Source organism: Corvus moneduloides, chromosome 24, assembly GCF_009650955.1.
Source record: "Corvus moneduloides isolate bCorMon1 chromosome 24, bCorMon1.pri, whole genome shotgun sequence".
NCBI classification, from domain to species: Eukaryota; Metazoa; Chordata; class Aves; order Passeriformes; family Corvidae; genus Corvus; species Corvus moneduloides.
The window spans coordinates 5,403,102-5,539,054 of NC_045499.1; the positions used below are offsets into that span (position 1 = coordinate 5,403,102).

The 135,953-nt window shown below is 54.9% G+C and overlaps 7 protein-coding genes and 1 long non-coding RNA gene across 24 annotated transcripts in view; 4 read left to right on the forward strand and 4 right to left on the reverse strand.

Moving 5' to 3' along the window:
• Nucleotides 1-222: 222 nt before the first annotated feature.
• CDK18 (cyclin dependent kinase 18) lies at nt 223-31,801 on the forward strand. Its single transcript, XM_032133207.1, has 16 exons — nt 223-590; nt 16,287-16,441; nt 22,391-22,539; nt 22,653-22,778; nt 23,999-24,055; nt 24,280-24,394; nt 24,498-24,592; nt 24,666-24,728; nt 25,060-25,183; nt 25,261-25,381; nt 26,060-26,157; nt 26,861-26,966; nt 27,155-27,197; nt 27,400-27,490; nt 27,748-27,825; nt 28,119-31,801. The coding sequence occupies exons 2-16, from the start codon at nt 16,318-16,320 to the stop codon at nt 28,151-28,153; spliced, it is 1,425 nt and encodes a 474-aa protein (XP_031989098.1). The 5' UTR covers nt 223-590; nt 16,287-16,317; the 3' UTR covers nt 28,154-31,801.
• Nucleotides 31,802-35,970: 4,169 nt separating this feature from the next.
• MFSD4A (major facilitator superfamily domain containing 4A) lies at nt 35,971-53,757 on the forward strand. Its single transcript, XM_032133260.1, has 10 exons — nt 35,971-36,440; nt 41,946-42,144; nt 42,436-42,675; nt 46,529-46,697; nt 48,364-48,479; nt 48,897-49,070; nt 50,594-50,741; nt 51,338-51,408; nt 51,587-51,707; nt 52,613-53,757. Exons 1-10 carry the CDS (start codon nt 35,986-35,988, stop codon nt 52,675-52,677), a joined length of 1,758 nt encoding a protein of 585 aa, XP_031989151.1. The 5' UTR covers nt 35,971-35,985; the 3' UTR covers nt 52,678-53,757.
• A 6,293-nt stretch (nt 53,758-60,050) lies between these two features.
• Nucleotides 60,051-61,364, forward strand: LOC116455536 (BUD13 homolog). The gene has a single exon (XM_032133495.1). The coding sequence runs from the start codon at nt 60,133-60,135 to the stop codon at nt 61,336-61,338; it is 1,206 nt and encodes a 401-aa protein (XP_031989386.1). The 5' UTR covers nt 60,051-60,132; the 3' UTR covers nt 61,339-61,364.
• A 220-nt stretch (nt 61,365-61,584) lies between these two features.
• Nucleotides 61,585-81,869, reverse strand: ELK4 (ETS transcription factor ELK4). 4 transcript variants are annotated; one of them, XM_032133493.1, is made up of 5 exons: nt 81,697-81,869; nt 69,299-69,514; nt 67,056-67,985; nt 65,846-65,962; nt 61,585-64,683 (listed from the first exon to the last, which is right to left on the reverse strand). In XM_032133493.1, exons 2-5 carry the CDS (start codon nt 69,503-69,505, stop codon nt 64,585-64,587), a joined length of 1,353 nt encoding a protein of 450 aa, XP_031989384.1. In that variant the 5' UTR covers nt 69,506-69,514; nt 81,697-81,869; the 3' UTR covers nt 61,585-64,584. The 4 variants fall into 4 exon arrangements, with proteins under 4 accessions (XP_031989384.1, XP_031989385.1, XP_031989382.1 ...); XM_032133494.1 differs by lacking the exon at nt 81,697-81,869 and adding an exon at nt 77,028-77,136; XM_032133491.1 differs by lacking the exon at nt 81,697-81,869 and adding an exon at nt 71,561-71,715.
• Nucleotides 81,870-86,448: 4,579 nt separating this feature from the next.
• On the reverse strand, nt 86,449-92,055 carry LOC116455322 (Krueppel-like factor 15). 3 transcript variants are annotated; one of them, XM_032133024.1, is made up of 4 exons: nt 91,988-92,037; nt 90,517-90,616; nt 88,698-89,660; nt 86,449-86,827 (listed from the first exon to the last, which is right to left on the reverse strand). In XM_032133024.1, the coding sequence occupies exons 3-4, from the start codon at nt 89,585-89,587 to the stop codon at nt 86,650-86,652; spliced, it is 1,068 nt and encodes a 355-aa protein (XP_031988915.1). In that variant the 5' UTR covers nt 89,588-89,660; nt 90,517-90,616; nt 91,988-92,037; the 3' UTR covers nt 86,449-86,649. The 3 variants fall into 3 exon arrangements, with proteins under 3 accessions (XP_031988915.1, XP_031988916.1, XP_031988914.1); XM_032133025.1 differs by lacking the exon at nt 91,988-92,037 and adding an exon at nt 90,699-91,881; XM_032133023.1 differs by lacking the exon at nt 90,517-90,616 and having other exon boundaries at nt 91,988-92,055.
• A 103-nt stretch (nt 92,056-92,158) lies between these two features.
• Nucleotides 92,159-93,542, forward strand: LOC116455323. The gene is made up of 2 exons (XR_004244364.1): nt 92,159-92,319; nt 92,750-93,542. It is a non-coding gene; the product is annotated as an uncharacterized LOC116455323 (long non-coding RNA).
• SLC45A3 (solute carrier family 45 member 3) lies at nt 93,434-116,192 on the reverse strand. 11 transcript variants are annotated; one of them, XM_032133021.1, is made up of 8 exons: nt 116,102-116,192; nt 115,481-115,581; nt 104,573-104,878; nt 103,236-103,360; nt 100,849-101,245; nt 99,818-100,639; nt 98,098-98,363; nt 93,434-96,585 (listed from the first exon to the last, which is right to left on the reverse strand). In XM_032133021.1, the coding sequence occupies exons 5-8, from the start codon at nt 100,994-100,996 to the stop codon at nt 96,118-96,120; spliced, it is 1,704 nt and encodes a 567-aa protein (XP_031988912.1). In that variant the 5' UTR covers nt 100,997-101,245; nt 103,236-103,360; nt 104,573-104,878; nt 115,481-115,581; nt 116,102-116,192; the 3' UTR covers nt 93,434-96,117. The 11 variants fall into 11 exon arrangements, with proteins under 11 accessions (XP_031988912.1, XP_031988910.1, XP_031988908.1 ...); XM_032133019.1 differs by having other exon boundaries at nt 100,849-102,530; XM_032133017.1 differs by having other exon boundaries at nt 100,849-102,606.
• Nucleotides 116,193-132,682: 16,490 nt separating this feature from the next.
• The window catches only part of NUCKS1 (nuclear casein kinase and cyclin dependent kinase substrate 1), a 13,388-nt gene continuing 10,117 nt past the window's right edge, over nt 132,683-135,953 (reverse strand). Inside the window, exons 7-8 of one of the 2 annotated variants that reach the window (XM_032132933.1) lie at nt 135,418-135,567; nt 132,683-134,795 (exon numbers count right to left, since the gene is read on the reverse strand). In XM_032132933.1, coding sequence (XP_031988824.1) covers nt 134,596-134,795; nt 135,418-135,567 — 350 coding nt within the window. In that variant the 3' untranslated portion in view covers nt 132,683-134,595. The remainder of the gene's footprint in view (nt 134,796-135,417; nt 135,568-135,953) is intronic. The other variant, XM_032132934.1, reaches the window with a different exon arrangement.

A 135,953-nucleotide genomic window follows, 5' to 3' on the forward strand; every position in this document is an offset into this window, starting at 1 on the left:
GCATCTGCCGAGAGCCTCAAGGACGAGCAGGAAGAGCCGCAGGAGGAACCCCCGTGGCTCGTGTGCGCGGCCGGGATCGCTGCGTGTGTGTTTGTTTGCGTGTTTCTGTGTCCGCCGAGCGCGGCTCCCGCCCGGGGCAGCGGGGCCGAGCGGGCTCCTTATCCCGGGGCTGCGGCGGGGAGGAGCCAGCGCCGCACGGAGCCGAGCGCCGGCAGCGCTCCCGCACCGCGCCGGGTCCCGCACCGCGCCCGCACCGCCCCCGGCTCCGCTCCGGCTGCCCCTGCTCCGGTACCGGCACCGGCACCGCTCCGGCTGCCCCTGCTCCGGCACCGGCACCGCTCCGACTCCCCCGGCACCGGCCCCGGCCCCGCTCCACCCCTCTCCTGCTCCGGCACCGGCTCCAGCATCGGCCCCGCTCGGGAGCCGGTACCGCTCCAGCCGCTCTCCGGTCCCGGCCCCGCTCCGCTCGCAGCCCGGCCCCGTTCCCGGAGCGGCCCCGCGGTCCCGCAGCACCGCCCCTGCTCTGCCCCGCAGCCGGCAGGAAGGAGGAAGGGACACGGCAGAAGGGAGAGCGACCTGCTCGGCGGCCGGTGAGTGCCGGGGTGACCCCGCCGAGGGCCGGGGGGCCCTGCCCGCCCCCCAGCCCCTCCGGCCGGCAGCGCTCGGGGGGCCGCGGCCGCTGCCTTTGGGGCTGGCGGGGCAGAAAGTGCGAGGGGAGGGGAGAGCTGAAGTTGGAGGTGCGGGCGGGGAGGGTTCAGCTCGGTACGAATTTCTGCCTCGGTGTTGCCTGGTGCGGGGGATCCCTGCGCCTGTTTGCTCCCAAACCTGCTTTAGGGAGCCCAGCTCAACCCCAGTACTGGACTTTGACAGGCACCCCTGGCGTGGGTCCCGCCACGTGTGAAGGGCCTGGGGGGACCCTTCCAGTGTGGAATTCCCTGGGGGTGACACCCAGGGTCTGTCCGGAGGGAGCCCTGCCCCGGGCTGGCAGCTCGGCATTCCCCTGGCGCTGCAGTTTTTGGTGGCTGTCACAATCAGCTGCATCTCTCCAGCGCTGCCTGTTGCTGTGACAAGTTCCCGGGGCTGTGCCCCAGAATGTGTCCCCCTCCTTGTCCCCAGACAGCCCGCTGGGAGCTGCCCTCCGTGCCCTGCCAGCCTGAAAAGCTTTAATAGCCTCATCTCTCCGTGAAAACAACCTGGACCGAGCGTGTTGGCACAATGGTGGCATCAGCTCTGAAAGGAGGAAAGAATCAGGGTCAGGCCCGGGGCTGCTGGCGCTGGGTTTTGTGCTGTGCATCAAGGAAACGAGCAGTGCAATGTGATGTGTGCAGCGTGTGCCGGGCTTGGCGAAGGCGCCTGAAGGGGGAAAGGCTTTGAACAAGCATCAGGCAGAAAGTTGGAGCCTCTGCATGAGGTTTGTGAAAGGGCAGGAGCCGTCAGACAGGGCCCTGTGAGGAGCCAGGGTTAATTAATTCCCTCCTTGGTGGTGTGGGGCAGATCTGGGGTGTGGTTCTGGGATGTACCAGCGCATGGGGCTGAAATGTGGTGAATGCAAGCAGAGTCCTGTTTTCCAGCCTCACGAGGCTCTGACAGGGCCTGTGGGTCAGGGGAGAGGTCGTGAAAAGCAGTTCCCATGATCCCAAAGAGATTCCCTTCAGGAATTTGGCCATTAGGTAATGGTCAGTTCGTGTCAGCGGGCACACACAGGTGGCACAGAGGTCTCAGAGTGCATTCATGGTGTGGAGCATCCTCTCCTCCCTAGAAAAAGGTGGGAGGTGATGTACAAGAGTCCCAGGAGGAAGGAGCAGGAATGGGAGGGCACCTGGCTCACCCCATCCATGGAACTCCCTCAGCGTGTGAGGCACCCAGCTCAGACTTTGCTGATTTTCAGCCTCTCTGTCACGCCAGATTTCTGAGCAAGTTTTGGTGTCCATGCTCCAGGCAGGACCATTCTGAGGGCAGGGCCTGCAGATTTGTTCCCAAGTTCCCAGGCTTACTCACTCGTGCTGGAAAATATCGGTACCACGTCCAAATGGGAGCAGTTAATAAATGAGTAGTGGAACAACCTCGCCAGCAATCTGGGGAGTTCCTCCTCTCTCATCCTGCTGGAATAGAAAGAGAGAAAAAATTACAACTAATCAGGACTCTGGAGATCTCCCCCTGTCCACGGCCTTGCCACGGGTTCTGCCCGGCCTTGGCCACGTCACTGCCGTGTCCCCACGTCTGAGTTCCCCCATCTGTCAACTCCTGACCTTGCTTTGTTCTCCGGGCTTTGCTCCCTGAGCTCTGCAGAGCTTTGGGATGCTGGCAGGGATGGAAAGCACTGAAATCATCTCCGTGCCGCGAAGGCCCCTTTCACCAAAGCAGCTCCCTGGGGTGCCCTGAACGGACCCTTCGGAGAGGCTGCGCTGGTGACGGAGTGGCCAAGGGGAGCGATGGTGTCACAGCTTCGTGGTTACAGGTGCCTGAAGTGTGGTTGGCTGCTTTTTATTGGCTTCCAAACGAGCTGCTTTAAATCTCGAGTTTCTGCCTCTCCTTGCCAGTGTCACTTGTCCCTCAGGGGTACAGAGGGGTACAGAGGGTGCTGCAGGGGACAGTTTTTGCCGTCCCTCGCTGGCACTGGATCCAGAGCAGGAAGATGAGAGCAGCTGCGTTTTGCACAGGGCAAAATACAGGGACAAGATGGTGCTACAGGGAGTTTTGATCTCCCAAATCCATGAGGATTCCTGTGTCCTCCCTGTCCTTCCACCCGGTCAGGCAGAACCCTGGGTGTCCGCTCTCCATATGCATTAAAATATCCACGTTGCAGCTTGCACTGGGTCCATCCCCTTGGTCCGGCCTTCTGGAGAGAAATGAATGTTTGGTCAGTCCCTGTAAGCCCTGGGACATTCCTCTGGCTTCCACACAGACCTGAGGTTTGGGCCAGGAGGGCTGAGAATCTCCAGAAAAGCTGGGATCTGTGTGTTTGGAGTCATGTCCAAGAAGAGTAAGAGTTTCCAAGAAAGCTTATGCTCAGTAGGAGCCTCCCAAATTCTCCTTCCATCCTCAGGGAAATTGAGGCAGCTTCTCCACGCAGCAGGACAGGCGGGCTTGGTTCAGCTCAGAGGAGATCCCAAGCCTGGAGCGAGCTCTGCTCTGTGTAATCCGTGTGCTGACACCCCCAAAGCTCAGCTCTGCTGGGCTGGGTTTGCATCTGTGCAGGCAGGAGAGCAGTGAGAGGACTCTGTTAGGAAAGGGCCCTTTGCTGTCAGTGAACCCTGTCCGGGCAGAGTTCTGCCCTGCTGGGTTTGCTCTCCTCTAAATCCACTGGCTCCTGCTGTTTGTCCAGGGAAACCCGACGGCAGGAAGCAGCCCGTTGATGGATGTGGCCCGGATCCCAATCTGGTGAACAATTAACTTTGCCGAGTCGCTCTGTAATCAGCCGGAGCATCTTTTGCCCTCTCTTCCTGCTCCCGATCTCCCAACCGAGGGCTCTTTCCGAGGCAGCGTTTTGCCCGCAGCCAGTGCTGCTCATCTGCTGCTTGTTTGCTCAGTCGCTCCCAATCTCTGGCTCCTATCTCTTGTCTGGCTGGAAAAGAAACGGCTGTGGGATTATTTTCGAGCCACGGAGCAGTGCGGGAAGCACCGGGAGAGGGCTGGGGTTCGTCTGTGCTGCTGCCACCGCTGCCACCTCTCATCTGTCTGCTCGTCCTTCGCCTCCCTCCCTCCCCACAGCTCATTCCAACCCCAGCCTGAGACCTGTGTTCCCTTTCCTCCTGGCTTTCCTTGCTGGTTTAGGGATGAGCTCCAAGCCACCCCAGTTACAGCTGGATTTTCGCAGCCACATTCCCTGCCGGGGATTGTCCGCATCTCTTCCTGCCCAGTGGGCTGATCCCTGCTGGAAGTCCGGGCATTCCTTCCCACACCTGAGCAGCAGCTGAGCTCTCGTTGGAGCTCTGAACGCAGAGTGCAGCTCCAAGTGGAGGCAGGACCTGCGGGAATGCAGCTCAGGAAGCGGAAGGATGCTCCAGGCTGTGGGGCACTCGCTCCAGCGAGTTGGATCCTGCTGCCAGCACCAGCAGTTCTGGCTTTGGTTGTGGCTCTTCCTCCCATTTTCTGCCGTCCCTGCCACCCCCAGGGTGCTGGGGGCAGAAATAACTTGGGAAGTGTTCAGAGGGGGATGCCTGAGCTGCTGTTTTCAAGGATTGCTGCTTTTTGGGATCCAGGAGCAGCTCAGGTGGGACATTTCAGGGATCCCAGCTGGCTTTGCTTCCCTTTCCTCTCCCTTTGTGGGTTTAAACCAGAGACAATTCCTCATTTCTCACCGTGACCCCTCCATCCCCGGGGCCTGCAGGCACTGCCACAACAGAAATCATAAATTGAGTGGCAAATTCCTGATCCAGAGCTGGCAGAGCCTGGTCCCTGTCACCTCTGCCAGCGCTGCAGGGGCACCTGGATCAGCTGAGCTGCTGCTGTGATGCAGAGTCGGGGAAGCAGGATGGACTGGGGCTGGATTCACTGCCCTTTCCTGAGTGCCCGGGAAGGGAAAGCTCCTGTGGGCACCTGGAAGGACACTGCTGATGAAGACACTCCAATTAATGCCATTTTCAGTTAATTATTTTATTCGTTTTTAATTTTAAAATTGTTTTCCTTATTAATTTCATTGATGACACCCAAAAATTCCACCCTGGCACCGCCCTTGTCACCTCCATTTATCAGCTGGGAAACCGAGGCACAGAGTTTATTCCTGGCGTTAGGAAAATCCCATCGCTGGCTGCTCTGGATCTCAAACCTGAGGCCTAAAACTCTCTCCAGGACGTGTTGATCTGAACCCAACAGCTCCTGTCTCGCTGTGCTCTGGGTTTCATGAATTTAATTCATCTTTTGGGCACCCTTTCAGTGTTCGCTCATGTTTTTATTATTGAACCCTCTCCACAAACCCCCTCCCTCTCTTTCTTCCCCAATCCCTGAAATCCTCGGCCATTTCCTTTAAAACAACCCAAATTTTCCCAGCTGGAGTGGGGCAGGGCGCTGGGTTTGACCAGTTTTTTGTGGTGATTTCGCCTTGAATTGCTCCATTTAAAAGGAGAGGCTGCTGAAGCCGCCCATAGACACCGAAACCTCCGAAGAAATCAAAGTGTGCCTTTTTTGGGAAGCAGGGAAACATTCCCAACGTTCCATTGATTTCTGCTCTTTCTCCATTTCCATTTTAATGGTTTATTTTCTATTTAATTATTCGGGCAGCGTTAATGTGCTGGTCACTCAGGGGCTGGAATTCCTGATCCCAGGGGGATTTATCCTCAAAGGACCCCCCAGTTTTTCCCTCTCTCCAGTTGCTCCCAGCACTTCCTACTCTCAGAGCCGTGGCTTTTTTTAGTTGCTAAATCTGACAAGGTTTGGGAACAGGAGCCTCGGTTCTGCACTCGGGAACACGCACAGGAATATAAATTCAGCTCTTCGGGGTTTGTTTTCCTGCGTTCCAACACGGAACATCACCTGGAGCCTGGATTTATGCTGTCCAGGACTGGAATTACTGGGTGGAAAACCTTTTAGGATGGCAGTTTATGGGCCAAGCCTGTGCTGGAGCAAATGTTGATCCACAGGGATCTTCAGGACATCTCAGAAACTGAGGATGCAGTCCTGATGCAGCAGATCCATAAACAACAGAGCCAAGGAAATGGTGCTGCAGCAGTGGTTTGGAGGGAGAATCCAGGGTTTGAGGGGTGGGATCCGGAGTCTGAGGGATAGGAACAAGGGTTTGGAGGGAGAATCCAGGGTTTGAGGGGTGGGATCCGGAGTCTGAGGGATAGGAACAAGGGTTTGGAGGGAGAATCCAGGGTTTGAGGGGTGGGATCCGGAGTCTGAGGGAAAGGAACGAGGGTTTGGGGGGAAAATCCAGAGTTTGAGGGGTTGGATCCAGGGTTTGGGTGTAGGTTTTGGGATCTGGCGGTAGGCTCCAGATTTTGGAAGTAGGATCCAGGATTTGAGGGGTAGGATCCAGACTTTGGAGGCAGATTCCAGGATTTGGATTTGGTATCGGGATTTGGAGGCAGGATCCAGGGCCGGATCTTTTCCTGGCTGTGCCATTGGCTGCTGCTTTGAGCCTGGGTGAGCCCCATCCCATCTCCAGAGCTCTGATTTTCCTGTCCCTGTGGGAGGAAGGATAACGGCCCAATTCACAGTGAGGCTGGGGTGGGATGGGATGGGATGGGATGGATTTGGTCCCCATGGCTCTCTGGGATGGGATGGATTTGGTCCCCATGGCTCTCTGGGATGGGATGGATTTGGTTTCCATGGCCCTCTGGGATGGGATGGATTTGGTCCCCATGGCCCTCTGGGATGGGATGGATTTGGTTTCCATGGCCCTCTGGGATGGGATGGATTTGGTTTCCATGGCCTTCTGGGATGGGATGGATTTGGTTTCCATGGCCCTCTGGGATGGGATGGATTTGGTTTCCATGGCCCTCTGGGATGGGATGGATTTGGTTTCCATGGCCCTCTGGGATGGGATGGGATGGATTTGGTCCCCATGGCCTTCTGGGATGGGATGGATTTGGTTTCCATGGCCTTCTGGGATGGGATGGATTTGGTTTCCATGGCCCTCTGGGATGGGATGGATTTGGTCCCCATGGCCCTCTGGGATGGGATGGATTTGGTTTCCATGGCCCTCTGGGATGGGATGGATTTGGTTTCCATGGCCCTCTGGGATGGGATGGATTTGGTTTCCATGGCCCTCTGGGATGGGATGGGATGGATTTGGTCCCCATGGCCTTCTGGGATGGGATGGATTTGGTTTCCATGGCCTTCTGGGATGGGATGGATTTGGTTTCCATGGCCCTCTGGGATGGGATGGATTTGGTCCCCATGGCCTTCTGGGATGGGATGGATTTGGTCCCCATGGCTCTCTGGGATGGGATGGATTTGGTCCCCGTGGCCTTCTGGGATGGGATGGATTTGGTCCCCATGGCCTTCTGGGATGGGATGGATTTGGTTTCCATGGCCCTCTGGGATGGGATGGATTTGGTTTCCATGGCCCTCTGGGATGGGATGGATTTGGTTTCCATGGCCCTCTGGGATGGGATGGATTTGGTCCCCATGACACTCTGGGATGGGACACGATGGAGTCCATCCCCCACATCCCCCTGGGCTGGGTGTGCTGAGAGTCTGAGCAGGGTCTGAGCAGAGTCTTTGTGTGCCTGGGGAGGCTGAGGAGGAGGAGGAGGAGGAGGAGGCAGAACTGGAGCTTTCACTGCTTTGTTCGGTTATAGACAGAGATCGGTTTGGGCTCATCCAAATTAAAATGCAAGGAGAGTCTCTGTGTGCCCAAACTGCTCCCTGAATTTAACAAATCACCCCAACACCACCCTCACACCCCGCCTTGCACATCCTCCTGCTTGAGCAGTGACTCCCAAAGGCCCTGGGGAGAGCAGGAGCAGCAGGAGCTCTCCCATCACTCTCCCATCCCTCTCCCATCACTCTCCCATCGCTCCCGTGGGTGCTCTGGCCCTGCAGAGCCCTGGCTGGGATGTGCAGGATCTCCCCAAATTCCAGCTGCCGCCACACAGGGATGGGCAGAGCTGTTTCCTCACAGAGCTGCGTGGAAAAGGCCCAACTGGGGGATTTTAATTCCAGGAAAACACGGCACAGCATCCAGAGAGAAGGAGTGATTTCATAAACGACCATTAGCAGCACGTGTGCTGTTTAAGGACTTAATCCCTCCCGATCCCTCCCGATTAATGATTAATTGTGCCACTAATTGCGCTATCACAGCGTGGCAGGCCCAGCCACACCAGTGCTGAACCAGACCACACCTGGGAGCACTGGGGACGGGGCAGCTCTGCTGTGAGAGCCTGGCCCAAATCCCTCATCTCTTCGGGCCTCAGGATTATAATCCTGCCTTATCTCCAGCATTTCCTTATCAGCCGTGAGGCAGGAGAGGATTGGATGCACTTGGAACAGCCCTGCTCCGGTGTCATCCCTTTTTTTGCGTGGATTTTCCATGACTCCTGTGAAAACCACATGGAAATTGCTCCGTGTTTCGATCGGGAGGAGAGGAAAAGCACAATATTTGAATTTATTCCCGTTATTTTATGCTTTGGATGCCTCTTTCATGCACAGCAGGCTGCAGGCCAGCACCTCTCTCTTCCTTACAGTGTCCAGGGCCTTGAGGGCCCAGCCATGAGTTTTCCTGGGGGAGATCCCTCTCCTTCGTGCTCCTTCCTTCTGTTTATCTCACTCTGAGCTCTGTTATCTCCCCAAGGCTTGTGCAGGAACCAGTCTGGCTTGTCAAGGACGCCAGGGCTGGGGGGGCCTCCCCCAGCGAGGCTTTTCAAGCACAGGGAGGAGGTGGGTTTGGAGTGAAGTGAACAAAATCTTAAAAAAAAAAACAATTAAAAAGGGATTAATTGATGGTTTTCAACCCCACCAATGTATTTGCTTTGTCTGCCAGTGCCACGAGTGACACTGCAGCTTTGAGGACACGGGGCTGGGGCTTGGCTGGGTGGCACAGATGGCATTTACAGTTTAACGAGGAACAAGGTTTATCCAAACACTCTGTGCTCGCCCAGTTCCCAGACAGGCCTGGAACGTTTCCTTCCCAGGGAAGGGAGCAGAGCTTGGCAGGCACCGAGGCAGGAATAATCTGTTTATTGCACCTGGGAGCTCCTATTCCCTATCCAGGAGTGTCCGTGTTGGGATTAACAGGAAAATGTTGGAGCTGGGGATGGGTTTTAGGGTGGATTTTAGGGAGGGAGATGCAAGGGTGGCTGAGGGATGGAGGATTCCTGGAAGGCAGCATCTCATCAGGGTCTGGGATCCTGGAGGGTTTGTGTCATCACATCCCTGGGCACTCCTTGGACATCCCTGTGCTTGAGGAAAAAGGTTCAAGGAAAAGGGAGAACGGAACCATCCCTGGAGCGTGAGGCAAGGATGTCCCAAAGCCTGGAACTTTGGCAGTAACAGGGATCTCATGCCAAGTTTGCTGCCCCAAACCCCTGCTTTTATCGCCCTGGCATCCCTGGCAGCCACCTCTTGGCTCAGGAAGGTTTTTTAAAGCTCCTGCCTTCCTCCAGCAGCTCGGTGGGACAGAAATCCCTGATCCCAGCTGGAGCAAGGACTGGGGCAATCCCTTCCCTCGTCTGGGAAGCAGAGCCAGGCCGGGAGGATCTCAGAAATCCCACATCTCACCTGGCTGGGGCTCTGAGATCATCAGCACGAGGAAGGGTCGGGATAAAAGGTGTTGCAGGATTTCCCTTTGTAGGAGAGAGGGATCCAAAAGTAATCACTGATCACAGCTCCTGCTGTGCTTGGAAACCCTCTGGTTCCTCAAGCGTTGGCTCCTCCTCGCCTCCCTCCCTGTGGCCGCTTTTCCCTCCCATCTGAGGGGGAAATACCCCACACGTGCACAGGGCCCTGCAAGGCTGGGTGCAGGACTGGTTTTAGATTAAATCCCAGCTTAGTGCAATCCTTGGCAGGGCAGGAGCCTGGCAGGGTTTGCTCCCTCCCTCCCAGCCATGTGACCCTGGCAGGGCTTTAAATAAAGCAGATTTGAAACCCTTCAGGCCAGGGGTTTCTGTGCCTTTAACGCCAAACTGTGGCACTGCTGCTCCACAGCTTTGTCCTGGGGAAAGCCCAGGCCACGGCTGGGACTGGGAGTGACCGGAGTAGGGACAGGGGGTGGGAGCAGTGACCTGAGCCCCCAGGTGACTTTAATTCAGCCACAGCAACTCAGAGAGCTGCTGCCGAGTCGGGAAGGGCGCTCTGTGTCCAAGGGGAAAAGTCCTGCTGGGAGTTTTCCTGAGATTTCCCACTGCTGGCCCTTCCGGAGCAAACCAGCTGTGCAGGGAATCTGCTGATCCAGAGGCTGTGAATCCCTGGATCCGAGCTGCTCACGCCCTGGGGATGCTGAACGTACCAGGGAAGCGCTGACACCACCCCCAGCAGGGCAGGGACAATGCGAGCCCTGAGCTCCCCCGGCTCTGGGGTGGCCAAACTGGCCAGCAGTGGCCCCATTGTTGTCGCAGCTGAACACTGGACACTTCTCCCAGGTTAGGGAATAAGTGCCCAGTGTTCCAGGCCCGCTGGAATAATGACTGGCATTGGGATGCTGTGCCCAGAGCTGCCCTGAGCTCACCAGGAGCCGAGGGAGAGCTGAGGGCACAGAGAAAGGCGAAATATCCCGGGGCAGAACAAAGGGCCTTTGTGTGCTCCCGTTACTGGGCTCCTTGTCAGCTCCAAGCGGGAGTGGGAATGTGCATCCAGGGAGTGGGAATGAGCATCCAGGGAGTGGGAATGTGCATCCAGGGAGTGGGAATGAGCATCCAGGGAGTGGGAGTGTGCATCCAGGGAGTGGGAATGTGCATCCGGGGAGTGGGAATGAGCGTCCAGGGAGTGGGAATGAGCATCCAGGGAGTGGGAATGAGCATCCAGGGAGTGGGAGTGTGCATCCAGGGAGTGGGAATGTGCATCCGGGGAGTGGGAATGAGCGTCCAGGGAGTGGGAATGAGCATCCAGGGAGTGGGAATGTGCATCCAGGGAGTGGGAATGAGCATCCAGGGAGTGGGAATGAGCATCCAGAGAGTGGGAATGTGCATCCAGGGAGTGGGAATGAGCATCCAGGGAGTGGGAATGTACATCCAGGGAGTGGGAATGAGCGTCCAGGGAGTGGGAATGAGCATCCAGAGAGTGGGAATGTACATCCAGAGAGTGGGAATGTGCATCCAGAGAGTGGGAATGAGCATCCAGGGAGTGGGAATGAGCATCCAGGGAGTGGGAATGTGCATCCAGAGAGTGGGAATGAGCATCCAGGGAGTGGGAATGTACATCCAGGGAGTGGGAGTGTGCATCCAGGGAGTGGGAGTGTGCATCCAGGAAGTGGGAATGAGCATCCAGGAAGTGGGAATGAGCATCCAGGGAGTGGGAATGTACATCCAGGGAGTGGGAGTGTGCATCCAGGAAGTGGGAGTGTGCATCCAGGAAGTGGGAATGAGCATCCAGGAAGTGGGAATGAGCATCCAGCCAAGGGCTTCCCTTCCCCTCCCATCCCTGCACCGAGCACAGGTTGGAATCCCATCCCTGGAAGTGTCCAAGGCCAGCTGGGAGCAACGTGGGATGGTGGAAGGTGTCCCTGCCCATGGAAGTGGGATGAACTTTAAGTTCCCATTCCAACCCAACCCGTTCTGTGATTCCATGATTCTGTAAATGAACTGGCAGGAAGTTTTCCATGGATCCACATTTCCCAGGCTATCACCATGTTTTCCTGACTCTCAGAACGTGGCTTTGCCCATGTCATTGTCTCTTAACAACAAATTCCCAACTGGAATTCTGCAGAGGAGGGATGGGAACGCTGCTGTGCCGGGTGCTGGACACCCCCAGCCCAGGATCTCACATCCCAAGGGAATTCAAACCAGCTGAGAGGGAGGGAGGGAGGGAGGATGCGTTGCCGTCATTCCCGATTTATCCCTGTGACATTCCAAGAGAGCCCAAGCCAGAGCGGGAGCCAGCCTCAGGCATTTCCTGGGAGATCCTTTGTCCTCCCAGCCCCGAGGGGAGGACAGAGGTGTCCTGGCTGCCACAGCCGCGTTCCTGCATTTGCTGTGATCATGCAAGGCAGCAGCACAGGAGGGCAGAAACTGCAGCCTGAGGATGGCCTGACTCCCTGGGGCTCCCAGGCTCCCTTCCCAATCTTTCCCAGGATGATGGTGCTGCCGTTTGCTGCGGGGGTGCTGGAGATTTATCGGGATTGATGGCGCTCCCTTCCCTGCGGGATCCTGGCAGGCAAGGGGGGAATGTCAGACCCTGACTGGCAGCACTGAGGGCGGGAGGAGGGAGAGGTGGCCTTGCTCTGTCCCCTCATCCCTCAGCTTTTGGGGAGGGTAATTCCTTGGCTGGGAATTCTTCCTGAGCAGGATCCGGCCCCAGCTCTGCAGGTCCTCGCTATGGGATTGTTCCACTGGGGCTATGCTCCACAGCATCCTCCTGGGCAGGGAGGTTGTTACCCCAGGGAGGATTTATCCCAGCCAGGGGCTGTCCCTCCGACCTTCCGTGGGAGAATTCCCAGCTGCCACAGGAGATTTAGCCTCACCCCCAGTGTGACTTTGAGTCATTTCCCTCCAAGCCCCCGGAGCAGCCCGGAATCACTGGAATCACTCCCCATCCCCTTCTCCACATTTCTGAGGACCTCAGTGTGGCCCTGCAAAGGAAATCCGGCGTGGGGGAGGAATTTGGGGGGTGCTGAGCTCCTGTTCGCACAGGAATGCGCAGCACAGAGGGGCTGGGATCTCTCCCATCTCAGGCAGCTTTTCCCTGCTCCTCCTCCGTGCTGGAGCTCGGGAGAACCTCAGCCGGCCCAGAGGGACCTGCCTGGCTCTGGGGCTGTGCTGGGGAGCTTCTGCTTCCCCTGGCTCTGTGTCCAGGCCGTGCCATGTGAGGAGGGGCACGTATTGCCCGGGCAGCTGGTTTGTTCAGCCCCGTAGCCACACGCAGCGTCGCAGGACTGCCGTGTTTGCTGAGCAAATAAAGGCTCCACGAGGAGCAGAATTCCCCATTTCTCCGGGCCTTGCAGGAGTGAATCGATGCCACCTAATAGGCAGGAGCACGAAGTGCTGAATAGGGCTGTTCACTTTGCCTTGTAAACACAACCGGTAATCTCTCCGGGGATTAAAATTAAAAAAAAAAAAAAAAAACAGATTAGAAGAAGCGAACTTTTCCCTCCAAGCCTTCCTCTCTTTCGGCTGGGAAATGGGGGCAGGAGCCTGGTAAAATGGTTAAAAAAAGGAAAAAACTGAGAATTTATCATTTTTTGAGAGGCAGTAATTAGTGCTGGAAAGCTTTGCTTCCAAACCCTGCTGAAGGAGGGAGGGCACGGTCCCATACTCTGGTGAGGCCTAAAATACCTGGCTCAGGAATTCCAGAGCAGGGAAGCCGTAGAAACGTGGGAGAGATTCACTCCCAGCCGGAACTCCTGCAGGAGCACTTCACCCAGGAATGGTGAGGCTGATTTCTGGGCACAGCCTTAAAGGCAGCGTTTACAGGATCGTTAGCTCCGTGTCTGGATCCGGTCAGGAGCTTTCCTGCTGGGATTCAGCTCTGGGGCTCTTTGAAGCGTTTTAGGCGGGTGTTTTACTCTCCAGCCCTGTTCCAGTCAATGCAGATCGCTGGCTTTAATCCTGGCCCTTGGCCGGGTTCCAGGCCGGGTGATTTCATTTTTGCCCGTTGATGCCGAAATTCCTCATTGCCGTGTGAAACTGCTCCTTTCCTTCGTGTCCTGCCGTGCAACGTCGTGTTCCTGCCTGCTGTTAATTATCCAGCTCCCTCTCCATCCCGGCAGCATCCAGGGATCGCTGCTATTCCTGCCAGGCTGCAAAACCCAAGTGATGTCATCGCTTTATTTAACAAGTCTCACTTTCACTCGGAAAGTCAATAAAAGCCAACATTTCCTTTAGGACACTGGGGAAAAAAAAAAAAAACCAACCCAAAACCAAAACAAGAGGCGGTCGCCAGGAATTCTTCCTTTGAAATCCGTGCCGGGGGAGAGCAGCTGTAAAAGGGGATTTCTTTCTCCCACAGGGAATGCGGCTGGAGGGTGGGTGACGCTCCTCGGCCCCCAGGGTGCTCTGGGGCACGCCACAGTACCCGGCCCGACTCTACATTTCCCCTGGAATGCGGGTTGGGGATGCTTTGCTTCCAGGAACGCAGGAGCGAATCCCGGCTTCGGGACACCTGGATCCATATGGGACAGGGCGAATTCCTCTCGGGGAAGGAGAATTCCTGTCGGGGAGGAGCCGAGGGCTGAGGACAAGAACAATCCCATAAATCCCATCTGAGCAACGTTTTAATGTGAACTCCCCCCAGCAGATCCCGAGCAGGTTCAGGTCCAGCTGGAAAAATGAGCCCAGGGATGTGAGGACCATGAGCAGGGGGCAGCTCGGGCGTGGCAGGAGAGGCTGCAGCGATCCCGGGGCTATTTTTACCCCACTCCCAGTTCCTCTCCGAGGAGGTTTATATTTAGCAGCCTGGAGCTGCCGGCATTCCTACAGGAAGCAAGAGAGGGGGAAAGGATTTGGATTTGTGGAGCAGCTTTTTGCCAGTGAGAAGCTGGTTCCCTGCTAAGCCATCCTTGGCTTTTTGGGGAGGGGGAGGGAGATGGAGAGACCACTTCCCCTCATTTTCCTCATTCACCTGGGGTATCTTCCCTGTTCCCTGCATCTGTCCTGATCCAGATTTGATCTCCTGATCAAAGGAGGTTATGGTTCGGCTCGGTAGGGGATTGTCAGAGCAGGAATCACTCAGCAGAGCACCTTCCCGTGATCCCAATGTTCTCCTTGCTGTCCTGATTATCCCATTCCAGTCCCTGCCACGCTCTTTGGAACCCAGAGCGTCCCTGGTGCCGCCTCTTTATGGTGCCCAAGCACGTTCCCGTAGCACTGGGAAAACATTCCCATGTCTGCAGGCTGGAGTGGAGGTGTCTGAAACCCTCCCGCCTCCCTTCCCACCCCCGCAACCCCCCCCCCCCCCCCAGCCCCGATTCCAGGCAGGGCCGAGCCTCCAGCCTCGGGAATTTGCAGCGTTAAAGGTGGGAGCTGAGCGGGGGTGGCTGCTGCGTGGGAGTTCCCGGGATCCAGGTGAATGCCCGGGATTTGCAGGGGATTCACCCACTGCAGGGTGCCGTGCCTCACCGCAGAGCCTGGCAGGCGCCCAAACCGAGTGTTTATATTGCTGACGGATAATCTTTTAAGCTTTCAGATGCGGGCACGCCGGCCCGAGTGTTCCCGTTGTCCTGGCGACGGGATGCGCCGGCTCCCGGATGCGGTGTCTGATCGCATCAGTCTGGAATGCTGCGATCGCCCTTCGGGTGGGCTGATAAGCCTGGGAGGGGGCTGGGGGGCTCTGGGGACAGCCAGGGAAGAGCTGGAGCAGGGACATCCAGGAGAAAGGGCCGAGCTGCGCCAGGGGTGCGGGAGAGGGTGCGGGATGTGCAGGGAAGAGCCGCTCCCTGCGGGAAGGAACATCCCTGAGTGGTTTTTAGGGCCTGTTTGGTACCAAGGGGCGATTCCCTTCTTCGGATGGGGTTGGGAGCAGCTTTAAAGTCCAGGGCTGTTCATGGAAAACCCCCTGGCGGGCAGGCTGGAGTGTCCAGAGGATAAGGGATGCAGGAGGAGCATTCCTACTCTCCTGGGAGTGGGAAGAGGAGAGGGATGGACCCAGACCTCCTCAGGCCTGAGCGCGGAAGGGGCAGAGCTGTGGCTGGTTGGGGGTGGGACGCTGATGTCCCATCCCTGGAAGTGTCCAAGGTTGGACGGGGCCTGGAGCAAGCTGGGATAGGGGAAGGTGTCCTTGCCCATGGCAGGCGGTGGGATGAGATGATTCCTGAGGTCCCTCCAACCCAAACCAGTCTGGGATTTGGGAATTCCATGTCAGTACGCCCAGGGAGCACTGGCTGGGTGCTGGGTCCGTGCTGGGCAGCAGGAATTGCAGCGGAGCAACACTTCCAGCCTGATCCCATCCACGCTGAGCCTGGGAAGAGCTCAGGAAAGGCAAAGCCGTGTCCTCCAGGGCGAGCTCCCCGCCCGCCCCCGTGGCTGCTCCGCCCCGTGCCCCTGAGGGGTTTTCCTCCTTTAAGGGTTTTGTTGCTTTAATCAGATCTGCGGCTAAGGCGATTCTGATGCCCCGCAGGAGGAGTCACCGGGAGCTTGGGGGTGAGCTGGGAGCTCGGAGTATCTCCCGGGGCTGGGATTTGGGGGATCCCCCCTCTGCCCGTGCTGCCTGCACGCAGCATCTTGCTGCTGGCTCAGGAAGCTTTTGTTGCAGGGGCTAAGCAGAAACCAAACTGCCGGCGGAGAGGTGCTTCCTTTTCCAGTGATAAGTGTGGGATTGAGTCTTTTCCATCACTGTTTAGCCTGTTTCCTGCTTTCCTTCTGTTTTTACCCCTTTCCAGGCATTCCTGCAGTTTCCAGGGATGCCGTAAGGCACAGCCTGTGTTGGTTCTTGTGTTTGATTGCGCACAGCCCTGCCCTGGGCTCAAAAAAAAATCACCCTCCCTGCACCTCTTGACCAAAGCCAGCTCTTAAAACCACGAGGAGCCCGATTTCTCTGGCAAAGACGTGGCTCCTCTTCTGCTGTGTCCCAGAGAAGGGATGTCCCCAGGGTCCCCTGGAGGGGAAGCTCACTTTGGGACATTGCCAACCCCAAAGAGCAGCAGCTGTGGGGTGGAAATTCAGGATGCTGCCAGCCCCAAAAAGCAGCAGCTGTGGGGCTCAGGGCTCATCCCAGTGTTGTCCGGCTCTCTGAGCCTGCTGTCCCCTTCCCCGCAGGGCTCAGCCGTCCCTGGCAGCACGAGGGAAGATGAACAAGATGAAAAACTTCAAGAGGAGGTTCTCGCTCTCGGTGCCGCGCACGGAGACCATCGAGGAGTCGCTGACGGAGTTCACGGAGCAGTTCAACCAGCTCAACAACCAGAGGAACGAAGGTGAGGAGCCCCTGGGTCCCTGCCGTGGGGCTGGGGCTGCTCAGGACCGGCTGGGGTGGGTAAGAGCCTCTCCAGCCCCCCAGCCATTCTCTGGCGTGTGTGCAGAGTTCCTGCCCCTTGCTCGGCGTCGCTTTCCCCATTATCTGCCCGTGGGGATGAATAACACCTCGTCATTAAACCTGAAGAGAGATTTATCCTTGCGTGAGGAAAGCCTGATGGGAGGGAAAGGAATTTGCACAGAATGGGGAGCAGTGACACAGCTGCGGTTAAGGTGGAGAGTGGGAAAGTGTGGGATCTGCTCCTGCCTCCCCAAAAGAGGGGGTGACCCCTCTGGGGGCTCCAGGCTGGTGTTCCCCCAAGCCAAAGGGGCCGTTCGCTGTCCTGGGCAGCACCAGGGGCTCGCTGGCCTTTGCTCCTTCCTGCGAGTTGGTTTTCAGCATCCCAGGCAGATTTAGGGTTAAACCCCTGCCTGAGCTGCGCGGGGCGGGCACATCCCCTGTGCGAACAGCAGCCCCCAGAGCAGGCTGGGGCAGGCTCCGGGCAGAGCCGGGGATGCTGGAGGCGCTGGGAGCAGCCCCGCCGAGGCGGCCGTGCTCGGGCAAGCCGGGCAGAGCTCGGGGAGCCGGGCAGAGCCGGGCTCGGCTCATCCCGGGGTGAATCCCGGCCATGCCGCGGTGCCTGCTGCCAGCAGTGCCACAGCCCGGCCCCTTCCCGTGCCCTCAGCTCCCGTTCGAGCTCTGTTTGCCCTCGCCCCGCAATCGCTGAAGCTTTGGCTGCGGGCGGGGGCTGAGCCCTGATGTCACCGCCCGGCACCGGCGCTGCCCGGCGGGGAGGGCCCGGCCGTGCCAGCCGAGCTGCTCCGAGGGTGCTGTAACCTCGTTTAGAGCCGCCTTTCCTCCCTCCCGAGGCTCCTCTTTATCTCTGCAGACACCCGAGCAGCATCCCCGGCGGCTCCTGCCCCACTCCCACACGCCCCGGAGGGCAGCGAGGGCTGTAATTAGAGCTGAGCCCTTAATTAGCCGTGCAGGAGCTGTGGGTATAAAATGGGGCAAGGCTGGGGAAGTCCTGAGCGCTGACAGCTGCTCCTGCTGTTGGCCTTGATCCGCTCCGGGATGTGGGATCCCCTCCCGTTATCTCCTCCCTGCGACCCCCAGAGGTGATTTCCCTGCTACTCTGCTTTAATGAGACATCGGTCGCGAGTCTTCCTTTGCCCTTGGGTGGCAAAAAGGGCAAGCAGCGTCTGCCAGCCCCTCCTGGGCTTTTGGGCTTGATCCCGAGGTAGCCAGGAGAGAACAGGAGTAAAGTCTGAGCCTGTGGCCGGGACCGAGGGTGGGTCCATGATTTGGGGTGTGCGCCAGCCGGTCTCTTGCAGGGTTTGTGGTCAGCTTTGGAGCTGAGTTTGGATCTTTCTGAGGGCTTGCTCCCCTTTTTCCAGGTGGAGGATCAAAGTGCAGAGGGGAAAAGTGACTTTGCTCCAGCTGTGGGGAGCAGAGCTGAGCCTGCAGCCACGGCAGCCGCTCCTGAGCTGCTCCTCCTCCCCACAAAACAGCTCTGCGGCAGGTTTTACCTTCCTTGTCAGGATCTCTGGGGCTGTCCCTGGGCTCTCTGTGTCCCCATGGCTCCAGAGCCCATCCTGTCTCTCCTGGTGACAGCTGATGAGAGCTCAGGAGCTGTGATCCTTTCTGCAGAGCCAAGAGCTAATCACAGCAGGGATGGACACCTCTCACAGCAGGGATCAACACCTCGCTTCTCCTTCCCCCACCTCGCTTCTCCTTCTCCCACCTCGTGTCACTCCCCAGGGAATTGTCTGGAGTTCGTGTTTTCCCTCCAGCCTCAGAAATCCTGGGTTGGAAGCATTCCCAGGCTGCAAACCCCACACTCTGCTGGCTGTGGGTGCCCGTACCCATCCTTGGGGAGCAGGAGGAGGCCAGGCCTGCTCAAGAATCACAGAATCAGGGAATGGTTTGGCCTGGAAGGGACCCCAGATCTCCTCCCATTCCACCCATGCTGTGGGCAGGGACACTTCCACTATCCCGGGGTGCTCAAGAGCTGCTCTGGGTCCTGTAAGGGGATAAGCAGGGTTCAAATCTGCCCCATCTGTTGTGTTTGTGGTGAGAAATCCCTGGCTCCGTCCTTCCCACTCCGTCATTCTCATGACCTCACCCCCACAGATGCTGATAAAAGGAGGAAAAACAGCCTTTTAATTTATTTTTTTTTCCCAGGCTGGAAAATCAAACAGCTTTCCAGCCTGGACACATCCTGTCACTGGCAATGTCACCTTGGTGGACCCATTTTTTCAGAGGGATCAGGGCTTTGATAAGAGCTGGGAATATCCAGCAGTAGCTCCAAAGCACCTGCAGCCCGCTCTGCCCTCCCAGGCCAGATAAAATTCAGTGTCTGGGCTGAAAAGGGATAAAACAGAGCCAGCTCTGACCTTGGGAGCACCAGGCCCCAAAGAAACGGTGGTGAGGGGGAGGAAGGAGGATGAAAAACCCGAGCCCTGAGCGGCACAGAGCCTGGAGAGGAGAGCTCACACTCAGCAAAGTAATTAAAAGTTCTAAGGCAGGCAGGCATCGCAGGGTTCTGGCCCCTTTCCTTGGGAGATCAAAGCTTGTTTTGGCACAGGCAGCATTTAAATATATTTATAAAAAGGGCTGCCGGTGTCTGCGGCCTCCCTTTCGTTCTCTTTGATATCCCAGAGGCCTCGTTCCTGGTGGAGTGTCAGCGCTCCCCGAATCCACGTGAAATGAATTCCCTCACGGTCTGCACGCCCACAGCTTCACACTGAGCACCCAGCAAGGTCCTCCAAGCCCCGAGGGCAACTCCAGCCCTTTGGGATTGGGAATCTCCTGGTGACAGCACAGGCTGGGCTGGGCTACCATGTCCCCCACCCCAGGGCAGCCCAAACCCCTCTCCCCTCACTTCTGTGAAGTTTTACTTGCTGTTCCCATCCCTTTTGGACCAATTGGAGTGTCCAGGTTGTCAATTCACCTCTGATTGTGACAAAGAGGCTGGCTCGGATCTGCTGGTGCAGAGAGCCAACGCTGCTGGTTTGCAGCTCTCAGGACAGGCTGCACCTTTTACCCAGCTTTGGGTTTGTTTCACCTGTGGGAACCAGCACAAATTCATCCAAAATATCATTTCCAGTGGATTAGTCGGGCTCCAGTGAGTCAGATCTTGAATGGCCTTTAGTTTCCTTGAGTATAATTTGCTTGGGAAACGAGGAAGTTAAAAAGATTTGGTCCAGTTGAGTTAATCCACGTTATTTTCATACCTGTGGTTAATTCAGGGGACGTTTCCTGATGGCTGCTCTAAAAACAGATGGAGGGGAAGGGACAGGGAGCAGAGGAGGGGTTTGCCTGTGTGCCCAAAACCCCTGGCACCGTTTCAGCCCCTCTCAAGGCATGGGCTGAACGCACCCCTCAGGTGCAGGCTGGGCACCCAGAACCCCTCGGCTCTCAGCTCCCTGCTTGCCCGGTGCCCGTGGCACAAACTCACAGCCTTTGCCAGGTCACTTGCCTGCCACCTCTCATCCGTCAGCCGAGCGAACCGCAGCCAGGTCCCAGCCCTGCTCAGCACCCCGTGAAAATCCAGCCCTCCCTTCCCGTCCTCAGCCATGAGATCATCCCTGGCTGCATCTCCGGGTCCGAGTGGGGATTGTCGCTGTGCAGCGCCGGGGACAGAGCTGGGCTCAGCCCGGGGCACCCCCTGGGGAGTTTCCCTCCTGCACTGCTCCCCCTTAGTCTGGGGAAGGTCTGCAGGGAGGGCACCGGGGATTTTGGGGGATTTTGGAGCGTGGCTGCAAAGCTGGGAGAAGGGACAGAGCGGTGTGGTCACCGTGGAGGGGACAGGGTGGTCCGTCCTGCTTGAGCCCACACCGTTTGTCCAGCCCGGCATGTCCAGTGCATCATCCTCGCTCCCAGCACGCCCAGTTTGGTGCTGCCTCCTTCTGAACAGCCCCCGGAATCAGCACCCATGGATTCCCCGGGGGAATCCTCCTCGCTGGGGGCCAGGTGGCCCGCGCTGAACGCTCTGTGCTGGCTGTGCCACCACGGGGCTGGGAGTGCCGGAATGTCCCTGGAGTGCCAGAATGTCCCTGCTGGTAATCACAGAGTGAGGAGCTTTAAGTGCAAACCTCAAATCGGGGACCAGAAGGAGCTCAATGGTTCATTTTGTCCTGATTTCGTGCTCCTTTCACGGCTTCTTGAGCCCAGTGAGGCTCCACACCTGGGGTCTCAAGGGAGGAGTTGTTTTTCTGAGCTGCTTTGGTGTTCAAGGAGCTCTTGTGCTTCTCTCTGTGCCTGGCTGAGGGCAGCAGGATGGGACAGGAGAGCCTGGAGTGGTTTGTTTTGCAATGAGTGACTTTAATCCCAAACTCCCTCCGAGAAACGCTGCCTTGGTTTGAAAGACAGGTGTCTGCTAAGGAAGGCAGGAGCCTCCCTTGGAATGGAAAAGGTAACCCCCTTCCCTCTGAATTATTATCATTTTGAAATTAAGGGGCTTTCAGGCAAAGATATGAGAAATAGGAATAACAGTTCTTTACTAATATATGTATATGTATATGTATAACAAGGAAAACTGCAGCAAAACTCGGAGCAGGGGCAAAGGAACGGCAGGGGCAGGGCGGCCGTGGTCCGGCTCCGAGTGGGGCAGGGAAAGGTGGGCTCTGGATCCCGGGGGTTACCCCTGAAGCACCCGAGCAGACGGTGAAAAGTCCCTCTTTTAGTGAAGTAGGGCGTTAAATAGGGTCCCAATGGAACGGGCCCTCCAGCGAGCAGGGCTCCAGTCACGGCAGAAGAAAGGCAGCAGGAGGGGAACCTCCCCACAGCCACCGCAGCCTCTCCGCCCCGAACACCGAGAGCACAGGAGCTGGGGGCTGCAGCCAAACCCTTTTCCCAGTCCGAATCCCACGGCACCTCCGCCGCCGCGAGAAACCCGCAGGTGAAGCCGGAGCAGCCGCACCCCACCCTGAGCTGGAGCCTGGGCTTTTGTCTCGCTGAAGTTTCCAGGCGTTATTGCCTCCTAGCAACACGCAGGGGGAGAATTCCTCAAGAGGAAAAGCAACCAAACAAACCAAAACCAAAAGGAGAACTCCTAACCAAGCGAACGCTCCCATCCCGGCAGGAAAACATCCGGGTTCCGGGGGGTTTGGCGGTTCCCGGGGCACGTGAGGCCTGTGTGTGTAAACTCCTCGAGGAAGGGCTCCTTCCTCTTTCTGTTTTGCTTTCCTGGCCCGGCACCGAGGGATCCAGAGCCAGGAATGGGCACCTCGGTGTTCCTGAAGGGTTGTTTTGCCTCAAACACTTGGGAACATAAAGCTGGGAAGGCGAATCCTCATCCCCGAGAAACCCCGCGGTGCCGCCGCAGGGCGCTGCAGGGAAAGGGGGAAACCGGACGGGGCTTTTCCTGGAGTACGGAATGGATAAGGGGGAAAGTCTATTCTGTACTGCGGGAAAAATCCAGTCCGGGTTTTCCTCTGAGCCCATTCTGTACTCCGGGAGAAATCCCGTCCGGGTTTTCCTCTGAGTCCATTCTGTACTCCGGGAGAAATCTAGTCCAGGTTTTCCCCTGAACCCATTCCGTACTCCGGAAAAAAGCCAGTCCGGGTTTTCCCCCATTCCGTACTCCAGGGAGAATCCAGTCCGGGCTTTCCCCATGCCGTACCGCGGGAGAAATCCGGGCTGAATTTTTCCCGGAGCACTGGGATGGGATTTGGGATCGCTGGGTGGGGAGCAGCTCCCCCCGGCAGAGACCCTCGTGGCAGGGCGTGCTTTGGGAGTGCTGTGGGTGGGGAGGCACCAGGAATCTGGAGCAAAAAGCAGAATTCCCTGGGGATACAGAGAAGGCCGTAGAGATTCCCGTGTCCCCGGAGCAGCCCTGCCCCGCCCCCGCTCCTCGCGGCTTGTGCCGCCGCTGCAGCCGCTCACTGTGCTTCCCTTCTGTCCCCAGACCTGGCTCAGGGGCACCTGCAGCTGGCGCAGCTGGGCAGGGACCTGGCAGCTGACGGCAGCCCCGTGTCCCCGCCGGAGGGGCAGGGCCGGTCCCCGGTGGCGGCCGTGCGCTACCGCAACCACGGCCAGCGCCGCTTCTCCATGGAGGCAAGTGCTGGGGGCAGGGGGGACCCGGGCACCTCTGGCTGTCGCCTCCCCGCTGGCTGGAAGGGCCGGGCTGCGGCTCGGGATGTCACTTGTCCTCTGTCCCCTCCCTGCAGGACGTCAGCAAGCGCCTCTCGCTGCCCATGGACATCCGCCTGCCCCCCGAGTTCCTGCAGAAGCTGCAGATGGAGAGCCCGGAGCTCCCCAAGCCCCTGAGCAGGATGTCCCGGCGGGCCTCCCTCGTAAGTGGCCCCGAGCCGCAGGGGCAGCGCCCGGCCCGGCCCCTCCCGAACGGACACCCGGGCCCGGCCGTGCTGGGCCGTGCTGGGCCGGCTGCCCCGGGCTCACTGAGGTCCCCTCACGTCCCTGCCCAGCCCCAGCCCTTCCTGCACACCCCCAGCAGCACCGGCAGGAGCTGAGGGAGCTGGGAAAGGGGCTCAGCCCGGAGAAAAGGGGGATCAGGGGGAATTTCTGGCTCTGCACAGGTCCCTGACGGGAGGGGGCAGCCGGGGGGGATTTGGGATCTTCTCCCGGGGAACAGGGACAGGAGGAGAGGGAACGGCCTCAGGCTGGGCCAGGGGAGGCTCAGGGTGGAAGTTCCCTGAGGAATTTCCTAAGGGAAAGGGTGGTCAGGTCTTGGCAGGGGCTGCCCAGGGAGGTTTGGAGTGCCCATCCCTGGAGGTGTCACCTGGACGTGGCACTCGGTGCTCAGGGTGGGGATCGGGCACAGCTTGGACTCGATGATCCCGGAGGGATTTTCCAGCCCCAGTGATCCTGGGATTCTGAGATCTGCACCTGCTGTGCCATTCCCACCTTCCTTCACTCCCCTGAGCACACCTGGCTGCCCTCTCGGCCTGGCTCCTTCCCAGAGGGAGGAGAAGGAAAACCCTCCTGCGATTCAGCCGGAGCCTCTTGCCACTGGAAATGCAAATGTGGATAAATAATGAATCAGCCTTTGCTTCAGCGGTGCCATTTCGGTTTCTTTGCTGCAGAGCAGCAGCAGAAATTGGAGCAAAAACTCTGAGTACAACAGAGCAGGAGCAAAAACCTCTGTGTGCACCTCCAGGTGTGCTCAGAGCTGCCCAGGTACCACAGCCAGGCCACAGGAGGCATCTCGGGATCCGAGGTGCCCGTTCAGGAGGAGGGAAGGAGAGCTGGAATTCACCTGCCTGTGCCGCCTGAGGATAAAACAGACCCCGCCAGGGTGATGTGTCGTTAATATTCTCGTCCTCTCGAGAATAAGGAATGGGGCTCTGGGGGTTGTGCAGCACCTCGGGCTCCAGCACCTTCATTCCTCTGCTCAGGACACGGCTTTTCCCGGGATACGCAGAGGGTTTGGGCAGAAAATGGAGTAAAAATCCCAAATGTCAGTGCCCAGTGTCCCTGGAAACCCCTCTGGAGGTGAAGCCATCCCAGGATGAGGCCCCCCCTCCCCAGTGATGTTTTCCTGTCTCTCCCACAGTCAGATATCGGCTTTGGGAAGCTGGAAACCTACGTCAAACTGGACAAACTGGGAGAGGTGAGTAGTGTGTGACACCCCTGTAAGGAATTAAGTGAAATTCAAAGGGCAGCTCCAAGTGCAAAGGGCAAAAATCTTCAATATCCAGAAATTTTCAGACCAAGACTTTCTCGTGGGGTTCAGACCTGGTGCGGTCACTTCAAGTGGTCCTTCCCCCAGATGTTTTGGGGACACCAGTGCTGTGCCACCCTGGGAAATGGCCTGTGTCCCCTGTCCCCTGCCAGGGCACCTACGCCACGGTGTTCAAGGGCCGCAGCAAACTGACGGAAAACCTGGTGGCGCTGAAGGAAATCCGCCTGGAGCACGAGGAGGGGGCTCCTTGCACGGCCATCCGGGAAGGTGAGGCCGGGAGGGGCCTTCCCCAGGGTCCCAGCAGGATTTGGGATGGCTGTGCCCGTGCTCAGCCCCTGTTCCTGCTGCCCCAACCCCGCTGTCCCCGCAGTGTCGCTGCTGAAGAACCTCAAGCACGCCAACATCGTCACCCTGCACGACATCATCCACACTGAGCGCTCCCTCACCCTCGTCTTCGAGTACCTGGTGGGTCTGGGGGCTTCTCTGGGGGCTGGGGGGGACAAGGGAAGGACAGACTGACGTGTCCTTCCCGCTGCAGGACAACGACCTCAAGCAGTACCTGGAGAACTGCGGGAACCTGATGAGTGTGCACAATGTGAAGGTGAGGGGGGTGCCCGGGACCCCCTGCCCCATCCCTCATCCTGGGTGGGGGTGTTTTGGGGCTGGGGGAGCCTGGAAATCCCTTCCCCCTTCAGTTGTTGCTCCCTTTGCCCTTTTCCAGCCTGTTCTGAGGCTCCCCCAGCGTTTCTCCCTAAGTAAAATCACTGCACATGCAGAATGCTCATCCCCTTTTGTGACACCTCCCCACAGCGTTTCCCACCCCAGCACAGCTCCGAGGGGTCTTTCCTGCCCTTGACATCTGGATTCCTCCAGGCAGGTTTATTTTTAGTGCCCACATCCCCGTCCTAAATGCAGCCCCCTCCTCCCCGCAGATCTTCATGTTCCAGCTGCTCCGTGGCCTGGCCTATTGCCACGGCAGGAAAATCCTGCACCGAGACCTCAAACCGCAGAACCTGCTCATCAACGAGCGAGGGGAGCTCAAGCTGGCTGATTTTGGTAGGTGAAGCCCTCCAGGGACGGTGCAGGATTGGAAGAAGGGGCAGCTCCTTGACGTGCGTCCCTTCCGCCCTCAGGATTAGCCAGGGCCAAGTCGGTCCCGACAAAAACCTATTCCAACGAGGTGGTGACGCTCTGGTACCGGCCCCCCGACGTCCTGCTGGGATCCACCGAGTATTCCACGCCCATCGACATGTGGTGAGGCACGGAGCTTCCCGGCAGCTTCCTGGCAGCTTCCCGGGCTCTCCAGGACGGGGTGGGGCATTTCCACCCTCATCCCCACGCTGTTGGGTCCAACAGAGGCTGGGGGGCTCTCCCAGAGCTGTTTTCCCTTTCCCCTGGGGCTTTTTACACCAGAGGTTTGAGGGCTCTCCCAGAGCTGTTTTCCCCGTCCCTTGGGGCTCCCCAAAGCAGTTTTCCATGGGGCTCTAGTTGACATCAGAGGTCTGGGGGCTTTTTTCCCTTTTCTCTCTGTCCCCAGGACTCTCCCAATGCAGTTTTCCATGGGGCTCTAGTTGACATCAGAGGTCTGGGGGCTTTTTTCCCTGTTCTCCCTGTCCCTAGGACTCTCCCAATGCAGTTTTCCATGTCCCCTAGGTCTGTTAGCACCGGAGGATTTGGGGCTCTCCCAGAGCTGTTTTCCCTGTCCCGTGGGGCTCTCCCAGAGCTGTTTTCCCTGTCCCGTGGGGCTCTCCCAGACCCGTTTTCCCCGTCCCCTGGGGCTCAGGGGGTCGGGACCGTGCCATCCCCGTCGGGGTGGATGCTGACCAGGAGGGATCCATCTCCCGGAGCTGATTCCCCTCTCCAGCAGCGGCGAGGGCCCCGCGGGGTTTGTGTCCCTCCCCACCTAATCCCGGGGTGTCCCCTGCGCTGTAGGGGGGTCGGATGCATCCACTACGAGATGGTGACGGGCCGGCCGATGTTCCCCGGCTCCACGGTGAAGGAGGAGCTGCATCTCATCTTCCGCCTGCTGGGTGAGCGCTGCGCTGTGCCCGCGTCCCCGCGCGAGGGCAGTGGCTGCCCGCGGGACAGCCGGGCGGGGCTGCGCTGGGAAGCCGGGATGGGGCTGGGATGGGCTGGGATGGAGCGATCGGGGCCGGGATGGGGTGGGATGGGGATGGACAGGGGCGGGATGGGGTGGGATGAGGTTGGTAGGGATGAGGGGGCTGGGATGGACTGGGGTGAGATAGAGTGAACAGGGGTGGGATGAGGTGGGCAGGAATGAACAGGGGTGGAATGGGGTGGGCAGGGATGGGGCTGTGGGCTGGGATGGACAGGGGTGGGGTGAGAAATGAGCAGGGATGGGCTGGTATGGGCAGAGATGGACTGAGGTGGGCTGGCATGGGCAGGGTTTGGCAGGGGTGGAACTGAAGTGGGCAGGGGTCATCTAGCATGGACAGGGGTGAACTGAGGTGGGCAGGGGTCAGCTGGCGTGGGCAGGGGTGAACTGGGGTGGGCAGGGGTCAGCTGGCACGGACAGAAACTGCCCGCAGCCCCCTCCAGGCTGGCACAGGTGTCGGGATGAGAGGCTCCTTGCTGGCTGCCCCCTGGGACGTGCAGGCAGTGCCAGCCCACGGGGACATCTGTGCCCTCTCTCGGGGACAGGGGACCCGCACTCCTGAAGTTTTTCCTTCTGCACCGAGTGCCCACCGAGGTTCCCTCTCTGTGCCCTTGCAGGAACCCCCACAGAGGACACCTGGCCTGGGATAACGTCCAACGAGGAGTTCAAGGCTTACAACTTCACCCACTACCGAGCACAGCCGCTGATAAATCACGCCCCAAGGTACCCCTGGAGCAGGGACAGCTCAGGAACGGGGGTTTGATGGGTGTGGAGGGGAGCCTGGGCAGCCCAGTTTCATTTTCCCCTCGTGGTGCTTGAGGCCGCAGTGCCACTCATCCCTCACTCGGACCATTGCCGTCTCCTCGGTGCAATAATGGTGCAGTTTTGGTTTTATTTCCCTTTTCTCCCAGGCTGGACTCGGAAGGCATCGACCTGCTGACAAATCTGCTCCTGGTGAGTGGGGGAGCAGCCCAGGGGGATGGAAAAGGGGGTTTGCTGCAGGGAAGGTGCAGCTGGAGCAGGGCAGTGCCACACACCTGGCTCGTGGCACTGCTGGGATGTGCAGAGGTGCCCAGGTGTGTGATGTAAACGTGCAGAGGTGCCCAGGTGTGTGATTTAAATGTGTATTTATGGCTTTTCCTGGGGTTTTGTGCAGTACAGAGCCAAGGGCCGGATCTCAGCCGAGGCAGCCCTGCAGCACCCCTACTTCAAGAGCCTGGGAGAGCGGGTGCACCTCCTGCCTGACAGTAAGTGCCGCCTGTCCCCGCCCAAAAAGGGGCAAAACAAGGGCTCCTGGTGCCTTCAGGTGCCTCTTTGCTCCCTCAGAGGTGCTCCTGCAGCAGGGTGGGGTGGGAGCTTGAGGGCTGTGGGAGCGAGGAATAATAATAATGATAATTAATAAGATTTTGGGTGGGATGAGGTGGGGCAGGAGAGTGAGAGCAGAGCTCCGTGGAGGTGCCACCCTCGGGCAGGACTGACCCCTCTCTCTGCCCCCTCTGCCCAGACGCTTCCATCTTCTCCCTGAAGGAGATCCAGCTCCAGAAGGACCCCGGCCACCGAGGCTCAGCCTTCCAGCAGTCAGGTAGGGCTGGGGAAAAGCCGGGATCTCTCCCAGCCAGTGCCAGGATGGTGCCGGCATTGGGCTGCTCCCAGGAAAAAGCCAAACCTGCTCCCTGTCCCCTCTTCAATCCACAAATCACCCCTGGGCATCCTCGTTGTCACCTGCCAGTCACATTTGGGTATCCCGAGGCACAGCTCCTCCTCCAGGAATGCCACAGGCTCGGAATCTCCTCCCCCGGGCACCCTCCGGGCTGAGCCGCTCTGCAGAGCCACCGTCCGACCCCGCTGACCCCTCTCTGTGTCTCCCTTCCCCAGCCCGAGGCAAGAACAGGAGGCAGAGTATATTTTAAACTCGGATCTCGCGTTCCCCTCGTCGCCATGGAGATGGAAGCGCTGAGGAAGGAGACGGCTCCCACCCGACCCTCCGCAGAGCTCCCGGCTCCAGCAGGACGAGGCCGACGCTGTCCCCAAACCCCTCCATGGACCTGTGGCCTTGTCCCCCCGCTTGTTTTCATGTTGTCCCCCCTGCGAGGTGCTCCAGGCCCCTGCGCTGCCCCGGGAGGGTTTGGGGGCACAGGGAGGGGACTCCAGGGCTGGGCTGGGGATTTGTGGGGTTTGGCCCAGGCAGGAGTTGCTGAAAATGCACCTTGGCTCAGACAAGCTGCCCTGCACACCCTGGTTTTTGGGGATACCACGTTAAGACTGCTCGGCATGGCCCAGCCTGGCACTGGGAGCACCTGGGGCACAGCTGGGGCACAGCTGGGGCACAGCTGGGGCACAGCTGGAGCACAGGAACCAGGGCAGCCCCCCCGCATTTCCCTCACCTCTGCCTGCAGAGCCCCATTTCCCCTCCCTACTTTGGTACCTGAATCCAGCTGAGGATGGAGCACCCGGGCTTCCCATTGCTCCCCCCGGCATCTCCCGGTCCCTGTTCCCAAATCCAGCCAGCTGGGATGTCCTGAGCCGAGAGCAAGGCCTGGCCTAACCCCGCTGGGCTGCAGGAACCCGCAGGTGGGGCTGTGCTGGAGCGGGGCCGGGCGAGGATCGGTTCCGTGCTGCCCCCCGAGCCATCGGGAATCCGGAGCACCCTCGGGAATCCCATCCAGGGTATCCCTGACCTGTCTTTGTGCGGTTTTCCTGCTCAGTGTTCCCATCCCCGTGCTCTTGAGAGCGGGAACAAGGCACGGATGGAGCAGCCCCTTCCTCATCTCCATCCCACCACCCCAAGGAGCAGAACGGGGGTCCCAGAGGGGTCTCAGGGCACATCGCGCCCCTCTCCCATCGCTCTGAGCCCCGCCCCGCGCGGCAGAGCCCCAATCCCGGCGCCAGAGCGCTGCTCACGCCCACCTCGGTGTGTTTGTGCCCAGAGGGAAGGGGGAGAGGTGCCAAACCTCCCACAGCTCAGCTGTGGGCACCCGAAATAGCTCTGGGGAGCAGCACAGCGCCCCTCAATCCCCTCCCCGGCCCCTCCCGGACCGGCCCTGCTCGGATCGGTGCTCAGAGCTTTGTGCTCTGCTGGCCCGGGGCTGCTCCAGGGGGGTTTTCCCCTCTCCAAACGCTTCGGGAACAAATCCATCCCTGCTGCAGCTCTCCCCCACAGCCTGGGAGCGTGTGAGCAGCGCGAGGAGCCTCTGTGCTGTGCGGTATTCACATCCTGGCCTTGGCTTTCCCGGGTGATCGGCTCCCTCTGGATGTGGCCGGGACTCTCTGGAGCTGGGACCGGGGCTGGAGCATTGCTCCGGGATCCAGCTCTCCGTGGGGCTGCTCCCCCCTGGAGCAGGGCGTCATTCCTTCAGAAATCCTTGGAAAACGCGCAGTGGGAGGAAAAATGTGGAGACCCTGGAGCTGCCCGGGACTCCCGGGGTGGGTCCTCCCGGTGCCAGCGCTCGGAGCTCGCCGGGAGCTCCCCCGTGCCACCAGAGCTCTGTCCCAGACGAGCCTCCAGACGTCTGCATTGTTTGAGGTTTGCCCATCCCTGCTCCGTTCCCTTCCCGGTATTTCCAGCACACGCCAGGCTGGATTGTTCCCTAATTGATTCCAGTGGATAGGGAAGAGCAGGAACAGCCCCCAGCGCCCAGTGACGCGTTCGGGGCCGTGTTTTCCTGAGTGGTCCCCATTCTCTGAACTCTCCCACTGCCATAAAGGAATTTCCTTGGGATCAGAGCTGCACTTCCCAGGGCTCCTGGCAGGAACTGGCAGCTCAGCAGGCAGCACAGCTCCTGGACACGGCTCCTTCAGGTGCCTGGGGTGAGGAATTCTGGTGCACCCAGGGGAGCAGAGCCTGGATCAGGCCAGGAACCCTTCCAGGACATCCCTGACCTGTCTTTGTGCAGTTTTCCTGCTCGGTGTTCCCAACCCCGTGCACTGGGAGTGGGAATAAACTTCCAGGGGCACTGGATGCCCAGCTGAGCTATCCCACATTACTGCTGGGAGGACCGGACACGCTGGGACCACCAGATCCGATATTCCTGCTACCAGATCCGATATTCCTGCTGAAGGCCAAGGCAAACTGCTGGGGAACAGCCCATGGAGCCAGGGCAGCATTCCCAGCATCAGGGAAAGGCCCTGGTGGCTCCTGTTTATCCTTCCATACCCTTTCCCTTTCCCCTACAAATCCCCCCGAAAGGAGACACCATTATTTCATTATTTATTACCCCTGAGAGCTCCCAACAGCCCCAGTTCCAGATAACCCCTTTTATCCCAGGGATTTCGTGGATATTTGATTCCCATGGTGAGTGTAAATATTTGGTGCCCCGCTGAGCAGGGTTCGGGGTTGGCAGCCGAGCCCTGAGCTCTGATCCCCACAGCCGGGAAGAAGAGGAGCTGCAGGTGGGCAGGGATTAAAGCCTGGAATTAAATCCCTCTTTTCCTCCTCCGGGATAACACTCCAGCCCTTTTAGGCTGCGTTTAGGAGGAGAGAAACCTCCTGGATGCCCCATCCATGAAAAACCCCGAGCAGAGCAGTCCCCCACTCCCGTGTCTGCTCCAGCAGCTCATCCCTGGGCCAGGATTCCCCGGGTTTTGGAGCGCCAATTGGAATTTTCATGAAAATGCTGAGAATTTGTGTGGCTTCCCAGCGTTTTCCCCTCATTTTATGGATTCTCCCATCCACCACGTCGAGGAGCAGCCACCACTCCTGGCAGACGGGGAGCTGTGGCAAAAGGAAGTTGTCGCTTTGTCTTCCACACATTTTTCTTGGAATTTTTTCCCTTTTTTTTTTTTTTAGCAGAAAACAGGAGTTTTGGCTGTGCCCTCAGGAAAGGCTTCATTCCTGGTATTCTTTTGTCTGCCCAGCCGATGGTTGGGTAAAGGAATAGAAATGAATCCATGTGCAGAGCACTCGGAGGCAGAGCTGTTCCGTTCCATCCCATCCCTCCATTCCCACATGGATACGCCTTTCCTGGCCCAACCTCTGGCCAGATCCACGTGGAGATTTTAAACAACAAAATTATTTGGATTTTGGAGATTCAGGACCAAATAAATATGCTGCTTTTTTTTTTCTCCCCCTCTCCTTACACACAAGGGGAAAAAAAAAAGAATTAAAGGGGATTTTCCCAAGGTTTTCCAATGTTTTGTTTGGGTTTTTCCACCTGATCTCCACCTGCTCCAGCTGTGCTGCACATCTGTCCACTCAAGCCATGTAAAATTGGATTTTGGATGTCCCTGTGAGTGATGTCTGGGCACAAACACTAAAAATCCCCATTTCCTCATTGCCTTCCTCCATCCTCAGCATCCTCCAGCAGGAAAAACCGATGGAAGTGGCCAGGATGGATCCCCAAACTGGGAATGTTCTCTGGGGTGACTCATTGGCAGAAAACCAAGAATAAATGTATTTAACTAGTGCTGTACAAACGGGAGATGCATTTTAAAATAAATGATTTTAAAGACTTATTCCGAAAGAAGTAATGGATTTTTTTTTTATATATATAGAGAGAAAGTTTTTCTGGAATCAAAGGAAAGGTACAAAAGAATAAAAATAATAAAGGATTTTATCCATCTGTCTGTCTCTTGTCTGGATGTTTTATAAGAATATTTCAATTTTTCTCTTTCAGATGTGACCTGGATGGTTTTGTGCTCCTTTTATTGCCAAGGCTGATTTTCCAGTTGGATTGTGAATTCTCCGAAGACTGGACAATAAAATTTATGGAATATGGGGTGGGTCTGTACAGGACATAATTTTCCCTTGGTTTTTTATTGTTTTTTGGTTTTTTTTTTTTTGTAGGAGGAGGATCTGGGGGTTTTTTTGGAGTCCAAGGAAGGTGGGAAGTGCCAGGAGTGCGGCTCCTGGGAAGGCCGAGTTGTTCCAGGGAACGCAGCTGGGTCATTCCGTGCCCTTCCACCTTCACCCTGCATTCCCACAGTTTCTTTCCCTGCAGCTCCAGGACTCTTTCCCTGCTGGAATTCTGGGCTGTGCTGAACTTCCCAAGGAGCACAGAAGGAGCTTTCCCAGCCCCTGACTCTGCCGGGGGTTGAAACCCCAGACCCAGGAGCGCCTCGTGCGTAATGGGGAAACGTCCCTGGTGTCCCTTGCAGGGATCCCAAGGCCCTAAATAAATATTGGCACAACCCTATCGGGCAAATAAAGGCCGAGGCTGCCAGGCCCAGCCCAGGCTGGCAAAGCAGCCCGAGGACAGAGCTGGGCAAGGGACAGGGGACAGCTGGGCAAGGCTTTTTCCATGGATCCAGCGGCGAGAATCCCCCCGGGATCAGGGATATTCAGCTCAGGAGCTCCCCTGGAATATTCCTGTTGTCCAGCCCGTCAGTGCTGGAGAGAATCCGCAGCCCCCAGCGTTCCAGGGAGCTGGGGGAGCCAGGTTGGGGTGGGGAGGATCTGTGGGGTCTTTGGGACCGGAGCCAGCGGGTGATGCCAGGTCAGGGAAGGGGACAATTCCCTCCATCCCCTCCCAGGCTGCACCTCCGGCACCGCCCGGCCTGAGTCACAAACCAGTTCCTCCATCTGCCACTCTCATTCCTCCAGCCCAGCAGGTGCCGGATCCGGGGAATGCTGCCCGGCATCCCCTGCTGCCTCCCAGATGTTCCCAGCTGCCCAAATATCCCAAGGAGTCCCTTCGGGATGCTCCAGGGTCTCTCAGTGTGACTGACACCTGCTGCCCTCAGTGGTTTGGGTGTCCTGGTGCATTTTTGGGAGGCTCAGCCTGGCTGTCCCATCCCAGCTGCGCTCTCTGGCATGGATTCAGTGCCGGGAAGGAGGAAGCACCCGGATGGCAGCTCCAGGGGAGTGGGTGTGGGAGTTATTTCAGCTGGGCGGGAGGGAACCGTGCAGGGAGCACTTCCTCCTCCCAGACAAGAGTTATGAGCTCAGCCACAACTGGGCCAGCATGTGGGGCTCGTGTTTGACCTGGAAGTGGAGCCAAGCTCCCCAAAGCACCCAGCCTGTTTGGGAACTCCTGACCCCGAAGCACACGGGGTGAACACCTCTCTCTCTCTCTCTCTGCGTTGCTGAGCATCTTTCCTGCAGCCAAGAATAATTTGGCCCCTCGGATGCAGAGTTTACTCGGTGTTGCAAGAGGCACCAGGATTTGCTCAGGTTCAGCGGTTCAGAGTTATTTTCTTATCAGCTCAAGCTTTGGGTGGTGCTGGGATTTTTGGGCGATCCCATCTCCAAATGCACATGGAGTTCCTGGACCCATCCCATGTGGCTGCTGGGGTAACTCTTGGGGTTTTAGGGATGTCAGCCCCAATTTGCCCTAAAGGGGGACAGGGAAAACTTCACCAATATCGGAGCTCCGAGTCCTTGGCCAAGCTGCCAACCCAAACATTGGGGAAAGCCTTGGAGGAGCTCCAGGACTCTGCTGTCCTGTGGGGCCTCAGGTGGTTCCACCCCAAGGAAAGCCTTAGAAAACTTATTTTTAGAGCTGGATTTCCCCTCTGTGCTGAGCCTGAGGTGATTCCAGCAGCTCAGCAAATCGGGGTTGCAGCTCTGCAGTCACTGCAAGCAGGACCCAGCTCGATAAAAAATTGCTCCTCTGGTCGAAAAGATTAATTTATGTACATAAAAAAATCCTTGCTGCCCCGGGAATGTGCGAGGGCACGGAAAAACTAAAGGAAGGTGTTTCCCAAAGGCCGCTTGGACCCTTTGGAGCTGCCCTGGCGCTCAGCTCTGCCCTCCCTCCATTCATGGTTTCACTCCGCAGCCTGCAGCAAGCGCAGAACTTGGGGGTGTTTTAATTCAGTGCAAGCACAACATTGATTCGAGTTTGGAAAACAGCCTGGAAGTGCCTCCTCGTGGAGCTAATTCGGGGCTCGCATCTCCTCGGAGCCCTGTGGCTCGCATTTTGATGAGCTCCCTCCAGGGAGAGGAGCTGGATTTCTGTGGAACCAGGAGGGATCTGTGTGTTCTTGTGCTGACTAAACCCACCCACGCCTCGGGGCTTATTTGCAAGCAGATCCTGCAAGGTTTGTGTTAGCCCTGATGGAACAGCCCGATATTCCTGGGAGCTGGCATTCGGGTCACTCGGTGGCATTTGGGTCACTCGGTGGCATTCGGGTCACTTGGTGTAGCTGTGGGGTAGGGGTTGGGTTGATATTTGTCATCTCTGGTGGTGTCTGGGCGCTGCCTTTGTGTCCGGGGGTGGTGCAGAGAAGCTGCAGAGGTGGGGAGGGCATTGCTGAGCCGTTTTAGGGCTGGGAATTCAAGGCCTGGAGAGCTGATGCTCTCCCGAGGGGGATGGAGCAGTGGAATTCAGGTCTCCCAGCTCCCTGGATCCCCCTTATCTCCAGATAAAGATCCGGAATGTGGCCCGGGGGAGGCACAGGGAAAGCTTTGTCAGTCGTTGTTTTGGGGCAGAGCCCCTGGAGCGTGGGAGATGAGAATCAGCTCTTCCATCAGCTCCGTGCACAGGGAGATGGATGGGAAAGGAAGGCCGGGAGATCGCAGAAGCATGGAATTGTTTGGGTTGGAAAAGACCTCTGGAGATCACCCAGCCAGGGTTACCTGGAGCAGGTGGCACGGGAACACGCCCAGGTGGGTGCAGCAGTGCCCCTGCCTGCCTTTCCCAGCAGGTTTTGATGGAAAGGCCTTTGTCATCCCAATCCTTTCTCCCTCATCCTCCGCGTGTGGATGGGGAAGGGAGGCAGAGGCTGCTGCAGCAGCGCGGCCTCAAATCGAGTTTCTGCCTGGCAGGGAGAGCCCGAGGCTGTGGCTCAGCGTCCCCATCCCGGCTGTTTTGGGAGGCGTTTGTTCTCCTAATGATAAAACCCAATTTCCGCCCTTGCCGTTGACTCATTCCCTGTCCGTGAGCAAATCCTGCGCTCCCGCCTGGCCCTCGCCATTCCCAGCGGTCACGCAGGATAAGGACGCTGCTCCCGGCCCTCCAGGCGCTTCAGCTGCTCTTTGATTGCCTAATGGCTTCAGGCGCCCGGCAGCCGCAGGAGCGCCGAGTTTGGGGCAGTTTGGGGGGGTGGGGGTGCCATTATCACCTCTCCCTCGCTCTCAGAGTCCCTTTGTCCCCTGCGGCGGTGGAAGGGGCCGTGATCCTACGCTGTGGCGAGGATGGCACGGAAGAACAAGGGCTTGGATGCAATTTGGGGTTGGCTAAACATTAAGCTATGGCCAGGTGGGAATGAGCACCTGCAGCCCCGGAGCGGCATTCCAGAGGCACGGGTCACGGGATGGGCGAGTTCCTGTGGCCGGCCGGGCACCTGCAGCCAGCACTCCGTCATGGCCGAGCTCCACCGGCTCTGCTCTGCCTGGAAAGAGTGTTCTAAAAATTGCCAGCCTTCCCCAGCTAAAGTAGGTGAAATATTTATAAACCCATCCTCTAGAGAAGACCTTTTGCGTAAGCATCAACCGCTCCGGCTTTAAAACACGCGCCCTCCCCCCGCCCCAAGGCAGCCTGTGCTGCTTATCCAGGGAAGGGGCAACTTTAATTGCGTTTGTCTGGCACGGTGGCACCTTTTTAGGGCCACGGGGGACCGCGGGGAGGGCTGGCAGCAGGGAAGAAAAGGGGGATTTCTGGATTTCCTGGCTCGGCTGTGCTCTGTTCCAGCGGGTGTAGCTGCTGTGGCAGTGGTTTAATGCCGGGGGTGGGGGGGCGCGGAGCACGCAGAGGGGTCGCCCCAATTTTGGGGGGATGATGCGACCCCCGCGGGGGGGAATTGAGAGGGAAGAGGGGGAAGAAGATGAGGGGGGACACAGGGCTCTGCTTTCAGCCCCTGAGGGATGCGCCGAGGTCCGGCGGGGCGGCTCCGGGGGCGGCGGGGATGGAGAGGGGCCCCGCTCCGCCCGGCCCCGGAGGCGGAGCCAGCGCCCGGCGCGGCGGGATCGGGAGCCACATCCCGCAAAGGAGGAGCGGGGCCGGGCACGGCAGCGGGGCGGCGGCGGGGCCGGAGCCCAGCGCCGGAGCTCCAGCAGCGGGGCCGCCCCGCGCCGCCGCCACCGCGCAGGATGTGGTGGGACGAGCGGGTGTCGGCGCGGTTCCGGAGGAACCTGCAGCCCACCCTCACCTACTGGAGCGTCTTCTTCAGCTTCGGCCTCTGCATCGCCTTCCTGGGGCCCACGCTGCTGGACCTGCGCTGCCAGACCCAGAGCTCCCTCTCGCAGATCACCTGGGTCTTCTTCTCGCAGCAGTTCTGCCTCCTGCTCGGCAGCTGCCTCGGAGGGGTCTTCAAGAGGACGTAAGAGCCTGGCAAACTCAGCGCTCCTCCTTCGGGGGGTTCAGCGCCCCGCAGACCCCCCTCGCTTACCCCGGCTCGCGGGTGGGCAGCGCTTTCCCGGGATTCGCCTCCCTCCCGCCGGGATTGCGGGGCTGAGCCGGGATGCTGCGTGGGAAAACCATTCCCGTGTGGAAGCGAGCGCGGGGGGCGTCGCGGAGGGTCCGCAGCGCTCTCGGCCTGGGAGGGGAGGGGGCTTCCCGGGGCCAGCGGGGCCGGAGCCGCTCCGCAGCCGCCGCTCCGCTCCCGGTGCGGTTCCATCCCCTTGGAGAGGAGCCGCCGCTCCCTGGAGCCCCGCGCAGCCACAGCCTCAGCGTGAAGTTCCAGCCAGAACTTCCCGCCAGGGTGGTTTGTTTTTTTGGTTTTTTTTTTTTCCTTAACCTTGGCTGTTTATCGGCAAAAATATTTTTGGAAGTGTGTTTTAATAACCTCGGCGTCGGAAATGGTGGTGGCAGTGCCGCGTTTTCCAGGAGTTTGGGCAAACACGTGGAGGGATGAGAGTGGTCCTCGTGGTCTGGCTGAGGCGGGGGGACACCGGGCAGGGGCTCGGGGGGTCAGCAGGGACCTTGAGGGGCCGCTGAGTGACCCAGACAGGGATTCGCACCGAGCCTCGTGTCCAGGATGTGTTGAAGATAAATAATCCACGCTGGCTCAAGCCTGAGGATTGTCAGGGAGGCGTTTGATTTGAGGCTTGGTGACAGCTCCGAGGATCAGCTGATTATTTTCATTGTCACCGCTCCTCAGGGCGGTGATGTAACGCGTCAGCTCCGTGTGCGTGTGAGATCCACGCACCACGAGTGTGCTTGAGGTGGAGATGGGAGAATTTCCCAGGAATCCTTTAAAAACCTCGTTGAAAACCACTCGGTGTTAAATATTTGCGGGTTGAGGGGAGCCCTGGCTGATGGAGAAGGTGTTGGAGCACCTGGGAATCACCACTGTGGGACATTGAGCTGTCCTGGTCCTCCGAGGCTCCCTGGAGCCGCTCTGTGGGGCTGTGCCGGGGGAGGAGGGGGCAGGTGGGGCGCAGGGGAATGGGGACAGCACGGGGGGACCTCGCTGCAGCTCCGGCACAGCTCCGGCAGCGCTGGGTCAGCAGCAGAGCCGCTGCCAGCCCCCGGCTGCCTCGCATATGTTTGGAGGAGCAGGGAAGGAAAATGCAGAATTGGTTCCTGCTGTCAGCTCCTTCCCAAAGCTCCGGCCCGGTGGGAACACAAAGCCCATTTGGGGTTTCGTGCTCGGAGACTCCCAAACTTTTGACTCTGCAGCTGCGCTTTGGGGGGGGAAAAGAGTGTGTTTGGTGCTGGTTGTGAAGCAGGATGTGTTTGGGATCTTGGAGAAAAAGGGGTTTGTGAAGTGCCTGCAAACCCCACTGGGGACTGACAGCCCTGCCAGGCAGGCAGGAGGGAATATTTGGGATATTTGGAGCTGGTGAGTGTTGCGAGGGGGTTACTCAGAGCCTTGCAGCCTCCAAACGTGTGGGAATAATAATGTTCAGGCTCCAGGAGCTCCGGTACAATCCCTCCTTCAGGGATGGATGGGTTGAGCTGTCTTGCCAAGGGTTCATAAATCAAATTACGCCGGCCTCGGGGCCTTGGTGCCAGGCAGGGAGGAGCACTGGCCAGGTCATCTTTTCCAGTTAGGAGATGGAAAGCTGCTGTGGAGCATCCCGGGAGTCTGGCTGCGAGCTGGGTGTGACTCCTGGTGCCTGAGGGACGCAGACTCTGCTCCTTTGGATCCAATTGGTCCGGGCGATGGACTCATGAGCGACAGCAGTGCCGGGGTCTGGGGCAGGAATGGGTGGTGAGACCTACACCCAGCTCCCTGTCCCCAGAGAAGCTGCTGGGTGCTGCTCCCTGCTCCTGGAGCCCTGGGAGGAGGGAGCACAGCGCCGGCACCTGTCCCTCCAGCATGAGCCGGCTCCAGAATTCCCTCTCGTGTGAGATTTCAGGGAAGTACAAAGTTTGCTCCTGCCAGGCTCCCCGAGGGATGGAGCAACGACGCTGCTGCTCTGTCCTGGAGTCCTGGGATTGCTGCTGCTCCCTTCCCTGAGCCTCTGGGCAGGGCAGAGCCGGGGCTGGGGGAGCAGCCCCCCAGGAAACGCAGGGGTTGTGGTTTGCAGGTTCACTCCAGGCTGCTGCCCCCCGGTGCCGCCTCCCTGGGGATTGCTGGGACGTGTGACAGGCTCTGCCCCAGACATGCAGCTGTTCCCAGGGGTTTTGCATCCCTGGGGTCGGGGTTTGAGCGCTCCTCGATCCCAGGGGCTGCAGGAGCACAGAGAGCCCCGGCAGGAGCTGAGCCCCCGGAAGGAGCCCTGAGCTCCTCTGTGGGAGCATCCTGAGGATTCCCCTTCCCTGGAATGACCTGGACAGGATTCCCAGGAGCCCCCTGCAGGAGCAGCCCCAGCGATGGGGTGGGAGTGCTGGGAGGACCAGCCTGGGCTCAGACACACGAGGGGGTGGTGAAATTTTGGGGAAATTCCCATCCCTGGCACTGCCAGCTCCAGTGGGAGCTCTGTGCACCTGCATTTCACTTTCCTTCCCTATTTTGTTGCATTTCAGGCTTGAATTGTGAAGTTAAAATCCTGCACACACTGGTGATGGGAGCACCAGAGTGCCCCAGATTGGCGTTTGGGTTTTTTTTTAATCCAGGACCTGCATTTTTGTGTCTTGTTGAAAATTTGCTTTTGCTCCCAGGGTTTGGGCCAGCCCTGGGCTGATCCCGCTGGTGTGGGCAGAGACGAGGAGGGCACTGGGGGCTCTGGAGCTATGCTGGACCCTGGGCAGGCTTCTCTTAGTGTGATCCACCCCATTCCTGCGGGCCCCAGGAGATGGGACCCTTTTATTCTCCTTTCACAGCGCCTGTGCACATCCCCAGCTCACAGGAATGACCCCAATCTCTCCCTGCCCTCCAGATTCCCATCTCCTGGAGGTTTCTGGAACTCCCAGGACACTTCACTTGTCACTGCCACCTTTTGTTGCTCAGAGAGCAGCGCAGGATGAGCTCCTTGGGGACACAGAGCTCCCCGAGCCTGGCCCTGCTTCCTGCAGGAGACGGGGGGGCTCTGGAGGCTGCTGTAGGATCCTCCTCCCCTCCTCCGCATCCTCACCTTGTCCCCTCGGGGCTTTGGGTTTTTAATGATCAGTTTTGCAAGTCTGAGCTGGCCTGATTATCATTTTTCTTCTTGATGTGAGGGACTTGGAAAACGCTCCCTGGGGTGGGGGAAAAAACTGTGCTTGGAGCTGAAGAGATCCTGCTGCAACAGGAACACCGGGGTGGGGGTTCCTAAATCCACGTGGGAGGGAGAGGGGAAGCTCTGCTGCTTGGAACTGCAGGATTGACTATGGAATTGCCCATCCTGATCCTATGGAGATCAGCCCAAACCTCTCACAGGCAGCTGCAGGCTTGTGAGGGAGCCAGGATCTGCTCTGGGTGCTCCTGAAACAAAATCTGGGACATTTCAAGGCTCGTTTCACACCCTGCTGGAGTGGAGCCTGTCCTGGGCCGGGCCAGAGCTGTGCTGGGGACACAGAGACCAGGCTGTGACATCAGGGCTGCTTTTCCAGCCCTTTGGAGGGGTTTGGCATCATCAGGACACGCTGGAATCACGGTGTGCCTCATTTCAGCTGCTTCCCGAGGGGTTTGTGTCTCAGGAAATCCTTCAGTGCCCCCCTAGGTGCTAAGCTGTGCCCCCAGCTCCAACCCTTGGGGTTCCTTGGTCCCCGCTCCTGCCAAGGGCAGCAGGGCTGGGTGCCACCCTGTGCTGGCATTCCCAGGGGATCCAGCTGTGTTTTTAACCCACAGCTGCAGGCAGGAATTTTTCCCCATTGGGGCAAACCGGGGTGAGATTTTTAACGCTTATTAAGGACATTACATCACCCCCCAGTTAATGTTTCACACTGGTGATGAACCTGCTCCCCAGCCAGGCCGGGAGGGTTCTGCAGGGGAGGCGTTTTGGGAATGGTTTGTGAGGTTTTCCCTTCGCTCCCGGCCTCGGATGCACCAGCTGCTGGTGCCGCTGCCTCTCTCCCCTCCCTGGAGGGAGCTGCCTCGGCTCTCCGGGCTGGGAGCTGCTCCTCTCTCATTTGCCAGGCGCTTTTCCTGCCGTGACTGTGCACATCTCGCCCGGCTCCCTCCCTCCCTCTTTCCCTCCCCCAGAAATCCCACGGCTCTGCTGTCAGAGGACCATCAGTAGTCACAGCTTTGAAAAATACTGTTTGCTCCTGCCTAGCCTGGCTGGGCCGGGCACAGGGAGGCTCTGGCACGGCCGGGTTGGTGCCACAGGGCAGCAGAAGAAAAGAGAGGTGCACGAGAGGTGCCCTTGGCCCGTTTGCTCCAGCGAGAGCGGTGAGCAGGACATGGAGGGCCAGGTCACCGTGGGGCTGCAGAGGAATGAGGGCAGTGACCGGGCCGGGGCAGTGACAAGGACATGGCCAGGCTGTCCTGGCAGGGCAGGAGGGTTGGCAGCTGGGCCTCCTCCACCCTCCTCCTCCTCCTCAGCGCCTTCTCCAGCCTGGCTGCGGGCTGTGGAGCAGGGAGGGGGGGGTGCGGTTTCCTTGCTGGGGATGTTCCTGAGCGCTGATCAGCCCCACATCCCCCAATTACTGCTAATTACCAGCTGCCATCACACCGGGCTCCTCCGGGGCTGGGACAGGGACCTGTGTGTGCCCCTCGCTGTCTGCGGTGCCTTCCCAGTCCCATCCCTCGGCTCGTTCCAGCGCTTCGCTGTCGGGTCCCTCCTTCCCTCCTTCCTTCCTTCCTTCCTGCCTTCCCTCTTGGCAGCCCCGGGGCCGCGCGGTGCCAGCCCGGGTGCTGTTCCCTGGCTCGGCTGCTGCTGGAGCCGGGAGGGGACACATCCCAGCCCCCGGGAGGGGACACATCCCAGCTCCCGGGCCGCTCCCGGGGACAGCGAGGGCTGGAGAGCGGCTGGGAACGGCAGCGGTGCCGCGTCCCAGCGTGTCCCGCTGGGAGCAGGGATGGCGCTGCCAGAACGGGGCACAGGGCACGGAGAGGGAGCTGCAGCCGCTTCCCTGGGAGCAGGGCAGCACCTCCAGGCAGCTCTGGGATCGCCACCAGCCCTGGAGCTGCTCCACAGTCAGGATGGGGCCTCACCTGCACAGCCCCACATCCCTCCGTCTCCATGCCCGGCCTGAAAGGACAGGTTGTTATCCTGCCCTGAATGCGGGTTTGGAGGGATGGTTGCTCTTCTCCTCAAAAGCTGGGTGCAAAATCTGCCCCTTGGAGGCATCACCCTCCAGGCAGGAGGTGGCAGCGCCCCAGAGCTGCTGCAGGGGTGACACTGGGCTGTGGGGTGTGGAGCATCTCCCTCCTCTCACCAGAAAACCTGGAGCTGCTGGCGTTGGAGCTGCAGCTCCCGGGGGGAGGTTGGGAGCAGGAGGTGGGGGTGGTGTGGCTGCAGCTCTGGTGGTGGCACTGGTGGCACTGATCCTGTCCCACCTTTCCCCGCCCCAGGCTGGCCCAGTCCCTGCTCGCCCTCTTCGCCTCGTCCCTGGCCATCTCGCTGGTGTTCGCCATCATCCCGTTGTGCCACAACGTGGTGGTGCTGGCCGTGGTCATGGCCGTGGCCGGGCTGGCCATGGGCTGCATCGACACCATCTCCAACATGCAGCTGGTCAAGATCTACCAGAAGGACTCTGCCATCTTCCTGCAGGTGAGAGCGGGGCCCTCACCCTCCCTGGGCAGGTTTAGGGTGGACATTAGGGGGAATTTCTTCCCAGAAAGGGTGGTTGGGCATTGAAATGGTGGAGGAACAACCCCTGGAGGTGTTTGAGGAAGGCCTGGCTGTGGCACCGAGCCCCATGGTCTGGTGATAGGGTGGGGTCAAGTCACAGGTTGGACTCGTTGACCTCAAAGGTCCTTCCCAGCTTAATTGATTCTGTGATTCTGAGGAGGTGTTGGAGGGCTCTGCCTCCCTCCTGCTCCACTGCCTCACCTCTTGCAGGCCCTGCACTTCTTCGTGGGCTTCGGGGCGCTGCTGAGCCCCCTGATCGCTGACCCCTTCCTGTCGGACACCAACTGCATCCTGGCCAACGGCACGGCCAACGCCTCCAGCAACCTCCCGCACATCCGCAAGTCCCTTGTGCCGCACCACCCGGGGAACCTGTCCCACTATGACCTGCCCATGAAGGGCATGGTGGTGACACGAGTGTCCTACGCCTTCTGGATCATGGCCCTCATCAATGTGAGTGCTGCAGCCAGGAATATCCAGCTGAGAACATCCCTGCTCCGGGGATTTGCAGGGGTTTGTGGTGTTGGGGGGTCCTGGCAGTGGGAGGAGGCACAGGGATGGCTGTGCTGCTCCACAGGAAAGGTGCATTTGTTGCCAAATCCGGTTTCCACCAGGACACTTCACCGCTGGATGGATTCAGGGATTTGTCTGAGCTCTCTGGGACAAAGGCAGGAGCTGGACCAGCAAACTCTGCTCAGATCCAGAGTTTTTCCTTCATGCTCAGCTGGGGAGGAGCTGGTGGTGCGGGGAGGGCCTGGCAGCAGGGGATTTGCAGGGATGTTATCCGTCAGTGATGGCTGACAGGGCAGAAGGGATCAGGGTGTTTCTCAGTTTATTATTTTTCCTGGAGATCCCAGCAGGTGTAAAATTCTTCCTTTGGGAGGGAGATGAGGGGCCTGCTGTCCCCAGGGGGCTCCTGCAGTAAAATGGGTGATCCTACCAGAAGGACCTGCCTGGCAGCTCCTTCCCTCTGGAATTGAGCTGTCAGAGGCTGAGGCTGTGCAGGCTCCCCTTCTCCCGTCCCTGGCCACTGAGCAGCCCTTGGTTTGGCACCTCTCCATCAGCACCAGGCAAAGGGAGCTGTAGCTGCTTCCCTTGGGCTTTCCCCATTTATTAAATTCCTAGAACATCCCCATTTCCCCCTATCCAAGGGTTTTGAGGCCCTCCCAGCTACCTGTGGGAGGAGCTCAGGCAGGTGAAGCAGCTGGGCACGTGCTGGGATGAGTTTCTGAGCAGAGTTACCCAAAAACTGCCCAGCCTGGGAGGAGAGGCCGCTTTAATTACCTCCAGCTCTGCCTGTGCCATGGGAAATGAGCTTTTAGTTACTCCAGAGCCAGAGGACTCCGAGCAAACCAATTTAGTTTGGAAGCAGAGTTTAACACCTGCTCTGAGCCCGATGATGTGTCACATTCTGGGAGCACTGATGGGGATTTCCAGCCCCCTCTCTGTCCCCAGCAGTGTCCTGTGGGTATTTTTGGGGTGGGATGGCACCACATGGATTGTGGGTTTGAGCTGGGTTTGTGCATCGGGACACGCTCAAGTGTTGCATGCACGGGCGGGTGGGTGGAATACAGAATTCCCAGGATTCCCACAGGCTGTGGAGGAACACCAGGAATACGGCAGGGAGGCTGGGAGACCCATGGGTTTGGGGATAAGGGTTAAACAACAGATGCAGAGCGGGGAGTTGGACGTCTGTGATTGCTTTTCCCAAATCCTCACGGAGGGAGCTACTTTTATTCCCTGTTTGTTCCATCCCAACCCACTGGAGATGCTGGGAGCAGCTCAGCTCCAAACTGCTGACCCTTTTCAAGGTGGAAGCAGCAGAGGAAGATGATGGGAATGGTTTTTTAAACCTCCAGGGACATGGATGAAAAGAGTTAACGACAGAAATGGAAACCAGGAGCAGCAGCTTGGTTTTAAAATGGCCAAATCCCACATTTCCATCCCGGTTTTTGTGTGGATTCTGACAAGGCACGAGCTGAAATGATTCATTTCGAGCTCTTGCTTTTGTTTAGAGTGGAAATGTCTCAATCTGACTCTGGCACAAGTGCTCCGTGCGGAGCTGACAGTGGAGTTGTGCCGATGTTATTGAAGCAAAATGGGTTTGCTTTGGGAAAATGAGGCAGCTCAGCATAATCAAAACAAAGCGCTTGGATCGCTCCCAGCCGAAATCTTTCATTTGACGAGAAAGATTTTTTGCCTTTTCATCCCGATTTTGGAACAAAACCCCCATGTTTTAAAATTCAGTTCTCCCACAGAACGGAAATTTCATCATCCAGCCCGTTCCAAGGGGCTGGAAATCAGGAAAATGTTCCTCGGAGAGGGATGTGTTTGTCCGGAAGGTGCTTTCCCAGGGGAAGTGTGGGACACTCCATTGTGCTCAGGCTGCTCCAAAGGAGCCTGGGATACAATGGCAGGGAACAATCCTGGATTCCTGGGGGGACAGACCGAAATAGCAGTGAGAAGGAGCTGGAATATCCCCACGCTGAGCTGGGGGATGCAGCAACTTAGTGAGTTTATGAGGATGGATAAAAGCTGCCAGGGCAGGGATGGAGCGGCCCTGGGAATTTGGGAAGTGGAGCTGGAGCGTTGGGTGCAGGGAATTGGGGTCTCTGCTCGGCCCTTGGCTCCTGCTGGGGGATGCTCAGGTGCCTTTTCCCCTTGGGAAAAGAAAATCTTCCTGCCAAAAAAAAAAAAACCCAACCAACCCAGAAAAGCAGCAAAAAATATCCTGGGAAGGAATTTGGTAGTGGTATCCAAACCTGGCTGCCCAGGAGGAATGGGATGGGATGGGATGGGATGGGATGGGATGGGATGGGATGGGATGGGATGGGATGGGATGGGATGGGGGGTCCAGCTCAGTGACCACAGCCAGGGCTGGGACCTCCTAAAAATGTCCCAGCCTGGTTAAAGCAAAAAGGACCAGCTGGATTTGAAGGTGAGGGTGTGGAGGGCAGGGATACACCCACGGTGGGACTGGGAATTGGGGAATCCCAAACTGGGGCCTTGTCCTGTGCAGGCTCCTCGAGGCTGGGAGTGCCCAGGGCCGTTATCTGCACGGCCAGGCCCCTGGTTGGGGGTGGGAGAATATTTTTGCTAAATCTGCAATTCAGAAGAATAAAATCTGGTCCTGACCTCCGGAAGGATCAGAACTATCAAGCAAATGCACTTTTCTTCCATGGGACCGAACTCACTGTTCCTATTCCCATTGTTCCCAGAACAATGCAGGCCTCATAAATGAATTCAGGCGTGAGGGGCGGGGTGTGAGGGAGGGGGGGAGTTCTCCATACATTTAAATCATGCCACGAGCCAACAAAAGGCAGGAAATTTGGAGCTGGAGCTCCCACTTGCTCCCAGACATGTAGAAAACAAGGGAATGAGCTGTCACTTAGGATTTCCTGGCTTTCTCCCCCAGTTGGTTGCAGTGTAAACACCGCTGGGTTGTGCTGGGAGGAGACGGGAGGGCTTCGTTTGCTTCCCTCTGTTTCCTCAGCAGGAGAAAAAGAGCGATTCCCTGTGGATTTGGAGGCACCACGGAGTCGTGGGTGTGTGCTGGGAGCGGGCTCATCCCATGGGATCACCGTGCCGGGGGGTCCTGCTGCCCCATGGATCCAGTGGGGATGTGGGGTGGGACTGTGGGACTTGTGGTGGGATCGTGGGGTGCTGGAGCATCCCTGGGTGCACAGAGGACCCCAGAGCCGCGGCTGGACCCTCTCTGCTCCACTCAGGCTGTGCCCAGGGGCTGCTGGAGGTCACTGGGCTGCAGCAGAGCCGTCCCTGTTGGCCTGGGAACCACGGGCTCCTCTCTCAGGAGGTGCTGAGCAACCCCTTGCTAATGGCCGGGGACGGGGCTGGGAGCAGCTCCCCCTTCCCTCCCGGGGAATTCCAGCTGCAGCTCCAGCTGCTCCGCTCCCCACAGGCAGCAGCGGCTTCGTGGTTTCGTTCTCCGGGCAGGAGCGGCCGAGAGTTGGACACCGGAACGTTCGGGGTTGGAGGGCTGGGGTGGCACTTTGGGAGGTTTGTCCCAGGGTCCCCGTGCCCAGCTCCAGGTGACTGCTGGAACCTGGCACTGGCTGGGGATGTCCCAGCAGATCAGGAGACTTTTCTCCCAATTTTCTTCCTTTTTTCCCCCCACCCAGCCTCCATCCCTCCCTCAGCCTCTCCTTATCCCATCCCCACCTCTCCTTGCTCTCGGCACCTCCCCTGCGGAAGCCAAGCTCAGCACCCCAAAACGCTGCTGCTGGGGGAGCTGCGCTGTGGTTTTGGGAGGTTCAGGTGCTCAGCCACCCCTCTGTCCCCTCCCCAGCTGCCCGTGCCCATCGCTGTGTTCTTCCTGCTCTACAAGGAGCGGATGGTCCCCTGCTTCAACGGCAGCAGCCACCCGCTGCTGTCAGCTGACGAGCTGGCCCTGGAGACACGGCCTGGCGACAAGGACGAGCTCTCCACGGCTGGCCAGAGACCCCACACGGCTGCAGGTGAGCTGGGCATGCCTCTCTTATGGATTTTGGGGAGAAAAAGCCGTGTTTGAGCGTGTCTGGATGTAATGAAAGATCCAGTGCTGCTGTCTGAGGAGGGAACTTTCCAAAGCGTGCACAGGGATCCAATCCAGGAGTATTCAAACAATCCATTTGGTGCTTAATTGCCCTCAAATTAGATGGAATCTTGAACAGAGATTGGTATCCCAATCCTAATGAGCTCTCCAGGCTGTGTTTCTCCATTCCATGCCATCCTCAAGCCAACCCCAGCGCCCCCCAACCCTTTAGGGACATGTGGCAGTTGTGCCCCTTCATTCCCTCCTGGTTTTGGGACATCTTTCTCGCTGGATGTTCAGTTTAAAAGTGGTCACTGTGCTGCAGATGCTGATTTTTATAGGATTTTTTTTTTTTTATTCCCCCCTTCTTTGAGGGAAAGAGTGAAATAGTTTACTCTTGAACTCAAGGCTGCACCCTGTCTTGGGGACAATGGTGACATTGTTCCTTGCTGCCCAGGAGAGACGTGCCAGAGTCAATTCTTTGGGTAAACAGTGAATCTCGGAAGTAAATATGGTTTAGGGCTATGGGGAGTGTTCCCTGTTATTCCTGGAGAGATGGCTTTGCCCCTGGGCAGTAAAAGGGAGTTTTAGGGAATTCTGGAAGGTGAGGGGGAGTTGGGATGTGGTGAGGTGCTGGCGGGAAGGCTCGGGGTGATGCCAAGCTCTGTGTGTGTATCCCCGTTGTTGGGTTCAATATCCATTATCCAAGGAATGGGAGCTCTCCTGGGCAGGGCTCTCCTGTGATCCCTCCAGGGATGAGGGGATTTGGGCCATGAGTGCTTTAGTCAAGGTTTTATTGCCTGTAAGAGCAGGGTCAGAAGTGTGGAGCCCCAAACTGGGAAGAGGAGCACGAGCAGCTGCAGTAAGAGAAGTGGCAGGAGAGCCCAGGATCCCGGGATGTGGGAGAGCCCAGGATCCCGGGGTGTGGAGAGCCCAGGATCCCGGGGTGTGGAAAGCCCAGGATCCCGGGGTGTGGAGAGCCAGGATCCCGGGGTGTGGAATGCCAAGATCCCGGGGTATGGAGGGCCCAGGATCCCGGGGTGTGGAGAGCCCAGGATCCCGGGGTATGGAGGGCCCAGGATCCCGGGGTATGGAATGCCAAGATCCCGGGGTGTGGAGAGCCCAGGATCCCGGGGTATGGAGGGCCCAAGATCCCGGGGTGTGGAGAGCCCAGGATCCCGGGGTGTGGAGAGCCCAGGATCCCGGGGTGTGGAGAGCCCAGGATCCCGGGGTATGGAATGCCAAGATCCTGGGGTGTGGAGAGCCCAGGATCTCGGGATGTGGGAGAGCCCAGGATCCCGGGGTGTGGAGAGCCCAGGATCCCAGGGTGTGGGCAGCAGGTATCCCAAAGAACCAGGATTCCAGGCTGTGGCGATCTGGGATCCCAGGCTGTGGGCAGATCCCGTACCCATTCCCATTTCCTTCTGGAAGCTTAGAGGAAGGTAAAAGCGAAGTGGAGCTCCCCGAGCTCAGCACTGCCGCACATTCAGGTCCTGGCTGGGTCTGTCCTGCAGCAGCTGTCCCACAAACCAAACCCCTCTGAGGGCTGGCAGCCACCCAGCCCCGGGGGGACGTTCTGGCCAAGGTTGCTTTGCATTGTTCTCCACCAGGTCACGAGGATTTGTTCAGCTGCTGCCAAAGCAAAAACTTCCGAGGGGCTTCCTACACCTATTTCGCCGTGCACATCACCGGGGCTCTGGTTCTCTTCATGACCGATGGGATCGTGGTGAGTTCAGCTGGCCAAATCTCTGGATTTTTTCCTGCCAAACCCCTGTGACACCCCCAGCCCGGCTGCTGGGCCACAGGGGTTAATGATGAGCAGGGCTACACGGCTATGGGAATATCCCAGGCCCTCCATCTCCAAGGATAACCAACCCTGCGCTCTCAATGGGATGTTTGGAGGGTGTGGAACCCCGAAAGGGCAGGGCAGCCCCTCGGGGACAGAGCTTTTCCCGGGAATTGCTGTGGAGCTTTGCCCTTTCAGGACAGATTAAACCCCACGTTCTGCTGCTGGTGGAGCTGCGAACCCTTTGGGAAGGGGTCCCAGCATGGGTGAGCTCTCCAGAGCTGCCACCATGAATAACTGAGGGACAGAGGAGCCTGAGGTCCCCACGAGGGTGTGACAGGGTGGTTTTTCCTGCAGGGAGAGTACTCGGGCTTTGTGTACAGCTACGCCGTGGAGGAGCCGCTGTCCGTGGTGCACAAGGTGGCCGGGTACCTGCCCAGCCTCTTCTGGGGCTTCATCACCCTGGGCAGGCTCATCTCCATCCCCGTGTCCTACAGGATGAAGCCAGCCACCATGGTCTTCATCAACGTGGTAAGGATGGGGTTAATTCCCTTAATCTCTCTTTCCTCACCCCAAAAACTGCGGGTGCTGGATGGGGCCTGGATCCTGCAGGACAACCTGGAATGGGTAAAACTGGGGGGGGGGGAACTGGGAGTTTGGGGATTTTGGATTCATTTGAGGTGAATTTGGGGGGATTTTGGTTTAATTTGGGGACAATGTCAGTGATTTTTTGGGGGATTTTTGGGTGATTTTAGGGGATTTTGAGGGGATTGCTTTGGAGCTGCAGCTCCTCTCACGCCTGGGGGGTTTGCACAGGTACGGTGGACAAGGTGCCCTCCAGGTAGCCACAATTTAAAACTCGGTTGCCCAACTTTCCTGAGCCTCAGTGGGTCTGGTGTGAGAGTTGGGAAAACCCCGGCAGAGTCAGCACTAAAAAAGTGCCAGTTTTATTTATTAATTAATTCCTGTGGCAGCCGTGGGAAAGGGACGGCAGATCACTCCATAAATGCTCTGCTTAGGCTGCAGCAGCTGTCAGAGGTTGCTGAAGTCAATAAAACACCTGGGGAAAGGGGCAGGAATCCTTTTGGGATGCGTAAGGAAGATCCATGTAAGGACATGGCAGAAGCCAGGGAGGGAGCAGATCCCATTCCCACTTCTTAGAAAGAAGAGGGAAAGCACGAGCAGGCAGTTAACTCCCCGTTTATTTGAACCAGAGGTGATTTTGGTGGCTACGTTTTGGTAATATAACACATTACACACATCTAACAGGGTGGGGAAAAGATTTTGGGATGTTCTGAGTAAAAAATCCACCTGGCTGAAGCCGAGCCTGGGCAGTTCTTGGAGCTGCTGTAGGATCCGGCAACTCCTGGAGTCGTTGCAGCATTGCCGTAACAAATTCCAGCTCCAATTCGGCTTCTTTAGGACCCAAATTGCTCCTGAGCGCTCGCACAGGGCCGCAATCAGGGCCCGAGCAATTGAAACAAAACCAGCCGGAATCTCAGAGCTCCCTCTGCTGCCCCTGCCCTGCGTCACTCGGGCATTTCCTGGGGATTTCGGTTCTTTCCCCTACAAGCCAGAGGTGAGGGAAAGTTGATTTAAATGCAGTTGGCTCTTCGGCTTTAATGCTGTGGCTGCTTTCTGAGCAGGTATTGAGAGTTAATTCTGTAATTATCGAGAGTGACTTCAGCCTTATTCAGCAGAATGAAGAATTATTAGTGATTGAGACATGTCAATATTGTGGAAGTTGTTGTACTCTTGTATTTAAAGGTGTTTTTTCGGATACAATTTTACGTTTCTACATAATGAAATTGAGATTTGATTTCCAAATTACATTATAAAAATTAGCCAATTCCTTAAAGCCAGATGGATTTTCTTTGGCCATTCAGTTTCTCAAACACTGATTTTCTTTTCCCAGCATATTTTCTCTTCCAGACTATTTCCTATTAAAAATAAACGTATTTTCTCTTCCAGACTATTTCCTATTAAACTCTAGAGCCTGTTGCACTCAGCATTTTTCTGACTGATTTTTTTGTGTGTATGTTTCTTTCTTGCAGGTCGGGGTCCTCATCACCTTCCTCCTGCTGCTGATTTTCTCCTCCAGCGTGGTTTTCTTGTTTGTGGGGACAGCATCCCTGGGGCTGTTCCTCAGCAGCACCTTCCCCAGCATGCTGGCCTACACCGAGGACATCCTGCAGTACAAAGGTGAGCTGGGATTTGGGCAGCTCTAGGACCAGGTGGATTTTTGGATCCCATCCCCTTTTTGCAGCTCCTTCCCTCCCCCCTCAGCAGGTTTTTGCCTTTTGAAGGCAGATTTACTGTAACTCGTAGTCAGAAAAGTGTAAAATTCTCTGCTTCGCTGGTGAATAATGGCCCCAGGCAGGGATCAGGCCTTGGTTCTTGGTTTGGGGATCTCAGGGAGTGGCAGGAACGCTGCTTTAGAGGGAGATGGTTCCGAAAACATCCCCAGATTAGCAGTGAGCTGGAAACCCCAGAGCCTGGCCAGGAGCTCTCTGCCAGCCTCTGTCTCGGGGGCAGTGAGACAGAAAAATAAAAACCTTTCCAGCAAGAGGCAACATCAGCTCTGCCAGCAGAGCCAGGCGGCAGGAGATTGATTTTTGGGCTTTAACTTTCACCCTTCTGCACCACTGCAGGCCTGCAGAGGCATTTCCAACACTAAATGGGAACATTTTGTGGCTGTCGTGTGGTGAGATCCACGGAAAAGCTTTAAAGGAGTGCAGGGTGGCCCTGCTGGCGGTGCCACCTCGGCTGCCACCACCCCTTGCCCTGTTTCCTTGCAGGTTGTGCCACAACCGTGCTGGTGACTGGAGCTGGCATTGGAGAGATGGTGCTGCAGCTGCTGGTGGGGTCGGTGAGTAGCCAGGAGGTGGCAAAACCCAAAATAAATTTGGAATTTAGAAGTCAAAACCTCAGTTCTGCTTTTGGGCACTGCCTGAGCCTGGAGTTATCGGCCAGCAAAGCCCTCCCTGATTATCCACGAGGAATCTGGATGATGTCTGATCCCTTTTTTTATGTCCATCCCACTGCAGATCATCCATGATCGGGGCAGCTACAGTTTCCTGGTCTGTGGCATGATCTTTGGATGCTTGGCCTTTACCTTCTACGCCCTCCTGGTGTTTTTCCACAGGATGTACCCCAAGCCCTCCCCAGGTAAGAAACCTCAGCCCGAGCCCTGCTTTGGGATGGGAGCGAGAGCAGCACAAGCCCCACTCCAGAGCATTCCAGCAAAATGCAAGGAAATGTTTATTTTTCTGCTGCTTCCTCTCTCCTTTTCCTGCTTTGTCTTGCCCACAAAGCCTTGGCAGCCACAGCCCAGGGTTTGCTTTCTTTTCTGCTGCAGGAATGGTCTGTGAATCACAGACAGCACCAGCTTCCCTGGGCTGTCCCCTGGCTGAAATCCAGGGAATCAGCGGGGCTGCCATGCAAGGGCAGCTGTCAGGTTCTTGGAAAAGGCTTCACTGATAAAGGAGTCTTTAGTTATCACCTCAGTCTGGAGCTGCTGTTGGTTTTTTAAGCACCTCGTACAAAAGGAGCAGAGTGGGACAGGCAAAAATGTGGCTGGGGACACTTGGGCTGTGCTGGGCACTGGTGGGGTCACACCTCGAGGGCTGTGTCCAGCTCTGCACCCCCAGTTTGAGGGGCTGGAGCGTGTCCAGGGAAGGGAATGGACCCGGGGAAGGGTCTGGAGAATCCTGAGGGAGCTGGGAGGGCTCAGCCTGGAGAATTTCTGGCTCTGCACAGGTCCCTGACAGGAGGGAGCAGCCAGAGAGGATTTGGGATCTTGTCCCGGGGAATAAGGGGTGGGATGAGAAGAAACAACCTCAAGCTGTGCCAGGGGAGGCTCAGGTTGGACAGCAGCAGGAATTTCCTCACGGAAAGGGTTGTTAAACATCGGAACTGCCATCCCCAGAGGTGCCCAAGGAAGGCCTGGATGTGGCACTCAGTGCTGTGGGTGATGGAATGGCAGCATTCCTGAGGGGGAAACCTCATGCCCATCCCCTTTAATCTCAATTAAACCTTCCATTCAGGTGAAACGTTGAATGAATCTTTTGCAGAGCTGGACGAGGCCTCCCCTGACAAAGCAGCAGCGCCCGAGGACACGGGGCAGTACCAGCGCTGAGGGAGGGCCGAGCTCTGCACAAGCAATAAACCCACCCCCAATTCAGCATTACTCCTAAGGGTGATTTCACATTTAATGAACTGAATCATGCAAGTTCTCTGCAATCAAAAGCACAGTAGGTGGGGTAAGTCAGAATCGAGGAAATCAAGCCCAAAACATCTGAGCTGAGCACGAGGTGCCAGTAGCACTTGTGCCAAAAAGACTGCGAGTGCCAGCCTGGCCCTGGGACTGAAAGCAGGGACGTTTGCACAACACTTCCTCCTGCAAATGAACTTTTTTTACCTGTTCAGAAAAGAGGGTGGGAAGGAAAAGCTGCTCTCCGCTCCTCATCCAAGACTGAATGTTCTCTCGGCTTGGTCACTGCATTGATTTTATTTTCGGCCTGTGATGGCACAGGACCCCCTTGAATTTACAGCACAATCCTGGGTTTTAATTCATGTTTTGTGCAGCAGGGCCTCGAGTCAGTGTCACCTCCCTTGATCCTTCCAAAGGGGGGAAAGTTCCACATGGGCAGAGCCCCTCCAGGTGCACACAGTGGTAGCAGGGCCTGTCTCAATTTGCACACTTGATTCCTGTATATTCCACACTCTAACCATGGACAGTGTCTTACTCAGCATGCTCAGGCCTCTTGATTACTTAAAATAATTTGCTTTTCTTTCTTTTTATTTTTATTTTTTCTTTTTTCTGGGGGGGGGTTTCTGTTTGGTTTTTTAAGTCAAGAATGAGCCGTGCTGCTTTGTTTTGCTTTAAGTCACTCCTCGAGCTGCAGTGTCTTTTTTAGAGTGGTTTTATTTCCAGCTCCAAGAGAAGGGATTTTTGGGAGCCAGGCTCCAGCTGCTTCACCTGTGCAATATCCTCACATCCAGGTGCCTTGTGTAAGGTACTCTCACAGCCCACGCATGGCCTGTCCCAGCCACCAGGAAAGGACTGGATTTTTGAGGAATGTAAAGGCTCCATCCAGCTCCTCCTGCCCGGAGTGGCTGCAGATGTAACTCCTCGCTTGAACTGCTGTATGTGATGTACATATGTACGTGTGTATATAAAGCAGTGTTTAATTAAAGGTGATTGATTGCTAATTGCTCACTGACTGGACTCAGGTAACTCCGACACCTCCAGTTCTCAGTTTTTAAACAGCCTGAATTGAATAGATTTTTAATTAAACTGCTTTTAGCATTTGCAGAATTGTGGAATGGGTTGGGTTGGAAAGGGCCTTTAAGCTCATGCAGTTCCCCCCCTGCCATGGGCAGGGACACCTTCCACTGTCCCAGATTTCTCCAGCCTGGCCTTGGGCACTTCCAAGGATGGAGCAGCCACAGCTTCTCTAGGAAATTCCTATTTTCCCAAGCAGCAGCTCCTCCCTGCCATAAAACATCTCCACAAACTCCTGTAGAAAAGAGCCTGGAGTTGCTGAATTGCCTTTTTCTCCCTCAAGGTGAGTTTGGATGGGGTCAATGCAGCTGAATTCTGGGTTTAGCTCATCCCTGGACTTCAGGGACCCCCTCCTGCCTCACACCCCACAGCTGGAATCTATTCTATGATCCTATAATGAAACTGAACCTAATTCCAGGCCAGGTTGGACAGGGAGATGTCCCTGCCGATGGAATGAGAAGATTTTGAAGATCCTTCCACCCCAAACCCTTCTGGGATTTGATTCCAACCCCAGAGCAGATCCCAGCCAGGCCAGCACGGGCTGTAATTCTGCTCCAGCTCCAGAGGATGCCACTGTTCCTCTCCTGGAGCTGCCCAGAATAAATCACCCCGAATCCAATAACCACGGACTGCAAAACCCCTTTACAGCAAACAAAACCCCCCTCCCTCGGTCCTTCCTCGAGCCCCTCCCACCGTGACAGCATCTCTGGGCTCTGCTCGGAGGAAATGAGCACCAAGAAATTCCAGAAGGGAGCCGAGCTGGGAAGAAATCTCCTCGGTTTGTGTCACACCAGGCCTGGCAGCTTTCAAATCAGCTCATTCTGGCCTGGCAGGTTTGAGAAGACACAGCTCAAACTCTTCTGAATTAAAATCCACAATCACATTTCTTGGGCTTGATAATTCCAATCTCCATTTTGGCTACTTAGAGAAAAAAAAAACCCACTATTTTAAGGAAAATTTCTCCCCAGAATAGCACCTGATTTAGCAAAAAACTGTAAAATACAATTTACCTCAAGGTCTGATGAACTCCCTCCTTATCACAGCCCCTGCAGCTGTAACTTTCTATTTCCTCTACTGAAAGAACAAAACCAAACCCAGTCAAAAGAGCAGAAACTTTGTTAAAAATATTTATTTAAAAAAATACAATTGTTTTGCATGTCTGGTTGCACATAACTATTAACATATGATTGACTTGAATAATTTGCTACAATGCTTTTTTAAAGCCAGCTTGCATTATACAAAGCAAAATCCCTCTGTCAGTTCTTACATAAAATAGTTTTCTTTAACTATTCCCACCCCATTGTTTTTTAAAAAAAAGATTGCAATACATTGATTTTTATTTTTAGTTTTTTTGTTGGTTTGTTTTGGGGTTTTTTTGTCTGGTTTTTTGTATTTTTTTTTTTTTTTTGCACAAAAATCGAAGCAATAGAAAAAAGTCACCTGATTTCTCAGGAAAGACCTTCACGATGTTTGAATAACAATTCCCAAAGAGCCTCTGCCGAAGCAGCGTTTGTCACTTCCAAGTGTCAGGACAGTGCAAAGGAAGTTTTGCATCTTTAAAAACTTTGCCTCCCACTTGAATTCAAACCTGAAATGTGCTCAAACAACTCCATCCCTGCCCTAATCCAGTTGCTCAGACTTTTCATTTTCAGGATAATTTAACACACTGAAGGTCTTCCTAAATGTTATCCTGGAAGGTTAAATAAAAGCAAAATTTAGTAACACTGAACAATTACTGAAAACTTTGGCTATTTATGTACTTGCATTACATACCAGCATTTTTTTTTTAACACAATGGCATTAAGATACTCTTAATAAGGTATTTAAAAATAAAAAGTTAGACTGAGAAGCAATTCTGTCCCAGGCAGGGTCACCCGGCTGGAACAAGGGGTGACTTTTACAGTTGTCTTGTCCAGAAAAGTCTCCAGTGTAGGAAGTTTCAGACACTCACTACAACATAACTTTGCCTCTTGAATTTGTACTATATATATATATATTTATAGAGAAAAGAAAAATGCAACTCTGTTCTGGAAAGAGCCACTGGAAATGTTCCCCCTCTGCTGCTTTCGGGGGAGTTTCCACCACTGATTGTTCTGAAAACCCCAGGAAGGTAAAACTGGCTCCAGCCCAGAGTTCCAGAGGGAGGGATCTGCTCCCAGCTCCCAAAAAAAACTGCCGAGAGCCCAGCTCAGCCTGAAAATTCCAGCAAGGAATCCACACCAAAACTGCCTTCCCAAAACAGATGTGCACTTCAGGAATGAACAGGACAATGCTGGCACACGGCACCACAGCTGGGTGGGGGTGCTGGAGTTGCTAAAAATTGATTTAAATCCCTCCAAGACACAAGAAACTGCCCAGCCCAGGGAATCTGGAGCAGCTGCTGCTGGATCTGTGCTGATTCCCAGGATTCTGGCCTCCCAGGACTCACTCCCAGATTAATTCCAGCTGCCCTGATCTCCTTTAGGGGACACAACCGCTGTGTTTCCCTAGAATTTCCCCCTTTAAAAATTTTTTTTTCCCAGCTTGATTATTTCCAAATCAACTTCTCAGCTCTAAAAACAGAGGGGAATAAGCATTAAATGTGCTACTGTACCCATCACAAAGCACTGTGACGTACGTAAGGCCATCTGGTAACACTGCAACAGGCTACAAAACAAGTTGGAAAAGGGAATTTTAGGGGGTTTTTTTCCAAACTACGAGGAATAAATCTCAACCCTGTTCACAGAGAACGAAACGTTTCGAAAGTAGATTTTCTATAGAAAAACTCTGTGCAACTGAACAACAGCAGAACAAAATAAAAACAACAACAACAAAAAAGTCAACACAATTCTAGGAATTCTAGGAAGCAGTTTCAAAGCTTGGAGGGTTCAGGACATGCTAGGGAAAAATAAAAAACCAACCCCACAACACATCCCAAGGAACTCAGAGCAAAGCCAGGGATTGGAATATTGGAACCCCCCACCCCAGCACACAGCACACCCCAGGAACCATGCACAGGCCACCCTCAGAGCCTTCCTGTGTTCCGAAAAACACGGAAAAAATAACCCAGAAGGAAAATAAAAATAGAAATGAACAACAACAGCTTCCAGTTATTGGTACAGCACTGCTGCAGGGACTGCTCAAGGGCTGAAATGGGCTCTGGAATGACCTCCAGCCTCTCCTCGCTGTCTCCACTCAGATCCCTGTTTTCCAAAGGCTCAGGACTCTCCTGTTGCAGCCCTGCTTTGAGATGAAAACCTCCTGCAACACAACCTCAGCAGAGAAGTCTTTTAAATCAAGCCCATCAAACACAAAACTACTCAAAACCACGTTTAAGACACTTTTTTTTTTTTTTCAGGAGATGTGGCATCCAACAATGTCAAAAAATAACCTTTGGCAACTCACAGTGGGGCAGGATTGATTTGAGTGCTAAAAGGGAAGAAAAAGCCCCAAAAAAACCTCACCAGGGAGTGCAAAACATCTCAAAGTGGCGACTGCACAGCGCAGAATCTGCTCTGAGGGAGGATGGGGATATTTATATGGATTCTTGGGAACACCTCCTACCAGGCATGACCCACGTGTGCTCCAGGCAGAGCTGTTCCAGCCACGCTTCAACACCGAGGAATCTAAAAAACCACAATTTCAGCTCTCAGAGTGTGCTTCTCATCAGGGCCTGGAACAGCTCCACAGGCAGAATCTTGCTGCTTTCTTTGGGAGGGGGAAACAAAATTCAATTTGAGCCGGTTTTAGGGTGGTTTTGTTCCAAAGAATTCACAGGAAGCAGACATTTTGCTATTCCAGCAGGGAAATATTGGAACATCCAAGGAGAAACAGGGCCCTGCCCACCTGTGGTTCTGGTCAGCCAGGAAAACCATCTGCAGGGAACACATTCTCCTGATTCCTGCTTGTTCCTGGCATAAAGGCAGGAATAACAGCCCTCACTTCAGGATCCACTGACGCCAAACCCCAAATTTCACCTTTCTGCTGGAGACAGCTCCGAGTCCGTCAGGGAATTCCCGCAGGAACGGGCAGCGCTGCCCTCACTGCTGTGACTTTGTAGCTCCTCTGTGGTGCCCTCCTGACTCAAACCAGGCTCTGGAAGAAGATTTGGTTCCATTTCCAAGGATTTTTCGCTGTCCAGAGCCACCTCTCACCTCCCCGGTCAGCACCACTCACTCCCGGTGGAATTCCCTGCCCAAAAATGCTGATCCAAGGCAAAGGGACATCCTGGAGAGCTGCATGGAACTGTCCCTGCACTTTATCCTCCAGTCTTCCCCTGCCAGCTCTGATCCCAGCAGCTCCAGCTCTGATCCCACTGCCCTGGATGGCCAAAGGCTGCCCCATTCACAGATCTGCTCACGCTCCCCCGCCCCTGCTAATTGCTGCTTAATCAACTCCAAACCAAGCCATAAACACCTCATCAAACATCCCGGAGAGCTCCTGAGTGAATCCTCGTGGATTTTGGGCTCCTCTGCCAAGTGGGAGACCCCAGGAGCTGCTGGCAACACCCCACTCTGTGATTTTGAAGACAAAATAACCCCATCCCCACCACCTCAGAGGCCAAAAGGTCTTTTTTTTTTCCCCCCCCCATTTCTGCTCTTCCAGATCCAGGTTCTGTTCCTCACACAGAACTGATGAAGGAAACAGACCAAAACTGTCACCCAAAACTCAAACGTCAAGTTTGTTGATTTTAACAACATTCCCTGTCCCACTGCTGAGGTTGATTTCCAGAGCTGACAATGCCAAGAGAGCCTCTTGATACAACACTGAGATGCCTGTAAACAAATCTGCCTTAAAAATGGAGATTAAATTGCAGAATACATCAAAACCTGCTGTATAAAACAGGAGCAAAAAAAGGAAACTAAAAGATAATGAATAAACCACGGGAGACAAGGGAAGGGCAGAGCTGCAGGTTCTGATCTCAGCTGGAGGAAAAGCTCCAGGAGGGGATCAGGGCCCTTCATTCCCATCCCAGGGAATCCCAGAGGGATGCAGCTCCCTGGGCTGGGGGAAGGGGGAGAAGGGAGATCTGCACCTCAGCAGCTTCACTGCCCTTAGAATGAACATTAAAAACCCAAAATGATCCATTTGTGAGACAGCTGAGGTTTGAAAAGGCATCAGAGGGAGAAATTATCCCAACCAGCGCCTTTCTGTTTGCACACACCACTCCATTATCCCAGAGATTGCATGGATACTGAAGCCTTGGGATGCCCCAAGTGAAAACAAGGGACTGTCCAACTCCAGGAATTTTATCCCTTCCTGACCTATTGCAAAACAGAGCTTGAATGTGTCAAAATCAGGGCACAGGGATTGCATCCCCGGATGAGGACAGGCCTGGAACAAGGCTCTAAACCTAAAGCTGCTGCTAAAAAAGCCCCAAATCTCCTGCATCGCCCTCTTCTTACCAGGATCACCTTCCCAGGAAGGACAGAACACAGACGGTTCCATAACCACAGGCCACTCTTCTGCTTCCATGGGCTGCTCCTGCCAGGAATCCTGAAAATCCAGGATCCCAAACGGAGCAGGCACGGCGCAGGCAGCGGCAGCAGCTCCCCAACCCTGCAGCAGGGCCATGGAAAAAAAGAGATTCCCAGAAGCAAGACACGAGTTCAGCTTCCATGCGCCCCAAATCTCACCAGCAGCTGCGTCTTGGGTTCCATGGAAGGTGTGACCCGAAGTGTGGATTCTATTCCCACCTCCCTGAGGTGGTGAGAGAAGGTGACTCAGCCCTGATAACACCCGATAACCCCTGATAACCCCTGATAACACCTGATAACACCCTCGGCGGGGCCATCTCCGCTAACGGGCCATCAGATCTCCTGGAATGACTCACGGAATTCCATCATCCCATTGAGAGACGCCCCACCCAGAGGGGAGGAACTGCACGTTCCTACCTGGATATAAGCCGAGGCCTGGAACACCGGGGCACTTCTTCCACTGGATTCCCAGAGGAGAAGAGCTCGAGAAGCACCCCTGGACCTCCAGGGACAGCCCAGACTTTCCTGTGGGATCACCACTTCAACAAGGCCACGTCCATCACTCCAACGGGACTGCAGCCACCATTTACCGGGACACCCACCAGGGTGCCAGGCTGGATGCTGACTCTGTCAGTTTAAGCTGCTGTTTCTGTATCATTGCCTCGCTTTTAATCTTTCCTGTTAAATTGTAGCTCTGGCTTGGACCCTCTGGTGATAAATTCACCTGGGGTTAATTCCTGCGCTGCTTTGTTTCCAGACTAGCACGAATTTTGGTGCTCAGCGTGGGGCTCGAACCCACAAGCCAGGGATTGAGAGTTCTGTGCTCTACTGAGTGAGCTCTACCATCGGGATGCGGAGCAGGGATGACAACGTGAGCTGGAGCGGCATCGCCGCTGCCCTCGAGGAAGTGGAGGAGGATGAAGAAGACGTGCCCGTGGTGGCAGAGTTCATTGATGAACGCCCTGATGAAGTGAAGCTCGTGGAGGAATTCCCAACGAACTCCAAATGGAAACTTTTAGGAGACCAGAACGAAGATTCGCAGAGTTCGGATATTTCGGGACCTGCCAGGTCTGCCATGAGGCGGCAGCGCCACGATTTCCCCGAGCCCTCGGCCCCGGGAGGGAAACACAACGGCTCCTTGGAGCTCTGTGCCCCGAGACGGCAGCGTCACGACACCCCTGAGCCACCCCCTGCCAGGAGACGACGTCCTGGCACCCCAGAGCTGTCACCTCCCAGGCAGCAGCAGCGTCATGACACCCCTGAGCAATCCCCTCCCCGGTGGCAACGTCAGGATTTGTCACCTCAGAGAGAGAAGCCGGGGTCCCCAAGTGGGAAAAGGAGCCGAAGGAAAGGACGGACTCTGCCCGCCGGGAAGGCCCAGCACAGGTCACGGAGTCCCCCGGAGCACTGCCCGCGTCGCTGGGACGCTGAGGGATCTCCCAAGAAGGCTCACACGAGGTCATCCAGGGCCAAAGCTGGGTTGCTGTCGGCTGATGTGTGGCAGAGGGAGAAGCAGGAGCTCCAGAGGCACGAGAGGAGCACCAAGCAGCTGGAGGAGGAATCCCGGAACGCTCAGACCGTGTTCCGAGACAAGTCGGGCCGCAAGAGGAACCTGGCCCAGGAGCAGCTGGAGCAGAGGCTGAAGGCTGAAGCAGAGTCCAAGAGAGAAAAGCAATATGCCAGGTGGGGAAAAGGGCTGGCACAGGAGAGGCTGCAGCAGCAGCAGAATGTGGACGATGCAATCAAGGAGATGCAGAAGCCCTTGGCCCGTTACATCGATGACCAGGAGCTGGATCGAATGCTGAGGGAACAGGAGAGGGAAGGAGACCCCATGGCTGCTCTCATCAAGAAAAGGAAGGCCAAGGAGAAGAAGGAAAAAGAGAAACCCAGGTACAAGGGACCAGCACCTCCCCTCAACAGGTTCAACATCTGGCCTGGGCACCGCTGGGACGGCGTGGACAGGTCCAACGGGCTCGAGCAGCAGCGCTCTGCCCGCAGTGCCAACACGAAGGCGATGCAGGAACTCACCCACAAGTGGAGCATCCAGGACATGTAGGAGAGAGAGCTCCTGGAGTGACCCACGAACACCCCCCGCTGCCAGAGCCCCGAGGAATGGCCTCTCTCCCTGCAAGGAGCCCTGTCCTCAGCATTCAGCATCCCACTGGACATTCTTCCCAGAGGCAAGGCTGCATTTCCCTGTCACCGGTTTCTTGTTTGTGCTCTAACAAACTCTTTTGTTCTGTGCCAAATGCTTCGACCTTCCATGGAACCCAAGACAGCCAGGAAAGAACTGACGCAAAAATTGCCAAGCATTCCACAAAACCAAGGCTACTCCAGCAACAAGAACCTAAGAAAAAAGTTTCTGTAATGCTGCATTATTTCATTTGTTTTAAAATCACCACGGTACAGAACTAAAACAGAATCTACTCTAAGCCCACCTGCCCTATGCTAAATTAAAAACAAGTTGCGAGGAGCTGCACAAACTGCTCCTGAAGCGACCTACAGAACCAGCAGTTCACAGAAGCGAGCCCCCAGGGAGGCTCTGCCAGGAATGTGATCCGAGGAAAAGCTGGCAGTTACCTGTCAGTGAATGCGGCTGACGAGGCAGCACACGGACAAGGAATATTCCCTTAAGTGACCTGAAAATTGCAGCGGAGAAAAGGCAGCGAAAGCTGCTCCTCTCCCACCTCTCCCTTTTCCATGAGCTTTCCCAGCTGCCTCCTGAGGTTATCATCCTATGTGGACTCGGATTTTTTCCTTAAGAAGCCAAAGCAATCCCGTTCCTGCTCTGCCTGCTGGGTTTTACCTGATGGAAACCATCCCATCCAGGCTGTGCTTCCATAGGAACTCGGCATTCCCAAAGGAAAACCTCAGTCTCAGCCAGCTGTGACAGAGCAATCTTGGGGAAGCTTCTTGGAGAGCAGCAGGAGCCCAGAAATAGCATTTTTTGGGTCTGACCCTCTGCCCAAAGTGATAAAAAGTTCACGAAGAATTAAGTGCACAAATTTTCACTTTTCAACAGCTAAACTTGGCTTTTCTCCACAGGGGGACAAGGGGGAAGGGAAGCAATTAAATTGCAAGTTTTTAGTGCTCATTGATGAATTTTCAATTCGAATCCCAGCCTGCAAATGTGGCTCTCTCCAAAGTCCACATATTTGGTAGGCGTAAAATCGGCCAACCTAAACCAACCAAAGTGCTGCTATTTATACATAGCCATAGAAATTTCCCAGAGCAGGCTCTGAACATGCAAACCAAAAAAAAAAAAATTCCAGATGCCTGCTCTTCGTGATCATCTGCAGCTTCATTTCTGCATTTCAAAAATAAAAATAAATTTTTTTTTAAAAAAAAAGGTCAATATTGCACATTTTAAGAGCTGCTGGCGCAGGAATTTCCTCCTGCTGCTGCTGATGTCTAAATGTGAAACATTTTTGCCTCTGCCAGGACCCAACAGGGAGACAAGGTCACTCCATGAGCTCACTCCCTGCTTCTCCACCTGAAAAAGGAAATATTCTTTTTCTCCCATTTCCCCCCGGGCAGGTGAACAATGCCCAAAAAAGCGACTCTGTTCCACCCACCTGTCCCAGGTGTCACGTCGGGAACACACAAAAGTGGTTTTTCTGTATCTCAGTGTCAGCTATAGCAAGGTAACATCACTGCAGGGAAAGAAAAGTCTTGGGTGTTGTGGCTTTAAAGGGAATTCCAAGCCTGCAAAAGTGGCAAAAGGAAAAACTCTGGAAAAGCTCGAGTTCACCACTTATCCATGGAATAGGTGCAGTATGTACAGCAAACACTGTCAGCTCCTCGTGCTGGAGAGGGAAAAATCTTCCTCTGCTCATGGCAGCTCGGAGGATGCTGAAGGAAAGAGGTGTCTCCATCTGTTTTCTGGGAATATTTTATGGAGAAGATCCTCTGACACCCCCAACTCAAACCCAGAAGTTGCTGCCTGACATCTGATGCCCAAATGAGAGGGACACACAGACCCAGGGCCCAACACACCCAGACTGAGGGGCTGAGAGAGGAGAATCTCTCACTCCTTTCACTCCTCAGTTCTCTTAAAAGGCCTCCTGAGGTGTAAAAATCCACCTCCAAATTCCATCTCGTCTCCAATGGCTCTGGAAAGCAATCCTGCATTGTTAATCCAGGACACCGAGGAGGTGAGAGCAGATTTACCACACGGTTGATGCCCCGTGGAACCTTCCCTCAGCCTGACCTGGGGTCAGTACTCCCTCCAAAAAACAAAAACAAAAAAAAAAAGCAACAGCTCCACTGCAAAACTTGGGATAAGAGCTGGCAAAAGAGGAGCTTCTCCATGTGGGGAAAAGCAGGAAGCTTTTCCAGAACTGTGGGGAAAGAGGAGCGACATTAACGCTGGGATGTTGCTGTTCTCACCCCGCTGGGGTCTGGAATTCCAGGTCAGGCAGCAACCTCCCCCCAAAAGCACAGGGAAAACCCCCCCATCCTGCTCATCCAGCAGGGAGGTCCCAGGCTCTGGAAGAGGTCTCTGGCACAAGAAATGTTTGGACTCCAGCATTCAAACTCTGTGAGAAGCAAAAGGAGCTCATCCCACCGTTCATGGAAAAGGGAGGGAAGGCAGGGGAGCATCCAAAATCCAGCCCCACCTCTTCTCCCAGGGGCTGTTGGGCCACGCCACCGCTCCACAAAATTGTCCTGGACACAAACTTGAAATAAAATCCTTGGAAAAATGTCTCCCTGAAAGAAAAAAATAACAAAAGAAGAAGAAAAGACAACGCCAGCAGAAAAGCTCCAGCTGCTTTTGTCACTGCACGAGTTGTGGTGCCTGCGGGGCGGAGCTGAGAGCACACACCCCTTTCCCAAGCATTTCCTGGAATGCCAGCTTCCATCAGGATTCGGGGTTCTCCTTGCCAAGCACAGGAAGCAGAAGAACAGAGGGTTTTGTTTTTGTTTTTTTTTCCAAGAGTCACAGAGAAAAGCCTCCTCTGGTGCTGTTTGCTGCAGTCAGTGCAGACTCAGGTGCTGCAACACCACCCAAAATTCCTTTTGGACACGGGGAAAATCTTCCAAACCAAGGAGGAGAAGAGACTGGAGCTGCAGCTCCTATTAAGGCGTTTGCATATACATTCCCAACCTGGGTTCTTCCAAAAAAAGGGGGGGGGGATTTTTGCAAAAAAAAGGCATTTTTTGATTCGGGAATGGCAACAACTACAATCGTTGAGAACCTCTGTGGAATTACAAACTGCTCGTTTTTAAAAAAGGTGGTTCAACAGAAGTGTCCTATCTTTGCCTTGCTTGCCACTGTGTCCTTTCCCAGCAATTCCATGTGCTATGTCTTCTGGAGATCGGGGGAAAAGGGGCCGGGGGTGGAGGGTCCATCCAGTCCAGACAGGGTAAATGGGCCGTGACTGTTCAGCACTGATGGAAACTAAGAGACAAAAGAAGAATCATCAGGCAAAAATCCACTTTTAATTCACTGCTCCTCCCATATCTGTGCACAAAGGAGGGAAAAAAAAACCCCAAACGCAACAACAAAACAAAGCAAAACCACCCCAGGCTTCAAAGAATCCTCTTGGCTCGCCAGTTTTAATTAACTTTTTAATGCCAAGCAGTGTCTCAGTGACCCCTGAGCTGAGCACTGCCCCACATCCTCATTAATAAGTGATTTAATCCAGGTTGTGGGGAAAACAGGGTCTAAATCATCCCTCAGTTAATTATCAGCTCTTTCCAGGGTAAAATATCCAGTGTCATTTCTGCCCTCCTTGTTTATTCCCCATCCTCATGGTGCAGATGAGGAATTTCCTTCATCTCCATGGAGATGACAGGTCCCAACCCAGAAGATTTAATTAAATTCTTTAATTTCAATGAAATTAAGTAAAAATGAATTCAATTGATTAAATTTTACCCTTTGCCTCAGCAACCCCAGGCAGCAGATGTGGTAATTCCAGTGCCAGAGTGGAAGGTGAGGGAAAAACATGAGAATTACAACTAAAGGAGGGTTGTTTTTTTTTTTAAATACAGGGGATTTTTGTCCTATATAGTAAAAAAACCCTGGCCTTGGACACTTCCAAGGATTCAGAGGCAGCCACAGCTTCTCTGGGCAACCTGTGCCAGGGCCTCCCCCACCCTCACAGAGGTGAATTTTATGGATTTCTTCCATAAAAATCATCAAAACCTGTGCCACACATCATCACAGAGATCAAACACGCACTCTTCCTCCTCACCAGTTGTCAGATTAATTAATATTTTTTCAGCAGGAACGATTAGAACAATCAATAGAGTGGAGATATTCAAAATTCAGGAAAAACCAGACCAAAACAGTTATAGGGAGGAAATTTTTACAGGAAGAACAGACCTAAAAAAGAAAAAAGAATCTCTCTACCAGCAGCCTGTGCCACAGTTAACTTCAAACATTCCTGAAACACCAACATTTAAAATATCCTTAAATAAAACCGGGCAAACACTAAAATTAACGCTCTCAAAAGCTAACATGGGGGTAGAAAACAACAACTCGTGTTTTATTTCCACAGCAGATTTTTTGGGATAAACTGATCCCTGGAAATCCCTGGAGAAAGAACCCTGGGACTCACCTGGAAGAGGGTGTTAGCACCTTGCAACCTGGCAGGGCTGAGAGGAGCCACCGGGCTCAGGGTGCTCCAGAAGTGGATGCTGGAGAGCAGAGGGCTGGGAGTCAGCAGGATGGGAGTCTGAAAATACAGGAGAAAGCAGCTGTGAGAGCCTTTCCCATGGAATTCCAGCCTTCCCCGTGGAATTCCAGCCACAACACCCTCAGCTGCCACAGATTTCAGGAACTCCCCATCCCCTTCTTCCTCCTGCTCCTCCTCCTCCCTGCCAGCCCCATCCGGCTCTCCCTCCCTCCCCTCGCTGAGCAATCCAAGCCCTCTTTTCCCAAATCCTGCTGGAACCCACAGCAGGGCAGCTCCTCCTCCAATCCAGCACCTGGAAAAGTGGGATTATGGATTTAAAAAGGAAAAACAGCGGGTACACGCCTGCTCCTGGTGCCACTGACAATGCAAGCAACAACAAAAGGAATTTCCATCCAGCTCCTGAATATTCCAGGTTCACCAGCCAAGCACTTCCCAGGGTGCCAAAAGAACAACTCCACTTGGATTTTGTTGGGTTTTTTTTCCCCCCCCTGCCTTCAGCCATTTCAGTTTTCAACCAGCAGCTTCCCCACGGTTTCACTCTAATTCCGATTTATTGCAGGGGAGAGATTACACAGATACAGAATGATTTAACAGCCCTGCTGGATTCAGTTCTCTTCCAAGTTTTCCATGAGACATGAAAGCTCTCCTTTCCCACACAAAGATAACAACCAAATTAAGCAGCTGCTCTTATTGCTGCTCGCTCACAAGACTTTGGCTTTAACTAAATGCTACTGATTGAGTGAAAAAAGCTGAACAGACACCTCTGTGGGTCTCTGTTTTTGAAGGATTTTCAGGCCCAGCTGAAGGATTTAGGGTTTCTGGAATAATTCAGTATCCCCCTGGCAATTTACAAAGATCCTGCTGGGGCTGGTTTGGGATCTGCCTCCACATGCCAGCCCTGTGTGCAGGGCTGAAACAGCACCTGGGCACACTTTGGGGTGAATTAACACCAACTGTGATTCAAACTTGTGTTTGATTAAAAAACAACAACCAGGGAGTGACATCCTGAGTTTCAAACCTCCGCACGCAATCAAGTATTCATTTTCCACTTGCTGTTTTCATCACTATTGTTAGTTTTTAAAAAAAAAAAAAAAAAAACAAGAACAAAAAACCAGGAAGGGAATTTGGTTACCTGAGAGAAAAGTGCTGGAGTAAGAGAAGCAGTTGGGAGAGAAGGACTCAGGATGCCCAGAGGACTTGGATCGCTGCCTGTGATGACCAGAGTGGGAGCCAACTCCAGCCCTTTGGGTTTTTTAGATCTGGAGAGGTGATTGGCAAATTCCTTCTCCAGCACAGCTGAATCCTGCTGCTCTTTGGGCTCTGGGGATTGGTGCTGGAGGCTCTGGGCCTGCTCCAGCTGCTGGGAAGCCACGGATTCAATGTCCGTGTCAATGTCCAGGTCGGGGTTGGAGCTCAGGGGCGGCGAGGGGGGCGTGGAGGGGACCTGGAGGGTGGGAGAGACTGAGGACATGGGGGGGGTCGGGGTGAAGCTGGTGCTCAAGTTTGGCAAAGGTGCTGGAGGAGCTTCGGGGACGGTCAGCTTGGGCAGGACGAGCGTCTCCAGGGTCTGCAGAGTCTCCTCCGAGCCCAGGGGAAGCGAGGCGGACACGGTGGGGGTGGCAGAAGCCGTGGAAGTGACAGCCACTGCTGAAGTGGTGGAGACCAGGGGGGCAGAGGGAGGCTTTTTGGAGGGCATGGTGACAAACTTGATGACAGAGGGGGTGGGGTCCTGAGGTTTCTTCTCCGCCAGCTTCTCGGCCGGGTTCTCGATCTTGATGGACCTGAAGAGCTTCACGCTGGAGGAGTTGAGGGAGTTGAGGGTGAAGGAGGAGTACAGGCCTGAGTGGATGTAGTCGTTGCGGCTGGAGGACTTAGCACAGGACTGGGATTTCTCCTTCCCACAGTTTTCCACGTCCTTGGGAGCGCTGGTCACCTCCCCAAAGCCGGGCATTTCGGGGTCTCCCTCGATCCGGCCCACGACGAGCGGATCCATGTTCAGGATCTCCGGGTACGACACGAACTTGTACACAAACTTCTTCCCATTCACCTTCTTAATGATGTTCTGTGGGGAAGAAGACAAAGTATATTTAGACCTTCTTCAGATTAATTTTCTTCCTACAAACACTGCCTAAAATAGGCAGAGGAATTAAAGGCTGTAATCTTTCAGCAAAAAAAAAAAAAAAAAAGGTTCTTTTTTTCCTGTTTTAAAAACACCCTGTGTGTTCCAGTTCTGCTCCCAGAGCTGGCAGACAAAACACTGCAACAGGTGAGCTCAACCTGACATTAAACATAAAACCAGCCTAAAAACTGCCAAGAAGTCCTGTTTAACATCTTAAATTAAATTAAAAATATCCATTATTCCCATCAAGGATCTCTGGGTACAAGATCCACAAGGAGCTGAGTACACTAAGGGTAACTGAATAGCAGAACTTGCTAAAGGGTTTCTCCAGGATTGCAGAATTGAGAGCTCGTACTTCAAATCAAACCACCTTTATTCTTAATAAGATGATAATAAAGGAAAATAAGCAGCTGAACCAGTCAGCAGAATGCAGGCTAATCAGCTATTTCAATACCACAGAACTGCATCTGTCAAACTTGTTTTCCTCCTCAGTGAAATGCCACACACACTTTGGACTTGAGATTATCCTTATTTATCATTCCGTGATTGTTGTTGAGATCTCTCAGTGCACCAAGGCAGATTTGTGCCACCCAGCAACGAACACCAGCAACTTCCCACCTGCTCCAGGCTCCTCAGGAACTGGGGGTTATTTTTATCTGCTCCACTCACACAAGAGAAGTCGTGGGATAAAGGGAAACAAAGGTGAGACCTGAAGGTGTTGGATAAACAAAAGCTTCTTACTCTGCTGGGCTGAAAACAGTGGCCAAACTAAAGGTGAATCTCTGAACACACAGAGAAAATAAAGATACTTTGGGCTGAAAAATGTTTATTTTGAAGCCCCTTCATAGAGAAAGCTGCAAAAAGAGCTGAAAGTGGTGCAATAGTCACCCCCTCCATCATCATCCCCTCCCAGTATTGCTTTAACTGGAGTGCTGAGGATTTTAACCCTTGCAAGGGTGTGTCTTTTTGGAAAGGGAATTAGGATCCAGAGACAGATTTGTATCACCAAACACACCGAGACAACACTTTGCACAAAGCCACCAGAACCTCACAAAACAACCAGCGAGGAGGAAACAGCGCACCGATAAACGAAATTAAAAACCAAAACAGCACCTTTAAACAAAGCAACACAACTTCCTTCGACCTGGCAGAGACACAGCGGTGACACCCCTCCCCTGGAGGAGGGAATGCAGGAGCAAACAAAGCTCCTTAGGCTGCTGAGAGGGATGAGGATTGGAGCAGGATTTCCCCCCTACCTTCACGTAGTAGTAGCGCAGCGCCCGGCTGAGTTTATCATAGTTCATGCTGGGCTTGTTCTTGCGGATCCCCCAGAGCCTGGCCACCTCCTCTGCCTGCAGCAGCTTGAACTCGCCGTCGTTGGAGGTCCAGCAGATGATATTCTTGTTCTGGGGCTCTTGGAGCAGCTGGAGGAGGAACTGCCACAGGGTGATGGCACTGTCCATAGCAGAGAGCTGCAATTCACAAAGGCAGGTTAAGCCCGGAGCATTTCCCTGCTCTCCCTACAAGGGGGGGAAAACGGAGCAGGGATTGTTATTTCCAAAGCCAGCAAGAGTAAAAAATTATTAGTCACCAGTCGTGAAAGATGTTCCCTGCAGAACCGAGGGGCTGAGTGCCAACTCCGGCGTCTCCTCCCACATGTCAGTACTTTTCACATGGGTTATATTTAGCCTCATTTAACTAAATCAGGTCACTTTGGGTAAGTTGCAGTGAGTCACTACCCCCAAAAAAATGTTTCTAAGTTGTTCCATGTTCACCCACTCTGGCTTGTGCTGCTCTGTGAGAAACAGCTCAGGTACACCCAGGTAGGAATCAAACCACCCCCTCACCTCCTCCTTTCCGTACCTGCTCCCACCTCGGAGAGAACTCAGCACAACGAGGAACTGCAAAGCTCCAAGAAGAAGATGCCAGAGCAAAACCAGCTCCATTTTCCTTCAGTTTCCATTCCTGCCTCTTTACCAGCAGCCCTCTCAATCACCCCGAATCTCTCCTTCAAAGCTTTCTTTCCCAGGTATCACCCATTTTTTTTATGAGAGTAAACATAAAACTAAATTTAAATTATTTCAAATACTGCCTTTGCTCGGCTCTTAATTCCTACCATGTCTTACCCATGTCAGTGATTTAGGCTGGGACTTTCTAGAACTGATATCTGCCAGTTGATTCCTGCACTGAAGTTGCAGATGCATAAATTCATCAAGGACAGACCAGGCAGAGATAATGTTTTACCTTGACCATATCTGACTGCACCAAACAGCATTCCCACAAATATTTTTAAGCGGAACCCTCATCGTTCTGTACAAGATACACTGTGAATTAAACTAGACAAAATATTAATTCAGCATCTCCTGTAGATTCTCTTAGTCCAGAACTGTTTAATTAACACACCTTAAACTTCTTCCTGTGAAATAAAAACAGAGGAAAAATGCTCTGGAATAGTGAATTACACTAAAAATACACATAATCACTGTATTTTCCCCCCTAAGTAAAGGGGGTCCAGGGGCTCCATCTGGATGAACTTGATACTCAAAACACTATTCCCAAGCTCCAAACGAAAGGCATCAAGCCCAGCCTCAGGGAGCAGGAGCCAGGCTGGTGCTGGTTGAAGTCCCTGTGCACACAGGGCTCAGTTTAAGATCCAGCTGGGCCTGCCAGCTCATCTTTGCTCCCAAAGCCTTTTATTTCAATCTCATTAGTGCCCAGCACTTATCCAGCCCTATATAAGGAAGGGAACTGTGTCCACGGGAGAGGCTGAGCCCTGGGACAGGATTAGAGCTGACAGCTCACACAGGGCTCTCAGGGAAACGAGGTGCCCCGGGGCAGGTACCTTTCTGGGCACAGCCCATGGCATTCCAGCCCTTCTGCAGAATCCCTGCCTCATGGCACACGCTGATGCGACATTGATCCAGCCAGGTAAAATTGCTGCAATTACATGGAACAATCTCAAAATGAAGGACACCCACACCCCCTCGTTAGGCTGGCCCGAGGTGCTTTCCCCGTTAATTACTGCACACGTACAGCTCCCTGCTTGCCCAAATTAATTGCTCGGCACTCGAAGAAACTGGAGGCTGTGCTTCCAGACTCTTCCCACACTGCTCTGTGCTGTGCCAGCTGATCCATACAGGATTTAGGGACCAGGCAAACACCTTCAAACTCCTCCAGGACCGCCTGGTGTTGCCATTTGCCACCGACATCCCAGATCTGGAACGCCGGGGCTGTGCCTCGTTATCCACGGGGATGATGCAGCCACACGTGGTGGCGTGGAGAGCACGAGGACTTGGTTCTGCCACCCTGCAGAGCTGTCAGGAGCAGTGAGATGTGCTAAGAGAGAGCAGGGAAACGAAGCTGAGTGATTATTCCCACGCTGCGTTTATCTCCAGCACTCCGGGAGCACTGCACCAAACGGCGCTGACTGATGCAACGTGGAAATCAGATTAGCAACAGGATTTCACAGTGGCAAAGGCTCTTCTTTTTTTCACCCCTCCTGCTAAAAATCCACGCACCTTTCATCCCAGAATTTAACTGGTGTTCTTTCATGAAGCTGCCTCCCTTTAGGCAGTCCCACCTTGCTGTTAATCCCAAGCTGACCAAAGCCAAGCGTTGCTGCCCAGCTCACAGCTGGGCTGGAATGCAGCTGGAGATGCACAGAGCTGCCAGAGCAGCACGAAGTTCTGTAAAACAGCACACGCAGAGTGGCCAAAATGATGGAAGAGACCAGAGATTAAAAAACAAAACAAACACCTTTCCCAGAGATGAGCTAAGTTGTTCTGAGGAGCGTTTACCAAAGTTGTTAAAGAGTTTACGCTGCTCAAATCCTGCTGTTTTCCAGCTGGAAGGATCCTCCTGCCAGGGGCAGAGTTACAGACTGTACTGGAGTGCAATTTTGATCAAGTTCCTCCTGATGTTTCTGGCATTTGCAGCTTCAGGCACGTCACGATTCTGTCCGTCACTTGGAGGACACATTGCACAGCCCCAGCCTGAAAAAGCCTTGTCTAAGAAACACTAAAAGGGTGGAGAGGTCTCCCTTATTCCCTGGCTGTCACAGAACAGGAGCTGAGAGTACTCTGGGATTGTTCCTGGAGGGGTTTTACTGGGTATAACAGAATGAATATTCCTCTTTATTAAATATCCACTGCGTTCATCCCCAGGCAATGATGGAGAGCCTGCAGTGCAACCTCATGGAAACCTCAAAGAAATGGGGAATATGGAGTTTTTCTGGAGATTTTATACAAAGGGAAGGCCAGAAAACAACCTTGGTCAAAGCAGTGGGATCACAGGTGGATTTTACCCCTTCAGAGTCCAGGAGCAGGCTGTTACCTGGGAAAGTCCAATGTGTATTAGGAGACAATGTTGTGTTATGAACTAACATATCTCATTTAGCTTTAGTACCCAAGTTGCTTTGATACAGCATGAGAATACATCCAAAAAAATGCTGTTTCTTCAGGAAGAAGCAGAATATAAAAAACCATCACAGAAGATGTAAAATTAAAACCAGCACAGGTGAGCCGAGCACTTCTCTTTGCCTGAGAACCACCAAAAGTGGGGAAAAGGTTTTTCTTTCTGCAGCCCCTGGGGCAGGAGGAAGCTGCTGCCTTTCCTGAGCCCTTCCTTTGGCACCACAGGGATGAGAAGTGGCTCAAGAACCCCCTGTCCCACTCCTACCCTACATTACTGAGAGTGAAATGTTCTCTGATGATCTGTAAACAGCATTTCAACGTTTCAAATTTCCTCAAAAGGCCCCAACTCCTCTCACAGCTCCCCACCAGCACAAAACCCCTCCTAAGCCCCACTGCTTCTCCTCCACGATGAACACACCAATAATTACAAACACACCACTGCAAAACATCCTTTTGCTGAAGGCTCTTTTTCCTCCTAAGAGCCTGAGGAGAAAGGAAAAGGCCTCACTGGAAAAGGGAATGAGGCAGAGAGGCAAGAGCCTTTCCCCTCCTGCACCATGTGAGCAGGAGGAAAAAATAGTTGCTAGAGGCAGAGGGCAGCTCTGCTTTGTAATGAGGGAGCTAAAATAGAGCACTATTATTGTCTTGAGATCTTCTCCGACGCCTACGGATGACCCTCGGAGTTCAGCAGGAGCTGGCAGGGTTCGGCTGCACAGCTCCAAACACGAGCACAGCAAACCTGAGCCTCCTCCTGCTGCTGCAGCTCTGCTGGAGGCCTGGGCTTTGCAAAGCCTTGAGTTTATCCTGAAAAGCCAGGATTTGGGAATTTGTCTCTTTTCCGGTGACTTCTCCCCTGTGGCACTGGCAGCTCGGTGCGATCCATGGGATTACAGAGCCCGGAGGCTCGGCTTTTCCTGGGAATGTGAGGGTGCAAGAAGGGCTGGCACCGAGGAGTTTAGGAAGTGGCACGGTCTCCCCCGTGGGCAGCAGCTGCACTGCCTGTGGCACAATAAATCCAAATATTCACCCTCTGTGCTCCAAAAGAACCCCTCTCCACGCCCCGGGAAGGGAGCAAAGGCGGGATGTGGGGTGTTAGGCCTGCCCTAAACCCCTCCTTCGAGGTCTTCTGGCAGATTTCCTGCGCTTTGACTCAACACCAAATACTCTCCAATAATCTTTCACCTCCATTTGTTGCAGCAGCATCTGCAGCCTGATGACTTCTGCAGATGGGCTGAATAAAAAGCCTTGTCAGGCCCCCACACAGGAACAAAGGCCCAGAGGAAAGGAAGGATGTCACAGCCACGCAGCAAAATCATCCCCAGCACGGCTGAACTGGCACGGTGACAGCTGTCCCAGTGTCACAGCGAGGGGACGGCCCCAAAAGGTGGCCTGGGAAGCAGCAGCGAGCAAGAGGAAACTCAGGGAGACACAGAAACAGCTCCCAGCTCCAAAACAAAAACTGAAATAAAAGGCAGCAACAGGTTTGGGGGAGCTCACGGTGCAGGTGAGCAAATCAAGGCCTCAATTCCAGGAAATTCCAGGAGAGCAGAGCTTGCTCTGGGATTGCAGCATATGAGCGCTGAGCTGCTCAGCCTTCACCTCCCAAAGCCATTCCCAGGGATTTTTAGCACTTTGGGAAGGCCACGGTGTGTGAGCAGGAGGAATTCTGTAGACAATAATAACTCCTGCTCTGTTGTGCAATATTCCTGGGGACACAAGGCCTCGGTGGCTGTTCCAGGAAAACAAACAGCGGAGTTGGGTGAAGGAGACTTTTGGAGGTCATAGGCCCAAGCCCACGTTACAAACCTCCAAGTCTGAGCAGGATTTTCCCTCTCTTTGCCCAATTAAATAAATGAATAAATAAATGGGTGCCCCATCCCTTTCATTGTACTGGCAGGTGTGATACAGCTGATGAAGTATCCAGTTCAGTGGTTATCAAAATAAAACCAAGCAACAATTTCATCAGCAGTATCCCATTCCTAATAAACCTTTCCCAAAAGCTTTTCCAGCTCTCAGGGCTGTGACTCACCTGAAGTGGTACTTTTAGGATTTTATCAATTTTAATTAATTTTAGAAAGAGCGTACTGTCAAAAAAAACCCCAGAAATCCACAAACCTGCTGCCCAAAACTCCATACCCTGATGTGGTGGGAAGCACGGAAAGGAACTGAGTCCTTTTCCAGAGCACACAGACAGGTGAAACGTCAGGTAAAAGCCTCTTGTATGTGTAAAATAAAGGAACTGAACAAGGAATCCAAACTAGACATGCAGAATTCTACACCTCCCTTAAAAAATTCCAACCCCTGGCAGCTCTCCAAGGAGTAATCAAATCATACCATCTCTAACAAAACTAACAAAAATCAGGCAAAAATAAGGAAAAAACACCCCAAACTGCAATAAATTCTTGTTTTCCCCTTGGCTCCTGCATTCCCTGCACCGTTGTTCCCAATCCAGGCAGGAAAATCAGCCTGTTGTGCAGGAGAAGCTGTGGTTATCGAGGCAGGAAGTTCCTTGGAAGGAAATGCTGAAGGATGTCCTCATGATAAGAGCTGCTCCAGAGTTTTCATTGCCTAATCCCACTCCAAGCCTCTCTTTTTCTTAACCCAAAACAAATGTTGCAATAAATTTTGTCTCCCTGGCTCAAAAATTAAGTCACTGGAGACGAAATTAAGGTGTTTTAGCAAATATTTGGGAGGTTAGGAACCAACTGTTTCAGCTTTTTAAGCCCTGAGAAAGAAGTATTTATTTTTTCTTCGTATTTTCCATTTTTTCCTCAGTATTTTCTGGCCTTCCCTGCCTTTCTGAATTAGCCAGGATCGGGAACAAACCATGAAGGACAACAATGACATCAGGATTTCCATGGGACTCACGGCTGCGGACGCAGGCTGGCAGCAGATGAGCCCAACAGCTTTTTTGGGGATATTTTAATCCTGATGCAGAGACAAAGGGGCCCCCTTTTGTTATCAAATATGATTTTGGTTATCACGGCTGACTTTTAATGTTTCACCTGATGGAAAATAGCAAAAAAAGGGGATTTCAAAGCCCACTCCATGTAATTCCTGCAGCTGCTACAATCACTCTGCTCCTCCATCCCTGCCTGGGGATGGCTGACATCCCAACACCGACAGTTTTATGGACAGACCCAATTTCCCTGATTTTCCACACTTGGATGGGCATTATCCCTTTCTTACCTCTCTTTTTTTTTCAGGATATGAGAGCGCAGGGAAGGTTTAGGACCCACAGAGGGGATAGGAAACTTCAAAACCAAAACGCCTTTGATCAGTTTGTGACCCTGCTGGGGATTGTTCCCGAGTAAGCCGTAAAAACACTGATTTCCTGGAAGCTCCTAAGGAGATTACACTCGCTTCCTCCTCATCTGCCACCACCATGGGCTGAGGGCAGTGTTTACCAACAGCAGATTAAATTGGCTTCCACGGGCACAATCCCTCTGCTGGAAGGAAAAGCATCCCCGGTTGAGAGCAGGAATAATCCCAAAGCACAGGTTAAAACGCTTTCTGTCCATCCCAACCGGATCGTGAAAAGGAAGTCTCCTTTCAGCTGGAAAAGCAGCTCCTGAACAATGTTTATGGTACACTCAGCCCCGTTGCCATGGCGATGGAACAACTATTCCCTGCAAACAGGCGCGGAGACCCTAAAAATAAACAGCCCGACCGAAATCACGCACACGCCGCCGCGTCAGGCACTGGGATCGCGTTTGGTGGGAATGGGATGAGGGGAGAGAAATCCTAATAACGACTGGAGCCGGCAGCCTCCAAAGCAAACCCCTGCCTTCCTCAGGAGCTGCTCCTTGAAAATCGGCACAGCTCTGGATGCTGGCAGGGCACAGTGGGGTGCTGGAGGTGGCACACAGGTAATGTGTGTGTGTGTGTGTGTGTGTGTGTGTATAAGCGCACAGCAAATAAAAAGCAGGATTTGCATACTTTCCCCTACGCCTCTCCTATTGATGTGGGCAGGAATCCACCCAGTTCGGAGAGGGGAGTGCGGGAGGATGAAAAAAAAAAAGAATAGTGGTGGAGTGAGGAATTAAAAAAAAACCAGCAACCATTGGATCCAACCAGCCCCTGGAGCCAAATAACCAAACCCTGGAGCCACCAACAAGCCCTGGATCCAAACAACTGCTGGACTCAACCAACAAAGCTCTGCACCCAAAAACCTCCAGGATCCCACCAACCAACTCCTGGATCCAGAAATTCCCTGGATCCCACCAAGCAGCCCCTGAATCCAAACAACCCCTGGACCCAAACAACCAATCCCTAGACCCAAAAATTTCCCGGATCCCACCCACCAAACCCTGGATCCAAACAACCCCTGGACCCAAAAATCTCCCGGATCCCACCAACCAACCCCAGCACCGAAACAACCAAGCGACTCAACCAAGCCACCCCTGGATCCAAACCAAGCCCTGGCTCCCTCCAGCCCCTGGATCCAGCCTCTCGCTGTGCCTTGTTCCAGCACAGAGCGCCAGGCGGGGCAGCGCTGGGGGGCACCGACCGCACCCCGCAGCCCCCGCTCCCCGGCCCGGCGCTCCCCCCGCACCCCCCCGCCCCCGCTCACCGAGGAGGAGCCCCGCCGGTGCCCGGGTGCCGTCGGGTGCCGGTGCTGGGCGCGGCCCCCCCGCCGTCCCTCATGCCCGGCCCGGCCGCCGGGGCCGCATCCCGGGGCGGGCGGGCGCAGCCGGGCGGGCAGCGCGGGGCGGCCGCCTTCGACACGGCCGGGGGCGCGCGCGCGCGGGGACCCTCCGCGGCCGCCGTACCGCCGCTTCCGCCCACGGGCCCGCGGCGCTCGCGAGCGGCGGCCAATCAGAGCGCGGCACCGGGAGGCCGCGGGCCAATGGGAGGGCGCGCTCGGGGCGCGGGGCGGGGCCGGGGGCGGGGCCTGGGGCGCGGGCGGGACGCGCGGTCCCTGCGCCCGGGCTGGGCCATGTGCGCGGCCCGGCCCCGGGGCCGCCCCCGCCGGGACCCCCGCGACCCCCGGCCAGGGCAGCCCCCGCCGCACCGGCAGCGCCCAACTCCCCGCCTGCCGCTCATGGGGCTGTGGGGACAGAGGGGAAGCGCTTCTGTCCCCCCCCCCCTCCTCCCCCCGGGCACTGAGGGAGGACGGGGCGCAGCGCGTCAAAATGGTTCATAATTTTTTAAAAAAACCTCTATATTATTAAAATAAATGCAAAGATAAGTTATTTGGACGCATAGGGGCTGCCGGCGGAGCAAGGTGAAGGGAGCAGGGGACTCGCTTTTCCCGCTGCTTCTCTCTCCCTCTGGAATTGGGACTCGCAGGTTTTTCCCAGTCCTGACAAACTTGGGCACAGAATTCCTCTTCCAGCGCTTCCCCGCGTTCTCCCTGCGGAACATTTCGCTCAAGAGCCCACCTGGGTGCTTCCCCCAGGGAAGACTGAGGCTGCTGAGCCAAGGCTCTGCAGATGTTGGGTATTCCCGATTTTTTTTTCCGTGGCTCTCCCGATCCCAACGCGCCGCTGGCAAAGGCAACGATGCCTTTTCGCTCTCCAGGCTGAGCAGGGCTCGCTGCAGGAGGCACAGCGGGAGCACTGATGATGCTGAAGCTCATTAAAGCTGCCCCTGCTCTCGCTGGAGTCCCCAGGAAGCGGCTCCTCCACCGCCATGGGATGGTTTGGGTTGGGAAGGGACCTCAAAGATCCCCCAGTGCCACCCCTGCCGTGGGCAGGGACACCTTCCCCTATCCCAGGCTGCTCCAGCCTGGCCTGCGACACTTCCAGGCATGGGGCAGCCACGGGGCAGCCACGGATTCTCTGGGAATTCCATCCCAGCCCCTCCCCACCCTCACAGCCAGGAATTCCTTTCCCAAAATCCCATCTAACCCTGCCCTATGGTAGTGGGAACCCGTTCCGTGTGTCCTGGCACTGCAGGCCCTTGTCCAAAGCTCCTCTCCAGCTCTCCTTTATCAGAACTTTCTGCACAGAAAAACAGGAGGGAGATAAAAGCAAGGAAAGCCAGTTTAGGATTTGACGAAGGCCAGGGGTTTCCCCCAAAGCACATTGTCACAGGCAGAGAGGAAGTTTTCAACCAAGCTGACCATTATTTATTCATTTACAGGAGTTCATTTTCTTTTAAAATGCAGCAGTTAAGAGAACTCTTTGTGTTTTTCCCAGCTCCACTTTCAAATCAAAAACAAAACAGTGAGAGAGACCAGGGAGGGAGCGGAAGAAGGAAAGAAGGAAAAGACACAAAAAATCCTCCAGAGCCAGTTTCCTCAGCTTTCAAAATAATTAAACCCCTCTGAAGTGAAAGTATGGACATTTTCCCTCCTCTTTCTCCTGTGGAAAGCATCAGGCAGTATTTCCGCATCTCCACATTACCAGAGCTGCTTTTCCCTGGGGAATGCCGGAGGCAGGAACATCCGGAGCTCTGGGGGCCCCTCCTCGCGCCCACCTGACCTGACCTTCCCCAGGGGAGCCCAGCGCTGCTGACAAACCCCGCAGGCTTTTCCCTGGGCCCGTCCCTCTTCTCTGCCAGGCTCCATCCCGGCCCTTTGCCCTGCTAAAGCCTGGGCTCCCTTTTCCCCCCACCAAACCCCAGAGGGAAATAAAGCAAAGCCCTCCCAGGCTCTTCCTGTCGAGTCACAGGTGGGAGCTTTGCCAGCATCTCCAGCGAAGCTCAATCCCTTTTTTTGGGACAGCTCCAGCACCTGGCTGTGCACAGCTCGCTCAGGGAGCACTCCCAGATCCAGCTGGTTCCTCCAGGAGCTCCTGTGGGGATGGAAAAAGCTCCTTTGGGAAGGCAAAGGGCAGAGCTCCACCTCTCCACATCCTCCCCTGGCTTTGCCTCCACTCCCCACCAGCAAAATCCCCCAAAATTTTGGCACTCAGGAAAAAATGCAGGAGCTGAATCAAAGAAAGAAAAAAAAAAAAAACAGCACAGAGAGGGACAGCACCCAAAAATCAACCCCACCCCAGCACCCCAAGCACCTAAAGCTGCATCACGGGGGTGGCTCCAGTGACAATCAACCTTCCTTTTTTTTTTAGGGGATAAGAAATTTCCTACTTCGTGCAACTCCCATTTTGTTCTGCTCCCACTGCCGGGTGTTTGCAATTCAACGTGGGCTTGTTCCTAAGATTAGACAGGGAAAAAATATAGGACAGACAAAGGGATGGAATAAAAATCAAGCAGGGTTTGGGAGAAAAAAAAAAAAAAAAAAGGGAGAAAAAGCTCATGTGCAAAGAGCTTTTAGGAAAGCAGCTCCCGTGTAAACAGCTCCCATTTTAACGAGGAAGAGGCAGCAGAAAAGGGAAAATAAACATATTTAATTGGGCTCTTCTGGTGAATGTTAATCAGGTGGCAGCACCTGGAAATGGATTTTGCAGTTTCCGAGGCAAGGACAGAGTCGTGAAGGGACACAGAGCCCCCAGTTCCAGGAAAGCGCAGGACAGCCCAGGCAGGGGAGCGCAGAGAATTCCAAACCGTATCCAAACTCTTCCTGCACAGCTCTGGCTTGGCCATCACGTGGCTGGAGAGGGTGCCAGGAGGGAATGGGAAGCACAGGCACCGGGAAAAGCCAGCACGTTATGCAACAGCTGATCAGAGCCTAACGAGGCCCTGCTCCAGCACGTGGAGGTGCTATTTTGATCCAGCACTGGGAATCCAAAAGCCATGGAACAAACAGAGCGGCTCCGGGAGGTTTTGTGCCTCTCCCACAGGAAAAGCCTTTGGGTTGGGGAAGGGTTGTTTGGTTGGTTCATAAAATTTCCCAAGGAAAGCTGCTGGTTGCTCTCTCAGGAAGTTTAATATTCAAAGCCTGCTTGGAGCTGGAATTCCAGCCTGGTTTGGGTTGGAAAGGACGTTAAGAGCTCATCTCATTCCAGCCCCTGCCATGGGCAGGGACAGCTTCACCAGACCAGGTGCTCACGAAGGCTTCAGTTCCTGGTTTTAGGATCCCAGCATGTGGTGGCATCACCTCTCAGAGGTCCCAAAGACTCTGCAGGATGCCCGTGGAATATTCCAAGGCACTGAGGGACCCACAAACACCAGCAGCCCTTGCTTTTAGGGGCACCTTGATGGTGATGGAGAAATAACTCAGTTCCCATCCCTGTGCTCCCTTCCATGCCCAAAATCTCTTATTTTCCAAATAAAGCCTTTTTTTGCACTGGTTTGTTTTTTTTCAGTTCTCTGTGTTTCCTGCTCTGGTGTTTGTGATGCTCTCAAGAAGCCACAGATCTGTGCTGCTTTCAAACCTTTATTTCTGAGCCTACAGAAAAAAAAGCTCCCGGCTCCTGTGATTGCATTTTATGGGCAGGTAAGAGGGAGAGAGGAAATTCAGCATCCACAGGGGGATTATTCCAGTCCAAAAACCTCCATCCCCACCAATGGGGCAATTCCAAGGCTCACCAGCAGCCAGAGGAGATGGGATAAAATCTCCAGAATTCAACATTTCTCCAAGCAGCACTTGGGGATGCCCAGACCATCCAGCAGCTGTTAACGCTCAAAGGGACGCTTGGTATTTCATTTCCAGAAAAAAACCAGGATCACCCAGTGCTGTGGGAGTTGCAGCACACCACGAGGGGCGGGAGGAAGGCTGGAATTTCTGTCGGAAGGGCTCCTCAGCCCAGCTCCGAGGTGGTTTAAGGTTCAGCCCTAGAGCTGTGCACCAGAGGAGCTCTGGTTCTTACACAACGCCGCCAAACTCGTTTCCACTGCGTTACACAGCCCCGCTAAATGCACAATTCCCCTCGTGAAGTTCCCACATCCCGAATGGAATTCCTGACGCAGCTCACAGAAACCTCCCTGCTTCTCCTCACCTGACCCAGCAGCACCGTCCCAGCTGGAAAGCACAGGGCAAAGCCCGTGGAAATGGCATCTGAGAATCTCATTGCAGAGCCTGCTGTTTGTGCAAACAACCCCAGGCCTGAAATAGCAGAGGTGTGAAACTGCGCTTGGGAGGAATTCAGGGAAAGTCACAGAGAAAAAAAGCAACGTTTCCAAAAGCGAAACAGATCCGGGGATGTGGAATCACGTCTCTGATCCGCCCCCCCCTCCTTCCCACCACGTCCTTTCTAAGCCAAGAGAGGCTTTATCCGGGTGGATTTTCTGGGAAGCAGGGAAAGAAAAGCCTTTTCTGTGGCACTGCCCAGTCCCTGGATCAACCAGCGCAAAACATCGCGGCTGAGCAGGTCCATCACCCTCATCCTCTCCCACAGGGAATTCTCCCCAGGAAAGGCAGCTTGGGCCAAATATCAGAAAACAGAGGGTTTTACCTGCAGCGGAGAGCAGCTCCCGGGAAAGGTGAATCCCTGCAAACAGCCTGGCCCAAACCCATGCTAAGGACAAACGCCCGGCCTGGGGTCACCGAGCCCTGCAGGGCACGGGAGGGACAGAAGCCGCTCACTCATCAGCCCGGTCCTACCCGGAGATGTTCCTTCCCTGCTCCGTCCCTGGGAGTGGACCTGTACCTCCTCAGCAAGCTGATTATGAGGGAATAATTCCCCCAGCCCAGCCAGCTGTTTTAATTAACTCGTTTGCTCATTAAGCTGCTGTGCCCTGAACCCTCCCAGCCCCAGGCAGAGCCTCAGGTGGGAGCTCCTGCAGCTCCAGGCCAGGCCAAACCCACATTTTGTTGTGTTTTGTGCTCAGTGATGGCTCCAGGAGAGCCTGGACCGTGTCCTGGGATATGTGTGACCCAAAAAGGGGCTCCTGTTGTCCCTTTTCCTCCCAGCTTCAGGCACAAGAAGTGCTGTGGGGACACCTGAGGGTCATCACCCTGCCCATAGGGGCTGCAAACCTTCTCTAGGTGTTTGTCATCACCAGCTCCCACCTTTGGTCACTCAGGGCCAGGAGCTGGGCCAGCTGGTGGCTGGAGGAGCTCTCAATTGTCCCTCTTTGTCTATTTTTCAGATCCCATTCCCACAAAGGCCCTTCCCTGTTCTTCTAGGAAATCTCAAGCTCTGATTTTCTCCCCACCTCGAGCCAAATTCTGCTGCCGAACCACTGTGAGCAGCAGAAACTCCTCCAAGAACTGCATTTCCCCCCAGTAAACCTGAAACCTGGAAGGGAGAATCATGAATCAAAGTCCAGTTGTGACTTTTTTAAGGGAAAAAAAAAAATAAAAAGAAAGAAGCCCCTAATGCAGTGATCCGTCTTAGGGCTGTATTTCCAAAGGGGCTTTAAAGCAGGCTGGGGATTTGCAGTGGCCCTGCAGGATGAGCAGCCAGCACGAGCTCCACGTGGGCAGCCCGGGGATGTCACTGCTGTCACTCGTGCTGCCAGGGAGGGAGGGAGGGCTCTGCTGCTCGCTCCTGCTTTCCCCACAGCCCCAGCTGCAAATTTAGCAACAGCGCCTGAGTTTCTCTTTGTGCTCTCCCACGTCCTGCCCTGCTACAACTCCCGTCTGCCTGCGTGGAGTTCTTCAAAAGCACTGCTTAGCAACCTGGCAGCCTTTGGGCAACGAGGCAGCCAGGGCCTCCCGTCCCCACTCCTGCTGTCCCCACTCCTGCCGTCCCCACTCCTGCCGTCCCCACTCCTGCCATCCCCACTCCTGCCATCCCCACTCCTGCCGTCCCCATTCCTGCCATCCCCACTCCTGCCATCCCCACTCCTGCCGTCCCCATTCCTGCCATCCCCACTCCTGCCATCCCCACTCCTGCCGTCCCCACTCCTGCCATCCCCACTCCTGCCATTCCCACTCCTGCCATCCCCATTCCTGCCATTCCCACTCCTGCCATTCCCACTCCTGCCATCCCCACTCCTCCCGTCCCCACTCCTCCCGTCCCCACTCCTGCCATTCCCACTCCTCCCGTTCCCACTCCTGCCGTTCCCACTCCTGCCATCCCCACTCCTCCCATTCCCACTCCTCCCATCCCCACTCCTCCAGCAGGGAATCCATAGCAGGCACAGGGCCCTGCTCCCTCTCAGCACCACCCAAGAGCCAGGTGATGACCCCGTGACACTCGTGTCACCTCTTGGCAGAGCTGTGGGCAGACAGAAGGAGCCTCGTCCCTGCTCTCAGCTTCCACAAGGAATATTTCTGTGGAGCAGCATCCTCACTGGAGCAAAGGAGAGGTAATTAGAGAGCCCTCAGTAAAGCTTTTAAGCCACTCAGAGTCCCCCAGAGGGAAGCAGGTGAGACTCCAACAGGCATTGCACAAGAGATACGGATCTAGGGTGGTTTGTTTTATAAAAATATCTCCTCTCCCTTTGCGGTTGGTTGAAAGGGATGGCAAAACAAAGTCAGCGGAGCTCCAAGTCCCTGCTTCCAGCACTCCCAGCCCTGTCTTCCACAGCAGAGCCACCCCAGGACCAGCGTGGACCCTCTGGAGAACAGAGAAGGGCCTTGGATTGAGGATGAGACCCAAATCTTCTCAATCCAAAGTCTGGAAGCTCTGCCATGTCCCCATCGCCTTCGGCTGGGAGCGGAGCAAGGCAGGATGGGGCAGGTCCAGGACGAGCAGGGAGTGCTGTGAGAGAGTCTGGAGCGAGGGAGAAGAGCAAAGGGGGACAGATAAAAGCACGAGACGGGCGTGAGTCAGGCTGGCACGTGGCCTGTGCCCAGAGCCCCGGAGCAAAGAGGGCATGGAGCGAATTCCAAGCCAGGCAAAAAGCCACTGAAACAAAAGGCAGCCCAAAATAGGCCCTGGCAGACCTGTCTGCTCATCCTTGCCCGTTTTAACGGGGAAGAGGCAGCAGAAAAGGGAAAATAAATATATTTAATTGGGCGCTTCTGGTGAATGTTAATCAGGTGGCAGCACCTGGAAATGGATTTTGCAGTTTCCGAGGCAAGGACAGAGTCGTGAAGGGACACAGAGCCCCCAGTTCCAGGAAAGCGCAGGACAGCCCAGGCAGGGGAGCGCAGAGAATTCCAAACCGTATCCAAACTCCTCCTGCACAGCTCTGGCTTGGCCATCACGTGGCTGGAGAGGGTGCCAGGAGGGAATGGGCTGTGCTCCTCCCTGGCACCTGGTGACACCTGGCCAGGCCAGGGCAGCGCCGGAGCACCCACGGCGCCCAGGGAGAGCTCCCATGGCTCTCCAGGGACTCCCTGGGAAAGCCACCTGCCCTCCCCAGTGGGGACAGCTCTCTCCAAACACTCCCCAGGAGCACTGCAGGGCTCTCACACCTCCACCTGCACGCCCAGGGGAGAAAACCCCGCTGCAGGCAGCGATTGCTGTGCAGCCAATCCACACCTGGAGCTCAGGATGGGGAGTTCAGGCCGGGATCCAGGACCCAGCCCTCCCAGACCGCTGGGGAAAGCTTGGGTCCGAAGGGGAGCAGCGTTAACTCCAGCTGTTTCTGTCACAAACCCTGCCTGGGGACCAGGGAAGGCAGGGATGCAGGTGTTTTTTGGGAATCACACTGAGGGCACTCCCCAGGGGCAGCCACAGCCCGTTCCCAGGCCAGGAGCCATCCTCCAGCTGCTGTTTCCACAAGGAAGGATCCAAACCCCAAGCCAGCTTTAATTACGTTTCTCCTCGGCCTTTTCTCGCTGGGAGTCTGGACTTTTAGAGGAATTTTTGCTGTTTGTGGCAGAAAAGGACACTCCTCCTCAGTGCTTGTCCAGCAGTGGGTTCCAAGCTGGATTGGGGCCCCTGGAGTGACAAACAGCAGGAGAAACAAGGACTTCGTGGGATGATGAACCCTCAGTGCACCAGAGAGCCTCAGAGGTGGGAAGTGCCCTGCCCTATCCATCTCCAGCTCCTTCAGAGGCAGCGTGAGCATCCCCAAATATTTTAGAATAAAAATAAATGAAGGATTTTCAGCTCCATTGCTCCTCTTTCCTTGACACTGCAGCCACCAACACCAACAACTCCAGCCCCACGCCACCATCACGAGGGTGGATCCCTTCCCAACCTCGTGTTTTCCTCACGGAAGTTTGGTGTCTCACCCAGAGGTGCTTCTCTCAGCCCTTGGAGCAGGACACCACCTCCATTTTCACCACTCCAGCTCATTCCTTCCTCACAAAGTGGTGCAGGGAACAACCTCTGCTGTACAAACCTGCCCTCCACAGCGCAGGGAGAAGAGCTGAGCTGATTTCCCTGGCGTGTTTGGGGCTCAACTCAACCCCCCTCACCCCAGCAGCTCAAGGACAGCACGTGGAGCTCTGCCCTGGGAGGGCATCGGGGCATCAGCAGGAGCACAGCCCAGCTCAGAGCCTGCAGGCACGAAAAACCAGCCTGGGACAGGCTGGCACAGCCACGTGGAAAGGGCACCCGGCCTAACTGAGCTCCTGACGCTGATGCTGTGTTTGTACAAGCGCCTCGTTCCCTCCCGGGTGTTTGCAAAAGCCGCGGGAGTTGGCACCGCGGCGAGGAGCTGGCCTTTAATTAACCAAAAGGCAAATACGGGAAGGACGTCAGCAGCCTGGGAGCTGCTCTGCTGCCCTGACAGGAGCTCTCAGCTCCTCTGGGCTCCTCACACATCTGTGTCTCTCCTTGGAAATGTCCTTTCCTGGTGGAAAGGTGCTGCTTTCAGTTCTCCTGGTCCCTTGGGGGCTCCACAAAATCCATCTCCTGTCCCTCTCGTGCTGTCAAACACCTTGAGGACACCATGGTGCCCAGGGACAGACAGGGGGGAAGCCACCAGCACAAAAAAAAGCAGAGTTAGGGACAAAACAGCCACGTCAACCACACTGGAAAGGCCCTGCGGGTGTCTGCCTCAGTCCCCGCAGCTGGTGCACAGCACAGCCCGCACCCATCCCCACTTCATCGGGATGGAGGGACAGCACACAGGGAATGGCTTCATTCCCCCGCAGGGCAGGGCTGGATGGGGTATTGGGAAGGAATTCCTGGCTGTGAGGGTGGGGAGGGGCTGGGATGGCATTCCCAGAGAATCCATGGCTGCCCCTGGATCCCTGGAAGTGTCCAAAGCCAGGCTGGAGCAGCCTGGGATGGTGGGAGGTGTCCCTGCCCATGGGAGGTGTCCCAACCCAAACCATTCTGGGATCCTGGGATTCTAAAATGCCTGATTCCTGCTGTACAGTGTGACCCCAGCTTTCCTACACACACCCCAAACCCACGCTGATTTCCATCATGTGTATTTCAAAGAGGGACAGTAGGGCCAGAAACAACCTGGGAATATCATCGCCCCTGAGAAGAGGGGTAACAAAGTCTCCTGTCGTTTGTTCAGGAGTCATTTCCCCCTCCTCAGCAGTGGCTTCTGCGCTGTTTCCCCAGCTCTGACACCTCCCGGCCCCGGCTGGCAGGGATGAGCAGCAGGAATTAACTCCTGCCCGCCCCTGCAAGTGTCCGTGGGCTGCAGGGCTGGCCCCGGTGGATCTTCAGGTGCTTGGCCAAGTGGTCACTGCGGGCAAACTTCTTCTCACAGGCAGAGCACTGGTAGGGCTTGACCCCGGAGTGGGAGCGCTTGTGGCGGGAGAGCTCATCCGAGCGGGAAAACCTGCAGGAGAAGGGAGGAATGCTGGATGCAGCCCTCGCTGCTGGCCAGGACAGGGAACACAGTGAGCCTGGCACGAGGGAGGCTGAGATCTGTCCCTGCCACAGGCTCTTTGTCACTCCACACCCTCCAGAGGCACCCCTGGCTCCCGAGATCAACCCCTCCAAGGATTTGGAAATGGAGGGAAAAGAATTCACCCCCGGAGATCTGAACTTCTTTCCCCTGCTCTCAAAGGACACTGTCCACCTACTTCCTCCATTTGTTTTCCCTCGCTGGAACCTTCCGGCAGCCAAGAGGCCCAGACGCTGAGGAAAAAATTGGTTTTTTGGGAAAAGAGCTCAGGCTGGCAGTGGCCAAAGGCCATGGGCCAGGAGCCTGGGTGGGAATGCTTTCCTGGAACTCCACAGCCAGCCCAGAGCAGCGTCACTGGGGAGGGAAGGTTTGTTTCCCCTGTGGCTGTGGATTCTCCCTGCAAACCCTGAGCATCCCCTCGTTTCTCACAACAGCAGCGAAATTTCCAGCCTGGGCCGGACTGGGAGCTGGGAAGGGAGATGGGTGAAATTCTGAGCACAGGGGAGGAAAAGCAAACAGAGCCAGCCTGGAGCACAGGACAGAGGCTCCAAGCCAAAGCCAGCGCGGTTCTGGGGTGCAGGAACGAGGAGCACAGGGATACCTCAGCTCACGCTGCCTGTCTCTGCAATTCCCACACCTGGAGGGGATCAAAAGCCTCAGGAAAATCCCTTGAACCACGCGTGTGTCCCTCTTAATTCCCCTGCACCTTCCCTCCCCCTCTGGCACACACAGCCCAGACCTGGGGGCACCTGCAGCGGGTTTTTAATCAGTGCCACCCTCCAAGGGAGCTGGAGCAACTCCACGGCTCTGGATTTTTGGATTCAGGGAGTGCTGGACGGGAGGCCTGGGCTGGATTTGCTCTGCACAGATGGCAGGAGCATCAGGGCAGGAGGGTTTTTCCATCCATGGCTGGGACGTGCCCGTGCAAAAAGCACCGAGCAAGGAGCTGCAGCTGCAGCCCCAGACTGCAGGCAGAGGATTTCGGGATTCTCACACCTGGGCTGGGAGATTCTGCTCACAAAGGGCTCTGTGGAAACAAAACCTGTCCCCAGGCCACGCTCAGGTCTTCCACAGGTTCTTTCCCAGCTTTATGGCGAGGAGTGAGTTCCAAGGGCTTGGCTCCCCAAAAAGAGCAGATTCTGCCTCCTCAGAAAGAGGTGACAGATTTATTTGGAGTGAGGGACACTGGAGAGAAGGGACAACCAGGCACAGGTGAGGACATCGCCTGCTGGAAAAGCTGCTCCATGGAGGGGGAGCAGAGCACAGCACACAGGGTTCCATGGTCCAGGCTGGCACCATCCCATTCCTCCTTCCCAGAGGGAAAAGTGACTCTTGTGTGGCTTCTTCTGTCCCCTCCCTCAGTCCCCAGGAAAAGGGTGGCAAACCAAACAGAATTCCACACTGGCTGCTGAGGAAGGGCTGAGGCTTTTCCTGGGACAAATATTGCCAGGAAAAGCCATTTTGGAGCCCAGCTGCTGGAATTGTCCTGAGTTAGACACAGAGAGTTTCCAAAGTTTTCCAAAGTTACAGCATCCCTTGGAAAAGGGGCCTTGCCAGAGGGAGTTTAGGCACCCAGTTCAAGGAGGATTCGGGATGTTGGGAAGTGTCAGCTGCACATCCCCAGCTGCGCTCCTGGACTGAGTAAAAACTCCCAAAAACGCTGCACAAACTCCAGCCCTCAGCTCTCCTTCCAAAGATTCCCTCGGGAAAGGCCAGTGGGGACTTCACCCTGGATTTCCACCAGCCAAGAGCTCTCCTGCTCCTGGGCAAGAGCCCCCCACCCTCGGGGACCCCCACTCACCTCCAGCCGCAGTTGGGCCAGGCACAGGTGTAGGGTTTTTCCCCCGTGTGCCGCCGGAAATGAGCCTTCAGGTGGGAGCTCTTGGAATAAACCTTCCCGCAGCCGGGGTGGGAGCAGCGGTGGATGCGGAGCAGGGAAGGGGGGCCCTGCTGGCACCTGGGGGCCGCCTCCGCCTCCTGCACGTCCCCTGGCCCCGTGGCCACTGGCAGGGGGGCAATTCTGACGTATTTTTGGTCCAGGATGGTGCCAGGGGGCTGGAGCTGAGGGAGCAGGGACAGGTTTGGGGCCTGCAGGCTGATGAGCAGCTGGGCCACCCTGACACCCCCACCCTGTGCCAGGGGGGTGACGCTGTCCCTCGGGAGAGGCTGGATCTGCAAGACAAAGGGAATGCTGCCAGCAGCCACCGCCTGGCCACCAGCAGCTGTCCCTGCAGTGTTTGGGACATCTCCTCCTCCTCCTTCGTGCACCCTGGGGGTGAGCTGTGCCCCAGAGCCCAGCTCAGGTTTGCTCTCCACCTTCCACTCCGCGGGGTGAGGATCGCCGGCGTCATCCCTGAGGAACTCTGCCTTCTCCCTGAGGAACTCCTCGATCTCCTCCAGGGTGGGGATGAAGTTCTGGGAGAGACGGAAGTCAGGCAGCCTGAGCTGAGCCTCGGTGAGCTGGGCTTTGGGGGGTTCCCCCTTGGCACTGGACAGCGGGACACTCTCGGCATGGCCAGTGCTGCCCGCCAGGACATGCCCAGAGCCCTCTGAGTGGCCACATGTCCTGTCACCGCCACGTCCTGGTAGAAGGGATGGTGGCATCCTGCACTGCAGGGCACTGGCCAAGCTCTCGAGCAGGGAAGGGCTGGTCAGGGAGGGCAGCAGGTCCTGGCAGCTCACAGAGACCATTTGGTGACTCCCCACAGGCAGCTCTTGGCTCAGCAGCCGCTGGGAGATCTCAGCTGGGGAAGTCTTCGTTCATCTGCAAGGGAACGGCACCAAGGTTATTTCTAAAGGAGAAAACAAACACGCAAACCTCAACCTTTTAACAAACCCGGGCTGTGCACCGAAAAGAAAACAGCCGAACCTGGCAGTGGCCTTTGTTTTTAAAGAGTCTGCTGCTGGAAAAAACACGAGCGGACCGCTTTCCTCTGCTGGCTGCCAGCAAAGAGGCAGATTCCTCCCCAAACAAACTTCTCTGGGGAGTTCATGGAGGTAAAAACACACAAAGAAACCCTTCATCCCTCCCCGTGCCACCCGCGCCGGAGGGCAGCTGTGCGCTGCTGGATGGCGCAGGGGGTGACTCCTGATTAACCGGGAGTTAATTGTGATCCAGGAGAGGCCGCTGGGGCTTCTCCACACTGCAGACGTGGGCAGAGCCATGCCCTGACACAGACACGGGGCTGGCTTAAAGCTGCCTCCCTGCACAGGTAACCAGAGCTCCGAGGTGCTGCTGCCAGCCCGCCCCGGGCGCTCTGAGTGTTGCCCCGGTGCTGGGGGCACCGCGGTGCCCGAACACGCTGCAGCTCTGCCCGGGCAGCTCTGCCCAGCCCCGGTCACACCTCAGAGAGCGGCTCAGCCTGGCTGGGGTCAGCTCCGAGGGCACAAACAGCGCGTCTGCGAACAGCTGAGAGAGAGCACAGCGTCTCCAGGTCGGAGCTGTGTGGGCTCAGGAGGGGACTGGTGACTGTCCCAGAGCCCACGGGCCCAAGGACCTCCCCGAGCAGCCACACTGTCCCTGTCCCTGTCCCCATCGTGCTCCAGAGCACCAAACCACCCAGGGCACAGGGATCTGTGTGCATTTAATGCAGAAATGGAATTTCCAGGGGAAAGAAAACCTTTGTCAAAGTCCCTGAAGAACATTTCCATGAGATTTCTGTGGAGCTGCAAACCAGTCCGGCCAGTCCTTGTTATCAGTGCCCATCAGGGTCCTGAGAGCTGCGAGAGGGAATTTTTGAGCGCTCTGGATGCCATACAAATGTTCTTCTCCTTAAGAAATAACCCCCATGTCGTTCCAAACCTGCCAGGAACGAGATGCAGGGGCATTCCCAGTGCTGCCCAGTGTCTCCAGCACAGCTCTGCACCAACAAGTCGTGGAGAGCAGGGACTGTCCTGGTCACACGAGAGGTGAGGGAGGTGTTCAGGCCAATCTCAGCCTCCAGGCTTCAAATTTTCACCACAGCCCAAATGTATGCCCTGAGCCACCCCTTCCAGGCAGTTCCACACTCCTTCCTCCCCTCCAGTTTTAGGATCTTTTTTTTGTCTCTTCTTCTCCATCTCCTCTTTCTGCAGGGAAAGCCTCCCCCCTCTGGCTACCAAAGGCTTCTGTTTACCTCTCCCACAGTGTCCTAAAACCTGATTTTCCAACCAGATCCTGAAGAGCAGCTCGGGGAGTCTCCATCCCTCCAGCATGTCCCCAGGACAGCTGAATTAAACTCTAAACTCCTCACGGAGTACAACCCTTCTGCTGGGCTGACAGCGGGAATAAAAGCATGACCAGAGGGCAGAAAGGTCCAGAGGCTCAGGACCGAGGAGATCTGAGCGGGGCAGCCTTGGGGGAGTTCCTGGAGTGCTCTGCTCCTGTTTCCCATCCCATTTGCGGCAGTGCCGACGTCCCAGCTGGCAGAGCAGCGCTGTGGGGCAATGTGTTGCCTGGTGGCACATTCTGTGCCAGCAGACTCCGCAGGTACCTGTCACAGGTGTCACTGCCCCGTCAACCCAAGGCATTTTTGCAAAATGCCACCAGTGCCGTCACCCCAAAGCCACTGCAAGGAAACAGAGCCCTGGCTCTGTCCCTCACTGCAAGGGCTGCATCGTTCCCAAGCCTCACTTTGCATTTCTGTTCCTCCAGTTTTTCCAAGCCCAGGGAGCAGCACATGTGCAGCCCGAGCACATGGAGAACAAGCGGCTCGCCCAAGGTCAGCCAACAACCAGCGGGAGCTGGGAACTCAGCCGAGGGTCACGGCTCCCCTCCCGTGACCGAGCAACGTGAACCAACACCTGTAACCTCCGCAGAGCCGGGAATCACACGGGGCCCGTGCAGAACCGGGGCTCGCCGAGCCCTTGGGGACAAATCAGACGGTCCCGGGCAGTGCCACGCGTGGCCGATCCCTCGGCGCAAAGCGATGCCCGAGGACAAGCGAGGCTCTGGCTACACCGCAGCCCCCAGCCCCAGCGGGGCTCAGAGCCGGGGCGAGCCGGGGACACCGAGCCCGCTGCTGCCGGTCGCGAACCCCCCGCCCCCGTGCCCCGCGGAGCCGCCCCGGGGAGCGCTGCCGGCGGGACCCCCGCGCCCCCCGCGCCCCTTACCCGGCTCCGCCGCCCGCGGGTCCCGCGGCTCCGCCGGGGGCGGCTCCCGGCCCGCCCCGCCCCGCCGAGGGCTCGGCAGCGGCCGCCGATCCCATTGGCACGGGAGCACCCGCGCCGGGAGGGGCACCGGGATGCCCCGGCTCGGTCCGTGCGCGGCTGCTGGAGCAGCTCCCGGAGGAGATCCCGCGACCCCGCCGCTGTTTCCTCTCGCTGCTCGTTTACACTGGAAGCGGTCCAGGTCGCTGCAGCGTTCCAGGAAAAGGAGGCGAGTCCCGGCACGTCGCGGCAGCAGCGGGTGCCGCTGGAATCCAGGTGGATCCAGGTGGATCCAGGTGTGCGGGAGGTTTTGGGCAGGGCCGTAGCGCTCGGATGCTGCTGCTGGGACAAGGAGTGAGGTCTGTCCTTGTCGTGGCTTTGGGGGTCCCTAAGGGGGTCCCTGAGGGTGGCTTTGGGCCACCAAACCACACCGAGTTCCTCTGCTTGGGGAGAAGCGTGAGATTTTGGGCCTGAACAAAAGACCTGGGCCAGGGGAAGGCTTCACATTTATAAAATCCAAAACAAAATGAAAGAAAAGCCTCAAAAAAAACCTCCACCAGCGGAGGTGCACAGAAAGGGAGGCCCGTGGCTGTTCCCTGAGCGCTGCTGTGTCCCTGTGTGTCACCGACCCCGTGTCACAGCCTCGCAGTCCTTAACATCACTGCTGATAACACGCATCAGGTAGGTATCGATAATAACTGATAATATTTATTGATGGCCTTGCAGAGATTGGGAAGGTTTCAGCTCCTCAGAATCCTCAGGTGCTCCCGGCTCCGATGGTTCAGTCACGGAGGGCTTTGATTTACAGCGTGTCGCAGAATTCCCGGGGACAGCAGCCGGGAGCGGCTCCTGCTCGGAGTTTGCACCGCGCCCGGTGGAGCGAGAGGATCGGAGCTTTTTTTGGGGGAAAAAGGAGCGGCTGTGCGGCTCCACGGCCGCGGGGAAGAGCCCGTCCCTTGTCCCGGGGACACCGGTGGCGCTCGGAGCCGGGACACCGCGACGCGGAGCCCTCCTGGCCACGCTCATTGCCACACCCAGACCTCGCCCAGCACGCCGATTTCCCCGCCCATGTCCCCACCCATAAAACCTTAACCCCGCCCCGTGGCCACACCCGCCTGTCACTGACCTCTCTGCCGTCCCTCCCCTTTGTCCCTGGCCACGCCCAATGACTCCGCCCCATTTTAAGCTCCGCCCTCCGACCCCACCCGTGCCCCACCCAGTAACTGGCCCCGCCCCAAAGCGATCCCAGGCCACGCCCCCTGCCCTAACCACGCCCCCACGCCCACCCCTCATTCACTGGCCACGCCCCCGTGTTCGTCATCCTTTGGCCACGCCCCTCCCTCGTTGGCCCCGCCCCTCCCCGCGCGGTGGTGGCGCCCCCCCGCGGCCGGCCCGGCGCACACGCGGCGCTTTTCCCGTTTCCACACCTTTTATTCCCCCCCGCTTTTTTCCATAAAAATTTGTAATAAAAGCCTTCCTCTCGCGTCGTATACAAAATATTCACTCTACCGAATAAATAGAACACGAACGTCTCGCGGGCAGGATGTGACCTCAAAAGGAAAACCAGCATCCATCCATCCATCCATCCATCCACCCCCCGATCCTTCCCTGTCCGAGGGATTCACAACAGCCTCAGTTACGCTCCCACTCCTCCACACTCCAAACTCCCAGCTCGCCAAAAGAAAGGTGAGGCAGGAGTCATCTGTCAGGAGAACACCTCATACCGGGAAGGGAAAAGCTCCTGCTCACCAGCTCTGAGGAGCTCGTACCCAAACCTGAGGAGCTCGTACCCAAACCTGTGCTCAGACAGAACCAAATCCTAGAGAAAAATCTGTGGTCACACAGGGAGTATCACTAACAGCAGGTGAGGGATGCTCTCACCCAGACTAGAACATCCCTTGCTGGTCTTACATGTGATCCTGACACAGCAACTGTTCTTAGAAGAAGCCAAAAAAGCCAATTTTGTAAGGATTTCCTCTTCTCCTGCTCCCTTGCCCTGATCTCCTGTTATAAACCCCAGCTCGCACCCCTCTGCCCCTCTGCTTTATCACCTCGGGGTTTGCAGTGACAAATTTAAGGCCTTTCCCACCAAATCCCTCCACCTGGAGCTCAGTGTGGAAGCACTTTAGGCACTTAAATTATCAAAAGCACTGCAGCATCAGAGCAGCCTCTGTGCAGGGAAAGTTCCCCACATTTACGTAAGAAATATTAAAAATAAAGGGGTTTTCAGCCTTGGGTCAGGGGAGCATTTCTTCACAGACACCCAACCTCTGGCAATAAGATTTTGTCTCAAATCCTTCCTGCTGCAGCCAGCAGTGGACAGAGCCCGGGGTAGGAAGTCCAGAGCCCAAAAACGTTTCTGGAAGTGGTTAAGCCACTGCCAAATCTGTCCCCAAAACAGCTGCATGTCAGCACGCTGACCCTTCTGTGGGAAAGGGAGGCTGGCAGGCCTATAATTTGAGAAGAACTAAAACAAAAACAGTGACCCCTGACGGGAAAGGGACGATTCGAGCGCTGAGCAGCCCTTTGAGGGCCCGGCTCAGACAGCAGGGGAGTCACCCGGCCTCCCTGCCAAGGAACGGGCTGACAAAACTCTGCCAAAATAGCAACGTTTCACCCTTCAGCCCAACCTCACATGTGCATCTGGCTGCCCACACACCTCCACAAAAAAATTAGTGACAAACAGCTCGTTTAGCGCAGGCAGAGTCGAGGGCTGCTGGGGTTCTGTGTGTGCTCGCAGCACCCATCCAGCCTCTCCTCCACGCACTTTGGATCACTCCTGACTGGGGGCCAGCACCTCAGCTCCTCCCTGGTGCGTGGGGAGTTCTTGGAGTGGTTGGAATCTGCCAGCAGCAGATTTGTCCCAGCTGGGCCACTGCAGACAGGGAGTGGGACTGGCCAGGGGGACTCGTGCTCTGCTGCCAGCGGGAAGTGACTCAGAGCCGGGAGCCAAAACAACCTGGACATCCCAGGAGGGTTTGGGCCCTGGGTTAGGGCAGCAAGAGGTGCTTTGCCTCACTCTAACAGGGGTTTGCTCTGCCTCAGTGAGAATCTGGACTCCTGACTGGAAAAAAAAAAGCATTTTAAGGCAGCCCAAACAGCCACAGGCAGTGACCAGCTCCAGGTCTGAGTTTAACTCATCAGCAGCTCCCCCGGGCCTTCCAGGAGAGCTCTTCCTGCTCTACTTCACTGCCACAGGACTGAAAACCCCTCTGGGAACAGATTTCCCTGGTGTGTGGCAGCATCTTTTAGGGGCCATGTGCGGGAGAGGCACAACAGGATCCATGAGGGGAGAGAGCAAACGCAGGCCGAGGCACTGAGGTGAGGAGCGAGAGGTCAGAGTTACTGGGAACTGTGTGAAGAGAGCTAAAAACAATCATTAAAAGGAAAAATAAAAGCTCAGAAGTCCTCTCTCTATCTGATGCAACCTGGTACACAGGTAAAGGTGAAGTCACCCTCTGGAACTGGTCCTAATGGGATGTTCCTTGTTTTTCCAAAACAAGGCACAGTGACTTTTCTCCCGGATGGTTTTGGATCAAGGTGGGGAAGGACAGAAGGGCAGAAATGTGGGTGCACACCCGGGCACCCCCTCGGCCCCACAGCCAAACCTTCGCCACCCCAATGCTTTTTTTCCCCAGGAAATCTCCTCCCAGCATCTCATTTGCTGAAGTATTGCTCAAGAAGTTGGGTAAAACTACAACAAGCAGGGGGAGAGGGCACAGCTGGAGATGGAGGAGAGCCAGTGATTTATCCCCTCCTGTGCTGCTCCTGCTCAGGAACACGAACCCGTTATCAGAGGGAAATTCCGATTCCCTTTTCCCCTCCCCGTGCAACCCCTTTGGTGCTGCTGTGCCGTGCTTCCCTCTGCTAAAGGCACCTTTGGAAAGCACTTCAGGCCCGCAGGACAACGCCCCAAAGCCTCTTATTTACACCTGAGATTAACTCCGTGCTGCCCCCAGCCCCAGAGCCACCCCCAGGGCGACAGCAGCCGCTCGGGGACAGCCGGTGCCACACGAGGTGCCCCACAAGTGGCCCCGTGGGCACACACACAGCTGGTTCTGCCACGTGCTGCCACCCACGTGGCTGCCCTGCTGTCACACAGAGTACTTGGCCATGTCACCCTTGTCAAAGACAACTTTGGTTGCGAAGTAGATGGCGACCAGTCCGAATCCAGCAGCTGACACCATGTAGGCAGTGACCGACTGGGTGAACTGGACGATGGAGCCCATGAAGAGAGAGGGCACGACCTGAGAGAGGAGGAAAGCGCTGTCCAGGATGGCCAGGTCCAGGCAGATCCCTCGGCCAGGAGCCCCCGGCTCTGGCTCTCCCACCATGATCCGGAGGGAGACGTCGCAGGAGGAGCTGACGCACAGAGCGGAGCTGGACACGGCTGGAGGGGAGGACGGGGAGGAGGAGGAGGAGGAGGAGGAGAAGAGGCTCCCAGCGTGGCCATTCTGGTAAGGCAGCTTCTGGCTGGAGAGCAGCCCTTTGGTGAAGGCCGATTTCTTGTCCAGGAGAGCGGCGTCTTCCTCCTCTTTCCTCTTGTATTTATGCAGAAATACCTGTGGGAAGGAGGGAGGTGTGTGAGGAAGGAGCTGGGACTCTGAGGGGGCCTTGTTTTTGTGCAGGAGAGCAAAATGAGCTTTGTGTGTGTTCAGGGGAGTGCCAAGCCTGAGCCTGGCCCACGTGAGATGGGCTCTGGGAGCCAGGCTGGCTCTTCCACACTGGCACAGGATCCAAAGCAGCCCTGACTCACCGGGGGAACCCGGCCAAGCGGGGCCTTGGCTGTGCTCAGGCTCTGGGGCTCAGCAGCCCGAAGCCAACCTGGGGACATTTCGTGCTGAGCCCTGGGCTGTCACCTCCTCAGTGGGTGCCAGAGGAACCTGGGCTCAGCCCATGCTGGCATCAGCCGAGGCAGGGCAGGAGTGAAGGGCCAGAGTCCCCTGTGGGGTGTCAGGCAGCCAGGGCAGTGCGAACAGCAGCGTTTGGTGTTTGTGGGGTGGGTGACTGGGAATCCCAACCCTGCCTGCACAAAGGATCAGCCCAGAGCCCGGGACAAACGGCCACTTCTCATCTGGGATGCTTCAAAGCGACACCAGCTGGGACACAACAGCCCTGGGAACTCAGGGAAGGGCTCTTTTCTCAGCTCTGCAACAAACCTCAACTGAGTTGCTTCATCTGCTTGCCCAAAGTCTTGCTCCAGCCAGGAAAAGGGGGCAGGAGCGACCAAAATCTTTTCCTTCTCACCCTTTTTTGCCTCACTCTGCTCAAGCTGTGAGGTCTCTGGAGCATTCCCACAGAGCATTTGTTCACACCAACAGGCCATGGGCACGAGAGACCAAAGCCAGCTGTGCCCTCCCTGATTGCACTCCCAGCCTTTCCCTGTCGAGCCTCCGGCACAGCGTTGGGAATGTGGCCTTCCCATCCCCAGCCTGTGGAGTTTGGGTTTCATTCCATTGATGAAACATCCACGGGAGATCCCAGCCAGGCTGGAGCCTTTGCCAAGCTGAACATTCCCTCACCCCCCTACTCTGACAGGATTCCTGGTGCCATTTGGGATGGGTTGTTCCGAAGGATTTGTTCAATGGGAACATCTGGATGCCTGTGGTAACAACTCCTACTTACTCCATGGCACAGCCAACCACTGCCCTTGGGATGAAAGAGCTGCTCTCAAACCACAAATTAATTCTGCATTTGCAGCACAAGAGAAACTCCCATTGATCCAGTGTGCAGCTCAGGAACCTCCTAGGACTTCTCCACAAGGATAACATCTGTGGGACAGGGTTACGAGCTTTTGTGCTGGTGTCACAAGTTTCACAAGGTTTATTTTCCTTGGAGCTGAGGGAATAGGAAGAGCTTCAGTTTGCATTTTACTGATCTTGGCGCTGAGGACGAGAACTGGAAAGCAGGACCTGTGAGGACTGAAAATCCTTGAGTTTTGGACCCCCTCAGGCTGGCAGACTTGCAGAATTCACACAGGGATAACTAAACCAGACCAGTTTCCCTAAAATATGGGAAAAACCTAAAAATATGCAAGGCCAGGCTGCCCTCAGCTCCCTGCAGCAGATCCCTACCTGCTTGTCGTGGTGGTAGAGGGATGCCAGCGTGTAGGGCAGGATCTGGAGGGCAGAGAAGGTGAATCCCGTCAGGGCAGCGGAGATGGTGACCACGGTGACGCTGTGGGACAGGCACATGACAAAGGCGGCCCCGGGGAAGAACACCACGCTGGCCAGGTACACTGCCCGCGTCCCAAAGTGCTTCACCAGCCGGTCCATGATTGTCGAGAAGAAGATGGAGGTGATGCACTGCAGGAAGAGGCCCAAGCTGCCCATCCGGACACCTGCGGGTGGAGAGGGGTGATGGGCACTGCCCTGGCTGCCCCCGGGATTCACACAGCCAAAAATCCTTCCCTCAGTCCCAGACCCCAAAAATGTCCTTCCCTCTCCTTCACTCCCAAACCCTGAAACATCTTTCCCTCTCTGTCAGTCCCAAACTTCAAAAAAGACAGTGAGGCACAAACCCTGCCAGCCTGGGCTGGCTCAGGGAGCAGAGTAGCATCACCCAACAAATCCCAGGACTGCACCAGCCACCCTCCAGCCCCCTCCCTCCACCGTGGGCACCCCAGTCCAGCTGGAGATGGGAACCCAAATGCCATCCTTGTCTTTGGAAATCATTGTCTGCCCCTTCCTCCTGCTCTTGCCCCAGGACGCATCACCTGCTGCTGAAGCAGGATCGGCTGTTATCTGATGCCAAAGCCAGCAGCAGAACAAAGGGAAGCAGGAATTGTGCTTAAGCCAAGGTAAAGTACAGAACATGCTCTGAACTGCAGTATCCGGTAGCAATCCGGACCTTACCCTTTTGCAAAGATCTCTCTGATTTCAGGGAATTAAAACCATTAACTCTTTGGAGCGGGGATCATTACTCAACACACGTTTCTATGACAGCCAGCACAATGCAGCACTGACCTGCTGGCAGCTAAACAGTGCAAGTGTTAAACAATAATTAAGCTGCCTCTAAGTTAAACAGACACCCAGCACAAAGGGGCAGTGTGCTGCAGGGCCCTCCGAGTGGAAAACTGCAGGAGGAGGGCCAGGAAGGTGCCTCCAGAATAAAAGATTTGGATTAGGGAGAGGAAAAGAGCGGTTGGGCAGGGAACCAACGCAACAGCCAAAATGGGACAGCAGGTAACACCCGTGAGGAGGTGAAGTGCTGCTGGAGCAGTGTCCTGGGGTGGGGATGTGGCATCTACAGGCTTGTGATCAGCACTGAAGCACTGGAGAGGGGGCTGAGACCTGGGAAAGCTGCTGGAGGGCTCCCAGAAACATCTGGGAGGTGGGAATCTCCCAGCAGCACGCAGGGAAGAAGCAGCAAATCCCATCTCACTGCTACAGAACATGGCCTGCCTTCCCAATCCTTGCTCTCCAAGACATGGGGAGCACCCTCACCCCTTGTTCAAAAAGGGGGGGAGAGCAGTGCAAGGAGCTGGCAGCAGCCAGCAGAGCCTGCAGACAGAGCCAGCCCCATCCCGCTCCGTGTGCACCCTGCCAGACCCTTCTGCCACTCAACCACCCAGCCCTGGGCCAGGGCTGCCTTGCCAGATCAGCGCAGGGAAGAACCAGGGGGTGTTTCCCAACCTGGTCCCCCGTGCCACGCTCTGGGAGCCATGGGAAAATGTTCTTTCCTGACCCATCTGCAGAAAGCCAAGTTTGCTGTAGCTTTTTTTCTTGCATTACCAGCAGAGCTGAGCTCGCACTAAACCCTCCTGTCCGAAGGAACACCCGCCTCGCTTCTCACCTTCATCGTAGTGGCGCCTGGCCTCCGTGCCCGGCTTGGCCCTGGGCACGCCGTGGTACAGCCCTTCCCCAACAAAGTCCGTGTAGAACAGCATGAAAGTCATGAGAGCCATCCAGCTGCAGAGCTCGGCCACGAACAGGCGCCGGATGACCCTGGGGATGCGGCAGTAGAGGCCGTGCAGCCGCGGCAGCAGCGCGCACAGGTTCCTCAGAGCCTGCAGCACGTGCCTGGCCTGCAGCAGGCAGGAGCCCCGGGCCAGCTGGCAGCAGCAGCACGACAGGGACGGCTTTGGGGACGTGTCCTTGAGCGCTGGCCCATCCAGGATATCCCCCTGGGAGGCCTCCTCTGTGACGAAGAGCGTGGCCAGCACACAGCCGAGGAAGATGACGGCCAGCAGGCTGAAGAGGCAGCTCTCCTGCCCGCCCAGGTAGGGGGCTAGGAAGGCCCAGTCGATGGCTGGCAGCAGGTAGCCGATGCAGCCCCCCAGGCTGATCATGAAGGCGTACATGGAGAAGGCCTGGCGGCAGTTGTCCGGCTCCTGGAAGAGGTCGGAGAGCAGGGCCTCCAGCGGCGTGAAGCACACCTGGCCGCAGAAATCCAGCAGGCCGATGCCCAGGATGAGGAAGGCGATCTCCAGAGGCCGGGGGTTGAGGGCACACAGGCTGGCCAGGCTGCTGGCGTGGGGGATGACGAAGAGGCTCAGCAGCACCCCCAGGCACAGCACCCAGATGAACGGTCTCCTCCGGCCGTAGCTGCTGTGCCAGTGGTCGCTGGCCGAGCCGATCAGCGGCACAAAAACCAGCCCAAGGACGGGGCCTATCCCTGGGAAAGAGACGGAAGGCAGGGGGGGTGTTACAGGGACAGAGCTGGTCCGTGTGCACACTAAAAAGGGATGTTTTGTGAATTTGGGAGGTTTCAGTGGGTCACAGCCCCTTCCTCCACACAGCCCTGCAGGGACAACTCTCCCCCACCCGCCGGACTCAAAAGGTTAAAAAAAAACCACCTCAAAAGAGGTGACAAAAGCTACCTACCCAAAACCATGGTCATGAACTTCTCCTCCACGCCCACTTCCAGCAGCAGCGGTGGCACGTAGGTGATGCCGGCGGCCAGGCACACCTCCAGCCCGAAGGTCAGCGAGTTGACCAGCAGCAGCTGGGTCTGGCGGCTCTGGAAGGACATGCTGTCCCCAGCCCCCCGAGCCACACTGCCCCGACCCCTCAGTGGCACAGGGCTGTGTCCTGCCAGCTGCAGAGCTCCCAGGGATGCTCCCCAGGCAAGGAGTGGAGCTTCCCTTCCCGGGCTGGTGAGGAGATGCTGCTTCCCATTTTATCAACGGTGAAGGAACTGTCTTTTCCTCTTACTGCAAGATGGGGAGAGTCCAGGCAGGGATCCCACTCCAGGCTTCTCCTCCTGCTCAGCGGCTGTGGTCTGTGGGCAGAGAGAGCGTTAAACACAGCGGGGCCAGGGGTGAAGCCAGGGACCACATGGATGTGTCGCTGCTTGAAAGGGACAGTCCCCATCCCAACAGGCCGGGGAGGGTCTGGGAGAGGGGCAGGTTGAAGGATAAAAACTGCATCAGTGCCAGGTTTGTCCCCAAGGGTTTGTGACAGGTGAGAGTGGGTTTGCAAAACCCAATCCTGCCCTCGAGGATTGATGACCTCTCTGTCCTGTCCAGCCACCTCTTACAGATGGCAGAGACACAAAGGATTTGGGGTCTCCTCTCCCACGGAGATCAATGAAGAGCCCCCTCCAAGGATCAGGGGAGCGCCTGCAGCCACACGGGGTCATCTCCAGAGCCCACCACGCCCCTGCCTGATGCCCAGGACATCCCCCCTGGTGTCCCACAGGTTCCCGGGGAGGCAATTTCACCCAAATCCCATCTCCAGCCCCCCGGATGGGGCAGGGAGAACAGATGGTGCCTCCGTGGAGTTTCACAAACAAACCTGACCCACTTTAGCCTCATCTAACAGCGACTGGTAATTACCTTACTCATTAGACTGAGTCATTTATTTGCCCTGTAACTGCTCCCTTCTCTCCGGCTTCTCCGGAGGGGAGAGGCCACCGGCTCAGCACAGGGGCTGAGCAGCCAGGGCAGGACGGAGCAGAGGCCTCTCAGTCCCAAACGACAGAAACCCTCCCAGGTCCCCAGAACCCAGCCCAGCAGACTTTGCTGAGAACACCTCGGGGAGGTGGCCTGGTGACACGAGTGCTCCCGGACTTCACAGAGCCCTGCCTGGCCTCCACCACTGCCCAGGTGCTTGCAGGCAGCTACAGACGGGACAGCTTCTGTCACTTCTCTCTCTCGCCCCGTCTCGCCATCAGCTGATAACCCACCAGAGGGTGGCTGGAGGAAGCCGGCAGGGTGGGGATGAGGCTCAGGCATCACTCCCTGCCTCTTGTTGCAGCGGAGAAGCCACTCCTGAGCTGCCAGGCTGCCAGCGACACTCAATAAACACCGATTATTCCCCTTCTGGGACCCTTCACCTTCCCCCTCCGCACTCACCCAGACCTCAGCTGTCACAGTAGATCTTCCTTTCAACGACACGAACGTTTAAACGCCTCGCCCAAGGTCAAACAGCAAACAGAGAGGGAACGGCAGCGGGTTGGCTTTAATCACCAGAGCCGGCTTCAAAGGAGCCCTCGGCGGCCCCAGCCGGGCTGAGCATCCCTTCAGTGCCTGGATCTGCAGGGAAGCGCCGGGGGCAGCGCCCACCTTGCTCAGATGTGGGTTAGCCACAGGATGTGTCAGCCTGGCTCGGTTAGGAGGGGTGCCCAGCTGGATCCCAGCCCTGGGATAAGGAATTTCAGCTCCAGCAGCACGAACTCGGGTGCCGTTCCCAGAGACATGAGGCGAAATTAACCGAGCCACCAGTGCTCTGAGTGAGACCTCAGAGGGAGGCGGAATGTCCACTGGCTGCTGCAGTCCGGGGTCTGGAGAGCTCAGACAGGGGGAGTTATCCCAAAATAAACTCCAAACATCAAGATTAAAAATGGTTTTCTTCCCTTTTACTGCTATGGCAGAGGCTGGGGAGGCAGCAGGGATGTGTCCATCTGCCTGAGCATTCCAGTTTGGAGGCAGAGCTGGATTTCTTATCTGCCGGTAGGAACAGACCTGTCTCTGCCCCCTCCACACCCTCAGAGGGCTTTAACGAGAAAATAAACCCAGAAAAAATAATCATGAACAGCCAGAGACGGGAAGTCTCAGCAGCCATAAAGCTGTGGATACAGTTGCAGCAGATAATGAAATTTCCTGTTTGAGCTGAATTTTATCCCAATACCCATCAATTACTCCTTTATTCTTTCCCACAGAATAGAGACAGGGGAAAGACACCCCAGTGCTGAGTAGGAAAATCCCCTGATCTGGGAGGAAAAGGAGTGGGAAAGGGAGATTTGGGAAGCTCAGGGAGCCAGGACTCACCTCGTCCCTGGCAGGTGCTCCCTGCAGCCCAGCCCGGGCACACAGCGCTCAGCAAAAGCTGCTCCGGTGTTTGCAGGGCAGCAGAGGTGGAACGAGCACAGGTTTGGTTTCAGGGCCCTCCCTTTCTGCTGATAACAGTGGCGTTATTAACACCACACCACTCCTGTGGCCGGGCCCCTCGCTGAGGGCTGGGCAAACACTGCTGGGCACCCCCTCACACAGTGCTGCCCTGAGGGAACCCCAGCTCTGGGCTCGCACCTGAATTCTGCCCAAAAACACCCCTGATATTCACAGTTATCACCGTCCCCTCGCTGATCTGCTGGTGCTCCAGCACATGTAGGATGTGGGGTTGGTATTTTCTTTTTAAAGCAAACAAGGTGTCCCTGCAGCTTTGCAGGTGACAGGCTGGCCCTGAGTAACAGCCCCAGCAGCAGCAAGACCAAACACCCTTCCCTGAACCCGCTAATCCAGTCTTTCCCAGGGGGATTTATCCTCTGGACTATGCAGGACTGCTTTGGCTCTGGCGTGGAAGGAGCCAAGAAAATCCATCCCGGAGCTGGGAAATCCTGGTGGAACAGCAGCAGTTACACCTCAGCCAGGGGAGCTGGCAGCGGCCTGCCCATCCCAGAGGGATTTCGGAGACCTTTCACAGCCCCACGGGGGCGGCCGGTCCAGGTGACACTGGCACTTCTCACCCTCTGGCCTCGGTTTCCCCAAATTCCCACAACAGGGGCAGAATTTGTCCTTCCCTCCTCACGGAGCATGGTGACAAGGGTCAGAAACAGAAAGGGACACCCGAGGCTGTGCCCTGTGAGGTTCCTTGCTCTCAGCAGCAGCAGAAGGGAGCCACATGTGGGGCTTTCCCACAGCTGCTCCCGGGGCTGGCGTGCCATGGGACATCAACTGCGGCTCTTCCTTCTCCCTCCCTAAGGAAAACCAAACCATCTCCAAACCCACGGGTTTCTGCTTCACAAACCCAACTTTTCCTCCCCTTTCCCTGCAGAGAAACAGCAGATCAACTCCCAGAGGCTGCCTCACCTGGCAGCCAGGTAGGAGGGCGGGTCCAGGGCAGGAGCAGAGCGTTGCTGGACAAAGGAGAGGAGAGGAGGGGATGAAGCCAGGGAAGGTTTTAGGAAAAAACAACCCCAGAACACCTGGGAAAGGTGGATGATGTGCAGGGCACTGATGGACACACACAAAGACTGAAAGAAGTCTCTCCTCATCCCAATCTCCTAAACCTTCCCAACACAGGATCTTAGAAGAAATCACATCTCAGCAGTGCTCAGAGTGAAGAGTGAGGGCTGGTGATTTTAAAAATAAAATGCAGGGGTACTCACTTGGCAGAGAAAAACTCATTTATTCCTGGAAGAATCCATGTCCTGCTACTCCATAATCTTTCCAGTCTCTCCCGTGGGTGCAGAGGGGCCAAGAGACGATGTTAAATGTGGTTGTAGGCTTTGGTCTGTAGCGGTTGTGCACCTCCTCCACAGCTCAACAAACAGCAGTGGTCAGACAGCAGAGAATCTGATTCAAGGTGAGGATGCTGAGGCACTGGAATGGGCTTCCCAGAGCAGCTGTGGCTGCCCCATCCCTGGAAGTATCCAAGGCCAGGCTGGAGCAACCTGAGGTGGTGGAAGGTATCCCTGCCATAGCAGAGAAGTGGAAAAAAATGAGACTTAAGATCTCTTCCAACCCAAACCATCTGATGATTTTATTATTAATTATTTCTGACCTGTCAGGGCTGCCTTATTCCCTTAGGAAAGGAAATCCCTGAGCTCAGGTGGGGCCGCTCCAGCCCAGCAGTCCCCAGGTGATCCAGACCCTCACTCCCCCTCCCTCCCCAGGGCAGGTTTGATGCCCAGAGAGAGGGGAGGACAGGGGGTTCCCATTCACAACCCCAGAGTTACATTTCCAACCTTCCAAGGGGCTCTTGATGAACGTTACGAATTCCCTGGAAGCCCTTTGGAAGAAAGGGTGGGAGAGAGCACGGGGAGGGGAGGAAAGAGCTCAGGGAGCCGCCGGCGCCTTTCACAGCTATCAGTGTCCATTCAGCGGCGCTGAATGGGAAACGCACCATGGAGAATAGCTCTGGCAGCTCCTCGGGATGGAATGGAAACTCACCTGACCTCTCCTGACCCCCTCCCCGGCCCCCCTCCCCTCCCAAATCTCCTTGACCCCATTCACAGCGCGGGCAGAGGGGAGCGCTCACGGAGGGAGGGGAGAAGGGCGATTGATTTGGGCTCTCGGAATTAACCCCGCGTTTCCTTTGAGCCCCGGGGCTCCATTCTTAAGGAAAGAGCAGCAGCCGCTGGAAATCCCCTCCGGGGAGAAGAAGGAAGAGCCGGGAGCCCCGGGGGATTTGGGATTCCCCCCCTCATCCCACAGGGCAATGTCCAGCAGGCAGGATCGATCAATCCATGACAACTCCGACTTCCACACAGGGAGACCCTTGGATTTGTCGGGACTGGGGCTGGTTCCCTCCTGCCTCGCTGGAACCTCTGCACTGCAGCACCCACAACAGGATCCTGCTGCTTCCAGGGCTAAAATCCCGAGCTGTCCAAGCCTTTTTGGGCTCCTGAGGCACAGAGGGATCCCTGGCACAGACACACGGCCGAGGGCACCTCCATTTGGGAATGGGCAGCCCAGAGAGGATGTGTGCCAGGGTGGAGACAGCTCTGTCCTGCCTGCCCTTCGCCCTGGTACCTCACGCTCCTCTCAGGAGCTGCGCCAACAACTCCAGGGATGCTTTAACCTCATCCCACACCACGACCATCACCCAGAGCAGAACCCCAGGCTCCTGTCCCACAGTCTGCTCCTTCCCTGGCCAAGGAATTGCTCCTGCCAGGAGCCTTTCTCCCAGCAGAAGATAAAGCAGCAAAGAGTGGCCAGTTCCAGCCAGGCCTCCTCCTCCTCCCGCTCCAAACAGGAACCGCCTGTCTGACTAACGGGGTCACTGACTCAGCAGAGGCCACGCTGACACTTGTGGAGCTCTCTGAGGGACAGACACGAGCCCAGGGCCACGGCAGTGCCAGCACGTGCCAGCAGCTCTTGGCTGGGCTTCGCCCTTGGGATGCCCGGGACATCCACGCCGGGAGCACGGCCAGGAGTCGGGCACACACACTGGAGCTGGGCACCCTGAGTCCTGCAGCCAGCAGGGGCCAGGGCTGGTGGGATGACCCTCACCTCATCAGGGGCACCCAAAAGATGAGTTCAAGTCAGTGGTGATGGGGTGAAAAGCCCCAGCAAAGCTGAGCTCAGCTGCAGAGAGATCTCCAGCCTGGGCTGAAGGAACCACACTGGGACTGGTGCTGGTGCACAGCGGGGTCTGGCAGCGTTCTACCCACTCAGGACTGGCATCTCCTCACCAAACTTCATCAAGCAAATCCTCCCAAACTCCTCAACGCAGCCAAGAGCAGCAGCATTTCAGCCCCGAGAGCCTCAGCCCTCCTGGTCACGCTCCCCTGAGCCGGCGTCAGGTCTGCTGCAGGCAGCCCCAGACCTCCAGACAAGCTTGGCTGGCTCCACGGCAGAGCCACAGCTTTGTTTTGCTGCTGCACGACCCAAGCTCTCGCTTTTATTAATGAGAGGAGCCCCCGTTCCGGAGCGGGAGGGGAAATGAGATGATCTGCTTCTGCTTTTCACTCGTTTCTGCTGTTTAAAGACTGTGCCCATCACCCCTGGCACTTGATCCAAATCAACCTCTCTGCTGGCCTTTCTTCTCCACTTATTATTTTTTTTAGCAGAAGAATCAAAATGTAAATTGAGCTAGAAAGGGGGAAAAAATAAGCCCCCTCCAGGTGCCCCCTTCTCCTCGGCGTGGGGACGAGCACAGATTATATCCGGCAGCACATGACCAGGGCCTGTATTTATGTGTCAGAGTGTAAAACCCACCCTGCTGAGCTGCCTTTTCTCTGCCTGGGGCTGGGGGCTTCTGCTCCGCGTCTCCTCAAACAGCCCCACAAAGGGGATTAAGGAGAGCCCCTCAGCCCCGCAGAGTAATCCATCAAATTATCCCTTGTTGGCGTTGCTGTCCTCTTCAGGGGAAAAAAAAAAGCCAGAAAAAAAAAAAATAAAAAGCCCTCCAAAAGCTTTTAAAGGCACTGAAATTACACTTGAGCCTGAAACACTCCACCCAGCTGCTGGAGCCCACAGCACAATGGGCTGGTTGTAAAGGGAATCCCGGGAAGTGAGGAGCAAGGAAAAAGAGACGGACACGTAAAAAGGGCAGCGGCCTCCCCACGGCTGCAATGCCAACAGGTGGCTCAGACCCCCCCACACTCGGGACCCTGCAGCAGATCCAGCCCAGTAAGGCCGGCTGGACATCCCAGTTACCCACCGAGAGGGAATCCGGGGCTCTGGGATGGGTTTGCTGTGCCCCGATGGCCCCGTGGATGCGTCCTCAGCAGAGGTGAGGCTTGCAAAGGTCTGCAGTCACGGGGGAGCATCCAAACCGCTCCTGCAGGGAATCCAGCTGGGGTCCAGCACTGTCACCCTCTGTCCTCGCTGTCCCCAGAGCCCTGGGACTGGACAGGCCCTCAAAACCCTCACAGAACCCCCACCATGAACAACAGGACTGTCCAGGGCTCAGGGCATCTCCACCAGTGACCCCACAGGCAAAGCAAAGCCAAACCACACTCACCAAAATCCTGGGAACACTTGGAATCTGCTTTTCCTTCCACTGCAGCTCCCTAAACTTCACAGGAACTTCTGTGCTGCTCGTCACCACCCTGCTTGGAGGGATGAATCCTCCCTCTCCACCAGCCCTGCCTGAGCAAGCACATGGGATTTCCTGGGTTTGCATTGCTGCAATCTTCTGGAGAAAACTCTCAGTGAAACAGGGATCACGAAGTGCTTACCCCAACAAACTGGAACTGGGAAAGAGAAGAGCAAACCGGTGCTGGTGGCACACAGAGCACCCACGTGGCTGTGCCACCGCAGCCACAGCAGCCAGCTCAGACTGGACACAGTGACACACAACGCCTGAGTTACAACCACCAGTGCTGAGTGAAAGAGAATTATTTCCCCATCTGTCCCAGGGAGGAGATGGGGAGCCAGAAGCCCTCACTGCTCTGCTGTGTCTGCTCACAGGGCTGGGAAAATGGGAAGTGAAACTGCAGCTTCTTGCTTGCAGCTGGAGCAGAAATGCTGCGTGAGGGGACATCTGACCCCTCGGCAAGTCAGCTCCAGCTCCTCCGTGGCTTCCAGGCAGCTCCAGCATTTCTACCCCATCATTTCTGGCTTTATCTGGAAAGCTGTGACAGTCATGGGGCCAGCGGAGTCTCGGGACTGGCTTTGGCGTGGGTAAGACAGTTCTGGTGTCCGAGCAAAAACCAGAGGCCAGAGCAAAGGCCAAGGCTGGACACAAGGCTGCAAATCCAGCCCTGGGCTGGGATCAGCTGGAGCAGTGCAGGAACAAACTGTGGAGCTCTAGGAGGGATGAGGGGTGTCCATGACCCCAAACTGTGCCCACACAGGGGTCAGACAAGTTTCACCCCAGCAGGAGCCACCAGCACCCAACACTGAACTCCAACCATCCCTGGTTTTGCCAGGAGCCTGCTCCTCAGGAGAAAAGGGAACAATCCAAACTGCACACATCCTCGGAGAGCAACAGGCACACAACTTCCAGAGCCCCTCTGGCTGGAAGTTTTGGGAGCGTGACCTCGAGCTGTTGCTCAGAGGAGACACCGGGAGCCGTGGACACAAACACAGAACCAGCGGGCCCTTCTGTAATCACACGGTCCTTCGGCCATCCCTTCATGGCAATTTTCTGCTCCGCAATCCCGGTTATTTGTGTCCCTGCCGGAGAAGTGGGATGCTAACAGATCCCTCAGCCAGCCCTCTGACCTCCCCTGGCAGGTTGGGGGGGGTTTCTCCCTCTCTGTTTTCTGTCTGTAAAATGAGGTCATGGCTTTGAACGAGACAAAAGAGCCTTTGCAGGGTGAGGAATAGCCCCGGGACAGCTGGGAGCGCTGAGCCCCATCACTCACAGCCAGGGCACAGCCAGGGTGTGCCCAGAGCTCAGAACACCCCTCTGGTGTCCCTGGCACGGGAATGGGCAGTGGGAACGTGCAGAAAGGAGGGAATGAAGTAAAACTCTCTAAATATTTTAAACCGAGGGTTGCTCTAAGATCTCGTTGTCCTCCCACCCATTTCCGCCCTCCCAGTCCCCCTCTGGCCCTGCAGGGGGTTTATGCCAACATCCCAAGGCACTTTTCTGCCACACCAGCCCAGGCCAGCACCCTCTGCCACAGGGGGAGGTGGGCAGGGAATAATGGGAGTTTTCTGGGGTGTTTTAAGGCAAAACCCACAGATCAGAGCTGTAAAAAAAAGCAGTTTTACGTGCCTGGGGCAGCAAAAGCTGCCCAAGCTCTGCCTCCTGCCTGCAGCACATCAGCCCCTCGGGGTTAATGAGGGCCCTCAGATCACTGCTGGAGCACAGGGAGACTTCTCCTTATCGTGGCAGACCAGCCATGAGGCCTGGGTCTGAAAACAGGAGATTCCACGATTTTATTTCTGCCCGGTAATTGCAAAGATAAGGAGCAATCAGATTTTTGTTTTGTAAGGCAGATAAGTTTCACTGGAAGGTCTTGATGGGGAACTTAAGAAGCCTTTTTCCTTTCCCCATTCTCACTATCAGTTTAACGGGGTGCAGACTCCAAACATGCAGGGATTTAACATTCACCCAAAAAGCAGAGCAGCAAGGAATATCTGGAAGGGACATTTTCCACTTTAAAAAACAAAAAAAAACCAAAACCAAGGCTCAAAGCTGCCATTTCTCCAGGAGGCGAATGGAGTGAGGCATTTTTACCACCCCCTCACTCCCCACCCAAACAGGAACCTCACTTCTATTTTGAGCCCTGGAAAGAACTTCAGCCCTAAATTATTAGCTTTTTACTAATCAGGCACAGGGTTCAACTTCAAAGCTGCCTGGATTTCGCAGAGCCCTCTGAGCAGGGGTTTTGTGGCACAGGGCACAGAAGGGACAGGCAGGAAAGTGCTGTGAGAGCTGGAATTACTCCGTGCTTGCTGCTAAAAACCCTGGAATGGAAGCTTGTGCATCGAGAACTCAAGCAGGGGCAGGGTTTTCTCTCCACACCGGGCTCCCCCTTGCCATTATTTGCTGGGGTGAAGTTCAGAGAGCCACAAAGGAAGCAGAGAGACCTCTGATATTCCTGCAGCGTGCTCTGGGCTGCCTCGGGCACACAGCCAGGGCACCTCGGGTGAGAGCTGGCAAAGGGCTGGTGCCCAGCACCTCCCGGGCCATCCTGGCTGTGCCACCAGCGTGCGCTGGCTGGCCTGGCACCCCGAGGGAGCCGTGCCCAAAAGGCTCATCCTCTGCTAGCGGCATGGGCCACAGGCAGCGATGGATCTGGGGGCAGCACAAGCGCAGCCTGTTCGCAGAAATCAGGGATGAAAGAGGCCCTGTTGAATCATCTTCCCCGGGGCTGCCGCAGGACTGCTCCCAACAGCACATTCTCCAGCCTGAATGGAGGGATCTCAGGCTCTGAGGCTGCAGGAATTTCCCCTGAAACAATATCCATGGGCTAGAAAGATTTAATAGCTGGGAAGTGTCCGTCCGTCCTTCCTTCCTTCCTCCCCTCCAGTTATCCCCCCGTGCAATTCCTGCGCTCTCCTTTTGATTTGCACGCTCAGACCCCTCTCCAGACTGCGCCCAGCCTCTCTCCTAGACCCGGCTTCAGTCAATTCCCATGAAAAGCCGCCCTTCCAGGCCCATTAATTGCTCAGTCGGCCTTGGCCGGGGCACAGCAGCCTTTTGTTCCAGCGCCGCTCCAGCTGCTCCCGCCGCCCCTGGCGCACAGGAATCGTTTGTCACCAACATTCCCGAGCGCACCTCTGGAGCCCGGCAGCAGCAGCGGCCACACAAAGCCCTCCCCTGTCACGCCACGAGCCAGTACCTGGCACCACAGCCCGCTGCCACTGTCACCTCCTTGTCCCTTTGTGCTCCAGCTCTCTGGATTTATGAGCCGCCACAGACCTCCAAGGAAGCGCTCGCCCCGTGACCACAACAATCCTTTATTCTCTCTGCACAGCTCCGAAGGGAGAATTTGGTCATTTATGCCAGAACCCAGAGCGAGGTAGCACAGGGATCACAGGGAGAGCACTGACAGGACACTCAGTGTCAGCTCAGGGCCTGGAGATGACCAAAAGATCACTTTGGGTAGCTCCTCTCCTGACTGAAGTGACCCCCACAGCCCTGGGAGAGGGGAACGAACAGGAAAACACCCTGGAGCAGTGGCAGATCCTTCTCCAGGGGCAGATCCAGCCCAACATTCCCAGACTGAGCACTGCTGATAGGAAAGGCACAAAATCACCATCAGGGTGGAAATCACTCCCAAGGTCCAGTCAAGCTGGAGGGGTTTGGTCACACTTCAAACCTCACCCCAGAGCCAGTTCTGCCCATTAACCCTAAATTAAGAACAGGCAATTAGGATGCGAAACAGCATCAGAGCTGAGGTCTGATCCTCACCTCAGCTTCTTCATGCAGCAGGTCAGAGCCCAGCAGGATTCACTCCTAATGTTCGGGAAGGGAAAGTGTGATCCAGGGATTTTTTTCGCACGCCCCATTTCACCCAAAGTCTCAAGCCATAAATCTAAAGCAGGGTTTCGGTGTTGCCCACAACTCTGTGCACGTTATTCCTGGAGCTGGCTCCAGCCTGCTCTGCGAGAACATTCATGTCCTCTGAGTGCTGACAACCCGCACGGATTTGAGTCACTGCACTCATTATATTTCTGCTTTTCCTGAAGTCCCAGCTCCTGCAGACAAACCACCACGGAGAACTTCAGCTCCCAACAAAACAAAGGTGGAAAAAACCCTCAAAAAGCAGCTCCCTTGATTGAAGGGAAAAATTTTTACACCTCACAAACCAACCCCAGCGCCCAGCATCGTTTTAAGTTGCTATTTTCAAATAAACCTCACTGCTTTGCCAGAGGCCATCCTTAAACCTCCTGAGCATTCCAGCCCTGGCAATGATGAGAATCCATCTGCAAGTCACCAAGAGCTGGCTCTGAAATCCCCAGATCAACAACCCACCAGGCTTCCCTGGATGAAGGATGGGGCCAGTCCTTGGGATGTGGGCTAAGAGCACTTTCTTTTAGCTCATGTGTAGCCACGGAGAGGAAGAAAAACGGTTCAGAGCTGCAAATCAGGCACCTGCTCCTTGCTGTGTGTGTTCCAGCCGCCTCCAGCCCCGAGACAAAGGAGCCTTTGGGACCACATTCCTCCATCGCTGCCCTTATTTTGCCAGACAATATTCACGGGGGTCTGTTTCTCCTCTTCTGCAGGCTGGCAAAATGTTAAGCAAATATTTGGGAACGGCGAGAGGAACCGACATTTTAGGGTATGAAAACAAGGAGGAAGGGCACAAATTAGGGGGACCTCCAAGGAACACCACGCAGACAAACAAGAACGAGATGGTGGCCCCAGAGTTCCACTGAGCTTTGTTTTCTGAACAAGCAGCTCGGCAGCTCAGCGGGTTGGGCACATCAGCAACTTCTGCAGCTCCGTGACACAGGACCAGCCCCTTCCAGCAGCGAGGAGCAACAGCAGCACGAGGAACAGGCTGGGCTGTCGGCATCAGCAATCTCAGATAACTGAACACTGGGGCACAGAACTGTTAAAATAATCCTGTCGTTTACTGTTTTCCTGTTCTTTTCTTTATGGTGGGTGCAAGATTGTGCAGATCCACGCCTGACTGCCTTGCAGGGACGGCTTTAAAACTTGCCCCTGCTCCTTAAAAGGCAGGATTCCTCCCTGAGGGTCTCCAACCCCTTTCCCAGCCGAGCCAGGGGGTCCCTGTTCTCCCATGGACAGTCTGGATGTCTGATATGAAGCAATCAGAAACCAAGACACCAGCACTGAGAAGAGCTGACAGCTGCTCACGAGCTTCTCATGACTCCCTTGCTCCACTCTCAGCCTCAATCATGAGCTGAGCATGGCTGAGAGGTCATGAGACGTGCCAGGGTGGCTGTTTGGGCTGAGTTTTAGCTACCAGGAGCTGTCCTAGGCTGGCTGCTGCTCCAGGAGCCACAGGGCACCATCACCTGAGGGAATTATTTCCAAACTGAGGAAATCCAGCCCATTTTGGGTTTCTGTGTCTCCCTCTCCATCCCCCCTGCTCCTAACACGGCTTTACACCTGCAATTCCCTGCTCACCCCAAGCACCACCTCCCACCCCTCTGCTGCTTTCCCTCCTGGCTCCCTCAGAGCCTCGAATCCATCACAAACCTCCCCAAATTTCACCTCAAATCCATCACAGACCTCCTCAACTTTCACCTCGAATCCATCATGAACCTCCCCAACTTTCACCCAGCAGGTCAAGCGTTGCTTTGATGTTGCCCCAGCAGGGAAGAGGAGACAGCAACACATTAAAGAGCACCTAAAGCAGCCCCACAGCAGCCACTCCTTGGGGATAAACACAAACACCACTCACACCTCTCAGAGCTCCTCTGGAGAGCTCAGCCATCCCCACTGTGACAAAAGCAGGGTAAAACTCTGAGGGGAGTAAAGCAGAGGAGGAAGAGAGACCCTGAGCACAGCACTAAGGTGATTTTTTAAATTTCTGAGAGCCTGCACTCCCAGTGCCATCAGCCACACGAGCCCAGCCACCACCCGGAGCCCCGTGCCAAGGCTTCAGCTGAAGAGAAGAGAGATGAAACTCAGGGAGGAAAAACCAAAAGCCCCTCCTCCCCTCCCCAGCCCTGCCACTTGAGTGCTCCAGCGAAATAAACAGTTTGGGGAAAAGGTTACCAAGAGTTTATGCTAAACATCATTTCCTAGGGACTCTGGGGAAGATAAAGTGCACCCAGGGCTGTATTTTTTAACTGGGGGATCAGGCCAGTGATTCCAGCCTCTCCCACCATGGGTATGGACAAAAAATCTGCTGATAAAAACCGGTTTTGCTCCTTCAAAATGATGCCGCTGGTGGAGTTTGTCTGGAGCACCTTGAGGCACCTACAATTGCTTTACTCCAGGGGTGATGAGCTGTGAAACTGCTTCACTCACGGCATGGTGCTGGTTCTGCATGGCCACAACCTTCCAGCAGCCTCCCGATGCTGGGGAACACCTGGAGGCTCGGGTGCTGTAGCTGGGACCTCATTGAGAGGACACAGCACCCACAGCGGTCACTGCACAGCTCTGGGCTGGAGGGGAATATCCCCAGAGCAAGGAGAATTTCCTCCCTAAATCCCAACACCGGTTTATACCCTGAAATACAGGGATTTACATCCCCTGTAAAGCTCTGATTTAATTTGCTATTAATTCTGGAGATTCTTGTTATCCATATCAAATTTCTAATCCTTTTTATTTCCCCCTCCCCCACCCCCCCCAAATCCCATAAGCCAAACGCTCTTGGCTTCCACGATGTTCTGAGGTAATAAAATCCAGGGTTTTAGGCACTGCCTGGGATCCCAGGGTTGGCAATCTGCCTCCGGTGCCACTCCCCACAAGGGGAAGGAGCTCTGGATGATGCCAGAAAGTCCAGGTAGCATCACACATTGAAAAGAAGAAAAAAAAAAAAAAAAGAAAGAAAGAAAGAAAATTGCAGGTGGGGTGAATAATAGAGAAGCTTTCAAGGCTGGTACACGTTTTTCAGGAGTGCCTGCATGACTTCAGTGCCCAGGTCATTTGGGTACTTTTGAAGTTCTTCCTCAGGTTCTATTTCTATAAATTCCGAGTTATTCTCATGTTACACACGTAAAGGCTGCTCTCCTGAACCACATCGAGAACCAGGACAGGGCAAAAATGGGATTTTGAGCCTGGCCACTGTCTCTGTGCTGCTCACGAGTCTCACAGGTCCAGGTGAGCAGCAGGAAAGCTGTTCCTGATCTGTATCCCATCCAATTTTTTGTTTGTTAGTTTGTTTGAAACATAAAAATGGAAATCAAGCATCTTGCCCGGTCTGGCCATCACCAGCATAAAATGAGAACGTTTATTTTAGTGCTTTTCCCTTCCTCCTGAAGCTGTCATCCATGGGAAGACAAATGAGTCTGGTAGTTTATGTTTATCATAAACTACTACAGCATTTTACCACCAAAATCTCGAGTCCTGCCGAAGTCAGGAACCCCTGGAATTATCCCCATTGTGGCATTTAGGGACCGCTGCTGAGGCAGCGGATCCCCCTGAGCTGGAGGGGAGGCAGCGAACCCAAGCAGAGCCTACAACCAGGCGTAATGAAAACTCCCCTTTGCCAGGTGCTGCCTCGCTTGGATTCTAAGGATTCACTGACCTGTCCCTGCAAGTCTTCAGGATTTCTGGGAGTCCATCCCGCTTCCCGACCTCTCTGCCCGTTCAGAAATCTTTAAACCGACGCGGTCACCGCGGCTGTCCCTGCAAGAATGAGAAGTTTGGGAAGCACCCCGGGCACACGGCTCTGTCCCGGGGCTCGGGCAGGGCAGGAGACCCTCCCACAGCCCCACCTGCGGCCACTCCTGCTCCGCTTCCCGACGCGCGAGGGGTTTTTGTTTTCCCGCAGCAGCTCCAGCGCAGGAGCATCAAACCCGGAGCGCTTCCTCCTCCTCCTCCTCCTCCTCCTCCTCCTCCTCCTCCTCCTCCTCCTCCTCCTCCTGCTGCCGCTCCGGGCAGCGCCCCCGTCCCGGCCGGACCCGGCGGGCAGCGCTCGGTGCCGCCTGCCAGTCCAAGTGCGGTGTGACCCCACAAAGCCCCCGACCCCCTCGGAACCCCCCGGGGAGCTCCCCAGGAGGGGCAGCGGGAGCCGCATCCCGGCACGACCAGCGGCATCCCGGGGCAGCCGCATCCCCCCCGCGCCCCCGGCCCGGTCCAGCCCCGCGCCCATTCCCGTGCCCAGCCCCATTCCCGTGCCCAGCCCCATTCCCGTGCCCAGCCGTACCTCAGCGGCGGCCGGGGCTCAGCCCGGCGCCCGCGCCTCCGCCGCCGTTTAAAAGGGCAGGTTCTCCCGGCAGGGAGCATGCGCTGCCGCGGGCGGAGCGCCCCGAGCCCCCCCGGCCGCCCCGGGCCACCCCCCCCGCCCCGCGGGCCACCGAGTTCCGCCGGCGGAGCATCCCCGCGGCCCCCGCAGGGAGAACAGCCCCGATCCCGCAGCCTTCCCTGGAAGAACAATCCCATTCCCGCAGCCCCGCAGGGACAACAGCCCCGTTCCCGCAGCCCTCGCTGGAGAACAAGCCCGTTCCCCGCATCGCTGAGGCCAAACCCCTCCGGTACAACAGCCCCGCTCCCGCACCCTGCGTTGGGAGAACAGCCCCCGTTCCCGCGCTCCCGATCCCCGCAGCCCCTCTCGGTGGAAGAACAGCCCCATCCGCGCATCCCCGCTCCCCTCAGCCCCGCCAGGACAACAGCCTCGTTCCCCACATCCCTGAGGCCAAAGCCCCTCCGGCACCGCAGCCCCGTTCCCTGCAGTCCCCTCCGAGAGAGCAGCGCCGTTCCCCGCATCCTCAACCCCCGCAGCTCCTTTCCCTCCGCCCCGTTCCCGCAGCCGAGCTCCCACCGCTGCCGTCAGCCCCAGCAGCCCCAGCAGCGGGTCTGTCCTGCAGGACCATTCACCCCAAATACCCGGCCTTTCTTTAGGAAAATCCCCCTTTCTCTCATCCCTTTCTCTTTCCCCCCTTCCCGCCGGAGCATTACCCGCAGCACGAGCAGTTTCTGGGTTTGTTTGGGTTTTCTGAGCTGGTGGTTCCCTGTAATGGTCTGGTTTGGATGCAAATAGGGCCCCTGCTATGGGAAGTTTGTGACCTGGCCCTGGACATTACTCGTGGTGGATGAGTGCTTAATCTCTCGTGGCGTGCGAGGGGGGACACAAAATATATACATTTATAGAGAGAGAGATCTAGACACCGTATCAGCACCCAACGTGAAAAACAGGGGCTGAACAGAACCCTAAATTGAGGAAAAATCAATGTCCTATTCATCCCCACAGCCCTCGAGATGAGAACCCTCCAACAGAACATTCCCTAAACATCTGCAGCAACAAGTATCTTATTTTTGTGTGTGTGTGCGAACAAAACGAGCAGAGGAGAGGAAAAATGAGACAAGAATGCAGCTGAGAACACCAGCTGTTCCTAAATGAATGTTTGCGAATGCTCGGGCCAGTTCTTCAGCTGAAGACTTCAAAAAGTCACCAAAAGCCTTGTGCTACTTTGTGCTATTTAAAGCTTTGGCCCTTTGTTTTGCGGCGAATTCACGCAGCTCTGTCAGCTACAGAAGCATTGCAAAGATTAGTTATTTTTAATCTTCACAGGGTCCCTCCTTTGAGCAACTTTGTAGCTCTCAAGGTCAAAAATCCCATTTCCACATCACATTTCAGCTTGGGTCAGCGGGATAGCGGCATTTTCACTGCGAACAGCTGTTCCCTCCCAAAGTTTGCTGGAAGGACTCGCCCTGCACAGAAAAAAGCAGAGGAGCACCTGCATTTGCTGTCACTTGAGCTGATGAGAACTCGCTTGCTGGGGTGGCTGACGAGGAGAAGCAACACCGCTGTTTCCTGGGGGGAAAAAAAGGCATTTTTGGCAGTCCAGCTGCAGATAGGAACTCAGTAACAAAAAACCCCAAACCCAACAAAAAGTGCTGGAGAGCTGGGCTATGACTTCAGCTGGGAAAGGGCCAGGTTCCAAATTTGGGTGGGGAGAGCTGCCCCTGTTTTTCAGTCAAGAGAAGTTCACAAGCAATTAAATAGCCATTAGTGCTGGGTTTTTTTCTCTTTTCCTCCCTCTTTAGCTCTGGAGCAAATGACTCTCCCTAGGTGGATTCCCAAACCTTGTGCCCACATGGAGCTGGGCACTGCAGTGGTCAGAGAAGCAGCATGAATTTCAGTTTCCTATCTTCTATTCCAGGCTCTGAGTCACTGGCTGATGTTGGTTGAGGCAGTTTGGAGGCAGAAATTACAGCCTGTGGTGGTGCTGGACGCTCCTGGATGTCCCTGAGAGGGTGGCACAGGCCAGAGAGGGAGCAACAGCTCCAGGGTCATCTGCACCACCACCAGGACGTGGGGAGGGAGGTCACAGAAAGCCTCGTTTCTCTCAAAAGTCATGAGATAAATGAACGTTTTTTAGGTCACACCAGTACAGAAGACCGGAATCTCTCGGAGACACAGGGTTTGCTGTGGGTCACACGATTATTCAGGTGGGAAAATCCCCCCAGGGTCACCAAATCCAAGCTGTGCCCAATGCCCAGCCCAGAGCACTGAGCGCCACATCCAGGTGACACCTCCAGGGATGGGCACTCCAAACCTCCCTGCGCCGTTCCACGGCCTGACCATCCTTACCACGAGGAAATTCCTGCTGATGTCCAACCTCTGAGGCCGTTTCCCCTTGTCCTGTCCCTTTTCCCTGGGAGCCTTCCCATCCCTCATTTCATTTTCCCTGTGTTAAGCAGTGACAGCACCACTGACCCACGCTCTGACCAGCACTTGGCACCTTGTTGATAAACAAATCTTTGTGGCAATAATCCCTTGAAATTCCAGCTCTGTCCCTCCATGGAAAGCAGCCATGGGTTGGAGCTGCAGGTGAACACAGGTCTGTTCTCCCTCTCCAGCCAGGAATTCTCACTCTCAGCCCTTTATCTCCCCTGCTGCTGCTGCTGTGCAGGGCTGACTCCATGAGGAACTCAGAGTCCAGGGAGCACAGGGGGAACAGACCCCTAAACTTGGGCACCCAAACAAGAGCCTGGCCTTATTTACACTGATGGTTTTACTAGATCCAGTCCTGGGCTTAAAAATGGATGAGTTTTCTGAAGCAGGACCAGACTAATGCGTGATTGAGCCATCATGGGAATCTGCAAAGGAGAATTATTTATCAAGCAGGAAATACAGAGTCAACGGCCGTGTCAGCTGCTCCTGCCTGATTAGATCCCAGCACAGATTGGCCCTGCTCTTATCTAAATCTGATGGATCCAGCCAAGCAGGGCTCATGGCATTGACCAGAACATTGACAGGGGTCAGGCAGCATCACATGGGGCAAAAAAAAAAAGGATCCAGCGAGCAGGAGGAGCCTCAGCTTCACCCTGGGCACAGGATGAGCTGTGACAGCTCAGATCCTCCTGCTGCAGCTCCTCAGGAAGAGTCCTCTCCCCACACTGACTTCGTGGGTGCTCTGAGTTACTCTGGAAGCCCCAGCTCGGCCTGAGGTGGCTTTGAGCCCATTTTGTGCCAAGTTACAGAAAATGCAAGCCCTGAACTCGGCTGCTGACTCAGAGCCTCTTTCTGGAGGCAGAGAGCACAAACCCGACCTCAGCACCCCACCCAGGGAGGCTGGAGTGGTTATTTACCAAACTTTCAGATCCCAAGGGGGAGAAGTGTCAGAGAAATGCAAAGTAAAACGCTCTTTGGGGGTGTCCAGTGCTGCTGCCTCGGGAGCAAAGGTGGGAACTCACACCGGGCTTTAGAAGGATCTCCCCTGATGAGCTGATGGTTAAAAAACTCTTGTGCCAGTCGGGAGCGATGCTGGACTTTGTTCAATTGTGTCTAAAGCACCTTAAAAGAGGAGAAAGCCGCTGGAAGGAGCTCCAGCAGCTCCAGCAGCGCAGGCTGTTGTAGCCGAGGTAGCCGCAGCTCTTCAGGGCTGATCTTCGCTCTCTCTCTAAACAGGAAATGTATTTTTGTCTCGAGCACTGCAGGAGAAGCCACCAGGCCCCGACGTTCAGAGCGTGGGGTGCCAAAAATGAGCAGCTCAGCTCCCTCAGGAGGGCTGGGAGGTGCTGGGGGGGAGCCCAGAGCAGCAGGGGATTGAGGGAGGGACCTCGCAGGGATCCTCCAGCACATCCGAGGGACAATCAAGGGATGGAAATGGAGCCACGGGAGCAGCTCTTGTGCAGCAAAAAACTGCCCCAGTCAGCACTGCTGACTGAGGAGGGAGAATCTGGGGCAGGGGAACTGCAGGAGCTGCATTTTCCACGGCAGGAAGAGCTCGGGGTGGCCAGGGGGTGGAACTGGGTGAGCTTTCAGGTCCCTCCCAACCCAGACCATCCTGGGATTCTGTGATTCCCCGTGGCTGGAGCAGTGCCAGGCTGGAAGGTGCCCATTCCTGAAGGCTCCAAGGGTGGTTTTGCTCCTTCTCCAAGAGCAAAGCAAAGCTGCAACATCCCACAGCTCCTTCCTCAGCACCATCATCCCCAGTTTTCCCTGGAAGAGGCTGCAGGGAGGACACTGGATCAGCACCGCGCTGATCCCATGCTGCATAATTTTTAACTCCTTCAAATTTGCCCAGAGTTTCACAATATTTGGTTTCCGAGCACTTGGAGTCATGGGTTCAACAAAGGTTTTCTCTTTTTTTTTTTTTTTAATTATTTCTCTTTCTAAAAATACCAATTTCCGCACGTTTTGGTTGTGGAGGAAAGCTTTGGAACCACAGCTGGCCACAAACTGCCAAACTCCGGCAGCAATTAATTTATTTACTTATTTATTATCAACTGGGAGCCTCGAGACTTGAACAACCTCAGGATTCTGAGCCTCTGCAGAGCTTTTTCTGGGTTCAGGATCTGGTTCTGAGAGATCTCCTGGTCTGCTGGGGCCGTGGGGTCACCGTGTGCCTCTCGCTGGGCTCCAAGGCCTTTGCGGCCAAGCAAACAAAGCCTCTCCCTCGTCCACATCCTCATCGATCCTGGCCTGGCTGCCCCGTTTGCTGTCCAGCGCCAGCTCTGCCGGCCCTGCAGAGAGGACGAAGCTCTGAGTGCTGCAAGCGGGTCTGAAATCTGGGATTTCTGCCCTATTTACAGAGAGCAGGACAAACATTTCAGCCTTCCCTGGGCCGCCTTCTTCACCTCGGCCTGTCCCAGCCGGGCTCCCTTCCCAGCGCAGCCTCACGGGCTCTGCTCCCCCTCAGGGAGACCCTGAGTTCGGAGAGGATTCCCCAAAGCTGTGGCTGTCCCAAGGGTCTCAGAGGAGTCCCCAAAGCTGTGGCTGTCCCAAGGGTCTCAGAGGTGTCCCCAAAGCTGTGGCTGTCCCAGGGGTCTCAGAGGTGTCCCCAAAGCTGTGGCTCTCCCAGGGGTCTCAGAGGTGTCCCCAAAGCTGTGGCTGTCCCTTGTCCCTCCAGGGGAACCCGCCAGGGAGGGGTGGCCTTGCCGGGGCAGTCCAAGGACAATGGGGCAACAGCAAAACCAGCAGAAACCCAAACAGCTCCAGCCGGGGGAGGTTCAGGAGGAGCAGAACTCAGGCTCTGCTGAGCCCTCTCCTCTCCCCTCCCCGACGCTGCTGTGCTGTTTTTGTCGCTGTCACCTCCGGTGTGCGCAGGTGACCCCGAGTTTCCCGTGGGTGGAAAGGAAGCTCAGGGCTGGTGCCCTGCCCGAGAGCAGCCACAGCGCAGCAGGGCCGGCTCCAGCTCTCTGAACTTCCATCCTCAGCGCTGCAGTGCCCCCCACACCCGGCCCCGGCAGCTCTTGAACCCTCTGGAACCCCGGGACAGCCCGGGGACACTCAGGGGACACCTTGCAGCCCTCATCCCACAGCCTGCGGGGCACCTCTGACACCGCCCAGGGCATCGCTCCTGGCCCACCTCAGCCCTACAGATGAGGCAGGGAAGAACTTCCCACTGGGTCCCAGTGCCCTCTGACAGCTCCAGTTTCCCTCTCCAGAGCACCCAACAATCGCTCACATCCCACCCCACCCGCTCCCTCCCACTCTTACCCCGAGGGGGTCAATTTGATTTGGCCGCAGCCCAGCCTCCCTTTGCCACGGGGCAGCTCCAGCGTGCGCAATTCGCAGCTCCAGGCTGAAGATTTGAGGCGGTTCCTGGCCCTTTCTCATTCAAATCTGCTCGGGGAAAGCCGTGCCCGTGGGCTGAGCTCTCTCCCACCCCGCACGGAGGGTCCCTGCAGCTCGGAGCCACCCCTGAGCCTCGCAGGGAACAAAGGCACGGATTTCTGCCCGGTCCGGGTGCCAAGGAAACTGTCAGCTCCTATTCAGCCTCCCTGCCTCACATTTGCTCGGCCACTTGCAAATGATGCACCCCAGGAGCCATCCGGGCGATTTCCCAGGACAGCATCAGCCCCGAGATTTGGGGATTGGGTGGGACACGGCCAAAGCCGGGGGATGCAGGAGCCTGGGGACCTTCCCTGGACAGTCACTGACCAAAGCACGTCCCCTCGGACAGGGACAGCCAGGTGAAAAGCAGGGCTTGCTCATTGTTCCTGACATTTCTTTAACCAAATTCTGCTTCTCTGCAAAGATTCCAGTTGCTGGCATAAAGCAGGGCCTGAACAAGAATTCCTTGAGTCTCACTGCAAACCCTTTCTCCAGGCAGCACCTAAAGCCACACTGGAGGTGTCCCCAGACTCCTCCTGACAGTGCCCTTGGCCTTTCTGCCTCACTCACAATCCTTTCCCTTTCCCTTTCCCTTTCCCTTTCCCTTTCCTTTCCTTTCCTTTTCCTCCCCACAACCCCTCCACTCAATATCCTGAGCTTCCACAACCCCTCTCACGTTTCCCAGCCAGTTCCGTGCAGAATTCGGGGCCAATTCTTTGAGCAAACAGCCACAATTCACCACTCCTGGGTGAAGCAGGAAACCCAAAAGAGAAAAGAACAATAAAATATTTACAGGAACCACCCCAGTCCTATCTGCTGAAAAAGGCATTTCTTGTCAAACCAGTTGATCGGGAACAATTCTCCATGAAACTTTAGAGGATTAAAGTGCTGCCTTTTCTCGGCTGTTTCATTCTGGAGCCGGCAGGCAGATATTTGCTGCAGGTAAACAACACAGCCCTGTTTATGGGACACAGTGCAAAAATTCCCCAGCGTGTTTATGCTGCAGGCAGGAAGCGATTGCAGAACGAGGACACCCCAGCCCTGCTCCTTTCCAGAGCCTTGGAAGCAGCTGTTGGATAAAATCCATCCTTTTTTTGGAGGATGAATCCTGCTTTGGTAGCTGAGGTGGAGAAGGATGAGGCCGTACACCTGTCTGCCCTGAAAGGGATCCTTCAGGATTGGGAGAACCTTAATTCTGTTTCATTAATTAAAGGGTCATCAAAAGAATAATAAGAGAGTTTGCCATTAAATTCCACAATGACAGAACAGGCCAAAAATGGTTTAATGATCTTATCTCACTTGCTCACCACCATCCCAGGTTTCTGTGCCTTCCCTTCTCTGCCTTTCATCTCCCTGAAAGCTGTTTTCCTTCCTGTCACACTCCTCTGGAATTTTTGTTGCTATTCCAGCAGCAGCAGTCGGGCAGGAGGTGTCCTAGAACCAGCCCAGGCTTCAGCTCTTCTGCTCCTGCCATTCCCAAAATGAAAATATCCCCAGCAGGGACACACTGGTAACTTTGCGATTAATTTGATTCATTCTCCTCATCAGCCTAATCTCAAATCCCAGGGGTGACTTTAACCTTTCATGTGAGGAGCTGCTCCCTGATGAACTCTCCCCGATATTCCCACTGACAATTCCGTGTCACTCCCAGCTCCGGGGGTCACCAGCATTCCACAAATCCCGGGATTAACGAGGGAAGAAAGGAGGAGCTGCCCTTTGGGGTCAGGACACACAAACAGCCCTGGAGATGTCCCCAGCAGCGGGGCCAGACAGGGTCCCCCCGTTCTCCATCCGGGAGAGTGAGCACCGGGACGTGACGTGATGAGCGTTGGCACAATGGGATCAGCCCCAGAGCTCCCTCAGCCCACCTCGTCCCCCTTTTCACCTTCCTTAAGGAGCCAAGGAAGCACTTCTGGAGAGGATTTCGCTCCAGCCTGGCTTTTCAAGGGGAATTTTTCTCTTGCAGGAAGGAGCCTGAGCAGGGGAGCTGGCAGAGAGCAGAGTTAATCCTCACAGGATGAGTGCATTTGCTCCTGTGCCTCTCTGCAGCTCCCAGCTGATAGGCCACGGCCACTTCTCCCTAAAATCCTGAAGGAATCTCCAGGTTCTCCAGACATGGAGTCACTCAGTGGCAGCCTCACGAGGATGAGGCTCCTGGAGGTTTTTTTTCCCATTTCCCTGACTTTTGTACAGCATTTCTCACCTTTTCCCCCACAGAGAGAACAGCTTCTCCTCCATCCAGCTGTGGAAGGGCTGCAGGGCCCTGAGACATCAACTCTGCTCCTCAGCTGCATGCAGAAGATTCCCAAGGACACGAGGAATTGGCTTCAAATGGCCTTTCCCTATTTTTCTGGGCAGATATATTCCAAAGAGCAATGTGCTGTAATTAGCAGCAGGTCCATTATCAAACCCAAATTATTACCAAGCCCAAATTTATTATCCAACCTCTTCAGAACAAACTTTATCCACACTGCCAAGTTTTTACCCTGCTCTGGAAGCACAGATGTATCACCAGCCCGGAGATGGCACTTCCCAGCCCTTTCCTCGCTGTTTTTCAGAGAAAAGCCTGGACACCAAAGGCAGTTTGGAGAAATCCTGCAGGATCAGCGAGGAAAAGGAGGTGGCAGCTTTAATTTTGTTTTATTTTGAAAGTCTGTTATGCCAACAGCTGCTCTGCCAACCCTGCCAGCTCCACCAGGCCCGGGCTCTTTGTTTTGGTGTCAGCAACGCCTTCCAGCACTGAAAACCTTGGGAATTTTTGTTTCTTTTAATTAGTGCAGATCACAGGCCCTGTCTCTTCCTGGTTGGGTTTGAGCTGGAGGTGCAGAGGGAGAATTCCCAAATTCCCCGCTTCCCACGCTGGGCTCCGCTGCTCTTCCCAGCCCTGGGGAGGCAACGCCGAGGTTGGGAATTCTCCTCCAGCCAGGGGTCAGGGGAGATGGGTTTCCCTCCCCAAACTCTCTCAGGGTCCAAGCTGCTGCAGCAGCACTGGAATGGGTTTTCCAGAAAATCTGTGGCTGCCCCTGGATCCCTGGAAGTGCCCAAGGCCGGGCTGGAGCAGCCTGGGGTGGTGGGAGGTGTCCCTGCCCGTGGATGAGCTTTAAGGTCCCTCCAACCCAAACCATTCTGGGATTTTGGGGCCCCTCTCCCAGGAGATCTCAGGGGTTCTGTCCTCACCCTGTCCCAGCACAGGGGCCCAGCCAGGGCAAGGCAGAATCCCCGGATTCAGAGCGGGCTGAGGACACATTTCTGGAAAGAAACAAACACCCAGCAGGCTCCCCTTAGATGTGAGCCAAGATAACAGCGTTTAATAACAGCTGCCTTTGCCAGGGTGATCCGGCCCGTTAAGAACATTCCTGTTTGCATTAACTCACTTGGGAAAATGCAATATCAGAGGTAATAAGCTGTTAAACTCCCCAGCTTGGTCTTTTTTACACTTAAAAGCCCTTGGTGCTGTGGGGAGAAGGAGACTCAAGAGTGAGAACAAGGACTTGCACCCATGGATATTTTCTTTTTCCTTCTGGCACCTTGCTGTCCAAAAGAAGGAAATGGGGAAAACGTTTCAAAGTCACTGAAGTGGTTTTATTTAAAGGTGTAAAACCAGTTGAATGGGAATGAAAGAACTGAGTCACTTCCAAATGTGAGACCTGCTCTGCCTCTGAGAAATGTGTTACTTATTAATTTAAAATTAATGGGCTGAACTGTTGCTGGGAACAGAAACTGCTTCAAATCCAGTGCTGTAATCAGCAGTGAAGTAAAATTTAAAAAAAAAAATAATAGGGCCAGTTTAGGGAAAAAGAAGTGATGGCTCTGTGTGGTAAATTGGATTATACTCGAATTATTCCTTCACTCATGTCTCAGGAAGTGAAGCAGAAACACTACAGTAACATCACCTTCATAAAACACTCAGAAAACCATTTAGCTAAAAAAAAAATAAATTAGAATTCCAAGCAGAGACTTTAAAAAGAAAAAATTCAGTGGTGGCTTGATCGCAGGAGAGGAGGAAAACAGAAATCCTCAGACATAAACCACTGCAATTAATCAACAATATCTGAAAAGGGTTGTAACGAGCAAAACCAGCAGAGCCCTGTGGTCAGGGAAGGCACTCACTGATAACAAAACCCCAAAACCTCCTCCAGGGCCAAGAGCTCAGCTGGAAACGCTCCAGGAGAGAAGAGAGGGTGAGAGCAGGAGATGTGATCCTGCCGAGCTGTTATCTGCTCCCAACACAGACGTTACTCAACCTGAGAGAGGCTTCCAATAAAACCCCAGCTCCTCGTCAAGGCACACAAATCCCCACTGAATGTGAAGCTCAGCTCTTGAATAGAAAGCAAAATTTAGAGTTTTGGAGGGTAAATGAAATATTCTTGAAGAGGCAGAGGAGGAGAAGGGTCTGTGCAGGGTTGGTTTCAGTTGTTGGCCGTGCCCACGCAGGAGAGAGAACTGCAAAGACTATTTTGGGGCCAAGGGCTGAATCTGAGCTGAAAACTTTAATTCAGCATCAACTTTGCAAGGAACTCTCCCTGCTCTGCATCCATAGGGGAGTGAATTCCACAGCAGCACTTGAACTTGACCTCCACCAATTGGAAGAGGAAAGAAAAAAAAAAACCTCAAGCACACAAAAAAACATTTCCTGGGCTACACAAAACCCCAGAGCTGGAGCTGAGAGCGAGCCCCGGGTGTGGCTGTGAACCCTCAAGCAAACAAATCCCACATCCCGGAGCTCCAAGGCTCTTCCAGCAGGAGCACAGAGCAGACACAGAACACTGAGGGGTCTCCTGCACCCCCAGCACAGCCTCTGCACCAACCCCACAGCAATTCCAGTCCCTGGTGGTGTCTCTGTTCAGTTTATCCCACTGGGGGGACACAGACCCCAAATTCCAGCGGAAAGAGTAAAAAATCCAAACCTGTTCACTTTGCAATTTGCTGCACCAAAAGTGTCTCTAAAACCAGGCTTTTGAAGGGCAGGGAGTTCGCTGGGAAAACACCATTTTCCAGAGATTTCCCAGGTTTCCTTCAACGGGCAAGATAGGCATGAACAGAATGAGAAATTTGTGGGCTATCCTGAGCTGGAAGGGACCCACAGGGATCATTAATGCAGCTCCTGGCCCTGCCCAGACACCCCAAAATCCCCCCCTGGGCATCCCTGGCAGCGCTGTCCAAGCGCTCCTGGAGCTGTGGCAGCCCCGGGGCTGTGCCCATTCCCTGGGGAGCCTGGGCAGTGCCCAGCACCCTCTGGGGGAAGAACCTTTCCTGATCTCCACCCCAAACCTCCCCTGGCACAGCTCCAGCCCTTCCTGGGTGCTGTCCTTGCTCAGGGAACAGCAGCTCTTTAAATCAACCCCATCCCATTTATCCTTCCAAGGACAGCCCCGTGGCCCAAACAAATCCCATCGTGAGTCGCAGCTTGGACTCGATTTTCATCCCTAGGACCAAACACCACCGAGAGAAGCACAAACAGGATATTCCCGAGGCAAAACTGCCTTGGATTAAAAGCCAACAGGGAGCGTTGTCTGCCAAGGGAATCTTTCCCCCAGTTTGGCAGCGCTTGCTGCAGTTACCGAACCTCATCCGTGTCCGCTGCTCTGATGCACGTCCAGCAAATCCCAAAACAGATCAGCTGTTTGTGGGATTAATTCCCTGGGAATGCTTCAAAGCCAGTGGGAATTTTTTTAGGAAGTTTGAACTTCTGTAGGGTGAAGCAGCAGTAAATCCAGCAGGGTCAAAGGAGCAGTGGTGAGGGGAAAAGCAGCCTAAATCTGATGTAGGATGGCAGCTCCTGAAGGAAACTCCAGCTCAGGAGTCCGTGCCAGGATGGGAGCCCGGAGCTGCAGCTGGCCCAGCAGTGAGGTGGGAATACCTGGCAGGGTTCTCTGGCTGGGATGTTCAAAAGGAGAAGGAGCAATGGCAGAAGCTGCAGGATCGACCCACTCTGATCCCGTTAGCGAGCCCCAAAAGCCTGGAGGAACACTGCTGGCAGCAGCATCCAACCCCAAACATTCCTGAATTCCAGAGCCTCGTTTTACCAGCCTGTGGGATCAAATAAAGGGAATGGGAAGAGAAGCAGGATCTGCAGCCAGGCACCAGCATTTGGGATTCCACATTGGGGCAGCAGAGATGCCACTTCCCAAATGAACCCAAACCTGTCAGCTGCTCCCTGCTGCTCCCACCCCACTGCACGGAGCACCAAATATTCCAATATTTTGGCTCCATTCCGGTTGGATCCTGCTGAGCCAGGACAAGGACACCACCACCCCAAAATTACTCATTCCAGAAGGTCACAAGCATGTTTTTCCATCCCCAACCCTTTGGAGAGCATCCCCTTCGGATCCTAGAAGCAGCTTCAGCCTCATCCCAGAGGAACAAACACTTCCAGGTGTTCGTCCCGAACTCCACAGCCCCAATTTTTAGCACAAACACGGGAGCAGAACACAAATGAACCACAGGCTCTGCCCTTCGTGGTGCCAGTCGCGGCACGGGACGCGTCCAGCGCCGCTTTTAGGGTGGAATTCCAGAGGTTTCCCAGCTCATCCCAAAGGGAAGCGGGAAGCGGGCGCCATCCCAGCGCCCCCTGCTGGCACAGCGCGGGCACGACCGGGCATCAAAAATGAGCCAAAATCGGGAAAATCTGACCTGGGAGCAGAGACGCTGCTGGGAACGGGATGGAATCTGCTCCAATGGATTTGGTGATAGGAAAAATTGCCTGCGTGACCTCCAGCGCGTGGAGAAAGCACCTGAGGCTGGGCCCATCCCTGCCCAGGGTTGCCATGACAACAGCCAAGGATGAGTTCTCTCTCCCATGTTCCCGATGAAGCTTTTCCATAAGGACAGGCTGAGGATCTGTGCAACGGCTGGGACACGCGAGGGGAAGCTCCCGGAGGGGAAGGTGACATTCCAAGGGCTTTGTCCCTCCTCCCATCGCTTCCTCAAATTGGTTTTGGGCCTTAAAATTTCAATTTACAACTCCAGGAAGAGCCTGGGAAAGGCACCATTTCCTCAATTATTTCATTCTCCTCCTTCAGCTCTCAGGTTAATAATGGGAAGGTCACACCTGGCCCAAAGCTGACTTCCCCTCCTCAGAGAATTCCAAGGAATTCACCCCAAAACTCTGAGAGATCCTGGGAGATGAACAGACTTTACCTCCCACAGAACACGACTCAGGCACAGGACGATCCCTTTGGAGCAGCAGAAAAACGACTCAAGTCGTGTTCATGGGTTATAAAAGCCCTTTTATAAAGCCATTTTTAAACAAAACCAAAAAGTTTACAAAAGAAAATAAAAGATACAGAAGAATGAGTTGCTTAATATATTCCAAAAAGGAGAAAAATAAAAGAGGGGACACAATTCCAACATGCTGAACAATAAAGGGTTCATTTTTTCCTCGTGGTTCTTTTTTTTAATACAAAATACAAGCGAAGGATACACATACTTAAAACAGAGCTCAGGAGCAGGTATGCAGTCCTGGGAACCCTTTTTCAAGAAAAGCAAAGCAGGGTTTTTGTTATTTTTTTTGTTTTTCTTTCTTTGCAGGTACATACAGAGACTCGGAATATGTAAAATTAATTAAGTAGCACAAAAGACCATCACACGATTCTACCAATGAATGTTTGCATCTAGAAATTCACGAACATGGTCAACAGTCATGTTCACTTCAACTCCTTAAAAAAAAAAAAAAGTGTTTGTTTGTTTTTAATTTTAAATAAAGCATTAATGTTACATTCAGACTTAACTCCTAGTACCATGCTAGATCTCAGCGTTGTCCAGAGTTCCCAACCCCACAGTGGTGACTGTTTGCAGCTGCCCCTTTTTTCTGCTTTTGAAATGAAAGAAGAAAAATCATAATAAAAATTAAAAAGCATGGGGAACTGCAAAGAGCCTGATTTTTCAGAAAAGCTCACCAGGGGATTGCAAACACTCAAGACAAAATATTCATTGCATACCAGAAAATGATGCCTTGCCCAAGGCCCAAGGCCCTACCTGGAGTCTCCTCCTCCACCTTCACACTGCTCACTCAGGGTTTGCTGTGACACGATGGCAAACAACAACAAAAAAAGAATTACGTAGCTCTTATTTACAATTATTTTTTTCATTTTGTAACAATTGCTTCTGCAGGAAGGAAGGGGAGGGGGAAAAAAAGGAAAAAAAAAAAAAAGAAAAAAGAAAATAAAACCTCACAAATGCTGAGAACACAAAGGGAATGGGATGTCAGACACTCCCACTCGCACCCGCGCACTCACACACCGAAGATTTCGGGGGCTTTTACACACATTTAAGTCTGGCTTAAGCTGATTTGAGGATCTCCACCCACCCCGCTCCCCCCCCTCCCAAAATATATATATAAAAAACCCTCGCCCCACTATACAAAGCATTTGCACACTGGTGGTTTGCAGTCACACTGAGCATGCTGGGCCGGCTGCGGGGCAGAATCGGGGCCGACAGAGGTGACACAGAGCCAGCACCTGGCAGGGCTGGGCTGGACTTCTGAAATATTTATGGTTTGATAGAAAGAGTTCCATGAAAAGACATTCAACTACTGAAGTGGGAAGTCTAGAATTTGATTTAGAGCTAGGCTTGGCTTGGGGAGGTCTCCAAAGGACACTGTCGGCTCTCCCTGCTCTGACGGGCTCCGAAAAGCCCCAAATCCTCCTGACAGCCAGAACAGAGTGTTAGTGTTGCTTCTATCTCATCAGGACTCGTATTTAAGCCTCCCAAAACTGCAGGGAAATACTCAAAGCTGAGGGGAAATGCTCTATTTGATCATACACACACAGAGAATATTTAATTTCCACGTAGGGATGTGACAGCAACCCCCCCAAACTCACACATCCTAAACGCCAGCAACTATTCTGTGACAGCGTCCCTGTAAAACATCCACCTGCTCCATTTCCTCCCCCCTCCCACAGATGAATGAATTCTCCATCAAATATTAAGCTCATGGATCAGTCCACAGCTTTTAGGAACCGTGTGTTCAACGATAGGATCTGTTATAAAAATAAACACTTCACGAACAAATGACAGAAAGCAAAGCACCAGTTTTCTACAGCTCCAAAAGCTTCCAGCATGTTACAGTTTCCTTCCCTCCCTCTCTCACCTGGGTGCCTCAGGGGCTGTTGTACCTTTGTGACAGTCACCAGCGGAGGGAATTGTAAAAAAAAAAAAAGGGAAAAAAAAGGAAAAAACCCCATGAATTCCAGATTTCTGGCGCTGCCCTGGCGGTGCCTCAGCTGTGCTGGCACAGGAGCTGAGCGGGCTCAGAGCTGGCACCTGGCACTGGTGGGTGCTGCTTCTCTCCCCTCACTCTCTTCTGCCTGGAGGAAGTTAAAAGTGATTAAAAGCTCCTCAGCTGCTCCATTTTTCAGCCCTGCTCTCCCCAGAGCCCCTCCTGACCCCCTGAGCTCGGCACAGTTGGCATTCATCCTCCTGCTGACCCCGCTGGAACCGAACCAAACCCATCTTTAGCAGGAAACCCCAGCTGGAATTGCTGACTTTGACAGGTTCAAGGCAGGACTGTTGGCATAAACCACAGAGCTGGACGTGGTGGGGAGGATTCAGGGACAGGATGGAAGATCTGAGCTGAAATTTTAAGAGCAAGACCAGGGCAGGGCTCGAGACTGAACTTTGGAATAAATCAATTTTACCTCTCTGCAAAGGCTCCAGAACTACAGCTGTGGGAGAGAAAATCTTTGCAAAGCCTCCTCCTGTGCATGGAACCTTCTGCTCCACAAAAATCTCTTCATGGTCCTAAAGAAAGGCATTTTCCCAGCTTTCCTTCCAGAATGTTCAATACAAATTAATTCCAAAGGGCATTAAAAAAGGTGAAGTTTGCTGCTGCTGAAAAATGTTGTATGCTGGAAAAAAAAAACTCAAAATAATAAAAATATTCATCTTGACAATTTTCTTCTGTCTATAAAAATGTGAACTGCTGTATTTCTAACAGAGGAGCCAAGACACCGTTAGGGCTTAGTGTTTGCACAAATCAGCAGAACAGGTTTGGAAAAAGTTACAAAATTGCCCAAATCCAGGATTTTCATAGTGTTTGGGTTGTGACACACTCAGAAAGAAGCATCAGGCAGCCTCCAACTCATGAGAAATGAACGTGTGAGAAAGCAGAAGAGTTCTGTAAAATCAAGGGCCAAACTTGCCAGGCATGAAATGATCCAAAAGCTGAACTGAGAACAGAAAAAGGATTTTTCACAGCCTTAACTTTTCTTAACCGTGTTAGAAAAAAATATAAACAAACCAAAAATGTATTTTAGCTGAGGTTCACAAAACAGTCTTCAGAAAACACCTGGTCTGGCAGGTGAAGAACCAGATCACCTGGAATTATCCTTGAACACCTGAATTCCAGAAAAACCCCTAAGAACCCAATGGACAAGAGTAGCTTGAAACAGAGTCTGGACTGCAGGAGAACAGCTCTGGAAACCAGAGATTTGCAAAAGTGTTTGCTACCCCAAAATGGTTTTTATTTTTAAAATGTGGCCATTTATTTTCCCTGTATTACCCAAGAAGCTGAGGGAATGCAAGAGGCTCTGCTCTCCCAGAAATCCAGCAGGTGGGAAGGGGTGTGGGAGAGGAGAGGGGATTACATTCACTTCTTTTTCAAGACTGAGATTTCCCTGCAGCCTGAAGCTGTTCTGAAAAAAACAAACAAACAAAAAAAAAAAAAAAAAAAAAAAAAAAAAAAATCGAACCACCTTAAAAAATAAAAATTAAAAAAATAGATTTACAATGAAACAACATCATCTTTATTGTAACGGCAACAGTAGTTCCATGAGAGTAAAGAACGTTAGAGAACTTCAATTTTTATAAGCCAAGGTAAAGGAATTTACCAGCCTCAATAAAATCCAGGGCTAGGGAATCACACAAGACAATCGCTCAGCTGCTGGAGGAATATTCCATTCCCCACCTGAGGCTCCACACTGTGCTCAGCATCTTCAGGCTCCCTAGGGATTCAGTGTCCTTCCTGCCCATATTTAGTGTATCGCATCTAAGAGCTCTCGAAAATCCCACACAGGATTCACAAGCTGGTGCCACGTGCACCAGAAATCCCAACTGATTAGCTGCCTTATGTTACCTTCAGGAGGCTGGTTCCAAAATGTGTAGTTCTGTGACAAAAAAACCCCAAAAAAACCAAAAAGGATGCAAAGCTCGTCAGCTGGAAGAGAAGTGTGAGCAACGGACAGAAGCACAGAGGGCTTAGGGAAATAAAAATAGAAATGGCAGGTCCAGTTTTCAATGTTTCCACCAACAAACACGGCAGCAACCTCTGTCTCAGGGTTTGAAAACCAAGGCTTGTGGAGCTTAATGGAAGTTTAGAAAATAATAAAAAAAAGGAAGGATATGGCTGCTTGGATAAAAACACATTAAAACGCCACCACGCACACCTCGAGTGTCCTGCTCTGACAGGGACATCCTGACTCCAGCTCCTTCCAGCTCCACCTCCCCACCCAGCACTCCCAGCTCAGGGAGCTGGGCCAGCAGCCCATCAGCAGGAGGGTGGGAGCAGATCCCACAGGGAGCAGGGTGGGGACAGGGAAGTGGCACCCTGGAGCTGCCCAGTGCCCGCTGTGCCCCCTCTGCCAGGGATCCCCAGAGCTTTGCTGAGGACAGATGGAGGGAGGGAAGAGAAACACTCAAGCCTGACTCATGGGATCTAAACTGACCAGAGCACTACAGGAATCCTTTGCTTCACACTCACAAAAGGACATCCCTCGCCCCAAAAGCTGAAGAATTTAATTTTACATTATCTGTTGATTTTTTTTTCCTTGGAAAAAAACCTCTAATAAACACATTTTCCACGATACCAAATGGAAAGCAGGTTTTAAAATGGTTTGCAATTTCTCTTCCCTGTTCTGCCCATCTACAGAAGGAATAAAAGAAGGGTTAGTGGATGTGGGAAGGCTGGAGGTTGAGTATCTGAATTTGTCTGGAATGGGCTGCAGTTTGCCTACAGAACAGTTTTCTATCCAGCAGAGACAAAAGATCTCCCATCCTGACTGGAGGGTCTTTTCTAAATCAAAGACACTGGACCATCTCCGAGTTTCTTGATTGCTTTCCATGAAAAACGTGCCTGAATCCAAGAAACACAGGATTCCTCCCTGTGTTTCATCTTCCTCCACTGGAATTAGATCAACTACATTTTTGCTGAGACTGAACTCGTCTCAAAGTCTGTTAAAGCAGAGGTTCATTATTTTTTCCATATATTCCAAATACAGAATAATAGTTTTAAACAACTCTTACCAGCACTGGGATAATCTATTCTACTTAAGGATTTGTAAGTATGGTTTCCACAGATCAGTCTCAAACCTTATTGCTTCTCAACTGCAGTATCCCTTGAAAAAAAATAAAATATTGAATGGTCTGTTAATTTGTCTCAAATGGCTTTTCAGGTTTGGCAGGGGAGGGAGAACGGAATGGCCAACAGAGAACATTGACTTCAAAATATTACTGTAGAAGGGTTTCCTCTTATTAAAAAAGGATACACTGTATTAAACAGCTGAAAGTAAAGACAGCATTCAAAGCCCATGAGTCAAGCCACAGCCAAAACCGTGCTCTACCCCTAAGTATGTTTTTCTTTTCCTTTTTCTTTTTTTTCTCTTTTTTTTTTTAAACAAAGATTTTCCTCAACTGCCATTTTAATCTTCACCAGAGGGTGCTTCATCTTCAGATCCCTCATCCCCTGACTTCTCTGGTGGAGGGCTGGCTGATTTTTTCTTTTCTGGGGGACTTTCAGGCTCTTCATCCTCTTCTTTGGGGGATGGGGTCTTTTCTTTTGTTGCCTTGGAAGCTGTGGGGCGACCTGCCTTCCCTTTGCCTTTCACTGGGCTGGGGGTCACTGGAAAGAGAAAAACCTTGTAAAACTCAGCAGCAGCAAAGGCAGAAAAACTCACACTGTGTTACACAAATGGGAGTTCAAAGTCATTCAGCAGCAGTCTGACCACAGCCACGGTGCTTTTTGCACTCCCAATTAGCAAAGCTGAAGGGAAGAGCAATCTAACAAGATTTCAAAGCTGTTTAATTAGAAGTCTTATTAATTGTTGGATGTGACACCACAAATGGACACAGCTCTTGTCAAACCAGAACAGCTTGTTATCAGCTATTATCATTTGAAACTTCCTTTGGTTCAGATTTCCCCACCCTAAAAACATCACCAAGTCCCCAAACAAATCCACAAACTGTTACTGATTGGCTGTGAGATGCAGGAATCACAATGCAGCACCTCAGCAGGGAAGGTTTTGAATATTAGGAGTTTTTACCAACAAGACATAGGTACCAATTCAACCCGAAAAGTAAGAATTAAAGCCAGCTTGTAATTCCATACTGCTGCTAGAAATCGAGGCATTTTGGCCTTTCAACATTTATGTGGATGTTTCTGACCCCAAGATTTCTCCCAAGTCTTCTGCAGCAAAAAGAAGACCTGAGTTTTAAACTGAGTAACTTATTTTGCACAGACTCACCTGTAGCCTTTAGCCTGGGCTTGGGCATTTTCTTTTCTTTCCTCTCTGGCTTGGATTTCTTGGAGACCTTCTTATTTTTCTTTTTTGAACTGCCATAGTCACTGTCATCATCATCTTCCATGAGGAAGTCTTCATCACTTCCTGAATCTGCTGGAAGCATAAGGGAATATAAGGTTTTTGGAGGGAAAAAAAGAAAGGGAATTGAAGATATAGCTGAGATCTGCCAGTTAAACTGCAGACACAGACTCTGAGACCTTGTGGGCTTCCATTCATCTGCTGAGGTACAAAAATGTGACTGGGTTTTTACATCAGCAATGCCTCAGGACAGCAAGAAGCAGCAAAAAGCATTGAGAACTTTACAATTATCCTTCAGGGCTGCTTACAGAGGAACAGATTTTTGGAACACACACACACCCATCTTTGCTGCAAACTTGGAACACAAATGCTAGATGTGCAAAACCCAAGTGGGACAGACAGACAGTAAAAATGAAGTTACTAAGGAGCACAGTTTATGTCCTCAGTGTCCCAGCTGTGTC

What these genes read in the sequence shown, in the direction of transcription:
- LOC116455536 (XM_032133495.1), top strand. Translation starts at nt 60,133, where the DNA reads ATGCGGAGCAGGGATGACAACGTGAGCTGGAGCGGCATCGCCGCTGCC.
- CDK18 (XM_032133207.1), top strand. Translation starts at nt 16,318, where the DNA reads ATGAACAAGATGAAAAACTTCAAGAGGAGGTTCTCGCTCTCGGTGCCG. An exon ending in TGTCCCGGCGGGCCTCCCTC is followed by an intron (nt 22,779 to 23,998) that starts GTAAGTGGCCCC and finishes TCTCTCCCACAG; the next exon opens with TCAGATATCGGCTTTGGGAA. An exon ending in CTCAGCCTTCCAGCAGTCAG is followed by an intron (nt 27,826 to 28,118) that starts GTAGGGCTGGGG and finishes TCCCTTCCCCAG; the next exon opens with CCCGAGGCAAGAACAGGAGG.
- SLC45A3 (XM_032133022.1), bottom strand. Translation starts at nt 100,996, where the DNA reads ATGTCCTTCCAGAGCCGCCAGACCCAGCTGCTGCTGGTCAACTCGCTG. An exon ending in GTTCATGACCATGGTTTTGG is followed by an intron (nt 100,640 to 100,848) that starts GTAGGTAGCTTT and finishes TCTCTTTCCCAG; the next exon opens with GGATAGGCCCCGTCCTTGGG. An exon ending in CAGGCGCCACTACGATGAAG is followed by an intron (nt 98,364 to 99,817) that starts GTGAGAAGCGAG and finishes CTCCACCCGCAG; the next exon opens with GTGTCCGGATGGGCAGCTTG.
- LOC116455322 (XM_032133023.1), bottom strand. Translation starts at nt 89,587, where the DNA reads ATGGTCTCTGTGAGCTGCCAGGACCTGCTGCCCTCCCTGACCAGCCCT. An exon ending in TGGCCCAACTGCGGCTGGAG is followed by an intron (nt 86,828 to 88,697) that starts GTGAGTGGGGGT and finishes CTTCTCCTGCAG; the next exon opens with GTTTTCCCGCTCGGATGAGC.
- ELK4 (XM_032133493.1), bottom strand. Translation starts at nt 69,505, where the DNA reads ATGGACAGTGCCATCACCCTGTGGCAGTTCCTCCTCCAGCTGCTCCAA. An exon ending in CTCCAGCACTTTTCTCTCAG is followed by an intron (nt 65,963 to 67,055) that starts GTAACCAAATTC and finishes CTGTATTTTCAG; the next exon opens with ACTCCCATCCTGCTGACTCC. An exon ending in GTGCTAACACCCTCTTCCAG is followed by an intron (nt 64,684 to 65,845) that starts GTGAGTCCCAGG and finishes TTTGTCTCTTAG; the next exon opens with TTTCCATCAGTGCTGAACAG.
- MFSD4A (XM_032133260.1), top strand. Translation starts at nt 35,986, where the DNA reads ATGCGCCGAGGTCCGGCGGGGCGGCTCCGGGGGCGGCGGGGATGGAGA. An exon ending in GGACATCCTGCAGTACAAAG is followed by an intron (nt 50,742 to 51,337) that starts GTGAGCTGGGAT and finishes GTTTCCTTGCAG; the next exon opens with GTTGTGCCACAACCGTGCTG. An exon ending in TGCAGCTGCTGGTGGGGTCG is followed by an intron (nt 51,409 to 51,586) that starts GTGAGTAGCCAG and finishes ATCCCACTGCAG; the next exon opens with ATCATCCATGATCGGGGCAG.